We start from the raw sequence: 116,944 nt of genomic DNA, 5'->3' as shown, positions 1-116,944 counted from the left end.
GTGGTGCCCGGGGACAGGACAAGAGGCAATGGGCACAAACTTGAGCATAGGAAGTTCCACCTAAACATGAGGAGGAACTTCTTTACCCTGAGGGTGGCAGAGCACTGGAACAGGCTGCCCAGAGAGGTGGTGGAGTCTCCGTCTCTGGAGACATTCAAAACCCACCTGGACGTGTTCCTGTGTAACCTGCTCTAGGTGACCCTGCTCTGGCAGGGGGTTGGACTAGATGATCTCCAGAGGTCCCTTCCAACCCTATGATTCTATGATTCTATGATTCTATGACAATGGTCTATATTGGCAAGCAGTGATGGGGCTCGTAGCTCAGCTGTCCCCCCCTCACCTTGGGCCCACCCGCCGTTACCTGCCCCAGCGCACCGTCGCGGGGCAGATGTGCAGATTTGAGGGGTGTTTGCACAGGGATGGGTTCGGGGACTCCAGCCGGGGGCCGCTCCCCACCCCAACACCCCCACAGGCTCCAGGCAGGAATTGTGAAAGCCTCTGCCCCCCCCTGCTGCCGCTCCTGGGCTCCAAGCGGCGCTGGAAGGGGGGTGGTGTTCATGGAGCCTCTCCACCACGCGTGCGCTGCAGCACAGGGGCCTGCAGTGCCTCCGACAGGGATGTTCCCGGGGAAAAAAACATCCTGGAGAGCAGCAACCAGCTGCGTTGGACGGGACCAAGTGACGCTGGAGGCGTTTGAGAGGCGGCGCTGCAAAGAGCAGAAGCCTGGGGGGTGCGGTGGGGGGGGGGCCCACTGCTCCTCGCTGTCCCCGCCAGTGAGCCCCCATCCATCGCGTCACCACATTGCTGTCTTGGTTTGTTTCCTCAGCCCCGCTCTGCCCCAGCTCTCCCACAGGAGCCGAGCAGGGCTTTGCCGTCCTGAGGCGACGCTCCACGGCCTGTCCCTGCGCCCCCCAGCACCCCCTGGGGCCAGGGTGACGCTGCCGGTGCCCAGCCCAGCGCTCCCATCAGTGCACACACAACCAGCGGGGAGGAACTTAGTTATCCTTTTATTTATAAACAAATCAACGTAAAATAAGTGCAGAGGAAAGCACTGGCTGACCCCGCACGGGGACCTGTCTGCAGCGGGATCAGCGTCGGGTGGAAACGAGGGGCGTCCCCGGGGCCGATGCTGCGGGCAACGGGGCCGGAGCCCCACCTCCCCCCGAGCACACGCCGCAGCAGGGGCTGCAGCACAGACAAAAAGCCTTTTTATTACTTTGGGGCTTGGGGTATTTTTTTTTTCTTTTTTTTTGCAATTATTCCCCTTAGGGGTAAACCTGACCCAGTGCAAGAGACCGGAGGGTCCTTCCCCACAGGCCCCTTCTGCTGCTGGCCGGGGCCCAGGCGGAGGCGGGGACGGGGTGCGGGACGCTGCTCTGGGTGCGCAGAGGGTGAGCTGACGACAGGAGGGGGAAGTGCTTGCAGTGGGGGATCCCCGTCCCAGCCCTTTGGTCATCGCAGAAAGGGAGCGGGAGCTGTGGGTGCGTGTGTGGGGCAGCCCTCGCCTCCGCCGCTCCCGTCCCCCCATCCCCGGCTCATCCCAGGCTGGGGCAGGCAACGCTCGAGGGGACGGGCGGCCCCTGTCCCCACAGCCGCTGCCCAGGGGCCGCAGCAGCGTGGCTGGGTGGCCTCCGCTCCGATGCTCCTCTTGCAGCTGCAGTAACGTGTCTAGGAAGCGGGTTACCGCTCAAGTGCCATCAAAAATAAATACATTAGACTGTCTGAAACAAACAGGTGCCCCCGGGCAGGGGAAAGCCCTCGCAGGAAGAGCAGCGCAGGGACAGGTCACCACACCGGGATCCTCTGACTCGCCAGACCCAACACCCTCTCGCACACGCTGAGCTGGGACGGACCGAAACACCAGAGGACCGGGAGGGCCCCTGGGAAGACGAACCTTTGCATCTCTGTCTAAAAATCTCCAAGAGCTGTGAGTCCAACAACAGGTAGAAAAATCATTTCATCATTTTAAACAGACAACTCCTTATAAAAAAAACCCAAAACCTCAAAAAAAAAAACCTCAAAAAAAAACAAAAAAGAGAAGGATCAGTCGAGTCCTGCAGCATCCAGCCAGCCTCTGACGCCGACCCAGGCCCGTCCTTGCCCCGGGCACGCCAGGCCCAGCCACGCTCCTCGCCTCTCCAGCAGCTCGCTCCATGCTCCCGGGCAGCGCCACGTGCCGCCGCGCGGCCTCCCGGGTCAGAAATAAATAGGAAGGTCTCCATCCCCGACCGGTGTCCCCAGCCGGAGGAAGGCCAGGAGCGGAGGGGCAGGCAGAGCTCGGGAGGTGAGTGGCCCCGGGCCGGGCAGCCGGGCTCCCCCGGTGTGGAAGACAGGGACGGGGCAGGCGTTGCTCTGAGCTCGGTGCGGTGCTACGGGGGCCGAGTGCGGGTCGGGGGCACCGTCCCCCTCCCAGACAGGTACTGGTGAAGCGCAAAGCATCCAGCCCCCCCGGCCCACCGTCCCTCCGAGGGGACGGGAGCCAAGGGCTGCCCCGAGCAGGCGAGGCCGGGAGCGCTGAGCCAAGGGAAAGGAGCTGTCGGGAGCGTCCGGTCCCCGTGGGCTCTGCCCAGAGCCGCTGCGCCATCCCAGGGAAGCAGGACCGGGAGTGCGTGGAGGAGCGCTGGCGACTCGAGTCTGGTGCGAAGCCCCGGGGCCAACCGTGCGCAGCCTCCTCCCGAGCGCCCGCCGGGGCCTGGCTGCTGGCGCAGGGGCGGGCGGGCGGCCGGACCCCTGCAGCGGGGCCGGGATGTCGGCGAGGTGTCCGTCTGCGGCGTAAAATGGGTGTGTGTGCATGCGTACCTGTCGTCAGGCGAGCGCGGGTATGGATGGCCAGGAGCGGAGCTTCCAGGATCCGTCCTGCCAAGCGTCCTCTCAGAACTTGCCTTGCTTTAGCTTGTCGATGTGGTAAGTGAGCTTCAGGGCTGGGCCCAGCTTCAGCCCCATGTACTTCATCATCATGTCACTCCGCAGCAAGAGCAGCGCTTTCCCGTCAATCTCCTGCAAGGAGGGGAAACAACAACCCTCGTGACTACCCTTGTAAGCCCCAACCCTGCCCGCGGAGCCAGGCCGTGCCCAAAGCGACGACGGCTGAAGCAGCACACGCGGGTGTGAGAGCAGCGGAGGCGGGTTTCACATAAAGTCCTTATGTGCAAGGTCCCGCAGGTGGGTCGGGGAAATCCCAAGCCCAAATCCAGGCTGGGTGGAGAATGGATTGAGAGCAGCCATGAGGAGATGGACTCAGGGTGTTGGTGGATGAGAAGCTCAACATGAGCACCTCCAGCCCAGAAACCCCCTCGCAGCCTGGGCTCATCCCCAGCAGCGTGGGCAGCAGGGCCAGGGGGGGGATTCTGCCCCTCTGCTCCGCTCGGGGAGACCCCCCTGCAGTGCTGCCTCCAGCGCTGGGGCACCGACAGCAGAAGGACACGGAGCTGTTGGAGCGGGGCCAGAGGAGGCCCCGGAGATGCTGGGAGGGCTGGAGCCCCTCTGCTGTGGGGACAGGCTGAGAGAGCTGGGGGGGGTTCAGCCTGGAGAAGAGAAGGCTCCGGGGAGACCTTCCAGCCCCTTCCAGTCCCTAAAGGGGCTCCGGGAAAGCTGGGGAGGGGCTGTTTGCCAGGGCATGTAGTGATAGGACAAGGGGTGATGGCTTCAAACTGGAAGAGGGGAGATTGAGATTAGATAACAGGCAGAAATTCTTGGCTGTGAGGGCGGTGAGCCCCTGGCCCAGGTTGCCCAGAGAAGCTGTGGCTGCCCCATCCCTGGAGGGGTTCAAGGCCGGGTTGGACGGGGCTTGGAGCAACCTGGGCTGGTGGGAGGTGTCCCTGCCTGTGCCATGGAACTTGATGACCTTTAAGGTCCCTTCCAACCCGAACCGTTCTGTGATTCTATGATAACTGCAGTGTCCCAGCGCGGGCATCCCTGCATCCCGCCCTGCCTGCAGCACGGGGGTTCAGCCCCAGACCCCCGAGTCAGCGGTGGGAAATCTGCTGGGCGATAAAGAGCCAGCAGCCATGTCCAGCCGGTCAGCAAATCCCGAAGGGAGGCAGGGAGGAAACAGCCGGGTCAGTGGAAGGACTGAGGCAGCGGCGGTGCAGGGGATGTGGCGGTGTGCTCTCCCCTTTTCCCCTTTTTCCCCCCCAGCTCCTGCTCAAGCCATGGCCATCAGCGGGAGTTGTGATGAGTTGCACTTGGGCTGTGGGGGATGGCTGGCAACATAACCAAAACCCTGTCTGGAGTGGGAACCTCGGTATCTTGTTCCCATGCGAATGTGGCTACAGGTCAACGCTCTTACTCCATAAATAGCGGACAGCCCAAGAGCCCTTTGAGCTCTCCTGCACAGCAGCAGGCTGCGCGACGGGATCTCCCCTTGAGTGGGGACGCTCGCTTAAGGTTCTGCTCCTCCAGGTCAAGAGATTCCTTGCCGCAACAGACTCTCGGTCAGCGACTAACAGCATGCTAAACTTTGAAATCTTCGCTAAGTGATACAAGGATTGATTGCACATATCTAATCCTTTAGACATAAACCGTCGACCAAGTCTGGGACTAGGACTGGATCCAGCCGCACCCAGACTCCTCTCTGAGAAGGAGTTTAGGAAGCCGGGGCGTCCTTTCCAAACCTCGGGACTCAACGGGAGGGTCTCCCTGACGGCTTGTCTGACCCTGGCCTCTATGCAGTAAATAACCAAGCGTACCCTGGCATCGAATCTCGTAAAACACTGTCGCATTCACTGCTAACTTTGTTAAATCACTGCTTTATGTTAATAAACATTTCACTACTCTCTTACAAGTGAAGTTAATCACTCCGCCCGCGACAGGGGGGACTCTCTCTCTCTCTCTCACAGGCATCGTCACTCCGCCGCAGGGGCAGTGTCCTGGGAGCGGCCGCGCTGACGCTGAGAGCAGCCCTGCCACAGCGCACACAGCCCTCAGGCCAAGGTTTGAAGAAAGAGGGAAGGGACCAAACCCTGCAAGCCCAGGGAGACCCCCACTGCAGCAAAGCAAATTTCTGGAGTTTCTAAGCAAAGTTCCAGCAGCTGCAGAGCAGCAGTGGAGCATCTCGTCTCCAGCACAGCCGATTTCCACGTCACAGCTTTCAAAAGTATCTGATGCCTTACAGCTGAGCCAGACGTGCCCTCCCTGAGGCTCAGGAGGGGAGGGATCACGGAGCTTGAAACATCCAGAGAACAGCTTTGCAGTTGGCATCTGCGAGTTTTCCGCTCCTTCCCTTGACCTGGTCCTGGCTTGGTCCAGAGCTTCCCAGAGGATGGGTTTCCATGAAGAAAATGTTAATGGACTTATAAATGCAAAATTAAAATCACAGCCTCCAACAACAGAAAATCCCGTGCTGCGTTGATGCCCAGTTAGGTCTCACTTGGTGAGATCTCCCCTGCTTTCCCAGGATTGCCAATGCAAGGGGCTTTCATCCCGTGGAGGAGCTGAGCACGCTCTGGCATAATTAAAACAAAACACTTTTCATTTACGAGCGATTCTAAAATAGAACCAATTTAAAAAAAAAAAAACGAAAAAACAAAAAAAACCAAAAAAACGGACTCAGTCAGAAAGCAGAGGGAAGACAAAGTCCGGCAGGAACTGGGACGTGGAGCTGCCAAAATTTGCGTAGCTTTAACTGTACAAACCCCACGCGGTACGTCTGCGGCTATTTTACACTTAAAGACAAGCACAAGGACCAGAGCCTTCAGAAACCCCTTTTTATAGGAAACAGAGGAGTTTCGCAGCATCGCACTCAATGAATTCCACTTGGAACATGTTTCTTCCCAGGAGAAATTTGCTACGGGGTGAATATTAAGACTCCAGGATGAACATGGTTTTGTGTTTTCGGCGCTAGGGTTCAAATCCAGCTGAGCTGAGCTCCCCGTGCGCACAAAGGCAGCGCTGCCTGGAGCTTTCACGGGGCCGCCACGTCTTCCCCTTGGTTTCTTTCTGAGTAGCAGGATCCCCAGCCTGAACACGGTACAGGCAGGATTTACGGGGATGTTTTTCTTAGCACAAAAGTCCAGCTGGTACAAAGCGCTGCCGTACTTCTGACTCTCCCAGATTTCCCTTGTGTGATGATCTGCCCCCTCCCATACACTATATGTATGTGTTCAGCCACACACACACACGTATATAGATACACATCCACCAGCCAGCAATGTGCCCCTGTGGCCAAGACGGCCAATGGTCTCCTGGGGGGCATTAAGAGCGTGGCCAGCAGGTGGAGGGAGGTCATCCTCCCCCTCTGCTCTGCCCTGGGGAGGCCACATCTGGAGCGCTGGGTCCAGTTCTGGGCTCCCCGGGTCAAGAAGGACAGGGAACTGCTGGAGAGGGGACAGCAAAGGGCTGTGGAGATGCTGAGGGGCCTGGAGCATCTCTGTGCTGAGGAAAGGCCAAGAGCCCTGGGGCTGTTCAGCTGGAGAAGAGCAGGCTGAGAGGGGATCTCATCAATGCTCAGCAAGAGCTAAAGGGTGGGTGTCAGGAGGATGGGGCCAGGCTCTTCTCAGTGGTGCCCGGGGACAGGACGAGGGGCAACGGGCACAAAATTGACCATAGGCTGTTCCACCTAAACATGAGGAGGAACTTCTTTGCTGTGAGGGTGTCAGAGCCCTGGCACAGGCTGCCCAGAGAGGTGGGGGAGTCTCCGTCTCTGGAGACATCCCAAACCCGCCTGGAGACGTTCCTGTGCCACCTGCTGTGGGTGACCCTGCTCTGGCAGGGGGTTGGACTGGGTGATCTCCAGAGGTCCCTTCCCACCCCTGCCCGTCTGGGATTTTATGAAGAGGTAGGAATGTGCTGGTCCTCCAAGCTCCAGCCATATAATTGGCAGCACGCGATGTTTATGGCTGCTTGTGCAGATGTTCCACAGCAAACACACAACTGAGAGATGAGGAGCTTATGAGCTGCTGTTCGGGGAGAAGTTTGCTTGGCTGCTGCGGTGGTGGCAGGCGTGACATCATTTTCCCTTATCCAAATGCTAGCCTTTGCAAGGACCCTGCTCTGGCAGGGGGTTGGACTGGGTGACCTCCAGAGGTCCCCTCCCACCCCTGCCAGTCTGGGATTGTGTGATATACAGACATACTTACATGTTTTCGAAAGAGGTCAGCGTGGGGGCCCAGCTGTGGGTCCGCTTCTCGTATGAACTGCATCACCTCCTCCACCGTCCAGGACGAGGGGTCGCGGCTGGTGAGCCGAGAGACGTCTCGAGATCCAAGGTATCTGTCTGAGCCTGGGGGGCATTGCAAGACAGCAGCCGTTACCCGGGGTGTCCCCGCAGCATCGCCCCAGCACTCGCTCCCCCTTGGGCCACCACTCGGTGTCCTCTCTCCCAGCAACGGCAGAGACAAGCTGAAGGGCACGTCCCGGCCGTGCCCGAGAGATTCCTGCGGTACAGGTCTGGCACCAAAGCATCCTTAGGCCTGACTTGTTGGGGCAGCCTTCTATACTGAGCCCTTTTCCTCACACTAAGCTCCCATTTCCCCGTGCCCCCCTTCAGTTGAGTTTGCTCCCCCCGCTCTGTGATGGTTCCCACCTTTGCAGAAAACAATCCTCCATCCCCACTTCTCTCCCCACGCACCGTTTCTCCCCTCGCTCCCCCCGGCTCCGAACGCCACCTTTAGCCATTTTAACACAGCAAAGCTGTTCTATGTTTTCATCGGCTGCGTTTTCTGATGGACTGAGCCCATACGCAACATTCTGTTGTCTTGAAGCACCGCCCGAGCTAACAGAAGTCCTGCTCCCAGTGTGCCGGTGTCGGCACGGCCCGTTGTTCCAGCTCTCTGCCCGCACACACGGATGCGGCGTGAGGCAGACGCATCAAGGCATCAGCAGCCTGAGCATTTTTAGAGGCTTTTACTGATGCCGTGCACCTAAAATTACACCTTGTTTTGCAAGCACCTGGGTTTGACACGTGCTGATTTACTGCGATGACCAGCTCTCCTGCCCCTGTTCCTCCACACAGACCGGAGCCACTCGCCCGTCCCCCCGTCCCCCCCGCCCAGCCCCCAGCCCCATCGGCCAGCTCTTGGCTCCCCGGCCATTCCCGAGCCATCCTCGCGGACTCAGACACCTGTTTATTGCTTTGACAGCCCCCCCGCTCATGCTCGCAAATCCAGCTCCTGCCTAATCCTTCCTACCCACTGGCCTCCGGGTCCCACTTCATCACCACGCCGCACAAGTGACCCCGCAAGCGTCACCTTTCCGTATTTCCACCCGCCCATCTGCCACGTTCTCTAGAGCTACCGTTACACCTAACCGACTACCTGTTTAACAGTGTAGAAGCCAGTCTCTGGTACTTGCTGAAGTTAGAAAGGTGTAACTGGAGTTAGAAAAGCCCGTTATTGCCCAGTTTACAATCGGAGGGCTGGCTTCGTAACTCTCTTACCCCCAGAGCTAAGCCTACGCAAGGCAGAGGTGCTGCCCTGGCTGAGGCTAGAGGGTTGGTGCAGGTGCCTGTATCCTTGCAGGCGATAGTCTCTGGAGCTCCTGCTGTGGCTGGATGAATTGACAGAGTTCAAGGCAGAGTCCATGGGGTCCAGGCGAGGCTCCAAGGGCCCTGGGAGCCCGTCTCCCAGAACAAAGGTTTCACCTGGAACGCACCAAGCTGCAGTCAGTGCACCCGAACGCCACGCAGCCCGAAGTCACCGCTCGGCGGCAGAAAGCAGAACGGCAGCACGGGCAGCGCTCGCGCGTGGCTACGGGCGCAGGCTGGGACCACCGCGTCGGTGGCCTCCTGGGAAGCACAGAAATGACACCGGGCACTGCTGAAGTGCTGCAGCCTCGTGTTTGCCTGGCCAGTCCAACCAGCCAGCAGTGGCAATGGTTGGTACCCGCACTGGAGCAACAGCTACCCTGTTAATGTCACCACCAGCTCTGGCTTGCGGTCCCGTGTCCTTACCACTTCCAGAGGCCCTTTGGTGGCAGCGGGGCACCGCGGGGGCAGGCGCTGGAGGGCCACCCGTCCTGGATGCCAACAGACACAGGACTCACACAACAGCCCTGAGCGGGGAGAGGAGGCTCCCCGAGATTCGGGGGACTGGCCGCACACGATCGGCATTAGCCAGGTAAGGGACCAGGCGGTTGGGACCAGGGGGAAGTTCAGTGAGGCTCCTGCTGCAACCCGGGCAGTGGCACACACGCAGAGCAGGAGGAGCAGGAGGCTCCTCGGAGCGGCTCAGCTGCACGGTCATGGCCCGGCAACGCTCTCAGGCCATGCTGACCCTCTGGCCCCAAAGCAAGGTGCTGAGGACGGGCTGCTCACTCCTCCTGACCTCCTGCGGGGCCCCTCGTCGCTGCCTAACCCAGTCGGTGACCAACAAACACCCTTTGCTGGGACGCGCGCAGGAGGGACAGGGCAGAGGCCTCTCCCAGTGCGTGACTGGCTTCCTCACCTTCTCTTCCAGAAACACATTTAATTTTCAGCTGCCAATGGCAGTATTAGGATGGAGGGGCTGAGGAAACTATCCGGGGTGATATATTGTGTTGGCTGAGCCAGCGAGATCTCTCTTCGCCGTTATACTGTGACAGCTTCACCCTAGGGCCACGCGTTTGTAGATTTGACTACGGCACACGCAACCTAGTCTCGCTCCAGGTGGACCTGATGCCTCATGAGTCATCCCCAAATACCTGCGTTCTTTGTTATGAAATACCTGGCAGGTTCATACAGCCCCAGAAGAAAGCAGCTCCAAGGAGGGGTATTGCCAGCGCACTCTAGGCTGGGAGCTGGAGCTCCTCTACCAGCATCCAGAGAGACCCTGGATCAGCTCACAGTCCTGAGCTACTGCCACTCAAACACCATGGTAGGTGACAAGGATGAAGAAAATGGAGGGAATGCCCCAGCCAGGCCCTGGGCTTCTTCCCTGGGCCTTCCCAGACCGCGGGAGCAGCAGGTGAGAAGCCAGGACAGCGAGGCTGTGCTGAAGCCGGATGGCGGTGAGGGCACAGAGTCGATACTGCAGCCCATGAGACCCAAAATCTGGTGAGATCTTCCCAAACTTTCCTGGGAAGCTGCTGCTGCCATGCTCCACTGCAGGGAGATGCAGGATGCCAGAGCCTGAAGTACCTGAGTGTTGCAGAGGTTGGGCCTCACCAAACAGGGCAACCTCTCTTGGAGGCACATTGTTTTATCTGGTTTCTATGAACTACGGGACCATTCTGTGAACTGGGATCCTCTGGTTTCAGTGCTTCCGCTGTCTGTGTTTGAGCAGAGATCTCAGAGGCGAGTTCAGCTGGAGGCAGCCAGCTCGTACCTTCCCTGGCTTCACCTCCCAAGTCTACAAAACGGTCCCCCTTGGCTAGATGTTTGGCAATCCAGTGAAGCAGCTGTGAGGTTATCACCTGCATCTCATGGGCTTTGTTACGCTGCATCTGAGGCATTTCTGCCTTTTTTTTTTTTTGCTTTTAGGGTCTCTGGGACACCCTCAGAAACCAGCAGCACATCCTGAAAACCTCCTGTAGAAACGGTGCTGCTGTGAAGACGGTTACTCCGCCGGTGCCCTGTGCTGTGTGCTGGCCCGCGTGTCCCTAGCTCCCACGCGAGTGGTTGTGTTTTCACCTGCTCTCTCTGCCTAAAAGGAGGCTTTCTGACTCGCGACTATTCCTGAGGAACTTTGTACTCCTCCTTCGCTCCCGCACCGCTTTCCCACCATCCCGTTTCAGCACGAGACTGGATGCCGACCCAGCACCGAGCTGGCCGCTCTGGCCCAGGGGTGGACAGAGTTTCCTTGGCTAGGCCCACAGTGGATGTGACTTACACCAGTGGCACTTTATAGGAGTGTGATGGTTTGGGCCGGGCTGGCCGCTGGGATGAACGACAGATGCTCTCCCCCACCTGTCTCTCCAAGGTGCTTCTTCATAGTAACTACATTTGGTTTGCTCTCCAACAGGACAGTTCTGCTGAAGCCCCAAACCTCTTCCCATTAAACATCTCTGCAAAAGGGTGAGCTCTGACTCCTGGGGAAGTGCAGAGGCACGAGAGGGGTCGGGGGGCACAGCCCTCTTCACTGGTCTGGGTGCTCTGCGACAGGAGAGCGGCTGTGGGAACGGCAACAGGTCTGTGCTGCACATCCCCATCCTCCAGGAAACGCCAGTACCCTCTGCGAGGTGATGCGCAGCCTCGACGTGCCAGGAAGCCCCGGGACACTCGCCTCAGATGTGCTGGGTCAGGCAAACGCCTGTGTCCAACTGCTTGTGAAGAGCCCAAAGCTCACACAGAGCGGATTTGTGTCAGCAGAAGGAATTTCGGGGCTCAGCTAGCAAAGACCACAGCTCGGGAGGCCCCGTGCACACGTTCACATCGGTGCAACGCTAAGGATCCAAAACTCACCCTCGGAAAATATTTAACCTAACAATAACTGTCGTTCTTCTGATGTGAACGCACTGTGATGCATTCTTCAGATATGCGATCATGTTCTCACACGTGCTTAGGATCATACATCCGAAGAGGAGGATGAGGCCAGACAACTGGGGAGCACGGCTTGGGTTTGCTCAAAAGGTAGAACTGAAGCCGTGTGTTCACCCTCAGGTGTCGTTCTCCAGACTGGTGAGCGCCTGGTTGTGCTGCAAGTGTTGCAGCAGAGCTGGAGGCTTCTTGGTAGGGTCAACGCAAGAGAGATTTAGGATTTTCTTAAAAATACAAACACAAAGAGAAGCGCTCAAGTGAACGACACCTCCAGAAACAGGAGAGGGAAACAAGGCAAGAAGGGAATGATTCCCAGCCCTGTGAATCGTCTGGAGCAGAAGACACCGTGCTTCTACAAGTGGCAGGGCACCAGCTGCCTGCAGGCACAGACACTGTCCAGAATCCTCTCGCCCTTGATAATCAGCTTTGGAGTGAGGAGGAGGTGGTTAATTCTTAGGTAGATTTTCTTATAAAACCTGCTAGTTTTAAATAAGACTTGCGTTTGGAGCATCGTAGGAAAACAAGCCACGATTAGTGGTGGAGAGGCAGGGAGCAGATAATCAAAGTTTAATTAAACAAATAGTGCTATAGATTCAAGAGGGTCGTTTTACTGCTAAAACACGGAGTTTGGCCACAAGCATAAATCTGATTTGCACAACTACCAAACACCCACTGTTTCCAACAAATGATAGCCTTTGAAAAGCAGGTCCCCACTGTGCTGGAACTGCAGCTTTTTAGCAAAAAGCTACAAAAATGCCACTGGATGCGAGAGGAAAAACAACGTCAGACGCGAGATCCACTCCTCAATCTCTCTGACTTCTTGCCAAAGGCACGATGCATAAAGACTTCCCACTGCTACTCACTGCCTTCAATTTGGCAAACAGGAAACTGCTCAGGTACTGGTGTCTGCCACACTGCTGAAATCAGAGCACGCTCTGCTGGGGGAGTTATCTCCATGAGAAGATGCACCTCCTTGCTCGAGAAATACTCAATATCGGAGTATTTCGGGCTCAGATTCTTAAAATATACGCTGTGAAATGCAAACATTCCTGCTTTTACTTACATTTCAAGGTAGAGGGGGATGAACAAGCTTTAGCTGAGGGCCATGCAGATGATCCGAGGGCTGGAGCCCCTCTGCTGTGAGGACAGGCTGAGAGGGTTGGGGGGGTTCAGCCTGGAGAAGGCTCCGGGGAGACCTTCCAGCCCCTTCCAGTACCTGAAGGGCCTACAGGAAAGCTGGGGAGAGACTCTGGAGCAGGGAGTGTAATGATAGGACGCGGGGTAACGGCCTCAAACTGAAAGAGGGGAGATTTAGGTTGGATCTCAGGAAGAAATTCTTGGCTGTGAGGGCGGTGAGCCCCTGGCCCAGGTTGCCCAGAGAAGCTGTGGCTGCCCCATCCCTGGAGGGGTTCAAGCCCAGGTTGGACGGGGCTTGGAGCAACCTGGGCTGGTGGGAGGTGTCCCTGCCCAGGGCAGGGGGGTGGAACTAGGTGATCTTTAAGGTCCCTTCCCACCTGAACCATTCTGTGATTCTGTGTGATTCTGTGATAAAAATTAGTTTCTAGATGGAATTTGGAACTTCACTTCATTTCTTCCTGCCCTGTACAGCCCTCTGCTTGGATCAAGAACAGGAACAAGACCAAGTTGCTGTCGCAAGTCGACACACCAACTGGAGCACTGCTGTCCCATGAAGGCACACTTTCTGCCCACTTGTCTTTACTTCTACTGAAGATGCTGGAGTACTCTGGGCATCCAGATGTCACGTCCCATTCAAAAGCCAAGAGATAACTGAGTAGACTTTGAAGTAGCCTAAGAACCAGTCTTGTAGACAACCTGACGTAGGTTCCTCTGTGGAATTACCCATCACGCAAGCCTTCTCTCTTCACTGACATCATAAAGAGCGTACAATACTCACCACCTAACCAAGGCACCTTAATCTTTAAAGCACACCACCGCACTTCAAGAACAGGCCGAACACTGCATGTTCCTGCTGGTAGAGGAGGAGCTGACAGGCTTCGCTAAAGGTTCCCTAAGTGCAGTGGTTGATGTATTAGAGAGTAATGCCAAGGCAAGGACGTGTACCTAGAGGTGAGAAACAAAGTGGGCCTCAAGCAACAATTTTTGACTTGTCAATATGCAGGGACAGACCTTGTCACCTTGTTCTTCACTTCAGCTATGTGACAAACCTACAATTTTAATCAATGTAGATACTAAGGCCACTAGAAACTGTCCATCATAGGCTGCAAGTTCAGATCAGCTGTGCTTAGATACGGGGTCAGTCATCCTGAAGAGCACAGGGCACAGCGATGGACCGAGACTGAAACTACACCCCAGCGCAGGGGAGGCTGTGCACTCTCGGATCTGGGGTTGACAACCCAAGTCCAGCAAACTCCGCAAGAGCCAGGGAAATGGTGATTCTAAAGGGACAGCAACAGAGCACAAAGCCACTGAACTGTGAGCCCAGCCAAGAGTCTCCAGCAATTTTTCAGGGACGTACTACACAGAATTGAGACTAACACCTTGGCAGATTTCACCATCAATTAATTAAAAGGCTTCAGTAAGGTTGAATCTCCAATCTGCATCATGGAGTGTTTGCAGTTGAAAACAAAGGGGAAGGTGGAAGTGTATTTATTGAAGACTCCTGCTCAGGCTCGGGTAGTCCTCCAGCTACCTGGACCTCTGGAAATCTCCCACCCGCACATGGAAGGGACGCCTATGGCCGACATACCAAAAGGACATTTCTGCAGTTGCTCTTGAGACCGTGGCACAGCACATCTGCACCAGCGTTACCCGATGGACACTGCAGGAAGCAGCAGCGCTGCAGGATCTGATTTGATCTGGTTTAGCTGGTGGAGCACATGCTGGGGAGACCCTCTCCGCTATTTAGGGGGGGATTGTGAGGAACAAGATGGGATCCTGGGAAAGGGCAGCAGGTTCCTGGCCGTACAGCTGCACATCAGCATCTGTACAATACACTGCAGCAAACCAGCACGGAAAAATTCAGGGGAAGATTGACTGAAGCAACTGGACAGTTTTATGACCATTAATACCACGCATAGCAATGGAAGCTAAAATACGGGTAATGAAATCCCAGATTATACGGTATTAGATGATGACTATCAGGGTTAGAAGGAATTCTCCCTGCGTTCCACATGCCTTACACAACTGCTTGGGGAACCTGCCTTGGCACAGAGTGGTTTCTTCACTTCTCTCTGAAACACCAAGCACCGACCCATGCCAGAGACAAAGCAAAGCAGACTTCCTAAACCCACGGCTTGATTCAGCACGGCAAATCTAATCCTGCTGTATCCATTACAAGTTGCTATAAACAGCCAGCTTTGGGAAGAGACGCTGTGCTCACCTTCCAAAGGGTGACGGTCATTCTTTGGTAACTTGGGGGAGAGAGGAGCACTGTATGGAGGGGAATCTTGGGAATATCGCTTTGTACCCCGGCCTGGTCCCTGCAGAGTGCCGTCTAACGAACTGCTTCTGTCTAGGAAAAGAGAACAAGCCCTATTTAGGAGTGGAGACTTTCTGGCAAATTCAGTCTTGCCAGAGTCACTTGGGACTCGCGTGCATCGCCAGCCTGGTAACAGCCTGTTAAAACTGCAATCCAGCACATCCGTCACTGCTTAACATTTTATATTTTGCTTTGCAAATTTTATCAGAGAAAAAAGGGTGGCGAGAAACCTAGCAAAGAATCTTAGCCATGTTTTGCCGTATTTCACCCCAAATATTGCCTTTGATTGACTTAATTCCTTTTCTCCTCATTCTACCCCTTGGCTCATCCCGCACGAATCCTGCTCCTCCCCACTCTTCCCCTTTCAGACGCACGTAACCCTGGGACGATTTGCAAACAACCCTTGGATGATTAGCAAACACTCTGTGCCATACACAGTGCTTGATTAAACCGTACTCAAATTTTCAATCTTTCCCCAAATGGATCCCACGAGCGCCCCAGCTGTTGCGGCTGCTCTTCTCCAAATGCTTTCCCCAGGCTGGGGATCTCCGTGTTGTACCGCAGCAGAGGAGACGTTGGGCTGGGCTGCGGGACATCTCCTCTCAGACGGCTGAAGGCTGCACACAAAGTGTCAGTGGGTGGATGAACACAGGGAATGGAAGTGCTAACAGGGATGGGGGCAGCAGCCAGGCAAGCGACACGGTGGGTGGCAGACCATGGCTCGTCTGGACAAGGCATGGTCACCTGGGAAGCAATGAGGAGGTGGCCCACCAGCCGCCGCCTGCCCACGCGGGCCACCAGTGCTCCTGGGTGGCTCCTTCCAGCTGCCCCGAGCGTGGGTGACACGTGTGAGCCTGCAGCGTTCCAGGCGTGTGGGGAGAGGGGTGAAATGCTCGTAGACAGATGCCGGGAGCTGGGCAACAGCAGGGAGCAGCCCCAGCTGCCGGTGCAGGGCAGGGACGGGAGCTGGAGGGGTGACGGAAATACGGCGGGGAGCGACTGGGACCGGACACCAGGGGAGATGCATCACGCCAAACAAAGAAACAAAGGTACGGATGGGTGGGAAGCATCAGACGGTCACAATTTAGCTGACTAAAGAGAAATATAAAGGTAGAGAAAAATATCTGTTTTACCAAAATTCTTTGGGGAAACGATCAGCTGCTCATACTGAGGCCCTGGGACTCCATACGGGTTTGATCAAAAATCACTGTAACATCATTAGAAATCTGTAAAAATACCGTCCTCGGGACGAGTCCCTGTAAGAAACATTCATTGCCCAGACAAAGGCGGGAAAGAAATGTTCTTAGCAATGTCTCTGGATATCTCTACATGTAACACTGCATGACCTTCTTCACCAAACAGTCACAGAACCACACCAAAAGATGATGCTTTTTAAAGGTTTCATTAGGTTTTGTTTTGGGTTGGTTTTCAAAGTAATGCAAACACAGAAGGTCAGGCTGTAGAAGGTAACCCAGGGCATCAGAAGTTACGTCAGTGTATATCAATGGAAGGATAACCCAAAAGTAGGTCTGTAGTTAGGGTCTCTGATTTTAAAGGACAAATTTTAAGAAACTAAAGAAATGGAGTAATGCATAGAGCTGCACTCAGCAGTCGTGACGTGGATCATCAGGAAAAAAAAGAAAATACCTTCAGTTCCAAAGATGCCATAAACCTCATGAATGCATATGATCAGGGAGGAAATAATCTGTGAGGAAAAGCCCTCGAATCTAAATAAATGGATAAATGTTGACTTGGAGAAGGGTGCTGAGAACAAGCAGATCGTTTACTGGAGATGAGAAGGACCTGCTCAGCATGGAGCCGTACACCTCAGAGGGCGGCGAGTACAGGGACAAAGTGAACTTTATAAACTCATTCTGTCTTTTGACACAGTGCAAAGGAAAAGGCGGGACCACGTGTTCAGCTACAGAAGTAACAAGTGCATGGAAATGAAGCGAGAGGATGCTGTGCAGAAAGGTAAAGACTGAGAAAAAAGAAAAAAAGGTTGTCCTTGCCTGCAAACGCAAAAGAAGAGGAGCACATCTGCCCATGCCCAGGCTTGTGCTGTTGGCCATCCCACGGCAGGATGGATGCCTCTACAGTCAGGGAGAGACTGGTCACCTCATCTCATCAACTCAAAGTCAAGGCCAAAGCTCCTACTTTAGGGTGCTGTAACTTGCAGTGACCGCACCGGTGCCTCCTCCCACGCAGAGCGTGCCTACTCACCTAGCTCGGGTGTCCATGCCTCTGGGACACCCACCTGGCCTTCAGTCAAACAAATGCCACCCTTCGCTTCCAGTCGCAGCCACGCTGAACACCGGGGCAAAGCTCGAAGGATGGAAGAAAGGGGACAGGAATGAAAATACGCACCATTGACTAAGGAGTGGAAGTCAAATGACTGAACATACTCCAACTGGGGACGTGAGGGTGCAGTGGAAGCCAAAACGTAACTTAGGAAAGAAGGCGCACGTGAAACCCTGGGTCTGCTGCAGCAAATTCTAACAAAACTCAATGACGCACTGCTCAGAGTGACTGGAAAGACAGTGCTAACATTTAAATAAGAAGGGCAAAATATTATTTTGGCAATGAAATGCTCATGTCTGACCTCAGCAGTACCACAAGGCTTGTAGGAGGTTCTGAAGGAATGGGTAAGTAAAATCCTGCAGTTACACAGGGCACATACCACGGCAGGCATTCATCAGAGGAGACTAACCCAATAGTGTCCTCATCCTGGGAAAACAACTGATCTGCCAGAGCGGTCAATCTCATTTACCCGGAATTCAGCAAGGCATTTGATACGGAGAACATGAGGATACCAGAAGCTTTGTTCCACGCACAAACATCTGATTTGAGGGGAAAAGCATTCGGCAGAGCACTGAGCAAGACCATGAGGCTGGAGAGCAATGGCTAACCAATTTTCTCAAGGATCATTCTTGAGTCCAGTGTAATTTAATATTTTTGGTATTAACTTTGCACAAATTTTAGAGATTCACTAATGAAATCTGTCGAAGTCTTCCCACGTGAGGCCAGATAAAGCCGAAAAAATACATGTAGAACAGAGTACCAGAAAGGAGGTAAATCCAGCAGTAAAACGCAGATGTGCACTTGAAGCATTGTCCCATGAGCTGGGAACCTGCAGTTGACAATAATGGATGAGAAGAACAGGGTATGCGACCAGGACGGGTTGATCATCACCTGCTACAAGGATACAGTGACGAAAAGCGGCTTCCACAGACATTTCTTGTGTGCGCGGTGGTGCCAGTGCTGTGGCACCAGGTTCTCATGAGCTCTTCCCCAGAGTGCTGGGTGGCACTCTGGTCGCCTCATGAAGTTTAATTCAAATCAACCCTAGATGAGGAGAGCAGAGACCTTTCTCACCAGGGCAGCCGAAAGGCGAGCTCCCCTGAAGGATACGACTGCTCTCTTAACTGCTCCCAGAAGAAGGTGAACTAAACTAAGCTAAACGACAACGTAAAGACAAGGACAGACGGACACCATGTTGCCCAAGAATAAATCTGGGCTAGAAACTACAACATAGTTTCTAAAAACTCATCAAAGAACCTTGGAGCAGCCTCCAGTGGAAAAGCAAAATCTCCAATTCCAGAGTTAATGAAAGCAACGGCGTGTGCTGTCGTGCCTGTAATAACAGGACCCAACGCTCAGTGGTCCAGAACGTGCCTCCAGTCCGGTGCTTTCAGATGGCTCCATGTCGTATCTACCTGTTCACAACATTTCACAGCCCATCCCTGTTCTTATTAACTGCAATCAACTTCCCATTTTTTTGCAAATCCACTGTTTCCTGATGTATAACTTAATCCGTTTCCCCTTATTTCCATGATTATGCCTTACTTAGGAAAACAGAATGCCAGGACGCAGCCAACCCAAGGGCTGCTGCAGACCTTCCTTCTTCTGCCCCAAGCACACGCACGAATGCTCCATGGCATCCGCAGTGATGCTCCTGTAAAGCGAGTTTGTTCTGGGAATTGAGAGCAGCTCCCAGTGCTAACCAGGGATCGTTTTCTGGAAGAACCAGGCCCATTCGGGCACATGAGCACCTGCATCCATGAGGAAACAAGACAGGACACACAGAGCTGAAGGTGAGACCACGCAGCCTCGACACTTTGTGTGATTTAAGCTGCTGTACAACTGCATCCTCATTCTTCCATGACCAGCCCTAACCTCTCAAAATCGCCGGTACTGTTTCTTCGCCCTCACCAGAAGCCACGTAACGTGTAGATAACAATGTTTATCATCTTCTTTCAGGTGCTTGAGAAAAATGTTAGATGCCCAGATGCCCAACAATCGCTGAGACATCAGTACGAACTACAGGACTAGGAGTCAGCACTTCTCTGGACTGCGGTGGATCTTTCTTTAATCCCTGCAAACACTGCAGAGTTCAGGATGAGCAGGTCTCAGCAACGTGTCATATCTGGTGCTCTGCCTTTATACTCTTCCATGCTGCCAGGCAGCCCAGCTCTTAGCACAGACACCACTGACATCTCATGGTGGCTAGAAACCACGCGTGCGAGCTACAAGACCCTCTCCATCCAAGCCTGCTACCATGCCCAGACCCTCTTCCTCTTCCTCCCATTCTGGTTTTGCTCTATCTCATGACGACAGGGTACTTCCACATTGAAACATGGGGATTTCTTCTAACTGGGGGGGGGTCCCTAGACGGGTAACCAGTAACTAGACATGCTGTTCCTGAACAGGCCACAGCAGCCAACCCACTCCCTACAGCTCCTCTTCCTGCAGCACAGCCCAGATCCCTGCTCCTGGTGCTGCTGGCTCCAGCATGGCTCCGCACAGCCCCAGCCTGCAGGCAGCAGATCAGCCATGGAGGAAGCAGAGGACAGTCACTCCAAGATCCTCAGGCTCTTTACACTGTCACTAATCCCTTCTCCTGAGCCCGGGGGCTTTGCGGGATGCAATGGAGCACTGTGGCATTAGGCCGTTGCCTCTAAGCTTCACGCTTAGCAACTTTTCCTTACAGACTTCTTCCTAAGTGCTTATCCTTTTATATTAGAAATTCTTCCTTTTCTCATCAGACCCATAATTATCCAAAGGATTAACTCTGGAAAGACCTCAAACAGCTATTTGCTGACTCAAGGGGCAGAAAGGTAGTGGAGGAAGCAAGACAGGAGAGCAGATCAGCACAAGACACTTGTCAACAACCTGAAGAGGGTGCAGATGGCTTTTGTCCTCTCCACGACTGGCGTTCCTACAGCAGCAGCTCCCCCAGAGCCCCACAGCCAGGCAGGGAGGCAGCTTCCACCCCAGGAGCTGTTGCCACTACCCAGCACTGCGGGGAAAACTATTGGTCGTCTTGTTTTCTGCCGCTTTCACTTAAGAGCAATTTTGCAGCCTGACGATTTGCATCATGGCATGAACTATCTTGCCGGGGGTGTTGCTTCAACGCAGCGGAGCGTTAGCCATGCCAAGAAAAACAGAGCCACCTCTGCCTCAGATGCATCATCCCCGAAGGGGCTAAGCTTTCACCCAGGGCTGGATGTGCCGCCTGCTGGCAGCACACCCACAGCCGCTGTGGAAAATGCTCTGCTAGGTTTTAATTCCATTTCTAATTACAGTTTACCTGCTACACGTTATCACTCTTCTATTTCTCACGCAGAGTCTTTCACCTCAATTCCTAACTGGATGAAGTCACTATAACCAGATTACAGGAAGCGGGAAGGACTGGGGGACAAGGAGAGGAGGGACGACAAGGAGACAGCACGGATGAGCGGAAACCTACAGGCAGAGATGGAAATCAGACCGACAGGCAGAAAATACAGCAACTTGAATCCTGTGCAAAAAGAGCCCTTGCGGGCACGTGCATGACACTCGGTGTGATGCAACGGACCCTGCAGAGAGGGCTCTGAAACACAACCTGCCTCCTGAGACAAAGATAAAATCTGGGTTAAGGCATGGAGCACCTGGGGTCCCTACAACGCCGCCCCCGCCCCAGCTCCTACCTGGTAGATACCTGTCGTGGTCGTACTCGTGTGAGCGCTGCATGTGGCTGTTCTGAGTGAAAGGCTGGTTCCCAAAGAGGTTGTCACTGCGAAGATTGTGGCAGAGCTTCTCCAGGAAGCGGAGGACGTAGGTGATACTGTTTACTGCTGGCAGGTTCAGAGTGTGCTGTTCCCGATCAAACACAGCTGGAGACAGAAACAAACAGAGCCCAACACGTAAACCCCCAGCAAAGGCAGGAGGCTACGCCCAGGGCTGCACAGCCAGCTTCTGTATCTCAGCATCGCTGGTCTAGACTAGAGCAAACAAAAGCCACTGCCTTCCGCTGGCTGAGCGCTGGCGAGCTCGCTTCCCCGGGACAGGCTAAAACCAGTCTACTTGCGCCCAGCGCCAGGTACGGGGCTGCGGCGCCCGAGAAGCTGCGTTCGAGGGAATGGGAAGGCATTCAAGGAGGGCCCTGCGCTCCCAGCATCCGGGTAAACACGGGCTTAAAGGCAAAATTAAACCCCGGGGTATTTCACGTCTTTCCGTCAGGAGTTTTGAAAATCCCACCCGTTTCGCCTCCTCCCGGGGGCTCGGGCAGTGCTGGGGGACGATAACGCTGCCCAGGCTGACACCAGGGCTGCTCGCTGCCTTCTCCACAGCTCTGCCTGGAGGCCACGCCAACTGCTCTGCTCTGAGTCAGCCGCGAGCTGTTGCTTCACCGACACAGATGTTTGGCAAGAAAGAGAAGACAGAAATCCTCTGTCTGCCCCTGGCCCATGACTGCACCAAGCTTCAGGAGAGACATCTTCCACGGAGTGAATTCTTGCAATGACATCTCTGAAGGCAAACTGCTGCAGGCCAGTTCTCACCTGAGATGACCTCTCCCCCGTGGCCTTGTTTTAAGAAGGAGAAGACTGTTTTCTGATGATAAGCGCAATCAATGCAGGCCTGTACTGCTTGCTGCAGGACAACAGAAGCTCGAGCTGGTCCAAAATGGTCCGGCAGCTGCTGAACTTTCTTCTTGTCTAGGTGGGGCCCAGTGCTGCCGTTCTTGTTCAAGTAAATGCAAACTGCCAGGATGAGAAATGTGTTTGCCATTAACCCACTCAAGAAAGCAAGAAACAGATGCCTAAAATCCAAGCTGAGAGGTGCTGAGATTTTAAGACTCTCAAACCGCTCACAAAGGGCAATCCACCACGACTGCCTGTCTGCATCCTAACAGCAGAGCCGCTTACAGAGGGGAATCGCCACCAAAATCTTCCTGCCTCACACTCGCTTTCCAAGCTCCTGCTGTTTCTCCTACGCTTTCCCCAGCACTCAGGCTCCCAAAGGCAGGCTGCAAACTGGTTCCCATGCCAGCCAGGTAAGGTGCCTGCGATGTTCAAAGGAGAGGAAGGAACGCAGCCCCCACTTTTTAGGGAAACTGGGTTCTTTAGGTTCCTCTGAAGATTGGCCAATTATGTTCTGGGGAAACAGAGGGCTCAGCCCATATCCAGCGCTTGACCGAACATATAAAAAGCAGCTTTGCATTGGACTTTCCTGCCCAGACTCATCTTCAGCTACACCTCACAGCTGTCGCAGAGCGTATACCCTGCACTGCCGCTCCTCCTCCTCCCCTGCTCCCTCTTGTCCCTCTTTGCCTCAATATCCTGGCTGAAGCTGAACAGATCATTGCCGCTGTCGTTCAGCAGTTGTTCTGCATCTTGCTGTAGCTTCAGCAGCGGTGCCCGGCACGGTTTGGGAGTCACGAGAGGTGCTGCCCACCGTACTGCCGCTGGGCACGACGGGCCACGAGAAGTGGAGTCACTAGCATGCATGTGGTAACTGAGGGAAAGGGGTCTCTGCACTGACCAGATGGACTTGCAGTCTTCCTACGACTTCATTATTTCCAAAACGGACAGAGAGATAAACGAACGGCTGATCTGAACTCCTTTGCCTCTCTTTTTCTCCCGACACACTCTCTATTAGGCCAGCCTCTCTGGAATTGTAAGGTTTGCTGGTGTACGGGTTTAGGAAGAAATGGGAGCATCTCAGCGTGTCGCTGTCTGAGTGGCGCTGCTCCTAACTCTGCGACCTTGGCAAGAACGTGGTTCGAGACCCTTACCTGTGGGAGCCTGCATGGCAGAGCTGGGGATTGTAGCAGCGTCCTGAGGCACAGTGCTTGTGTCTGGTTCTGGGGTACTGGTTGTTGGAGAGGTGGGTGCTGGGTTCAGCAATGTCCTAGGTTTCCTCTGCAGAAAAAGAGGAGATATTTCTCCCTTTATCCCTGCTCTCCTTCACCACCCATGATCACTACACTCTCTCCTTTGCATCCAACAGACAAGGCACTGTGGAACATGACACACTTCTGATGGTGATGACGGGGAGTCTCAAAGAACCTAGTAATCAATACGTGTGTGTTTTATAAACCACAATCCTGAAAAAATGACAAGCCTGGGATCTGCCACCTCTGCTTGACTTAGACTAGCTACACACGATGGATGGAAGAGCTTATTCCACCGTTTGGCCGTCCTGTCATGATCACAGCATCTGCCATGCTACTTCACAGCTAATGCAGCTCCAAAGACACAGTTTCTTGATGGAAATGATCTTTAGGATACAGACATTCTCTAGAGCTCTGGGGCTGGACTCTGAGGGATATTCCCAGCCCACACACCCCTTCGGTCTCCTACTTGCTGCAGTCACACAGCCAGAGGCTGAGACAAACGTGCACAAACACACGCATGCACCATCCCATGGCAGAACTTGCAGCACCTACGTTTCACCCGCCTGCATCAGCATCAGCTTTTACCTTACTGCCAGGCTTGGGGCCTCTCTTTCTGGGGAATTTCAAAGGCTCCACTGACTTGGAGGGTGTAGGCATGGGGTGATGGATTAGCGCTTTGGTCGTTCGACCACGCTTCTTCCCTGTTTTGCGACGCCTTTGCCCTTGTTGATGCCCCAAAACAGTCTTTGTGCTACTGTGCATGCTAGGTTTCTCCGAGTTTACTTCGGAGGCAGGTAAAGGGCTCTTTGGAATCACAACTGAAATAAAAAGAGAAAAAGCAAATATAATTAAATCAGGCGAGAATCAAAACAAGAGCAGCCTCCATCTTTAAACAGTGTCACATGGAAAAACCTGGAGTATTCACGGCCCCCTGAACGGAGGCTCCTGCTCTCCACGGCAGAATAAAAACCAAACGCACTGATCCTCGGTTCAGCACTCGAGCTGTGGGACACTGTGGCTTAGCCTGGATGGGCTGAACTCCAGAAGGATCACGCTTTCAACCGTACCTTCCTTCCTGAAAATAACTGGCACCTACAGCTCTTCCTTCTGCGAGTGGTGACCTGCCAGCGATTGCGTAAAATGCACTGAAAGCGTTCCTGGGGGAAGGATCAGTCAAGACCTGCCTGACAGTCACAGAGCCAGCGCTGTGCTGGAAATCCCCTCTCTCAAGGCAGAAGTCAAATTTGCTCTGTCCCTAAATTACCAGTGAACTGCAGTGGAAGGTACCGGCTCCATCCTCTGTGCCTGCAAGGACTATTGCTCCCGGCCCTGAGAAACAGCTCATCTCAGTGGATCAGCTGCCCTGCTCCTCTCGTGTACTGCCAGAGGTAAGGGAAGTGCCAGCACACGGCCTGTTCCTTCTTATCTTCTCACGCTTTCCATGACAAAACCAGGTTTATGGCATATTTGCCCATAAGTCCCCCGTATTTGGTCATTCATCTTTCCCAAGTCCTGCAAAAGGCCAGAGATGGGCTGGCCCAGCTTGGCAGACCAGTACTTCCTTTAGATTTAAACTTCTGCTCTAAAGCAACAAAACGAAACCCTCTGAGATTTTGAAAAATGCACAGTGACCTTTAGGATGTCTTGTTTCTCCGGTCTGGAAACCTCTCTGGGTATTCAACATGGGGGCTCGGAATTCTCACAAAAACCCTTCTGAAGGGAGGGGCTTTATAGTTAAGGAGAAAATCTTGGCTAAGGAAACAGTGTAGATACAAGAAGACTGATAGCAGGATGGCACGCAGCCCTAGCAGTGGCACAACTGTGGGTACAGAAAGTGATTTTTAAGGTTTTTCTCGCAAGGGTTTCATGAGCAGTTACTGTGAGCAAGGACTCATTCTCTTGGCACAAAGACACTGTTTCCCGCTGACAGCTCCGAAGCAGCAAACTGAGCCCAGTCCAGCTTTCTAAGGGTCTGGAGAAGGTGAGTGGGCTGTGAGGTGACAGCAGCGAGCCCCGAGTCAGGAGATGCTGCCGGCGTGGGGCTGTGGGCTCTGTTAACCGTGTCACTGCTAACCGAAGCGCAGACCGAGCGAACGGCATGGCTGGTGTGGGGACATCTGGGTAAGGTCCCATCAGTGGCAGCTTATCATGGCCTTACGTGAACGAGCCACTGGAAGTGGAGGATCCTGCTTTGCTCTCCTGGTCTGGCTCCATTCACCAGCCTCGACTCTGGGGCACCCCGTGCTCTCCCCAGGGAGCCTGGGCATGAGCCTGGCTGCCGGGCCTGAGGAAACCCGAGTTCACTCAGGCAGCTCGAAACCAGGGCTGGTGTTACCTCATGGCAGGACTCGATGACTTCACGGGGGCGGGTGACTTTCACACGCCTCCAGGTCCCAGCTGCCCTCGGGACTCCCAGCCTGCACCCACGCGGGCATTTCGGACTCGTTGGCAGCATCAAAGACGGCCCTGCAGGGGCAGGAGGGCAGATGGAGCCGACCCCCAGCTGCCAGCTCAGTGTCACAGCAAGGCCACCTGTCCAGGGCATGTTTAGGATGCAGAGGTCAGCAGCTACCGCAGAGAAGGGCCAGGAACACCGGGCAGCGCTCCACCTGCTCCGACAACCACCGCGGCCACTGCCAAATCCTGCGTTCGCTTCCACTCGCTGCTGTGAGATGATGAGCTCTGCTGTCCCTGCCCTACCACACTGAGCTCCTGCATCTTTCCTACAAGTGACCTGCACAAGAAGTGAAGTGCGGAATGTCCTGCGGCTGTCTTTGGCTGGTTTACACCCGCTCTGCACCGGAGCAGATGACACAGTGCACGGTGCATCCAGGAACCGGCCCCGTTCTGCTTGTCACGTGGGCAGGGCAAGATTTCTGGTGCCCTCAATTTTGTGTTCTAGTTTTATTTCCTCGCTTTTGTGCATCAGGGTTCTGTATCAGATGCTGCGGAGAAGTACACAGTCATTCAGGGATCCATCTACTTCCCAGGTCACGTCTTTTTTTGTGTCGGGCAGATATAAAGAATCATGGTAGAAATAGGGTTTTACTACTCCTTTTTTGAGATGTTAATATTAACAGCAAGACTACTTTGCTGGCCAGAAAAGGAGTATGAGAGCACAAGTGCTTCTTACAGTTGATGGTTTTCCAGGACAGTGTCACCTGCTCGAGGGGACGCGTGGCACCGAGCTGCGCCAGCGGAGGGGAATGGCACAGAGAGGGCAGGCACCCATCGCTGAATCGCTGCGCCTCCAGCCTTCCGTGTGCACGGCTGATCTCAGCAGAGAAATATTTGTATTCAAGGATTTACTGGAATCCCACGAGTTGATAGAATAAGGGTAAACACAGGTAAAACGCTCTGTACTTCAAAGAAACTCTTAAAGATCAAAGGGACATGTAAAACAATGCGGGGGGCATTTCGTTTGCAATCTGCACCAACGCTAAGTGTCTAAACCAAGCCGTGCTGCAGCGGGGTGTCTCTAACCTGGAAGAGAAATTGCAGATTCTACAGAGAAGCTGTGAAGCAAACACTGACCTCAGTTGTACTAGTGAAAAGCCCAGGGAAACGGTGCCTTTGGGAAGTTGGGACGCAGTGGGCAGAGCTGCTGAGCTGCACCCTCGGCTCCTGGGCTGGAACCACATGGCAGAGAAATCCCGGGGACAGGGAAAAGGAGACCGATGTCAGGGGAACTCTTGGTGTGCAAGCTTTTGCTGTGTAGTTTTAGAATAAAACATTATTTCATTTTGTGCTACAGCACATGCTAGAAAGATCTATTGTCCACTTCAGCCATAAAGATATTACAGGTAACGTGAATATGCCAGACTTAAAGAATCAGTTTTGGTTTTAGGGCAATCAAAGCCTGTAACTCGGTGGGGGCAGACCCCGCGGTAGGAGACCTCCCTTCGTTCCATCATGGCAGAGGAGTTTCCCCAGGACCCGCCACCCCGGGCAGCATGTCCCTGCCACAGCCCCGGCTCCCGCGGGGACAGATGATACAGCCCAGAACGCTGTTCAACGAGACAGGCCGAGTTCCATCTGAACATGCAGCCAGCTCAGGGCGTAAATAGACAGAAAATGACCTAGATTGTTGCTTAGTGCCCATCAGCGTCGCTGAATACGACGGTGAATACATTGCTGAATGCGCACTGATGTTTTTTTCCTGTGGCTGCTTCAATAAGTCTGATTTAATGCACGTTTTTCTGACCTGGAGTGATTTAATGAAACAAAGTCTTATCATCCCACAATCCAGCGCCATCCAGCAGACTTGCCTGGCTTTTTGTTTGATTTTAACCAGAACCTAAGAAAACACCGGCGCACACTAATTCACTTCCCTTGCCCCTCCCAGACGCGCCGAGCTGCATGCAGTCGGCGTGACGAGGAGACACCGACCACTTCAGAGCAGAGTCGTCCCGCCAGCTGCACCCGCACAGCAACGGCGCAGCCCCAAAACCCCAGAGTTACGGCTGGCCATGCTGCTGGCTCGTCACCGAGGCATTTATAACCACTTCCAGGTGACTGGATACTTACTAAAGGAGCCTAAAGATTTTGCCAGGTGCCTGTTACTTTCCTTCAGGATTTCAGCCCCTGATGTTCCAAGGACACGGCCAAGGAGCAGTGGCCTAGTGGGTCTAGAATCTGGTCTAGTGGGAGGTGTCCCTGCCCGCGGCAGGGGGGTGGAACTAGATGATCTTTGAGGTCCCTTCAACCTGAACCACTCTGCGACTCAGCCCCGCTTGCACCCACCCCGCCGCCTGCCGAGCCCCAGCGGTGGGAACGGCTGTGCATCAGGCTCGTCTCGCAGCTGCAAACCATTGCCCACGTATCCTTTAACCGCCCAAATCTTCGATTTATGGCACCTTATTCAGCTGGTGACGGTGCCAGCCCAACAGTGAGCATCTACCAGGGATGTCCCCACCTTCTGCCTTGTACCACTGCCCTCACCCCACGGTGAGCCACTGAGAGGAGCCAAATTTTCAGAAAATCAAGTGGGACCCTCTTACTTAAAAAATTAAGAGTTTGCTGTCACTGAGGAAAGCAGCGTGTCCCTGCCCCACCGCTCTGGTGCTCACAGCTCTGAGCAATCCAACGCCACTCCAAAGCTGGCCTTGCTTCAGGCAAGGAGTTGGGTCATGCAACCCCCAGAGATCCCTTCCGACCTGAACTATTCTGTGATCTGAACTCGTGGTTAATCATTTCAGCTCATTAACGGAACAGAAAACTGATCAACAGAAGTCTTCCGCTGGCTGAACTGTCTTGTTTTGGGTCATACGGGCATCCAGCACAAGGCAGACACAGAGGAATGGGCTGGCTGGCATCGGAGCAGTTTGGCTGCAGCGAGAAACACCACCCTGAAGATGCAGGATCAAACGCTGCTGAACTCAGAGCCAAAGACAGGACGGACACCACTGATGGGGCTATTAATCACTGAAGGATTAGTTTAAACAAGAGTTCTGAGCTTCCTGCAGAAACAAAGGGGCTTGACAGAGAATTCGAGACTTTTGGCTCTATTTCCTGATGACAAAACCTCCCTTGCCAGTTGACGCACGGCACCGGCAGCACCTGCGCCTGCCCACCGCTCTGTGACTCAACTCTTATTTACAGAAGGCTCCGTAAAGTTGCCGTCCCCACTTTGAGGGTTAGCCAATATTAGAAAGCAGCATTTGTCACTCATCAGCTTATCTCAGGCTTGTCACAGCTTGAAGAAGACAAAATTATGTTCTTGGGATAAGAATAACAAAGCCAAGACACGTAGGAAAATATGGAACGGAAGAGCTGGAGAACGGTTTCCTGCCTTTCTCTCGGATGCACCAGCTATTTAACAGTCTGCATTTACTAACAGTTGCTGGACCACAAAACCTGAAATCTCCATTTTATGTGCTAAGGGCTACTGGACTCCCAGATGCAACTGTCGCTCGCACCCCTTCACTCTAGAGATACCACTAATGGGGTATCTGAGAAGACCGAAAATGCCACTCATACCCATTTGAAGGCACTATGAAGAATGCCCTGAAGGCCACTCGTCCAGTGGCTTTTTGGTGCTCCAGCTGCCCCTTGCCCCTTCTTCAGCACTGCACGGTCAGAAGCATGACCCACAGAGGTGGGTTAGAGAGACACATTTAAGGCAGCAAATTTGCCAGAGAACAGAAATTTTACTGAGATCTGGCAGAATCCTTCCCTGGATGCAGCAGTTCAAACCTAGACATCCTGAAGGCTGGAGCTGGGCGGGAACCAGAGCTCGGTGCCTGTCCAAGAGTCAGATGTAAAAGCTTCAGACCTCTGCAATTCTTCCCAAAGCAGAGACCGTCATCACTGGCCACCACCAGCATGACTGGGACCCGAATATGGGCTCTGGGAAGGCTGAATATTTGGTACCTCTGAGCTCTTGGCCGGCTAGGCAGATGTAACATGGGAGGGAAGGTCAGAGCACGGGTGGGAGACCCAGGCTCCTTGCAAGGACGGGGATTAAGAACAATCCTCCAAATCCTGGAATTTAAAAGTCAGAATGCAGTTATTCTGACAATTCGTTATCTCCTGCAGGGATTCCGGCTCTCCAGCCTAAAATGTCTGCTTGAGCTAAGGCTGAGAGACTGGAGGATGTATCTAACACAATAATACAGCATGAGGACCCAAGCGCTGCATGATTCGGCATGTTCGAGATGTTCTCATGATCAGTGATCTTAACTCCCAAAGATGCATGTTCTTTTTACACAAGATTTGCCTAGTTTCAGCTTTTGACTACTAAAACTTGCTGTTGCCTTCGCTGGAAGCCATGAGGTGCTTTATTCGCTGACCCCCTCCCAGACCTCACTGGCCAGTGAGCGGTTAGATAGACAAAAACGCAAAACCATGGTCCCTAAAACTGCTCTCTCCTGCTCGTCCTGATGATCAGGCTGCATTTCAATGTCTGGTTTTGCGCGGGACATCCATAGGCACATGAAGAAGAGCTTCAAACTAAAGCAATGCCTTATGCATCTGTTGAACCTGAGCAAGGCTCTGAACATTCGTAATTGAGTGTCCCATTTCCTAAAGGCTTAGAAATCTGCACGGTTTGGAGCAGCAATTTTCTTATTTTCATTGTTTGCATGTGCACTTGGATGAGCTCTGCGCACTGCAGATGCCACCGTACATCCATAGGCACAAGCTGTGGCATTTTTATGGTTGTTTTATTTACAAAAATAAGCCAACTAAAAAGAAAAGTCTCAGGAGTCACAGCAATACCAGCAACTGCTATTTGCTTTTAGCGCAAGTCTTACATTTACAGTTCTCAAGACACCATTCCTCTGTGCCCTAAACCATACTGGAAATTACACTCGGCACTTTCTGAAGGCAGCGCAGCCCGGGACCTTAGAAACCTTCCCCGGCGCTCACTACACCTTGCGACACACCTCAGAGACGCCAGGCAACACACCGCCAGCCTGAGGTTTCGTGACGTGCCTGGAGTGCCAGACCAATAACAGTACTGCAAAACGTCCCAAACGTCCTGCCTCTAGCCATAACCCCACACGGGACCGCGAAGAGGAGCAGCTGCAGATTGCAGTCAGCACTGCTGGAGCTGAAGACCAGAAAAACCCCTGTTCCGGACCTGCAGGATCTGCTTATATGAATCAAACCCCAGAACTCACAGCCCAGAAACCTCGGCATCACCAAGGCTTCCCTTCTGCGCCTCCCCGTCCGCCCCATTCACCCTGGCATTTGCCAAACCCAAGTGGCTCATTTTACCCAACCACAAAGTGCATCTGGCTAAAACATTTTCCAAAACAAAATTGAGGCTTTATCCAATGACACATCCAATATCCAATTCCTCCTCCCAGGAGGAATTTGAGCTACCCGGTCAGTGTCAGTACAGCTCCTATAACAGAAACCCGGCCTTGCAAACCTGGAGGAGTCCGGACTGGTCAGCGGCCACGTGGAGGAATGTGACACAGCCTGCCTGCCTTTCCACGAAGCCTCTGAGATCCTCCCCAAAGGCTTTTATAAAAACCAAAGAGCCATGGGGTAAGAAGGAAGGTTTCTATAGGATGAATCAAGGGTTAGAAGAGGTAGGGACAAACAGCCGTTCCTGCAGAGGAAAGAGGTCTCCATGGATGGTGCACAGGGATCCGCAGCGGAATCTGCACTGCTCGATGTATTCATGAGCAACCTGCTGAGGGGATAAGCGAGGTGAGAAAGTTGTCTAATGATCCACACTTCCCAGGGCAGACAGGATGGTGGCAGCCCATGAGCAGCTCCAGAGAGAAGCTAGGAGACCGAGTTTCAGGGCAAGAAAACAGCAGGTGACCGTCGCACTGATAAATATAAAGCAATCAGAGAGGAGAAAACCATTCCTACCTTCAGATGCAAAATGACGGGCTCTGAGCTGCCTGGTGCTCCTTCAAGATGGAGAAGTTGATCTGTAACGTTCACTGCACAAGACCATGAGCTCAAAGCACAGCAGTGGCCAGAAAAAGTCAGGGAAAAAGATTCCACTTTGGAAAAATGAGAGTTCAGGACGTTGGACGTCACGGTAGAAACCAAGTGAACACTGGTTAAAATCAAGCAAAAAGCTCTCAAACCTGGAGCTGTGCCCTGGATTCTCGTTTCCACAGAGTTCCAGCCTTTCTGGGTAGATCTTCAGGCAGGGCTAAGCTCTGCCTTGCCCCGCTGCATGCCACGAGCCGCCCTCCAACGATCCGATTAAGAAAATTATTTGATCAGATTGAGCATTTTTAAGAGTTCCTTCACACTGCTTTGGCTCTTCTGCTAAGCATACAATATAAAATATCTTTTAATGTTTTTAAGCAGCTGCCAGCATCATTTCAGAGACATTAACTCCTATTATTACTTAGCAGTTATTGACGCTTTTTAGAGTATAAACGTATGTGTGCAGATATTCCTCAGTGCAGGGGGAAAGTGCTTTGAGACCCGGCACAACCAGTGTTAGGGACGTGCAACACAACGGACTTATTCACCGGAACGCCCCGGGGGCAGCACGGTCCCCGTTCTACTGATGGCAAAACAAACAGAGATAAGTGACCGGCACAGGATTAGAGACAAAGACAGTGACAGCGCTGTGAAGAGCAAGGATGCCCGAATCGTTGTCCTCAGCAAAAGTCATTCTCAGTTTAGTGCTGAGCACACAGATATACTTAGTCCCAAACCCCAGGTCTAAATTTCTCCCCCATACAGCAAAGAAATTAACTGCTTTGTATCCACTGGGTAGCATTATAAAGCAAATGGGTAAACTGAGTAACGCATCTTTTTTTATAAAATACTGCAAAGGCTAGCATTTGGATAAGGGAAAATGATATCACGCCTGCCACCACTGCAGCAGCCAAGCAAACTTCTCCCCGAACAGCAGCTCATAAGCTCCTCATCTCTCAGTTGTGTGTTTGCTGTGGAACATCTGCACAAGCAGCCATAAACATCGCGTGCTGCCAATTATATGGCTGGAGCTTGGAGGACCAGCACATTCCTACCTCTTCATAAAATCCCAGACTGGCAGGGGTGGGAAGGGACCTCCGGAGATCATCCCGTCCAACCCCCTGCCAGAGCAGGGTCACCCACAGCAGGTGGCACAGGAACGCCTCCAGGCGGGTTTGGGATGTCTCCGGAGACGGAGACTCCACCACCTCTCTGGGCAGCCTGTGCCAGGGCTCTGCCACCCTCACAGCAAAGAATTTCCTCCTCACGTCTAGGTGGAACTTCCCATGGTCAATTTTGTGCCTGTTGCCCCTCGTCCTGTCGCCGGGCACCACTGAGAAGAGCCTGGCCCCATCCTCCTGACACCCACCCTTTAGCTCTTGCTGAGCATTGATGAGATCCCCTCTCAGCCTGCTCTTCTCCAGCTGAACAGCCCCAGGGCTCTCGGCCTTTCCTCAGCACAGAGATGCTCCAGGCCCCTCAGCATCTCCGTAGCCTCTGCTGGACTCTCCCCAGTAATTCCTTCAACCCCTCTTTTCCCTGCCATCCCCTCTTCCAGAGGACAAACAAATGCCAAATTAGTCTATAATCACCCTCTGCACCTCCCAAATCAGCAGTTTTCCTCCTGTCCCCATCCCACTACCTCCTATTCCAAATAAACTGGCTGCAGCACAGCCTGGGTTCTTGTTTACTGTGCTCCCCCTATTAGTCTCATCTTCTCCAGCCCACTGCAAAAATAAAGCTGTTGTAACTGTGTGTTGTTTTAATCAGCTGTGAAGCAGCTATGGAATTAAAACAGAGAAATTCTGAACTACAAAAGGGAGATGAGAACTGAGCTGGGCAGCTCCGGCGCGAGAAACGCATCAGCAGAGCTGAAACTCAAGCTCCTGGCTGAGGGGAGGCACCAGCGGGTGAAAGACGACATACAGGGGCGATCAGGGAGCTCCAAGAGAAACGGCAATGCCAATATTTGTTGGCAAAGTCAGAACAAAATCAAGTAAAAACCTGAACTTCAATACTCAAGCTTAATTCGATTACCCCAAAGCCAGGCTGAGGTCGTCTCCTGCATGACAGTGCCCATGGACGCATGGTGAGTTCTCCAGCACCAACTGCAAGAGCCCAGCTGTTCAGTCCATGAGCAGAGCTGGCACCTTTGGTCCTGACATAGACACTGACAATGAACTCATACAGTAAACTCGACAATAAACTCAACAATAGACACAATAAACTCATTTCCACACCTCAGGAAAACCATCGTACTGCAGCTCTTCCGGGCTTGGTGCTTCAGGAGAGGCCATCAGCAGAACATGTACCCGTGGAGGGCTGCCAAAAGCGCCAGGGATGACTGACGCGTGTCTGATCCACACAGCAGTCCTTCAGAAAATCCCAGAGCCATGCTCTTAGGAAGAAACCAACCTGCAGGCTGGGTATGAGTGCGGCTCCTGCAAGCACGCCCACGCCAACCTGAACGACACCTGGAGCAGGACAGAGGTCAGTAGTTTCTTCATGGATTTACAGCCCCCGGGAGGTTTGCAACGGCACAGCTATACTGTTATTTATATCGGCCAGCTCAAGGACATACATTCCCTTAAAATATGTGGCATGAGAGGCCACCACAGTCAATCTACTGACCAATCCTGTCTTCTGCCCCTGGAAGTTAATTACCAATGGGTTTCCGAAACCCCACATTGAGAATCAAAATGTTTCTGTACTCTTGCTGTATTCTGGCTATTCAGGACTGTTCCTGGGGCTTCTGCTTGTTCTGATCTTCTCTGAAGCTCTTTCTTTAGCTTTGGCTTCCTGGTTAAACATTAGCAGAACACCTTCAACAAATCAGTGCACAAAGAACAAGGAGACTGCTAGGTGGGTGCGGTTTATTCCACCTTTTGTTCTTTTTTAAGGCTGTTCAGAAGTTATAAAAATACTGAAGATCAAGAGGAGAACTGTGACAAGCCACAAAAGGTCCGATCTTTTTAACAAGTGGGGCTGTATGTTCAGTGTGAAGTTCCTAGATTCAATGAAACATACGCTGTGCCACATATACCTGTTCGCCAAAGCCAAGGTGAGAGCTGGGCTCAACAGCATTTACTTCCCCTCTCCAAAAAAAGAGAGGAGAAGAAACAAAAAAATGAAGAAGCTACCCAGCAGGTCCGAGAGGGTGATGTAATGTTCTTGCTCCCATAGAGACACTGGGAAGAAGCCCTCCAAAATAGGCCAGTTTCTCCCATATGTGCATACGCTGCTCCAATCACAACCACCCCATTAGCCGTGCGCAGCCTTTACAGGCCTTTGTGAGAAGAGCCTGGTCAACGACTCTGGTTCCTCCGGCACTTGCCCACATCAGGAGCAGCATCCCTACAAGGGACCAAGCTCCTGCCACCAACGGCTGGCCTGTGTGTGCTGGGGCCAGGCAGAAACTAGGTGTGGGGTCCTAAATCCTCGATGCGAAGCTTCTTAATACTAAGTGTTTAAAACATTTCACCTAGGCGGGAAACGGTGCTCTCCCTGTGGCCCTCCTAAAGATACACAAACTGTTACACTGGGCATACTTTTAGCTTTTTTAACCCTGCTTCCAAGCCTGGCAGCAGAGGATGGTTAGGTAGAGACACCAGCCGTGCCTGTGACCAGCAGGACACCCAGAGTCAGACACTTTTAGACCCTCAGAAATGAAAGCCCTGGACCGCTGCACTTCCTTGAGTTTGTCCAATTCCGTCCTGAAAGCACTTGGACCTACACGAGCACAGCCCTGCCCCACATCCCCTCAGCGGAAGCTTTGTTACTGGTCAGAGATCGGGCAGAAATGGAGCAGCAACCCCAGCGCTATTCACCCCATGAGAGGAAGGTTTCAACAGCAACGGTCCTGCAGAAACGTCCCACCAAGGCTCAGGAATGTCCTGAGAATTTGAAACCCTGTTTTGGGCTGGGAAGCAGGATGGAAAAGGGAAGGAAACATCCTGAATACAACCCAGCCTCTCTGGATTATGAAATATTTTAGAATAAAACAGAGGAGGAAAAGTCAAGTCGGGAGGAAGGCCCAGACACTGATATTAAGGACAGGCTGGGGGATGGTGGAAACTCTGCCTTTCCCAGGTCAGCTCCTCTTCTCAGAGGCTCTCGCCAGCCCCAAGACACCACACAGTAACATCAGGGCTCTGACACGCCGGATGCACCATTCCTGCCGAGCCACAGATTTGCTGTTTGCTCAGCCATGGTCACCGTCACATCCAAAGAAGGCCGGGAGAAGAGCACCCTCCTGCAGTGCTGGGCTGCTCCTGTCCAAGCCCCAGACCTTCAAAGCCAATGCGTGTTCCAGGACGCACATCCAAACCGAGCCAGGATTACGGCGAAGCGCCTTGTCTCTGTGCCCCAAACAGCTCAAGAGTTTTTTCTTGGGATCTTCTGATAGAGGTCTCAAAAGCAGCAACACCGAGGCACCATGGCTGCGAGTGCATTAGACTCACAGATAAAAGAGAAAATGCTGAGCTTCTTTGTGTAACCTCCTGCCGTTGGTAACAAGCTCTACCTGTGCGGTCCGAAATCCAGCCACCCCGACACAAATAAACGCCGCCCAGCTTGATGTATGAGCTCCAAACGCCAGCTCAGTCCTAAAGTGACAGTAATTAATATCCTTCCATCTCCTTCGCTCAGTAAAGCCCAGGAGCTCACCTGAGTGTTCCCCTGCCAGCTACTCCTGGTGAGGCTCCTCCGCTCACCGCTCTATTCTCGCTCCGAAGGAGGAAGAGAAGCCAAGGCACATCAAAAACAGTCATAAAACACACATTACCTTCACCCATGGGCAGAACATCTAGCACCTGATCATCATCTTCATTTGAAGACACCAAGCTGTTGACCAATAAATCACACGGCAGCGGCGGCGGTGAGAGATGAAGAACTTCCTGAGCTTTCACTCCAGGGTCAGCATTTCGTGCCTTTCTGGAGTTCTGGCTCCCGGCGCAGCACCCACGCAAGGGCCGGCCAGGCGCTGCCGGCGCGCTCTGCTCTCGGTGCCAGTACGGGCTGCGTAACGCATGCAACAGACGGCGAGTCCAGGAGTGGACGGGAGCTCCACTTCAGCATATCCCCATGGTAACTATCTAGAACTATTAACTTTTGCTTGCTTTGCAAGCAGAGGGAAACGCTCTCAAAGCAGCCAAGCCCCGGGAGAGGGAGCAGTGGGCTGACAGCTTGCGGCAGACCCGGGTGAAGGCAGTCAGGGCTTAACCGCACCGAGCACCGGGGTCTGCTGTGCCCTCGCTGCAGCTCCCCATCAGCCTTGGCACAGGAGGACGTGCTCTGCATTAGCTCTCCCTGACCCGGCTGGGCGCTGGGCCTCTCCGCCAGCTGGGCTGGTGCCAAGGCTGCAATTCCACTCCTCCAAATTCCAGCGCCCAAGCGTCTGCGTCCAGCTCTGCCCGCCCAGCCTTAACGCTTTCACTGCTGCCCCTCTCCCACAGCCAGCACCCTTCTCTCTCTGGTACGGAGCATCCAGAAAAGGGTGTAATGAACCCACCGGAGAACTCCAGAGGAACCCAGCGTCAGCGGGAGGCATAGCCCAACCCGTAGTCCGCGTTACAGCCTTCGACGGCTGTACTTGTGACTGTGGGCAGGTTGCTGCGGGCTGTGCGTGTCCCTGCATCCTCATTTTAAGGTTACAGGATTTCCCTGCCCTCCAGCAATGATGTGCTAAACACGGTCGCGCAGCCTTCAGGGAGGCTACTGCAGGGGAAGAGGTGTGCGTACGCATGTGTGCATGTGGAAGGTCCTCGTGCAGGTCTGGACTAAAGCTGGATTTCTCAGGACCTGGAAAATGAGCTGGTTTTCAGGAGGCTGGGGAGGACCATCCCTGCCCCAGCATCTTCCAGCAGCAGCACGGTTGGGATCACGCACACGCCAGCAGCGTTCAGCTGTAAGCAGGGCTCCTGAGGGGGCCTGTAAACATCTCACACTTTCTGAGGCAAATCACAGCTAAAGTTCCTGATACTGTAGCGTAAACCCCAGAAAAATGCAGGCATTCCTTTGAAATTTAAAGCTAATATTTAAATAAAAGAGTCCTGCGTGGTTTGTTGTGTAAACACCCAGATCTTGCATAAAATCTTAGATCCCTGTGCCCACAGTCAGCACGCGTAGGCAGAAATCCCTGGTCCTGTCTGCTCGGTCCCTTTTCCCCAGCCTGTGTCCCTTCACGTGGCGGGGACAGACTCTTCGGTGCATCCCCTCCGCAGGGGAAGAACTCGGAGCTGGAAGGCGCCTCGCAGAGGTACCTGAAAAGAACCTGGTTTGGTTTCGCTTCCCCCAGGGGCTCACAGTTCTCCATTCCACAAACCACTTCAGAAAAGAAAATAACTTCTCACGGATTCTCTTCCAACGTGTGTTTCCCTGACTACAAAGAAGTGAACTTTCCTCTAGTCTGGGATCGGTTATGAAAACCTAAATTTCCCATGGAAGCAGACTCATCTCCTCCCTGCAAGACCATGCCTTGGCTGATGGGGGATTTCCCTCATCCCACCTCCCTGCTGAGGGCAGGTGGCCCCGGAAACGACAGTCATTTACCAGCTTCTTATCTCTTTTTTCTTTCTTCACAGTGTTTTTTATCACAGTCTTGTATTTCCCTCTTCAATCTGTCTTGCCCTGAACCTTAGCAGCAGCACCTCCCGTTGTGTGTGCATCTCTCACTCTCTTTCTCCCCAGACAGGATTTAAAGTAACTAAGCAACAATTCTCATTCTTTAGGTCGATCCTAAATATTGATTTTCTGTACTGCTTATAATGGAGAGGGACTCTCCACAGCAGCTTTCCAAATCCGCGCTTCACTTATGTCAGTGACCTGAGACCGGGATTGTTTCTGTCCTGTTTAAGAGCCATGAAAGCTTGAGTTGCTCGCAGGCTCCCCACCGAGCAGGAACTTTAGAAAAAGTAAAACGCATCCAAAAAGTTTTTCAAAAGTACTGTACTGGTTTTTGCTGGGCCAGAGTTAATTTTCTTTAATAATAGCTCATATAGTGCTGTGTTTTGGATTTGTGACCAAACCAGTGTTGGTAACACACCCAATGTTTCAGCTATGGCTGAGCCGGGCTTGCACAGCGCCAAGGTTGTCTCTGCTCCTCACGCCCTGCCAGCGATGGCTGGGGGGGCACAGGGCGCTGGGAGGGGGCACAGTCGGGACAGCTGACCCCAACTGCCCAAAGGGACATTCCAGACCGTCTGACTCCGCGCTCAGCAAGAGAAGCTGGGGGAAGAAGGAGGAAGGGGGAACGATCGGGGTGATGGCATTTGTCTTCCCCAGTCACCATTAGGTGGGACGGAGCCTGGCTTTCCTGGGCTCCATCCAGGATGGTCGAACACCTGCCTGGGGGAAGGAGGGAATAAATGCCTGGCTTTGCCTTGTGCCTGCACCTTTTGCTTTACCATTAAACTGTCTGGATCTCAACCCACCAGTTTTCACACTTTTACCCTTCCAATTCTCTCCCTCATTCTGCTGGGGGGGGCGAGCGAGCGGCTGGTGGGGGCTCAGCTGCCCAGCGGGACAACCCACGACAGCTGACCTACATATTTTACTCCTTCAGTCTCTGCTTTCCTCCCAAATTACATCTCTACCTAACACCGCTGCAGTGCACAGACTTGTACACTGCTTATAAATGTCACAACTTAATGTAAACCTTGAAGCTCACCTTGACCAGTACCAGCTACCTCCTGCCCCGTATCTACTACAGCGTCAGTTGAGTCCCTGCCTGACTCAAAGGGAAGGCATGCAGGCCTGGCAGGTGGGAATACTTCCTTCCCTACCAACACACCTTCAGGGTCTTCTGTTGAAAAAGTCCATGTTGTTAGTAATGGGCTCGCAGTGTCTCTCAGCCTTGCTTTCGTGTGCTGCAGTACATAAAGATGGGGAAACACCGTTGTCCTCAGCTGGGCTTGATGCCCTGTGCAACCTTAGTTCAGCTCTTTTATGTATCTCTGCTGTGATAGGTTAATATTTCTCAATCAGTATTTCTCTAGGATGACTGCTTGACTCAGTAAGAATGGATGTGCAAACAGCTCTTCTGGAAACAGCAAAAAAAAGCTGGTTTCTAAAACTCTGAAGTAACCCCACAAGTCACAAGCCCCTTCTGTGCAAGAAAACTGCAAACCCCACCATTAACCCAGCCTGCCCTCGGAGCAGAGCTCAGCGCGGCCACCCAGCACTTTGTTTCACAGACACTCCATCTCACCTCAGACTCCTGAAAGCCCAGGATATGCGTTTAAGGGTAAAAGAGCTTGTGAACGGATATATGAATCGTAGAATCATAGAATCATAGAATCTTTATGGTTGGAAAAGACCTTTGAGATCATCAAGTCCAACCATACACACACAAAAACCCCCAAACCCCTACAGTCTCTGCCACTAGAGCATGCCCTGAAGTGCCAAATCTAGACGTTTCTTAAATCCCTCTAGGGATGGTGACTCAACCCCCTCCCTGGGCAGGCTGTCCCAGTGCCTGACCACTCTTGCAGTAAAGTCATTCTTCCTCATATCTAATCTAAACCTCCCCTGCCGCAGCTTCAGACCATTTCCTCTGGTCCTGTCATTATTCCCCTGGGAGAAGAGGCCAACACCCACCTCTCTCCACCCTCCTTTCAGATAGTTGTAGAGGGCAATGAGGTCTCCCCTCAGCCTCCTCTTCTCCAAGCTAAACATGCCCAGCTCCCTCAGCCTCTCCTCACATGCCCTGGTCTCCAGACCCCTCACCAGCCTGGTAGCTCTCCTCTGGACACGCTCCAGCACCTCAATGTCCCTCTTGTACAGAGGGGCCCAGAACTGAACACAGCACTCGAGGTGAGGCCTCACCAGTGCCGAGTACAGAGGCACCATCACTTCCCTGCTCCTGCTGGCCACGCTATTCCGGATACAAGCCAGAATGCTGTTGGCCTTCTTGGCCACCTGGGCACACTGCTGGCTCATGCTAAGCTGGCCGTCCACCAGCCCCCCCAGGTCCTTTTCTGCTGGGCAGCTTTCCAGCCACTCTTCCCCAAGCCTGTGGCGTTGCTTGGGGTTGTTGTGACCGAAATGCAGGACCCGGCACTTGGCCTTATTAAACCTCATACAGTTGGCCTTGGCCCATCGATCCAGCCTGTGCAGGTCCCTCTGGAGAGCCTTCCTACCATCAAGCAGATCAACGCTCCCACCTAGTTTGGTGTCATCTGCAAATTTACTGAGGGTGCACTCAATCCCCTCATCCAGATCATTGATAAAGATATTAAACAAAAAGCCATATAGGATGCTGTACACTATGTGTGAGGAGTGGAGCAGGCATTCCTGCCCAAGAGACAACCCCGGCAGTGCCCCGCTGGCACGGGTGGGAAGCTGGAGGAAGCTTGCTGTACCCCCCTCCGTTTGGGACAGTCACGGGGACCTGCCTCCCCCGGCTGCAACCCAGCTGGTGTGGAGAAACTGCAGATGCACAGGATGAGCTCTGCCACATTCCACCTTGCTCTTGTGAGCCCAGCAGAGCCGACCTCCAACCCCAGCCCGCAGGCTGCGGCGGAGCTGAGAGGATCAGCAGCCCCCTGGGGCTACGTCTCCCCTGCAGCGTGTGTTGATTTGAACCCCCCAGCTCCAAGCTGTGCTACATCGAGAGAGGAGCTCCAGGAGACACCCGGGAGCCCGCAGCCATCTGGCCGGCGGCCGTGGCGGAGCTCTCCCAGCAGGCCACCACAGAGACAGCACATCCTGACAGCGATGCAATTACCAACCTGGCGCGCAGAGAGCCGTTCCTCCTCACCGCTTGACCTCCCTTTCCTCCCTTCACACACATGCCCCCTTGAAAGCTCCCCTCAGCATGGCTGGCCGGGCCCCAGCTCCACCAGCACCCTGCCTGGCCGCCCCAGCTAAGCAAACACTGGTGGGAGTGGGAGGCCCCAGAGCAGGAGAGGGAATATGCCTGGGAGAAGACCCGCACTCCTCCACCTCTGCTGGCAGCCAGCAGAAGGGACAGATTAGAGCTGAATTAAGTTACCAGCATTAAATAAACATGCCTGGCCTCTTTGAAGTTCTGCTCCCCTTGAACATGAGCTCATTTCACGAGGCCTCTTTTCGCTCAGCCCCAGGAAGCCATCAGTCTCGATGGAGTTAACTCTTTGCAGGACTTCTCAGCTCCCCCAGGCATCTCTCCCCGCTGGCACCCATGGGCTCAGGGTAAGACGGTCAGTCTGGTGTGTGAGCAGAGCCCGGTATAACCATGGTTAACACTGACCTCCTGCACATCTCCCTGGGTCTCCCTGATTTAAGGGGAATTCCCACTAGGAAAGGGCAGCTCCCTGACTGCACCGCATGGTCCTGCAGGCTCCAAGCTGGCACACCAGGAAGCTTTTTTGCAGCTGAAGGAAAGGGGGATCCCTCTGTGGTGAAGCATCCTCCAGCCCTGCCAAGAGCAGCACTCTCAGGTCCTGGGAGGACCGCGCTCAACCGTCCTCCAAAGCAAGACTGAGGAGTAAAGGAACAAGGGAGGAATTTAATTACAGAGGAGGAAAGTTCCCAGCACTCCCTTATTTTAGTTTAATCCCAGAAAGTGGAAATTGGAAAGTCTGGGGCAGGAAAGGGAGGGGGTAGCCACAGAGAGGAAAGTAAAACACCACAGAGACAAGGCTGATCCTGACTCCGTGGTGTTTCTGCATGGCTCATGCAACCTCTGCCAACCCCGCTCTTGCTCCAGTACTTGAAAAACACCGCAAAGAGAGCAGAAATCTGTCTGAGAGCAAGGGCTACCTCGGCCTGGGAGCGGGGAGACATGACTTTTGAGGTTCACTACTTCTGTACCTGAGCGGGAAGTGCAGAATCATTGCCAATGGAGCCAATGTGAGAGGGAGAGCCTGTCACTGCTGCCTGCCAAGGGGGGAAGCAAATGCTTCTCAAGATGTCTCCAAATTACCACCGTGTCCCCCACATGACGGGGCATTATTTCTGGATGCTCTGCTTGCTCACAGCTTCCCCCCTGGCACAGGGAGGCTGGAGCAGAACAGGGCTGCCAGCACCGGGTGCCAGGGTCAGACGGAGGTTCCCACTTCTCCAGGGAAGGTGGCTTCCACCTTGCTCCTGGAAGCTCCCACCCCCAGTTTACTGCCAGGAAAGCTCCCACCCAACACAAACATGCCTTTAGCCACTCATGCAGTACCTGAGAAGGACCTTGGAGATGCTGGGCAAGAGCCTCTGACTCCAGGGCAATGCTGGAGAGATCAGCCACCAGCCGGCAGGTCCCCAGCAGCTCCGCGAAGCCTGCAAGGCGGCAGTGGGCAGGACGCAAACAAACAGCAGGAAGCAAGGGAGAGGCTGAGAACATCAAGGCCGAATGCAGAAATCCAAGATAAACAGTGAGAGTGCCTTTCAGTTCCCAACCATAACAGAAATCATCTCCAGCCGAGGGGAGCCCACAGCTTGGCTCGCAGACAGGCCATGAGAGGCGACCTTGGGCAATCCACCCCGACACCAACCGAGCAGCACGGGGGACAGAAATGGTTCACATCAAGGGATGGCGGGAAAGCGCCAGCCTGATGGGTTAGCACAGACAGACCCAGGATTTTCGAGAAGAACAGTCTCATCAGAGAAATGCTCCAGTAGAAATGCTTCAGCTCCAGTAGAGAGGTTGCTCTCCTACTTCTCATGTCACCTACAGGTGCGTACTGGACTTGCCAGCCAGCAAATGCCAGAGGGACTTGCATGAGGACAATGACAGCTCCCCTGGTCCTAAATACAACTGCAATACCAGCAAGCTAGAGACACATCTGAAAATCTCCACAGCCAATGCTCGGACCTTTGCAAGGCAGCAAGTTTCCCGATACCATTCCTACCCAACCATCACGGCTCAAGGAACAAGGCAGGTACGACCTGATTCAGACCTGCTTTTTCCATGTTCAGAGCAGAGATCGCAGCATAAGGCAGCGCAAGGTAACTGTCAGGAGTACAAACAGGCGCAGTCCTGCAACTTAATAATTCTCGTTATTCCCTTATTACATTCACAAATAGCCCAGTCCCCCCTGTGAAAAAGTCCCTAGGAATGTGTCTTCCAGAGACACAGGAAAGACTCCAAGGAAATTCCTGAAGAGGAGCAGACCTCAGCAATGTCGTACAGCACCACCGTCCTTCCAGAGAGCCATCATCCTGCCCATATTTACGGGTGGCTGTTTCTTAGCGCCTTGACGCCAGGCTGTTACGCCGCTAATAGGTACGATCATCTGCACCTTTACTACACGTGAAGCACAGTAAGAACGCCAGACAGGGCGCCCAGGTGTCCTTGCTGCTAGCCTCTGACTGTTTTGCTGCTCTTTGAGAGCTGAGTGGAGGAGGAAGACAACTAAGCAACAACGTGGGCCTTACCTTTTGTTCCAGGAGGCTGCAGATTATCTCCAGTCAGCGAGCACCAGCCTACGGGAAAGATGTCCCGGGAATCATATCGGCACCAGTAATCGAAGGCACCTCTCCAGCCATCAAATGTTATGAGGACCTCAGAACCTCTCACCTCCCCAATGGTGGCCGGGCAGATGAAGTGAGGGTTCTTCCTGTCCACTGCCTCCAGCTTCATACCTGTCTTGAAGAAGTTTTGGGATGGAGATGGTGGTTCCTACAAGGAGAAGTTGAAAATGTGCTCAAAGAGGGTATGTCAGTGGCTCCCCAGACTAGGGCTGTCCCCTCCACCAGCAAACTCACCTCCACAAGCAGATGAAGGGAGCTAGTGGGCTGGATTTGAACCCCAATTAGGCGTGCCCATGCTGGCCTGGCTACGCAGCCATGTGCCCTTTAAGTCAAGAGGCAACAAAGTCCATTACTGACTGCTCTGCCATCACCCAGTTGCTGGATCCAATCCAGACAGCGCTACGTTAACACTGCGCCCTGTGACAAGTCTGTCATGCACCACAGGCATAAAATAAAGCTCCAAAGAAAAGAGCCTCCGAAGGATGCTCTCACCTTGTTATTTCAGAGCAGGAAAACCTGACATATGAGTCTCTCTCCATCATTCTTCCCCCACCTTCATCTTTGCTAGACATGTGAGAGATCTGCCATCCATCCTTATCTGGGGCTTGCTCTTCCTAGTCGTTCATATGTGAGATACGCTACAGCCACACCAGCCATCCCATACCACAGCACACGCCTCTTGACTGGCTCCTGGCTCTCTCTGACTTCCCAAAGGCTGTGAGAATACAAACTATGAAATCTTACTTGCAGTGTTGCCTCACAGCGACATTTGCACTCCTTGCAAGCTCTGGTACATTGAAAGGCTTCAGAGAGGTGCTGACTTTCATATATTGCATTCCTGACTTTGAGTAGCACCTGCAGCCCAAGTGAAAGCCAAGCACATCTCTCACGCTCAAGCACTGAAGGCCAAGCAACTTTCTTAGTAGACCTCTGTCTGCATCTCAGCACTGCTACGACACAGCAGCAGAGGATCACAGAATCCCAGACTGGCAGGGGTGGGAAGGGACCTCTGGAGATCATCCCGTCCAACCCCCTGCCAGAGCAGGGTCACCCACAGCAGGTGGCACAGGAACGCCTCCAGGCGGGTTTGGGATGTCTCCAGAGATGGAGACTCCCCCACCTCTCTGGGCAGCCTGTGCCAGGGCTCTGCCACCCTCACAGCAAAGAAGTTCCTCCTCACATTTAGATGGAACTTCCTATGTTCCTGTGTTTGTGCCCGTTACCCCTTGTCTTGTCGCTGGGCACCACTGAGAAGAGCCTGGCCCCATCCTCCTGATGCCCACCCTTTCAGTATTTATAAGCATTGATAAGATCCACCCTCAGCCTTCTCTTTTCCAGACTAAAAAGACCCAAATCCCTCAGCCTTTCTTCTGAGAGATGTTCCAGTCCCCTCATCATCTCCGTAGCCCTTTGCTGTCCCCTCTCCAGCAGTTCCCTGTCCTTCTTGACCCGGGAAGCCCAGAACTGGACCCAGCACTCCAGTTGTGGCCTCCCCAGGGCAGAGCAGAGGGGGAGGATGACCTCCCTCAGCCTTCTGACCATGCTCTTCTTGATGGACCCCAGGGTGCCACTGGCCTTCTTGGCCGTGAGGGCCCATCACTGGCTCATGGTCATCCTGTTGTCCACCAGGACTCCCAGGTCTCTTTCCACAGCGCTGCTCTCCAGCAGGTCACCCCCAACCTGTGCTGGTGCAGGGGGTTATTCCTCCCCAGGTGCAGCACCCTACACTTGCCCTTATTGAATTTCATTAGATTCCTCTCCGCCCAACTCTCCAGCCTGTCCAGGTCTCGCTGAATGGCGGCACGGCCTTCTGGTGTGTCAGCCACCCCTCCCAGCCTTGTGTCATCACGAAACTTGCTGAGGGTGCACTCAATCTGTCCTAGAGAAACAGCACCATGGCAAAGCTGGGCAATGATCATCTCCTCTGGGCTCAGCAGATCTCACAGGACACACCAGCTGTGATTTTGGTGCTCTGCAGTAAAGGGGACACGCCAGAAGGATGTCTACACAAACAGTACAATAAAATACCTTGTGAAAAATCCGGACAGGAGCCATCTCTGCTCCATTCAGAGTCTTCAGAAGGAACATGGGCCAAGAGGAGGCATTCAGCCGAAAGCCTGCAGAGAAGGAAGCAGAGATGGAGACTTAAAGGCTGTGGGTGCCACTGGATTCGGCAGCACGTGCCTGCTCTGATGGGAACTTTGCAGTGGGCACACACTGACCCACACCACCCTCCTCGTCATGCTGGCGTCAGGTTTGACATTTTCCAGATACTCTGAACGCAAAACATTATGTTGTTGAAAACAAACATCTGGAAATGGAAGTCTGACTGCAATATTCACTTATCATAACGAAAGTCTGTACATTGACCGTCCAGACAGAGTGCTTTGCGCAGCGCTAGTGCTGGCAGCTGCAGTGATCCCACTACAGGGGAGACACGAATCAGCAAGTGCACATCCAGACTATGAAATTTCTTCCTCAAGAGAGAATCTCGGCTTCTGGGTGGCCTCCTCCACCTTTTAGAGTGAGCTGCAGGCAAGCAAACCTGGAGAAATAAAGAGGCTGCAACTTGGCTGGGAAACAGATTTAACCATTACAGGAAAGGATGGCAGCTTTTGGGTCAACATCATCTGTGAAAAAAGTAGAGCAATAACAGGAAGGGGCTTATGGGAAGAAAAAGCAAATTCACCCACTCTGAGTCTACGGCCCTGAGTACGACTGCGCAACCGACACAAGTCTCCAGATATCACAAAACACCACCTTTCCTAAACGTGCATCTTCCTGTACAGGCAATTCCTGCTGCTCAGCTGAACACAGCATCGTGCTTTCTGTATTTGCGGTGTTTTGAAGGTAACCCTGGGACAGGACCTAGGCGGAGAGCATCCCATGATGAGTAACATGGCAAAGTTCTGCCAGAGCTGAAATGCCAGAACTCACCCTGCTCAGGACAGGCCACCCTGCCAGCCCTGCCGCTTCATCAAAGCAGCCTGGAAACCGAACAAGCTGGCCACACATCTCAGGGGACGGGAGAGCCGAGCTCCAGAGCGGCAAAGGTAACCTTTGACATGAATTAGCAATGGAAAGAAGGGGAGCAGCAGCAGGGGTGTACAAATGGAAAATGGTACAAGGAGCACAGAAAATCCTGTCTTCTGGGCCCTTTCACTCTGCAGGCAGAAAGGACAACTGCAGAACTAGCTTTTTGTTACCAGTCTTTATACTGGGTGCAAGAATCCCAGACTGGCAGGGGCTGGAAGGGCCCTCTGGAGATCACCCAGTCCAACCCCCTGCCAGAGCAGGGTCACCCACAGCAGGTGGCACAGGAACGCCTCCAGGCGGGTTTGGGATGTCTCCAGAGACGGAGACTCCCCCACCTCTCTGGGCAGCCTGTGCCAGGGCTCTGCCACCCTCACAGCAAAGAAGTTCCTCCTCATGTTTAGGTGGAACTTCCCATGGTCAAGTTTGTGCCTGTTATCCCTTGTCCTGTCGCTGGGTGCCACTGAGAATAGTCTGGCCCCATCCTCCTGACACCCACCCTTTAGCTCTTGCTGAGCATTGATGAGATCCCCTCTCAGTCCTTTGAGGAGATGTGAGAGGAGCAGAGGGAAGGGAAGGGGAAGGGGAAGGGGAAGGGGAAGGGGAAGGGGAAGGGGAAGGGGAAGGGGAAGGGGAAGGGGAAGGGACCACTCTTGTCTGGCCCAAGGTTAAGCGGGCGATACAGATCAGAGCTGGGCACACAGACTTCTTCCAGACTACAAACCCACTCCTCTGGCACTGTCAGAAATGAGTTTTGCCCTGCAACTCGATCACACTTATTGCCATCTGCTGGCAAAATCCAGACAAGGCACAGGAGGAACCATCTCTGCCAGCACTGACAGCCCGGGCAGGCTGCGCCGGAGCTGTGAGCTGCACCCTGGGACAGGGCTTCAAAGAGATGTCTGCAAATGGACTGCAGCATGCAGGAAAGTAACATTAAAAATGGTAGCTTTAATGTTAATAGCTGCAGCAGGTTTTGTCTGTAGCAATTATGAAGGGAAAGGGTATAATGAGACTTGCACACACACAGCTTCGTGCACCTGCTGGCGTTTCTTCCTTCTTCAGAAGGGTCAGTCCCAAAAGTGTCACCCTTGCAACTGAGACTGTACTCCCACCAAAGCTCACAAACAGCGCTCCAAGAAAACAGATGAGTAAAAATATTCCTAACTCGAGGTATCCTATTGAAGGTTTCTCGCCTCACTATAGATCTGCTTGATATTATTTGGGGATGTGCTAATTGTGAGAGAGGCTTATGAAAACACTTCAAAAATAATGGGCAGCAGAATGCAAAAGCAGGTTAATCTTGTTGCTTAACCAGGAAAGAAGCAGCCAATCAGCTCATCATTTGGCCAGTTTCGAAACGAAAAAAAACATGTGTGTTTAACTTCCAGACAAGCCCGGAAGAAGTGTTCTACTGCCCGGGTTATTTATAAAGCTGTAGCCAGGCAAAATTAAATAAATAAACAGATGAAATATTGCGAGCGTCCCTTCACGTGAGACAGGACTTAAATCACTGGAAACCTTTTCAGACATTATGTTTCCCCATCAGATGGTCTCCAGCTAACCTGCTATTGCCCCAAAGACACCTGGGCACAAATACACTTAGACAGCATGAATGAAAATTTAAAGGCTTTTGGAATCACAGTGTCAGGATTAGCAGCGATACAGCAGATGCCTCGGCCCTAATTGCTCTCTTGGTTATTCTCTGCATCAAGATTTACAGATCCCCAGCAAAGCACCTCCACCCAGACACCAGCACTGTGCTCAGCTCGGAGGAGCAGCGCAGGGGAAAGCGCTGATGGATGGCAGCCGTTTCATGTCAAGCACGCCTTTGAGACGACAGCGCATGCAAGCCGGATCAGAAACCTAAAGCAAAGGGCAACGGCCAGAAATGAAGCCATTGCTAGAGCTACGGGCCAGCACTGCCTGTGTGACTCTGTGTTGTCTCCCAGAAAAAAAGAACATGAATTCATTCTGTCCTTCTACAGGCAGTCACCCAGGAGAGACCATCGCAGTCGCTCCGCCTTGAACGCTGCCGCCCATACCCGTGGATCACCAGGACTTCAGGGTGCCCCTTGATTGCTTTTGTATCCTCTGGGAAACGGAGTGACTCTGGTATTCTTTCACACGAACGGGTAGAAAATGTTTTTTTCCTTTGAGGTACACAGGGAGAATTTTGGAAGGCGTAGGAGCATGGTTAGCACGTGCTGATCCTGAGCTTGAGCTGCAAAGAGCGCAAGCAGCTCCCCTAGGTGCAAAGAGCTCTTTTATCTACACTCTTAAGGAGCTCCCTATCCATGCCACGATGTCCATGTAGAAATACTGACCTGAGCTGGGATACATCTATTTAACAGCCCAAGCTAACAGGGCTGGTCTACACCACAGTGGCAGGCAGGGGCAGTCCATGGGTCTCTGTCCCAGGCACAGAAATATAAAAAACCCTAGGGTTTTCCCCACTGATAATGTAGGCGCTTGCTGGACAGTTGAACTTCAGCTCACCCAGTGGAGGCTGCAGCATCCCTCCATTCTTCTCACAGTTTCCTATGGGCTGGATTTCAGCAGAGTCCACCAGCCGCCAGAAATCATTCTTGTTATCGCTGCCATCGAGGCGCAGGCGGAGGCGGGCGCCTGTCAGACCCACCACCGTGGCAATGCAAGTGGAGGTGGTGTTCCTGGGGTCCTGGGCTTCTAGTTTCATACTGATCTTGAATTCGTTTGCGGGTGGAGTGTATGACTGCAAAGAACAGAACAGGGACTCAGTTGGAGACAGGATTTCCAATACATGCACCACCTCAGTCACGAAGCTTTAGCCCCAACGGCATCAAAACTGATTCTACGGAAGACTGACAGCATTCTCCAAGCACAGCATGGGAGCAGACACCACAGAGCAGCAAAGAAAGCTCAGCGAGCCCTGGCAGATCTGTGACCCAGACCACTGCCTATCGGTACTACATCATCTAGGCAACTAGACCTACCCATTTCCCTTAGCCCTCTTCTCAGAAGAATCACCCACCTGACCCAAGACCCAAACAGAAACTCTTCTGTGCTGCTGCCCCCCGTGTCAGGACCCCGGGGTGCCGTGCCAGCCCACTCTGTGTCCCCTCTACTCAACGCTATCACCTCTATGCTCCAGTACCCAGTGCCTGGGGCCTGCTATTCAAGTCACAAAAATTCAAATGAAAATCTCCTTGCTGGGCAGGATCCACAAAAACCTGGATCACCGCCTACTCAGAACATTTGCTCCAAGACGCTGCGCTCAGCAGAGAGGAAAAGCATTCTCGTGTTCCCATCCAGGGAACTCTGAGAGTTAAGTCTTCTGCACCACTCTAACAACTTGCAGCACCTGAATGTATCTTTTTTATCTTTGCTTCAGCAAACTTTGATTTCTATTACGTCTCCAAAATCCTTAAGCATCTTCCTTGCCAAAAAAGGGGCCTATTCCAGGCACAGAATTCCTGGGTCACCAATGGACCATTGCCCTTGGCCTTTCTCGTTTTCATTCACCCTCTCACCTGCTTGAAGCAATGGGCAGGAGCTGGGATGGCACATGTCTCTTTCAGGTATTTCTCCCAGGTGAAGTGACCTGAAAAGAGAAAAGAAAAGGATTTAAATAGGAACTGACGAGCAAAAAACTCTGAAAAAGAGACGTCTGGACTCCTAACGCTGGCAGTTCTCCACTTCTCACAGAGGAGGTGCTCACAGGCAACACGTTTTCATCAACCACAGAAGATTTACAACTGCAGCTGACAGGCAGAACAAAGCACGGGGCTGCCTACGGCATCTCACTGCCCCTGCACTGCCGAGGAGGCTCTGCAAAAAATGAGGATAACAACCTACAACTTAATATAAAATACCCAGCACAGATGGGAATCCGTGGAGACCTCCAGACAACTGCCCCTTAAACACCATTCGTTAAACACTTCGCTCAGCCTGGGGATTAAGAACTAGTCACTGCGGGCTAAAAGCAGCCCAAGTCAACAGGAAACTTTGCACTGGGCTGACTTTACGGTTCCCCCGTCCAGCACACACGCATCCTGCCCCACGAGCCAGCAGCTCCGAGCAGGGCCACAGCAACTGGTGGACGGGCCAGCAGTTAATTTCCTGAAGCGGACACGGAGTCCACAGCTTGGGCAGGGTGGGAGCAGGGATCCTCCAAACGAGGATTCAGCGAGCAGAGAGACTCACATCCAACACCAAGGCCCTTCGGCTGAGTGGGGAAGCGCGTTTTATCCTTGCCTGCACCTTTCCCATGTACAGCAGGGAGGGTAGAAGCAATATGCCATCCAGGGAAACCTGTTATTAAATGAGGAATTAAAAGCTCTTGTGATCTGAGCAAATCATGACTTCTGCCATTTAAACCGAGCAGCTGGGAAAGGATCCTTCCAGCATGACATTAGCTTGTATTCATCTGAATGGCTCCCGGGAGACCGCTGTTTTCAAGTCATTTCAAGAGCATTGGTGGCAGCACAATTAAAGAGTCAGCTACCGCTTCCCCTATTCACGTCAAGTTTTTAATCAGTCTATTTTCAAAACAAAAGCTACATTAACAGCCATTTTAGCTACTGCAGCGTACACCACACCTCTCAAAATTCAGGCGTTAAGGTCAGCACACACTACTTTAGCTCTGCCTCACGTGCACAGAGAAGGCTTGAGGGCTCGATATTCCACTAGCTTCGCATAAATAAAAGAAACGCTGCTTTCTTCCCGCCTCCCATGCAGGTGACTAGCACACTGTTAATTATAGTGGAAATGAACAGAAAAAAATAGAGTTCTGCTGCCACACTGGCTGAATATATTTCTGTTTACAGACTCTGATAGCAGCTTTTCACTCCTCCGCGTACGCGTTTCCATCCCTTGGCACGCGTTTTCTTTTCAGCCAACACTATCTCACCGGGGTGAATGAAGAAATTCAGTAACTGACTGCAATGATGCTCTCACAAAACCAAAATTCTTTTGCTTTAATTGAAGATGTAATTTTACACTTGGTTACGTCAACGAAACTCTTCGTATGAATAATGTGTAATAAATACCCAGCCAAAGCAAACCCAGGCACTCCTGGCATGGAGATGCCTTGCTGCACCCACCCCTTTGCTCCGGTTGCTTCTCTGAGCTCATCTCAGGCCGGGGTGGCCCTTGGCCATGGAGCACGGTCCATGGATGCCCACGGTGACAGCGCCGGGGCGAGGAGTGCAAGCCTCAGCCCCGGGGCCTGAGCAAGCATCCTGAAAAGGATCAGCTGCGCTTGACAGTTTTATTTTAAAATAGAAACCTACCCTCTCCTCAGCTGGTTTCAATCCCTCGCTATTAAAAGTAGTCATGGTTTTAATCCTTCCACTTTTCACTCGCTCCGAACCAAGCGAGGCCGTTCTGCTCCCTGCAGCAGCTCACGCCGCAGTCAAGATCGACGCTGCACAATCCCAGCAGGAGCAGTAAATTTCTGAGACAGCTGCGTGCCTCTAAAAATAGTGTTTGGACATGGAACTTATTTGAGATTAATTCTAGAGCCTGTTGGGACCCGACGACCATATGAAGACACACTCACAACGCTACAACTGCAGCTACTTACGACTCACGGTTCTGGTGACTTATTTTGCAAAGAGAAGCGGCAGCAGCAGAAAGACTTCTCTAAACTCTAAGAAAAGACAGAATTAAGCCTTCTTCCTTCTCTGTTCACTGTCAGCCATTTCTTTACATAAAGATGGCATGACAAGGACAATTAAAGACTGCACTGCTCTTTCAGGATTACCCTCAAACCAGGACAAAAACTGCATACTGAAATTGGGGGCTGCCACCGTTGCCTTAGCGCGAAAGGAAGCCCTGCACAGAACCTAGGGAAGTGTTTTCAGGGAATTCAGTAATCGTATTTAGCTCACGATACAATGCTTTTCAAGCAGGAATTTCAAAGTACACTTAACCTTAACCAAATATGATCAGCTTCCACATAAAAACTGCAGGAAGAATCAGAAGAAAATGGTGTAACACAAAAGTTGGTGGGTTTTTTTTTTACTCTAAAGGGAGAACTGCCAATAAAATAGAAAAAAGCAGGAGGCACTTAAGGTTTATTTGAATCGGGGAGCAGAGAACACGCCCCCAGCTCTGTACTTGAGGAAGAGCACATATGGTTGAAGATGGATACATCACACTTGGCCCTCTCAACCTTAGCTCCTCCGGACCGTACCCAAATCCTCCTCGCCACACGGATCCCTGCTACCTTCCAACGCTCAGCTTCAACCAGCTCCGCTCCGGAGCCCGCACGCCAGGCGTGCTCTACCAGGGTGCCGAAGCTGCCGGGTGCTGGCCACTTTACAGGCTCCCTGTGTACCGAGGTTATACAGACAGAGGGAAACATTGAGAATACCTTGCTTTGTTTTCTCGTTAGCACAGACCAACTATCCTGTATTTTATATTCTCTCCATATTCTTATTCATATGAATAAATCGGATGCCTTACTGTAGAGGGACAGGACGTTTTAGTCTGCAAGATGCTCATTTCTTATCTGGCCTGGGCAGGTGACACTGGAGAATGTTTTCTGAGTGTTGGTGAAAAACCTCTGGTGGCTTTACTCCAATTCCCAGTGAACCACTTTTTGCTTCATGAAAAACCAGCACTTCAGCTGGTCCTGAAGTGTCCTTTTTACCTGTGACAGAGCAGAAGTGTCCAAGGACAGGGCTGACTGCAGGGACTGAATCCTCTCTCATCCCGAAAAGCAAAGGGGAACATTCGCTCTCCGCTGCCCCAGCTTCCAGTACAATATGCAAAATGTCCCACCAGCCCCAAAATCACCCTCTGTTTTGCCTGGCCTCTGCCTTCTCTTCCATTCCCCCCTCCATACTCCCACAGACTGGCAGGACCATCATTTGAACGGACCGTGTTCCTCCGTATAACATACATCAGATCTTTACAGGAAGGAACGAGAGAAGGACACTTAACGAGAAACGCCACGTTTTTGTAATTACATCTGTGAGCTCAACAAAAGCCAAGGACTGTAAACCTATACGACTCCCTGTAACTTGGCTGTGAAAACACCTACTAAGGGCGACTGTCTATCACTTCTGCTTGCCTCTGGGAAGCTCCTCACTGCGCGCCTGAGCCAAAGGGAGATATTACTTGCAGGCAGAGTGTCAGATTTGGGCTCTGATGTCTTAACCTTCAAAAATATTTACTACAAACAAAACACTCCACACACCCAAGGGGTCAAACTACAGTAGTTGTGAACAATGCAGCTCTGCACCCTTGTGTTTGGATTCTCATCATGTTGCATTTAATGTTGATCTTTTGCCCAGAATTTAAATGAAGACGGAGTTTCTGTTTATATCTTTAACCAAAGTCTGGTTTGGGCTCCATTAGCATTTCAGCTCCCAAGGGGTCATCAATCCAACTGAAACGATACATGTGCATTTCAGGTCACATCTGTGAAGGAGAACGTGCCCTACCCAGATCAAGGCATCCCATTAAAGTCTGCAGCCCATATGTGTGTCTGCTAACGAGCATCAAGGCAGCACATGAAAGCAGCACCGTCTGAGCCAACTCGGTATGAAAATTAGCAGAGTATCGTCTCTGCTTGCAGATCCAAAGGCGACGGTGGCCTTCCCCGACGTCTGGGCGCAGTCTCCCAAGGGGTCAGCTCTCCCACCACGACGGCAGAGCTCCTGCATGTCCTACCCACTGTAATTTCCAGGCACTTTCTCAGCCATCGATCTGACTGCACCTTCTCCGTTGGAAATGGCTACAACTGATAACATCATCCCGCTTACTTACGATCTTGCTCCGAAGAAACGCAAGAACATGCAAGCCAAAACTAAAAGATTTCAAACACCACGCCGCTGTCTGCTTTGCTTCTTCTCAGAGGTGTCCCAATTCGGTATCAGCTTTGAGCAGAAATCCTTTCAGCCCGGACTACGGGGTGCTCTGTGCCAGAAAGCTGCCGCAGTTTCACGCCTCCCGCTGCATACCTGAGCTTCGGGCAGTGGTGAGCTGCTCCGAGTTTTTTGCAGGGAGTCAATTCCCGATCCCCCGCTGCCCCCCCATGCGCTTGCTGAGCAGACACATGCACATCAACATATCCAGCGTTCCCTCCTTAGGCCAGCCAGCCCTGGGACGCGGTGAGGCGCGGAGGCTGGGGTGCTGGGTTACCATGAGCACCAATGGGAAAGCTCACCTCTGAACTTCACAGAAAGCTTCATTTCAGGTCGGCGTTGCCACTGAACAACAGTCAGCCCTCTGACATCTGCAAATGGTGCAGAGCGTGGAGCAGTGGGGAACCTGCAATGGAGCCGCCAACACCCCGAAGGCAGACTATACACAGGCCATGTGAGCTGTGACGATGCCCCATAATGTCGTGTGGAGCTCAGCATGGGGTGACAGAGGACCCAGGACTTTCTTGGAGGTGCTAATAAACTTCCTTCTCTTGGAGAAGGTCCTTCCCAATCTGTGATCCACGGTACTTAGTGTAAGGGTAGACAAGGACAGACGAGATGCCCCAAGAGAGAATGGCAAGGGCTGATGGAGGCCCACAGTCTAATGTGCCTGAGAACCACCACCCTGAGTCTCGCCTCGGGGCCCAGGATAACCAAGACCCTGCAGCACAGCAGCCACTTCAGCTCTCCCAGGGGCCCTAAGAAACACAGGTGAGCCTTTCATGAAGGCAAACAAGTGTTTCCTTTTCAAAATGGCTTAACTCAGGCAATTGTTTAGCTTCCTGTCACTCTGTACTTGGTGGGAAGCGTGGACATCATCATAGTATAGGGACATGGGGAATAGAAGGGCATAAGGACATCATTATAAGTACAATATGGGCCCTAAAATCTTTTACTAAATTCTACGAGCCTTACATAAACTTCCTAAAGCTGGAAGTCGCCTGCACATCCCCTCTGAGAGACAGCGGGAGCTGCCAGTTTTATGAAGTCAGCCTGCAGGCGCTGTGCACCGCGCAGCACACCCCATCTCCAAAGGGAGCGAGGAGCGACCCACTCCTGTGCTGCTGCTGCCAGCCCTCGCCCTGCGCTCCGCCGAGCCGGCCGGCATTGCTGCCTCTGGGGTAAGGGCCAAATTCCTGCCACTGGGGAAGAGGGAGTGGGGGTCCCACCGTGGCTCTCCTACAGCAATGAGGACTGGACTAGCCACTGCTGCGAACGTGGAAGAGGAGCTCGTGGAGGAGTAAGAGGCTCCTTATGCCCAGGACACATGTGAAAACACAGGCAGAGTCACCCCTCGGCACTCAGGGATGGGCAGTAAGAAACAGATCTGCTCAATCCTGCCTGATTCAAAAACAAGCCAGCTCAGCTGTGTGCTTACCCTGGTGTCTTCTCAGCCATTTTTGACTGTGGTCAGAATTAAACACACGAGGAACATCCAAAAGCAGTTTTTATCTGTAAACTAATTTGGCATGCTGCAGCATCCCACGCCCAAGCAACTCAAAAAACTTTCAAGGAAAAAAAAAAATGGGAAGGGAGAGGGGAGCTCTCTTACCTTGGTACTGGGAGGGAGACTCTGACGGGCGGCCGTACTTGTGCTTTTTACCATCTTTCCAGTCTATGGCTGAGACAAGAAATAAAGCATTTGTGTCAGTGAAAGAAGCCAGCTTATCTGCTCATGTCACCTGCTTTACAGGCACCTCAGAGGAGAGGAGTGACCTCCCTGTCCTCCCTGTCACGAGCCCAGGTAACATGGGTGATTTGTCTATGGGGCATGCTGCCTTCCTCCACAGGGCTCCAGCGAAGACCTGACACGGTGTATCTGTGTTTGCGTCTCAGTCTCTGCCCAGCCCTTACCAACTCATGTTCTCCCACAATGGCAAGCAATAACACAAAAAGCAGCACACTGCTAGAGCTTCGTCATTTTAACTATGGCAGGAGAAGGCAAGGCTTGAGAGGAACAAATGCGAAAGCCACTAAAAACGGCACATGTGGATCTTGTATGCCGAGAAGCAGACCCTGCATCGCTCCTTATTTTATCAACTCCGGGTTATTGCAGCCAGGCTTACTCACACAAACAGCTTTGAACCTCTGCGGTGATGGAGAGGGCTTCTCCCAAAGCCTGCACAACTGCCCTTTCCACGCACAGCACCGGGTTACCACCGCGTGTCCTGCGCAGCTTGTAGGAGAGCACTGCAAGGTAGCACCAGTGCTGAAGAACATCTCATCCGAGTTGTCTTTGCTCGTGACAGCTTTGGGCCTCGGAATTGCAGAGAAATAAAGTTCCCAAGACAGCTCTGGAAAGTGATAGAGCAAGAAGCAGGGGATGCCAACGACACCAAGCTGTGTGATGTGGTTGACACACTGGAGGGAAGGGATGCCATCCAGAAGGACCTGGAAGGTCCTTAGGAAGAAGTTCCGTTAGGAAGAAGTTCTTTACAATGAGGGTGGTGAGACACTGGCCCAGGTTGCCCAGAGAGGTGGTGGAGGCCACGTCCCTGAAGACATTCAAGGCCGGGCTGGATGAGGCTCTGAGCAACCTGATCTAGTTAAAGATGTCCCTGCTGACTGCAGGGGGTTGGACTAGATGGCCTTTAAAAGTTCCTTCCAACCCAACACATTCTATGATTCTATGATTGTATGACCAGGACAGGATTGAGAGGAAGGCCCATGCAAACCTCATAAAGTTCAGCCAGGCCAAGTGTAAGGTCCTGCACCTGGGTCATGGCAATCCCAAGCACAAATCCAGGCTAAGCAGAGAATGGACTGAGAGCAGCCCTGAGGAGAAGGACTTGGGGGTGCTGGAGGACAAGAAGCTCAACATGAGCCGGCAATGTGTGCTGGCAGTGGAGAAAGCCCCTGCAGCCTGGGCTGCATCCCCAGCAGCATGGCCAGCAGGGCAAAGGAGGTGATTCTGCCCCTCTGCTCCGCTCTGGGGAGACCCCACCTGGAGTACTGTGTCCAGCTTTTGGAGTCCTCAGCACAAGAAAGACATGGACCAGAGGAGGCCATGAGGATGATACGAGGGCTGGAGCCCCTCTGCTGTGAGGACAGGCTGAGGGAGTTGGGGGGGTTCAGCCTGGAGAAGAGAAGGCTTCGGGCAGACCTTCGAGCCCCTTCCAGTACCTGAAGGTACCTGAGAGACTGGGAAGGACTCTTTATCAGGGAGGGGAGCCATAGGATGAGGGGGAATGGTTTTAAACTGAAAGAGGGGAGGTTTAAATGGGATATGGGGAAGAAATTCTTTGCTGTGAGGGTGGTGAGCCCCTGGCCCAGGTTGCCCAGAGAAGCTGTGGCTGCCCCATCCCTGGAGGGGTTCAAGGCCAGGCTGGACGGGGCTTGGAGCAACCTGAGCTGGTGGGAGGTGTCCCTGCCCAGCGCAAGGGAGTGGAACTAGGTGATCTTCCAATGCAGACCATTCTATAATTCTATGATTCTATGTCCATCCCTGCCTCCAGCCGCCTCCAGCCCCAGGGAGGGATGCCAGAGCGGGGTGCCACAGCGGAGCCTGTCCTGAGCGAGCTCCTCCAGCTGCTGCTGCCTGACCCATGCACTCCTGGGACCGCTGCTGTGGTCCAGATCATTTGTTTTACAAAGCATTTTTAGGGCTAGTACAAACAATGAGGTAGTGCTCTATAAAATGCACCTTGCCCCCATGAAAAGCAGTTCCTTGTGAAAGGAACAAAAAAGAAAACGGGGAAAGTTTTGAAATCTCCTGACAAGCAGCTGAAAGAAGCAGGCCATGGGCTGCTGCTAGAGTGGCCTGGTGGGTCCTAAGATATCTGAAATTGCTTTTGGAGCATTATTTTTGCAATCTTCTCTCCCTGACATGTTCTCTTCAATCCAATGGACAGGAGGACTGCGTGTAGGTTCTCTCCTTTAAATGGACACGAGAGACATATGGAGCATGGCCACAGCACCACTAGACATGGGCCAGGCAAAGAGTCTCCTTGGAGGGATACAAACAAATGAAAAAGCTGGAAGGGCACCCTTCCTATAAATGCATTCCCATGAAGGACAGTATTCTGCACCTCCTTAAGAAAGCAAGAATAAAGGACACAAAGTATTTAAGTCAGAAGCAAAAAAGCCCCCCAGGATGGGTAACGCTCCTCAGTGTCGCAGGATAGCTCTCTGATCGCATCCGCACGCGCAAAGCAGCATCTCGCCACACTCTGCAGGTGAAGTTCCATTTTATAGTTAACCTTTAACATGCAAAAATCCTCATTAAGCAGGCTGCAAAAGCAGCAGAGAGGGAAAGAAACACAAGAATTTCTGCAGGCAAAGAAAGAAAAAGGAAAAGTTCAATGCATTATTAAAAAAGCAGGTAAGTAGGACAGAAACCCACGTGCGCACAATGCAGGTGTTGCTTCTGCGACCCATGGCATGGCATTCGCAGCAGAGGTCATGCAGCCACGCTGGCTGGAGATGCCCCGCTCCACGAGGCGGGAGGACAAGCTGTGTAGAGGCTAAATTCAGCCAGCCCGGTCTGTGGCCACACTGCTGACTAATCAACCTGCCTCTTTTATTACCAAGCCCTCCAGCTGCCTCGCAGCAGGCTCTCCCCATTCCCTGCTTTCCTTCATTTATTTTCACTTCATTAAAGGACAAGCAGTGTTAGGAAGAGGATAATGTTTCTGTAAGATGAACCACCAGAGAAGCAAAGGAGACGTTTAAAAAAAATAAAGGGAGGAGAGAAATTGAGCATAGAAATCTCCTGCAATAAACCTTGTGAGCTCATAGCAGATGTGAACAAAGAACTGCGGAGGATGCTCTATCCTCTACGCTTCTCCCTTCCCCCATCCTCCGAAGCGCATGGGATGAGATCACTCCAGTCGAACGCACATGCATGGCACAACACTAAAGGAAATCAATATTTTTGTTAAGCACAAGAAGTCCGAGCAGTTCAGCTGCAGGCAGCCTGCTTGACTTCCCCCTTTTTGTTGGGGCAAGCAGGACACGGGTAGCACGCGTGCGGTCGCCCCGAGCACCGCGGCTGCTGCCTGTAACGGGACGAGAGACTCAGGCAGCGAGAGGTAAGCGTCCGTAACAGATTTCGTCTCCACAAGGTAGGCTGGTCTTTGGTTTCACGCCTCATTAGAAGGGGGAGGCTTGTGCCAGCAGAGAAGCAGTTTGCCTCACGCTGGGAGCACTAGCAGATGGTGCGTGCCGCGGGCTCCGCAGAGCACCCTCGCCGCCTGACACCGTGCCCCGCAAACTGTGGGGGTGCAGCCGGCCAGGGACTCTTCCTCTGCCCGTCTTGGGGGTGGACTGACGAAGCCTTCTCTGCATGCTGCCGGAGAAACGAACGGCTCCGTTTTGAGCATGCAATCAGTGTGTCCCCCACACTCCTGCCCCATCGCCAGCCTCCCGATGTGCTGCGCTTGGCCCTTCTGTCCGCAGCAGCTCCCTACCGGGCCTTTGGCTGTGCCAAGCATCACTGCTCACCTTTTTGAGGGCCTGGTTTCCGCATTATATCACCCGCTGCTGTCCTTATCCTGGGACTGGCTTGCTTTTAGATAACTGAAGATGTCTAGGACAAAAGAAATAAACATGAGAAAATTCCCCCATTCTGGAGCACACAGTCATCTGCAACATTAACTAATCACACAGCGGGGAGAAAAGTGATGCTCCTTCACCCTGGGTTGCACAAGAACATCTCCTACTGCACACAGACAATTCATTTCAGCCCCTCTGCAACTACAAGTCTTTCTCCAATACGTGGACAACTTCAAATTTACAGCAGTGGAAGCGGCATAAATAAGCGAGAGGAGCATATGCCAGTCTCCGTGCTAACTACAGCGGGTCCTGAGTGTGTGCACGGAACAGGGGGCTGCTCTTCCTCACTAACAAAGGGAGGCAGAGCTGAAATTTATGAAAGAAAACACATGGAAACATAACATTAACTCTGGCAAAGCAGCACCACAATCCCCAGCTCGCCACTTGCAATTCAAATTACTCGCAGCAGTTCTGGGTAATAAGGATGAGAAATTGGACAATGACCCAGGAAATATTTTCGCCGTTAGTACTGCAACAAATGTCCAAGTTGCACTGCATTATTTCTTTATTTTTTTTCCTGGTTGGAGGAAAACTGGCTGGACTGGCCCCAAAACGAAAAAGCATTTGCATTCTTGTTATAAGCAAACGTTACTGAAAATCAGAGCTCTTGGGAGATGCGTGCCGGACACGGACACGGAGCCCAGCGCTCCTGCACAGCCGGTCTCGCGGGGCAGTGCCTCCTGTACGCACCCAGCCTGGCCAAGGCCTGACAGAAGATATCAAAATGAACGGCTGAGCTGCAAACAAACCCTTAGGAGAGCTAGTAAAAGCATGTTTTGACACTACACTAACTAATGAAAGATTAATTGTGTCAATATAACTCCATTTTGTTCACAGTGGGGCAGTCAGGCTGGAGGACGTAAGAGGAAGCTGTCCCAGGACGCAACGCTGAATTTCTGCTAAAAGGGGTATTTACAGATCCAACTTGGCGAGAAGTTCTGATTTTGAAAACCAGGCTTTTTCCAAACCTAAGAGAAACGAAGGGATTAATTTTCTATAAAAGCTCTACAAACTACAGCCTTTATGTGCAGTTCTTGCAACATTGCGCAATGCTCTGAGAAGGAAAATACGAAAGGAATATTAAATACTAAAGGGAAAAAAAACCCTAGTTGTTTTTTAATCCAAATCAAAAGGTACACAGTAGTCTCTTACTGCCTCTTGCATAAATAGCGTGTGTGTTTGTGCATGCTTGTGAAAGGAGTAAAGTTTCTTTTCCTTTCAATAGTGGAAAGTAATCTACATGCAAAAGCTTATTTACAACTTTTAATGCTTCTTTTCATAATTTTCTTCAGTCGTTTTTATTAAAAGCTAGCAGTCATGGTAGGAAAAGTCCCCCAGCCATAAAACCCAGGGTGAAAGGTGTTATAGAAAGGCAGCAGACAAGCATTCCCCATCCCCAGCTCTGCACCTCTGCTGTCTGCTCGGCTCCCCCGCGCACGGGGCTTTCTGAAGTACCCGAACGCTAATCATAAATCTCAGGCGTTTGGCAGGGGACGGTGCTCCTGCGCCACTCAGGCGGCTTTGGAAAAGCTGCTGCAGCCTGAGCACTTCAGAGCCCAGCCCGGCAGGGATGGGTAACCCTTCCCTACAGAAGTATTTGGAGGAAAAATTCGTGACTGTGTAGGAGATGCTCAGGTTCCATTTGTGGAAGGCTGCGGCTCGGGAGGAGAGGTGAAACTTCCGCACCCTCCGTCCTCGCACAGACGGCAACGGCAGTAACCCCAACTACTTGTAAAGCCCACAGATGACTGCTGGTGTCCCCCAGCCAACGGTGTGGTGGGCTCCCAGCAAGATCTCATGTGTGGAAGAGAATGAGACATTGTAAATGTTGCTCCTATTTAAAAAAAAAAAAAAAGAAAAAAAAAGAAAGGTGACTCTTCCCCACAGGAGAAGATTTAGGCTGCACGGGGACTCCCGCTCTGCTGAGAACCACGTGGGTGCCAGCCTGGGGACAGCACGCTCCAAAACACGCTTCCAAGAAACTGCCCAAATGAGATGGCCCCCCCCTGATTCCTGCCACCCTTCACAGTCCTCCACCGTGGCTTTGCACCATCCAGCTCCCCAGTACGTTCTCACACCGCAGTACAGCAACACGCGGCTTCATCCTGCAAGATCGTAACTCAAAAATGAAATAAAATATGCAAAATAATTAGTGTGCTTCAGGGCCACGTAGCACCCAGAAAAGAGACAGAGCCAAACTCCACGACATGTGGCTTCAGCCCGCCTGCCCTGGTGGCAGCTAGCCCTGCACAGTGCAGATGCGAGCCACCAGAGCCACCAGCCTCACTGCATCCCAGTCCCTGTCCTCACCAGTCCCTGTCCTCTCTTCTTTTGCCACGGAGACATAGCCCGTGTGCCCCAGCCCTCCTGAAACTGGTGTAAGGCAGGCTTTACTAACGCAGGGCGTGGGAATTGGGAATTCCCACTGGCTGTAATTTCATTCTGTAGTTGCCCAGAGAAGCTGTAAAATCTCCAACCTTGGAGATACCCCAAGTGCCACCAGCTGCCACCCTGAGAGCCTGATCTAACCTTGAAGCTGAGTCTGAGTTCAAAGCCAGCCCCCGTCTGCGTGCAGGGCTGGGCCAGACAACCTCCAAAAGCTCCTTCCGACCTGAAACACCCTACCATTTTATTTCACTGACAACTGATTGGAAGGCACGCGGAATCGCCCTATAGGCGTCAGCAAGCCTGAAACACCCCAGTGAAGAAGACAGACTTCGGTCTAGAGACAAGAAAGTGAACTGCAGAACAGACAAGCTAACAGGCACTGCGGGACGGGGAGAAACACAGTGCGGAGGTATGTGGTCTTTACACTGTTCAGGGACTGAAGACTAAAAAAAAATCTTAAAGTAATAAATACCAGAAGCTACAGTTTGTTACCCAAGAGGGAAAAATGGGGTATCCACACACACAGATCTTCCTGAATTGGTGCTGGTGGACGAGAGGCTCAACGTGAGCCGTCAGCGCGCACTAGCAGCCCAGAAAGCCAGTCGTATCCTGGGCTGCATAGGGAGAAGCGTGGCCAGCAGGACGAGGGAGGTGATTCTCCCCCTCTACTCCACTCTCGTGAGACCCCACCTGGAGCACTGCATCCAGTTCTGGAGCCCCTGCTACAAGAGAGATATGGACGTGCTGGAATGTGGCCAGAGAAGGGCCACGAGGATGATCCGAGGGTTGGAGCACCTCTCCTATGAGGACAGACTGAGAGAGTTGGGGTTGTTCTGTCTGGAGAAAAGAAGGCTCCGAGGAGACCTCATAGTGGCCTACCAGGATCTTAAGGGGGGCTACAGGAAAGCTGGGGAGGGACTTTTTAGGATGTTGGGTAATGGCAGGACTAGAGGGAATGGATCAAAACTAGAGATGGGTCGATTCAGACGGGACGTTAGGAAGAAGTTCTTCACCGTGAGGGTGGTGAGACACTGGCACAGGTTGCCCAGAGAGGTGGTGGAAGCCCCATCCCTGGAAGTTTTTAAGGCCAGGTTGGACGGGGCTCTGAGCAACCTGATCTAGTGGGAGGTGTCCCTGCCCATGGCAGGGGGCTTGGAACTAGATGATCTTTAAGGTCCCTTCCAACCCTGGCAATTCTATGATTCCATGATTCCGTGAATGACATTAGGCACAAACAGGTCCCTGTTGAGAACTTGTTGGCTGGGTCAATGACATGAAGGAGACAATGTTACTTTTGCATCAAACGAAGCATTTACATGGCCCAGCCCACGCTGCGGCACTCCATCTCCAGAACCCAACACTTGTACAAACCTGCGTACCAGAGTTAAGACTCTCCTCTTTTTCAAAACCTGTATTTCTCATGCTTGTGGATAGCAAGATAACCCTGCGAGCACGGGCCACAGTTTTACGTGGTGCTGGTTTCCAGAATTTATGCCCTGAAAGGACGGATCAATGTGCAAATTCACTTCAGCAGAATCTACCTTGAAATCTAAAAAGGCCAACTGATTTGCTGCCTTTTGTAGCAGATAAAGTGCCTTTCCCAGAGTTTCAAACAACTTCCACTCACCGAGATATCAAAAGTGCCAGCAGCTCCACTGAACTGTCATGGGCTCTAGTTCCCCATCATTCCTACAAGACAGCAAAGTCAGTACAAATACTGCGGCATATCAAAACCTGAAAGCATAGAGACAAAATGAAAAAGTTTGCATTTAATTGCAGAAAGGCTAGGTTACCAGCTGCATTATTCATGTTCATATTTAATTCATTTAAAACATCCACATTTAAATTTAGAGACAGCTGCAACAAACATTCCCACTTGCCGTAGCAAAGCAGCGCAGAACTTGACACAATTTAAGTTCAGCTTGCAAGGAGTACACGGGACCGCAGCTGCTAAACACCTTTGATAGGAGGGAGATCACATCAACTGAGTTGATATAAACTAGTTCAGCTTTTGTAAAATGAAACTATCATACAAAGAAGGATTTAAAAGACTAGACCTGATTAGTAATAAAAAGGAGAGAGACCACAGGAGAGGCATATAAAATAATGAATAGCACCAAGGGAGTGAACAGGAGACTCCAAATTATCCCTTCCACAGTGCAGTAGGGCAAATCTATAATGCTAAAAAAAAAAAAAAAGTATATACCAGGGAGAAGGAAATTTTTTTTATTGGAAACTAACAGACATGCAGCTTCCCCAGGAAGGATGCTATCAAGCAAACAAGTAACACTAAAAAAGGACAAAGACATTCAAAAGCAAAGCAGCGTTTATAACGGGATCAAAGTATGAAACACACAGCCCTCGGCGCTCACACCTCGAGCAAAAGCTGACCGACGGGCCGGGTGACCAGCCCAATCCTGCCCACCACACTGCGGCATTAGCCGCTGCACGTTGGCAAGGAAAAGCCGAGCACTTGCTTTCCTGCCAGGCCGCCGGCAGCGGGTCACGGCCCAAGGCAGGACACCAGCTTGAGACGTGGGTTTGTCAGCAGCTCAGTGACCCCCTGCACTGGTTTACACTGAGATTTACACCTCGGATGTATTTTCCTTTCTCTAGTTTAAAACTAAAGGCAGCACGGAGGCAGCCAGGGCTGGGAAGAGCAGCCCAGGGCACCCCCAGCTCCGACTGCTGCTCTCTCTGGCAGCCAGACCGTGCAACCCTCGGCACAGACATCCCCGGACTGTGTCTTAATCTAATTAAGTTCTCCCCCTCGCTGCTCTTACAAACAGGCTCTTCCAAAAACTTATCCTTATCATCCCTAAGAGGGAAATGATTCAATTTACCTGTGCCAGATTGGAAGGGACCTTCAGGGTTATAGGGTACCCCGCTCCGCAATATTCTTCCACTAAATGTTGCAACTACAACGTCAGTAAAACAAAAAAGTGAGAAAATGTGGGTGGAAGATACTGTGACAGCTATACAGACCTCATAAGATGCATGTAATCTCTTTATCTACAAAGCCTCCACTCCTTTGGAGTGCATAATTATGAAAAGAGTTAAAGCTGAGGCTCTTAATGTCTCTTCTAGGCACTTCTTTATGCCACTAAAGGCACCACTCGCATCTGAATTATTTCCTGGGGTTGTTTGGACTTCCTATTATCTGAGGACGATTATGGTGAACCTTGGGATGGAGGCCAAGGCAGTTCACAGCGCTACCATGTTTGATTGAAAGGGTAACTGAAGTTTTGTTGACAGCGTGCCAAGCTTCAAACCTCTTTGGACAATGCAGTTGCCAGCAGGCAAGATGTTTTCAGAAAGAGGAGGAAGAAAACTACCAACAGCGAAGCTGAAAAATGGTTTTATTAGGTCAGATACATACCCCACAGATTAGGATCAAGGGGAAAAAAAAAGAAAACTGCATATTGCCAGAGGACTGTGAGAATGACGCTTCTTGGAAATCCCATGGGACAGCGACAAGAGAATCCCGATGGTTTCTCATAATGCAAAATGCCTGCAGTCATTGATTTTTTCCCCCACAAAAGCATGGGTCTGGAGCACCACGAGCAGTCCAGCTAGTAAAACTCCCTTCAATGTAACCTCTGCTTCAACCGAGATTTTATTCATGGGTATCTTTCCATCAAACACTAGCAATGTTTCCAGTAATAAAGGCCTATCCCTTACAAATTCCCTTGGGAAATGTGAGGGCAGCTTTGCAAGTTCCTGCCCACCACGGATGATGGCGGTGCTGCCATCCCAGTTTCCCAGCAGGAGGCTCAGGCGGTGCCGGGTCCTGTTCCAGCACCGTTCTGGAAGCCCAGATGTGCACCGCGGGTTACACGGGGGTGTCCGCTTGCATCCCGCCCTGCTCAGAAAACCAGGCACAGAGACCTGATGAGCAGACGCATAAAACCACCTCGGTCTGCTCCTTTCATATCTTTTTTAGCCATTTTTAATTTCTAGGGTGGAGAGGCACTTTCAGCCTACTTGAGAAATTCGAGGACTGCCAGCATGTCATTTGAAACACTTCTTGCCTCTTCTGGTTTTCACACCGGCCTCAGCTCCGCAGATTTCTGCCTGCAGACCCCATCACTTTTGCTGGTCTAAAATGACGGTTTCTCTCCCCTCTGGCTGGTGAGCCAGGCTGGCCCCTCTTCTGGGTGGAAGCCCCTGACCAGCAGAAGAGCTCTCAGCAGCCCCTGAACACCAACCTCCTCAGAGCCAGCCCCAGCTGACAAGGAGCACTAAAACACAGTGACAAACAAATGCTTACATGGACCTGAAGAAAACTCCCAAAAGCGAGTAGCTGGAAATTTTGAAGAGGCCATCAGAATTTGTCTTGACCTATGGGTTTATTTCCTTGCACCTCCCTGTAATCGTCCTCCTGGACAAGACTGGAGTTTTATTTCTCCTTGTCTGTGCAAAGCCATGTTTTGGCAGCTCTGAACAAAGGCCGCTGAAGCTACAGCACCTCTGAAACCATCTCTCCTCGTTAGGTCTCGAGGGTCCTTACGTTCATACTAGGGAATTTTTCAAAGAAACACTGTAACAATGAATGTTGGTATTTCCATCTGGAGTACTGATCCCCTTGTGTGATCTGAAATATCTGATGGCTGCAAACCATTAGTCCTCTTTCGAGCAGAAGGATTTTGTGTCATTTCCAACATCTCTCTCTCTCTGGAATTAATTTTATCTTCCTACCATGTAAGAAGTGGACTGATAAACTCCAGACTTCATGACTGGCTCTTCAGAAACACATTCTTGTGAAAGATGTTAAGACACGGAGGTGTCTCGGAGATGTGATCATGAGCAACACACTTCCTGAGCCCCGAGCCAAATCTCATGGGGAAACATATTTTAAGAGAGATGAAAACATGCAAAAAACTTGGAGAGACCATGTCTCTACAATGAAAATATCAACTTTATGACTTCCTTTTGAACACCTTCAGGTTGGAGGGGAGAGGAGACGGGACAGCCTCCTCGCGAATGACAGCTGGATCATCTGACGCTGCTGAGTCGCGCTCAAGGGAAAGCCAATGGCTCAGGGTGAGGATGAAAACCAGGGACCACTGGAAAGAATCGCTCACCACCGTGAGGAAGGCTGCAGGAGTTACCACCTCTCACCACTGCGCAGGAAATGAAATAAAACCTTGCAGGATTCCAATAAAGGTTTCCTTCTGTCTCAAAAAAAAAATCTCAGCATGGGCTTTGTCTCAAAATAGAAACGTGGTGGTGTGTATCACTACAAGCAGACCTTGCTCTCCACGAAGATTCAAGAGGTTGCAATAAAAACTACATGTTTGGCACACTCCAGGAACAGGATACCCAGGCTGAGAGAAGCGGAGAAAGGAAAAGGAATAAAAAAAAAGCCAGGTGAGAGAGTCTGGCTTGAGTCTGCTAAGAGGAAGGCCCTTAATATGTTCAGTCTTAGTACAGGCTTTTCTACTGATGAGCTGGGAGTTAAAGCCAGCCTGCTCCACGTCTGCCATTTCTGCAGAATGGGAGTGAGCACTCTGGCCCTTCAAATCCTCTTTAGAAAGATGGGGCATGACTGCTGTAAGAAATTCACACGTTGTTCAAAAATCAGAACCGCTTTTGTTTTAAGACCGGTGTTGCTTTGCTTCTAAAAAAAAATACAACCCACAAATAGAAAGAAAACAGTGCAAAATCAAAAGCCTCCCCGCGCAGGGCAGCACAGAATCACAGAATGGTTTGGGTTGGAAGGGACCGTAAAGATCATCTGCTCCAATCCCCCTGCCATGGGTAGGGATAAACATCAAGTGGAGGACCCTGTGTTGCTCCTCCCCGAGGCAGTGCTGCCTTCAAGGCTTTGAGTGAAGTCCTGGGCTGCCTTCCATTGCCAGGGAGACAGGGAATGGCCCACCAGGCTGATGTGGCATAGACTTAAGCTAACCATACAAAACCAAACCCCTGTCATTACAGCTGGAGTTATGGAAGCTTCATTATGCTCCAGAATCATTTCAGCCGATCCCTTCATCGCTGGTTCTGCTGCTGAACTGACTTTCAGACTTTGGGTCACCATCATTTCCCCTTGGGTGAGCAATGCCCATGTACCACATCCCAGCACGAAGGAGGCCACCAAGACCATGGCTCACTGTAAATGTTCCGAAGAAGCTTTGGGAAAAGCAGCAGGTCTCTATTTCTGGGTGTTAAGCGGAGGCATTCCTGACCCGTACCACCACTGTACCTCCAGTGGAGCTCTCCCAGATGTGCTGTAACAGAAACCAACATGGACAACTGACTTTTTGAACAAGTGAGACACCTTCTACACGCAGAAAACCAAGGGACTCGTGGACTTACCAAGTGCTGTATAGGAAGAACATGCAAAAAAATTCCTTGCCAAAGCATGGAATTGAATGTGTGTGCTCTAGGCTGATGTTTCTGCCACTGAACCTTTTCGGTGTCAGTAGGACTCCCACAGTCAAAAGTTAAAGTTTCCTGCCTTTAGAAGAGGAATGGCTTGGGTTACAGCAGTGGAGGCTATCTAGAGTGGCATGCCAGGGTACTCAACACCCGACCCACAGAGGTCACCTCAAAGTAGAGGAGAAAATTTAATCACACATGTGGCACTCCGTAGTCCTGACCCCGGATTACCGACGGCCAGGAGCCAGGCCACATGCCAATTTTGCACATACCTGGGTTTCCTTTCAAAGCAATCCCAGGAGCACAGAGAGGTGCAAAGAAATGGTGCACCCCAACACGCCTCCGCGCTGGGTCAGGCACCCCCCATCACCCGGGGACAAGCAGGAGGGCAGATACTGAGAGCAGGGTGCAAGGCTGAGCACCCTCTCCTGTGAGGTTGCACCCAGCCCGCGGAGGCGCAGCGGGAAGGCCAAACTGATGCAGGCGGCAAAGAAAGGTTTGCAGCAATGTGGCTATTTTAATCCGCACTGAACCACATGCCAAATCCAAAAGCTATTAATGAAAGCAGATGGCTTACAGAAGACCTTGAAATGGGATTCTGCCCATGACGGTTACAAAGTCACCCCCTACAAAAGCACACAATAGGATGCTTCAAAGTCTTTAAATAAGAATTTAAACAGGAATACATAAAAAAAGGGCACATGGTTTCCATATCATCACCAGGCTGTAACAGAGGCACAACCTTCTCTCCCAGCTACGTGACAGGCTAGCGCAGCAGCCCTTCCACAGTAAATCACAACTGCTTTTCCAGACAGCAATTGCACACATGATGTATGTGGCCCCAGAAATGTGCCCCAACGTGTAAACTCTTCATAGGTCCCTGTTCAACACACAGTATATGTATTCTACAAGAACTGTTTAACCAACCTTATTCTCTGCTGGACTGTATCTTATCAAAAACTAAGCTCTTTATGGGATGGGAGATGTGGGAAGAAAGTATCAGGTGGATAAATATATACATGATTTGTAACACTAATTAATGAAATGAATGTATCTCAACTCCAGGAAGACAATGTATACCCATGTCCCTAGCAAAGGGACAAGTAAGGAGGTAATCCAGGGAGAAAGGTCTAACTTCCAGTTGTGTCTCTATTGGAAATGTCATGACAGACTGTGTAATGATGCTGCAAGCTGGATGTGAGAACTCCTGAAAGAAGATTTTGCATTAACTATTTCCAGTAATGTAAGTTTGATAAAAGTTTCAGCATAACATCCTCAGGAGACCACAAGCAGGAAAAGGCAGTTTGAGGGGGAATAAGAAAACCAAAGGGATGGTAATTAGGGGACACAACAGAAATGTAAATGAGGGAAGTCTTGGAAAGAGAGGGGAAGGAGATGACCCGATCCCTTGCATTACCCTGTGTCTTGCCAGCATTCCAGCGCAAGGGAGGAGGACGCTCTCCAGGGACGGGCACGTGGGGCAAGGTGTTTCCACTGAAGCGGCAGAAAGGGAGATGAGAGCTGAGGGAGCAGACAAGAGCAAACCAGCCCTGAAGGAAAGGGAAGGGACAAAATCACCACTCTCTAATAAGCTAAAATACTAGAGATATGGGGGACAATGATCGTTACGTACACCTAGAACTGTATTTTCCTGTCTTCTGCTTTCCTTCTATAATGGATCCTAACAATTAAATTGAATGCCTAGCAATAAGCCTTGGGAAAACGCACTGGAGGAAAACTTCCATCCTTAAGCCTGACGTGGCACCACAGCAATTGCTAAGCATGTTACTTAGAGTGCGTAAGGTGCTCTCTTCCCTCATCCAGCACAAAGTAACGGCCTTCTCTGGAAGGTCACTTTAATTTCCTGGCGTCCAGCACTAACACAGTCACGTCCTTACTGGCAAGCAGCACGGGGGGGCTGTGACTCAAGTCAGACTCGGGGTGAATTCTTCACAGATCCGTATACGAAACCGTGTCCCTGACTCAACATCCAGAGAGCCAAACTTCCCAGACCTGCCAAATACAACTCCCTCTGCCCTCCTGAACCTGGTTCCTCAGAGAAGACCAGGTAAGATGATCCTGTTGGTATATATATCCTTAGAGTGACAAAACTCAGGGTCTCCCCTGCCAAGCGGCACAGCCAGATTCAGAGTCAAGCTCTTCCCTCCAACACTCCCAGAAGCTGATTCGTCTTGTGCAAATGGAGGACAGACGAGAAAAAGTTCCTACTGATCTGCCCCACCTGCAAAAGAAATGACAAAAAATATCTGAACCCTCCCAGTATGGAGCAGAGCCACACAAACCTGGATTTACCCCTGCTAGAGCTGACGAGGAGTCAGTCTTTGCTCCTTGAAGGACGGAGACAGAGACAAATCAGTCCCTGGTAGAGGGAAAGAGCGATGTCTGGGAAGGCGAAGGAAGAGGCTGTGCCATTCCTTCTGCTGCCTGGCCTCCTCCAGCCCAGCAGCAGCCTGCCAAGGAACAGCGCTGCAAGGGAGAGGACAGGTCACAGAAACTCGCTGTGCCCCAAGGGGAACGGCATGCCAGGGCAGGATGCAAGCATCTTTGTTTTATTATCTCACTCCTGTAGAGAGATATTAATTCATCTATTTCTTAGGAAAAGGAAAGGAAATTGCAGCAGTGCAACATGTCGAGAGACGAGAAGAGCCAGGCTCACCGAGGATGGGTATTAATTACTGCTTTCTATTTTTATCCTGTGTATAACTCTGGTCTCGTCTGTGACTTAAGGAGCTAAAATCCCAGGAGTCAGAACTGTAAATCTACTGAAATAGGTGAAATATCCTCTACAGGCTTCAAAGTCTGGATACAAAGAAATTCTAACAAGTGCCCATCAAAACTTCTGTAAATTTTAATAACAAAAGAAAGAGCAATCTAGCAGTACATAGAAATATTATCTCAAGAGAATTACTCCCCAAGAGGAAAAATCACCAGCCAGTTCCTGCAAGAAACCCTGAACAGATTGCTTTTAATTACGCAAAGAAAAAGTTGCTAGGCTGCTTTACATTCCTGAAGGGCCAAGAGTTTGGAAAACTAAAAAATATATTGTGAGGCCCTCCACTGCTGTCTGTACAAGACGCTATGAAATCTCTTATTTTGGCAACAACATGTGCATACGGTAGACGCCAATATAAAAAAAAAAAAACAAACCATGACCACAAGCAACTAAAAGTCCATCCTGCAGCTCTGAAAGTATGTTCAGTGTCTGCCAAAGAGCTAATGAAAAAAACGCACTCTTACAGATTGTATCTGCTAGACATTAAACTACCTGCTGGACATTTTGTACAGCTTATAAAGCCATAAAATATCACAGGGCATTTACAGATTTTCCAGCTGACATCAATATGAAATAACTGAACAGACTCGGTGCAGACTGAGTCCTCTGGTCGGACACAGCGGATAATGCTGAATACATACTGCCACATACACAACTAGAAGTTGTGCCAGCAATGCACAAGATGAGACCAAAGCTCGTAGTGATGGAAAATGAGCCAAGATAACAAAGCCATCCCTCAGCTGCCCTGTAATGCTGGAACAACAGTGGGACTGCCCAGATTTACAGGGGCTTGGAGAATGCCCAAGTGGAATCGGTTCCTCCCGCCCTGTCTGGGGTATGAGCGATTCACCGTTAAGCGAGCCGCTACCTCCTGCCATGCTGGGGGACATGTGGCATTGCACAGCCACCCAACCCCCTCCATTTTGGGACTGGGGAAGTGAAAGCATGGACTTCATCTCTGGAGACACGTGACAAGCCAGGAGGATCGGCTGTCTGCCACGGTTTATTTCCCTTGTGGTAAGAATAAAGGGCTCCAGGCAAGCAGTGAGGTGGTGGCCTCGCCGCTTAGATCTGATACCTGTTGCCAGTCAATCACCAACATCTTCTGGATGATGTCATGTCAACTCAACATAACATGAGGGACAGCAGATATTCTGCTACAGAAAAAAAAGCATTTTACTCAGTAATCTGCACAAAAGGACAGAAATACCAATAGCACTAAAACCTGAAAGATGTAAACTTCCACCACATAGGGAACAATGTGGGAACCATGCATTACAGTGTTACTGAACCAGTAAGAACTCCTAATACAAATGTAAATTAACCAAAATCCTTACATTTAGGGACTGATAGCACATCACTACATCAGCAGAGTTTTCAATCTTCCATCCGCAGCTGATACTCAACAGAGACCCCAACCTGAAAATATTTCTTAATGATGCTGCACTACCTCAGGGCTGTTCAGCCTGGAGAGAAAGCTCCAGAGAGACCTTACAGTCCCTCCCAGCCCTTAAAGGGGCTCCAGGAAGGCTGGGGAGGGACTCTGGAACAGGGAGGGGAGCCATAGGATGAGGGAGAATGGTTTCAAACTGAAAGAGGGGAGAATTAGATTAGATATGAGGAAGAAATTTTTCACTCTGAGGATGGTGAGCCCCTGGCCCAGGTTGCCCAGAGAAGCTGTGGCTGCCCCATCCCTGGAAGGGTTCAAGGCCAGGTTGGACGGGGCTTGGAGCAACCTGGGCTGGTGGGAGGTGTCCCTGCCCAGGGCAGGGGGTGGCACTGGGTGGGCTTTAAGGTCCCTTCCAACCCAAACCATTCTGTGATTCTACCTCAAGAGTTACTTCTTCAAGAGTCTGACTAACAACTCAGGATGTGAGCCAATGACAAGGATGTCTCCACAGCCTTTTTGCAGGCAGGCGCAAGCTCGCCAAGACACCAGAACCTCTCAGCTGGAACTGTGCAATTGCACCCAGTACACCGCTGCCCAGCCCAAAGGCAGCATCATGCAGCTACAAAGCTCACCGTTCAGGGCTGCCTCGCACCAGGCTTCTTACCAGCAAAAAGCAGGGAATATCGTTTCCACATGCCAGGTACCTTTCCCCAGTCCTGCAGGTCTGGAGAGCTCATGTATGCACACACTGAATGGCATTTCTCATCAGGCTGTGGAGACATCCAGCCACCAGCAGCGGTCAAACAACTGCCTGCCAACACAAATGCGCTCTAGGTATACGTGATAGCGAAAACTTTCACCAAGGACTCTACAGAAGCAAAATGGAAATAAAATTATGAGGTTTAACACACAACGAGACAAAAAAACTACAGTGGAAACGATTTCCAGGAGCTGGGCAGACAGGAGGGCAGGGCCACCGTAAAGGCATCCTGCACTTTTGTTGCTGCAGTCTCTCCTTGTGGGGCTGCAGGCACAGTCACATGCTGCCAGCACAAAACCACAAGCCAGGTACACACACGAGCCCCAGAGATAACAACGAGCAGACACTAGGGGCTAGAAGTACAATGAGGAAGGAGGGTAACCGTGTTACAGAAATCTTCGTGCAATGCGGACAGCTTCAATATCGTTACTGCTTTATGGCCAGGAGTTCACCCCAGCCCGTCCGGGCTTTGCGAGGCAGTAACTCTCACCCCAGGAAAGAATTTAAAAGTACCTCATCCCCTTTTTTCCCCTTTCTGAAAAAAAACCCCACAGCCTATTTCAACTGTAGATCTCTCCCTGAAATGCATAGAAACAATTTTCTCAATGATGGAAATGAAAAAATGTTATGATAACGCCTTGGAGTTATTAGGGAGACCCATCATAGCATGGAAAGGGACGGGAAATGAGCCGCAGATCGTGAAGTTCCACAGCAAATGCACATTTCATAAAACGTTCAACCACAGGCAAAGAGGGCAAAACCCCACCCCGTGACAGAGAACAGCATTCTGCTCCTTCCTAATCAGCAACAGTTTTATCAGCAGCGTCTCTATATCACATTTGGAAGTAACGTAACTTTTAATGTCATCTTGTTGGTCTTTATAAAACGTATTACTAACCAAAAACTCTGTCAGGTGTCAGAGTCATGCATTTTGCTATAGAAGTATGAGGCAACTGGGGAACTGGTGATGTACAATTTTAATAAAACACATGTCGCCTCAAGCACCCCGTTTTCACTGGCATCAGCACAGATCAAGGACTGTTAGTTATGGCCAATACAACACGAGGAGTCGGGCCGAGGGCTTCCTGGTTGCCACACACATGTGATTAAATACCCAGCAGTGCATGAGGGCCAGCAGACACACAGAAGAGAAAGGCAGAAAGGGAGATCAAACTCTACACAACTGATTGCTTTTACATTTATAGGATTTTTCTTCTCTTTGGTAGCCTGCCAAAGAGAAGGGTGAAATGTCAAAATGACGGTGTTAAAGTACAGCAATACTGGCCTGAAATCAAGCAAAGCTCCTTATTCATCCGAATAGTCAGGCACTGGAGTAGATTGTCCAGGAAAGCCTGAATCACCATCATTGGAAATCTTTAAGAACAGCTTAGACAAACCTCTAGGAAACACTACATGTAGGTAATCCTTCAAGGTCACTTATAGAAACACTGAGACAGCCAAGACTTTCTTCATAAGTATATATCTGATCACACAACTGCAGTATTTTGACAGACTGTAGCATCTTTTTTTTTTTAAAAACTTGCTGGAACAAGACAAAAAAAAAAAAAAGCAAACAAACTCAGTGTATAAAGAGCAGCAGCCTCTGGGCTGCAGGAACATTTGCTCGACTTATTTTTAGAAAGTGGAATTGGTGCAACTTCCTCCTTGGTCCACATCAGACTTCATCAGCTCTTCTGCCTGCTCACTGCGCCTCTACTTAAATAATGCTCCGTGTGCACAGAGCAGAAATTTCTCCTACCTTACACACGCTGCTCGGGCAGGAAAAGCCACGCTCCGGCGAAAGAGGGGAGCGGGGAGGAGAGGGCCTCTCTGCGGCAGCGACAGCAGGGAGATGAGCGCCTGCTCGGAGATGCCGGAACACGCTGCAGAGCCCACCCGACGCATTCGACCCGAGCTCAGGCAGCCAACCTCACCCTAACGCCGTCACCTCTGCAGACCGGCCGCTTTCAGGGATGGTGTTTCGTGCTGCCGGGAGCCAGAGCCAGGCCCGGGTTCTTGCCTCAGAGAAGCACTGCTCGTCCCTGTCCTCGCACGACGTGTGTGCAGCCCGACTTGCTAAGGGCTCTGCTCGCTGGCTGCCGGCCTCCCCCAGGCAGCAGGGACACGGGGAGGGCAGGCAGGCTCTGGCAGGCGGCCCAGGGAGCCTCTCTGACTGCCGGCGGCCAGGAGGTAGCGGGGAGAGAACAGAAGCCCCCCTCCGTTTGCTGGAGACGCAGCTGGACGCGCGTCCCACCGCTCCCAATGCAGGCGGAGAGGGTTCGGCGTGGTGGGAGGAGGCAGGGGCTTCCTCCAAGGAGGGAAGGGGAAGAGAGGCCCCGGAGCAGGGGATAAGGTGCGGCTGTGGCACAAGGGGAGGTCAGGGCGGACAAAAGCCGGCGCTGGCGTTGCAGCACTGCCTCTTCCAGGCGGGTGGCGGGGAAGGCGATTACAGACAGCATCCAGAGAGAGCTTGGATGGCTCACTCGGCGCAAACCAGCTGCGGGCCGAAGCAACGCTGGGCTTTTCCCTCTGCACAGCGCTCTTCCTACATTAAAATGAAAGGAACAGCACAAGCGTCCTCCAGCTCCCCCCCTAGACGCAAATTCCTTGCTGGAAAGCAACCGCTTTTCCCAGCAGGGCCTTTCCCTGGAGCCAAACATCAGCAGTACCCTGGGGGAGCTCAGAAGGGTACGCCTACCCCCCACATGCCCAAGCAAACCGCAGCAGATGTAGCTACAGCAATGTGTGAACCAAACTTGTTACCTCACCACAATATCCAGGAGAAGGGACCTGACACAGCCTCCAGTGTGACACTGGAAGGGCCAGGAAAGGGGAGGAATCGCATATTTCTCAATGGGCAAAGGTGAAGCTTCACAAATTTCCACCGGCATTTACTCCTACGGTTTCCATTGTTAAAAAGAAAACCGAGCCACAGGGAGGTTTCTGGACTGTTCACACTGTGTCAGTCTGGAAAACATAGGAGCTAACTGAAGTTGGGTAACTCGGAGCACATCGGCTGCGACAAGGCACCTCCTAAAGGAGGTAGGCTTCTGACTGGTGCTAATACCACAAGATTTACACCACATACAACAAAACTTCTGAGCAAGAAATGGCGAGGTATTTCAGAAGCACAGGCTTGTCCCAGGGAAATAAACAGTCCTGTGTTGAACTCTGCCATCAGCTCCCTCGCGTTCGTAATGCCGTATCGACTCCTCTCTGCTCTCATTTCACGGAATCACAGAATCATGGAATCTTCAGAGTTGGAAGGGACCTCTAGAGATCATCTAGTCCAACTCCCCTGCTAGAGCAGGATTACCTAAAGCACATCCCTCAGGGCTGCATCCAGGCGGGTCTTGAAAATCTCCAGAGTAGGGGACTCCACAACCTCCCTGGGCAGCCTGTTCCAGTGCTCTGTCACCCTCACTGTAAAGAAGTTTTTCTGTGTATTTGAACGGAACTTCCTATGTTCCAGCTTGTGCCCATTGCCCCTTGTCCTGTCACTGGGAACCATTGAAAAGAGCCTGGCTCTGTCCTCCTTAAACCCACCCTTTAGATACTTGTAAACATTAATCAGGTCCCCCCTCAATCTTCTCTTCTCCAGGCTAAAGAGTCCCAGCTCTTTCAGCCTTTCCTCATAAGGGAGATGCTCCAGTCCCATAATCATCTTGGTTGCCCTTCACTGGACTCGCTCCAGTAGTTCCCTGTCCCTCTTGAACTGGGGAGCCCAAAACTGGATGCAGTACTCCAGTTGTGGCCTCACCAGTGCAGAGTAGAGGGGGAGAATGACCTCCCTCGACCTACTGGCCACAGTCTTTCCTATGCAGCCCAGGATGCCATTGGCCTTCTTGGTGACAAGGGCACATTGCTGGCTCATGGATAATTTGCTGTCTACCAGGACTCCCAGGTCCTTCTCCTCAGAGCTGCTTCCCAGCATGTCTGCCCCTAACCTATACTGGTGTTTGGCATTCTTCCTTCCCAGGTGCAGGACCCTACACTTGCATTTCCTTATCTCCAATGACCAACCAGACAGTGGAGCTGCAAGGGTGACTTCTCGCTGCTGATAAAGTCCAATCTCAGGAAGACAAGTGCTGGTAGGCTCCTCTACGGCACCTTAAGAGATCATCTCGTCCACTTGGCCTGCTGGACCAGGCTGCCATGCAAACAGCGGAGGCAGCAGAACAGACGTTCATCTTTTCCTTCAGTTCACAGCCGAATTCTTGAACTTTTGCTCAGGATGAGTCCGCATAAAACTGCGAGACTATGTGCAGCAAGAGTGGAGGCACAGACACGAACTCTCCTTAAATCCCTGTGACAGTGGCAGAAACATTTGGCAGCTGTCTAGCGAACCCTGCAGACTGCAATACCATATACCACAGCGCCTAAACCCACTAGAGGTTGTCTGTCAGAAACCTTTGCAAAAGAGCTAAGTATTATTCTGGGTTTTTTTTTTAAGGAAATTTAATGCAGATGGAGATTGCTGGGAATAAAGTTCTCAGCACCAGCCAGGCTGCAGCGATGTCCATGTACTGAACTCTCCTTCTGCTTGGTGAGAGCTCACAATTGAAGCTACCTCTGAAATTTCCTATTACTAGAGACTGCTATGCAGGACAATCAGCAAAGAGCACAGCTTCGCAAACCAGAGGTGGTGGTGATCTCCAGGGCTCAGATGCCCCCACCAGATCCTGGTTCGACACCACCAGCTCAGGCCACTGGACCTGGACAAGTCTTGTTTGCTCCGAGTCCAGTGAGACCTGGTGATGGAAGATTTTATGTGCTTCCTGCTACAGTCAGACTTGCATTATCACTTTAAATGTTGAGCAAGCATTTTATAAAAGTCTCCACGGTTAGATATTTAAGCTTGGTAAGAAAGGAATTCTTTACAAATGAATTAAAAAAAAAAAAAAAAGAAAGTATTTTCCTTTAGGACTAGACCCTGTCATCCTGCAAATAAAGTGGGATAAAGCGTAGTTCATGTCACAGGGCTTGGAGTGCTACACCAGGGCGTACTGCTGGGCTGAAGGAGGGAGGCGGTTATAGTTCTGTTACACTGAGGGTTTAATTGTGAGGATGATTTTTACCTTGGCATGCCTCTGAATTATATAAAATATACATATATGCAGGAGATTAAGCACCTTGCAGAAGAATCTGGCAGCTGGAGCTGCCGCTCTCTCCTCAATGTATCTGTATCTTGCTTCATTTCTCATGGACCCCTCCCGGCCATCTTGTTAGGAAACTTTTCAAACATAAATGGACAAGCAAACGACTCAAAATATGCTTGTCTCACCACAAACTGAACTTCAGTTGCAGCCAAGAAAAAGAAAAGGAAAAAAGACAGGGGGCTAGAGGCAAACATTACGGCTTTAAGAGACCCAAACACGCCAAGCTTTAACTTAGGCCAGCTCGGAGCCCACAACGCTAGCACGCTGCTCCAGGTTTTGCAAATAGGAGTTCACTGAGCAGGCCAAGTCCTTTGCCACAAACACACAGTTCAACATGCAAATATGCAAACGTCTGATCTGCATTCTTTTTCACATAACAGTACTTAGACATACCCAAAATGGGGTCATTTGGGCCCCACTTACTACCACCACTCCACAGAAGCTCAGCTAACACAGTCCTGCCCAGCCCAGCCTGGCCACAGTGCTTTAAGGAAAGCGCTTTAAGTAACTTTAGCTGCAGAGCTGTAGGGAGTAGTGCTCTCCACGTGCCCTAAAGATCAGAAAAGAAGAAAAATGCTTAAAGTGCCAGACCAAGATTTAGATAAAGCACCACGAAAATCTAATGGTGAGGAAGCCCGAGTGTCGGCGTACGTCATCTGCACAGGATGTGAAATTGCCAGCAGGAAGAGCTTCAAAAGAAGAAACATCACCCGGGAAGGGTTTAGCTGTGTACCTGACCTTACCCCGGGGTTAGGAAACAAGGAGGACACCTCTGGAGTCCTTTCTAGATACACCACGTCTGAGGCTACGAAACAAAGTTTCAGAGATTCCTTTAAATTAGATACAGAGCAAGGACACAGCCCCCAGACCACACACGTCCTAGTCTGAAACACAGCTACTTGATGGGTAACACCATCAGTTTACACCCTGAACAGCATCTTTCATTTACAGACACGGAACTGTGCTGCAAAAATCATCAAGTCTCCAGAGAAGTGACTCAAGGGTTAAACATTATTCAAATTTTAGACACAGGAAAACCAGGGGGCTCAAGTCACAACTCGCAGGGGATGCCACTCGCGCTCCTGTTGTAAACTCTGCCTTTGCTTTCCTTTAATCAGCTAATCACCTGACTTATTTAATACCAAATATTTGACTAACAAGCAGATTACCAAGATGTAGATTTATCATTTCCTAAGATGTAAATACCGAAACAAGAGGACCGCGGGTCAGTATATCTCCCTCAAATAAAACACACTTTAACCTTTAATAAAATAAAATACTTTAAATAGCACAGAAACACCCACATTTCCCTCTTGCCGGTTGTGAATGCCTGTTTCTGTCTGCATTTTCATACCATCTACTGGGCAGATCCTGAACTACCCAACGTCAGAGCACAGGCCTTGCAAGGCTGCAGCCCCGGGCAGCCTGTCTGTGCTGAGACCCCCACCACCCGAGTTTTATTCCCCATATTAGTGACAAGCCACGAGCCGGCGCTTGCTACGAAGCACAAGGGAGGTATGAGACCACCATCCCATTTGCCAGATATTTCCAGCAAGAGCATGGGGACCCCCAGGCAGCAGAAGAGTGAGGGTAAGAGCAGAGGAGGAGGAGGAGGGACGGCCGTCCCTCTGCCAGCACCCTCAGTACAACCCGCCGCATGCCGTCACTCAGGCAATTGAACCGAGGGGGGAGAATATTTTTCCCCAATATTACTGGCTGCTGAAGAGGAGCCACCACATGGCTGTTCTCAGCCACTCAGTGCACGGTGTTTACTATAAACAACAACAGTAAACAGAAAGAGAGCCAAAAATCAAAGCTGGGTACCCCGGAGCTGGTTCTCCACGTCCTGACTTCACCCGTGGAAATGATTAGTTTAATATTCAGCTGCTGAACCTAAAACATCCGAGGCCAAAGGGAGACAAGTTGCTCAATGCATCCCAAACTTAGGCCGCCTGTTTACATTCTCCATCTCTACCTTTAGTCGTCAAGACTCCAAACTGCTGCCACGGTTTTACATGGGAGCTTCAAAGAGCCTGCAGATTAAACCTGAACGACGTGCAGCAGGAGCCAGCCTGACACTGTATTTATTTTTAAACATCTTACTGTGCATGAAAAGCTCAAATCTTGCCTCACTCCCAGGTCTATTCAAGTGCTCGACTCGGGGGGGCTGCAAAGGAGGTGCAGCCGTTTCCCCAGGGACTGTGGTGATGGGACTTCTCTGTCCGGTCCCTGGGATCACCCTTGACACCTCCAGTGTCAGGGACCTGGTGGCAGGTCCTGCTCAGAGCACCACTGTCCATCTCCCCAGCACACCGAGGTTCCAGGAGGGTTTCACTGACGTCCTAAAGGGCTCCTGGGGAGGGAAGGGCACAAACCTTCCCCAGCCACAACCCGCAGGCAGGGGCCACCTCCTGCACATCCTCCAGCAGCTCAGTCTTGCTTCCCTTTCCATGCAAGGAGCGTCCAGCAGGTAACAAGCAGCACCGGGGCAGAGGGCAGGCTTGGGCACTCCACTAACACCCTGTTGAGGCCTTTGCTGGGCATGACAATCCTGGCCCGGTGCTGCCGGACCCGTGCCCCCACGATGGCAGGACTGTCCCGGCTGAGCCCTGCCCGGGGACACCTGGAATCATAGAACGGTTTGGGTTGAAGGGACCTTAAAGATTCCACCCCCCTGCCCTGGGCAGGGACACCTCCCACCAGCCCAGGTTGCTCCAAGCCCCGTCCAACCTGGCCTTGAACCCCTCCAGGGATGGGGCAGCCACAGCTTCTCTGGGCAACCTGGGCCAGGGGCTCACCCCCCTCACAGCCAAGAATTTCTGCCTCAGATCTCACCTAAATCTCCCCTCTTTCAGTTTAAAAGCGTCCTATCGCTCCACTCCCTGATAAACAGTCCCTCCCCAGCTTTCCTGTAGGTAAAGATGTTCTTTTCCTGCAGGAAGAACAACAAAGCCCCTGGAAGGTGCTTTACCGGCAGCTACAGCCCGGCCGGGGATGAGGCCCGGGGCCGGTGTGGGGAGGCCGGCGCAGCGCCCCCGGGCCCCGGCCGCGCTGCCGGCGGGAGTCGCGGCGGGGCCGGGGCAGCCCCGAGGGGGTGGCCGGGCCCTGACGGCCACCAACAGGTGACAGGAGCCACTGCGGCCCGGCCCCGCGGCTGAGGCGGCGGCGGCATCGGCCGGGCCGCGCTGACAGGCGGGATCCGCGCCGGGGCCGGGCCCACCGCGGGGCCTACCGCGACCGATCCCCCCCTCACCCAAGGCCGGCCTCCCGTAGCGCCTCGCCGGGCCGGGCCAGGCCAGGCCGTGCCGCGCCACCCCCGCGCCTCACCTTTGCGGCCGCCGAGCGCTGGGGCTGCTCAGTCCCTCGCCGCCGCCATGTTTCCGATGCGCAGGGAAGGCGGGGAGCGGGGGAGGGAGCGCGGACAGACCCGGCCCGGCCCGGCCCGGCCCCGCGCCGCCCCCTGCCGCCACCCCACCACCGGGAGCCGGGCCGGGCCGAGCCGAGCCGAGCCGGCCAAGCTCGGCTTGGCTCGACTCGGCCCTCCCGAACTGCCCCCCCGCCAGGCCGTGTCCACTCGGGACCGGTCCTCCCGCAGGGACAGACACCCCCGGTCCTCACCCCACGCTCTGGGCATGGGGCTGACCCGCTCCGTGAGCCCCAGCCTGGGGAGGAACCCCCCTGTGGCCTCTCGGGACACTCTGGGCAGAGGACAGACCCCCTCCGTGCACCCCAGCCTGGGGATGGACCCCCCCTGCTCAGCCGGGACCCTCTGGATGTGGGAAAGATCCCCACCATGATATACAGCCTGGGAATGCACCCCCCCATGCCCACCCAGAACCCTCTGGGCACAGGGCAGTCTCCCACCATGATGTCCTCCCTGGGAATGGACCCCCCCATGCCCACCTGGGACCCTCTGGGCATGGGGTAGACCTCCATCGTGAGCCCCAGCCTGGGGACAGGTTCCCCCATACCATCCCAGAACCCTCTGTGGACAGGGCAGCCCCCCACCATGATCTCCATCCTGGGATCGGACACCCCTCCTCCCCCCCCCCCATTCCCACCCAGGACCCTCTGGGCATGGGGCAGACCCTCACCACGATTCGCGGTGTGAGGATGGACTCCCCGTGGCCACCAGAACACACTAGATATGGGCAGACCCACACCGTGACCCACAGCCTGGGGACAGACTGTGGCCCCTCAGGACACGCTGGGTACAAGGCAGACCCCCACTATGATCCCCAGCCTGAGGATGGACTCCCCGTGCCCACCTGGGACACACCATGGGGAAGACCGCCACCATGATCCTCACTCCTGGGCATGGGTCCCTCAGTGCCCACCTGGGACCTCTGGGCACAGGGCAATTCCCTACTGTGATCCCCAGCCTGGAGATGGACAACCAGTACCCACCAGGGACCTTCTGTGTACTGGAGAGTGATGTCCGTCTATGTCTGGGTCACCACTGGGGACAGCCCCATGCCTGTCCCAGCCCCACTGGACATGCCCAGGGCCGGGATGCACCCCATGAAGCACAGCCAGATCCTGGGGACAGACAGCCCCAAGGTATTCCCTTTCCTCCGTCACCCTGCATACAGCCCTGCAGCGCCCTTCCAGCTAGAGATACCACAGATGTACCCTAGTGCCCCCAAATTCCCCCCAGACAGAGAAAGATCCCTTCGACTCCCAGCTAAAAGGATGCCAATTCGTATTTCATTACCTGCACAGCACCATCCCCAGCCTGCACCCAGAGAGAGCCCTGTGCAAGCCAAGCCCACAGAGCACCCATGAACCTTGGTGACGTCTTCTGACCAGAGGTGGAGCTGCCTGTGCACCTCCTCTATCCTGCAGAGCCACCAGAGCCCACACACAGTACCCTAAAAACATCCCCTAGTGTCCCTTAGCTCGGGAACTCCCCATGTGACACATGGCTACTGCAAGGGTCACCTTTGTCCCCATGACCCCCATCAGTGTTGCCCTCTGCCACATCCCTTTGAGCCCCTTGCACCAACACACCCACAGCCACCTCCACCAACACACTGAACCGTAGCAGAGCCCACCATCTGTTCATGCCCACCGTCTGCTCACCCCAAGCCTTCCACCCTCTGTCCAGGGTAGCCACGTCCCGTCCTTGCCAGGGTTCCCAAAGCTGGGTTCCCGGCTGAGGATGCCATTTCCCATTTGCTCTACTCAAATATTCCATCTGCTGTGTTTGCTGTGCTGAAGACCCTACTTCTATTGCAAGGCATCACAACTACAGAAGAAAGCCGTTTATCTTAAATAGCAACCAGGTCATGCTGCAGCTGGATACAGAGCATGAGATCGTGTCCTCTCTCTGCTTGCTGGATTGCCTGTAAAAAAAATAAAGAAAGGTAATGTATTGGGTTCTGGAGATCCAGTTGCCACCTTCAAAGCTGCTCATGTGAATAGTCAGTGGATCTAAAGGACCCCTGCTGGGTAACAGTGATGTCTCATGACCCAGATATTTCACGGAGACAATGGAGACATCACTTTGGAGTGACTCACAGACAGATGTGACAAGCCTTCTCGAGGACAAAGCACCTGAACGCTCTCCAACGTGCATGTAGTGACATGGGCAACATCTGAGTCTTTCCCTGAATGATTTCTTGTTCTGGGGGATTACAGGGAAACTTGTGCATTTTAGGTCAAAACTGAAGCAAAACATGAGAATGAAGCATCCCTGGTGTGCACAGGGCGTGGCTGAGTTTGGAAAGGTTGTGCCTGAGACAGCTCTGCCAAATGCAGGGCTTCCTACTCGTACTTTGTTATATGCAATGGAAGGAAGATAAAGCCATGATTTACTGCCGGCTGCCAAATCTGAGGTACCTCCCAAACCTGGCCAGGAACCCACACTGGTGCTGAGCAGAGAGGCATGGGATGAGCAAAGGCTCTGGTGGTGCAGCGATGGGGGGGACCTTCTCACCAGTGCCCACCACTGGAGCAAGGTCTGTAACCACCTCAGCCCATTCCTGCACTCTTCCCTTTTCCTTTGGAGAAGTTTAATGCCACCTCCTGTGTTGGGCTGGAGGCTTTGGGAGGACTCCCAAGGAACAGAAATGGATGGCTGGCCTCCGTCTACTGCAGGCAAGAGACAACACAATGTAGGTGCTCACACTGTCCTGGTTCAGATGCTGACTTGGTCCAGCCTATGCAAGGTTTAAGATTTTGCCCAAGGCCAAATGAGCTTCTGCCCATCCAGTAGCTAACTTCTGGAGTCCAGCAACTAGTCCACAGCTCTTCGACCTACTTCTCAGGAAACAAAAGGTATGGGTACGCTCAGAGCAAAATACAACCTCTACGCGCTTGTTTCTCCCCACAAAAAATTATAAATAAATAAAGCCATATACTTCTTCAAACAGGGTGAGATTTTTAGGGTCTGGGGAGAAAACTCTTTGAGAGGGAGCTGTTCCGGAACTGCTGTTTGGAGGTTTCTCATGTCTTTTTCTGAGCAGTTGTACTGACCACTGCTGGAGATGAACACTGGCCAGGAAAACCTCGTGTTCCTAAAATATTTGCATTGAGGGAATGGAGAGTTGGAAATGCTGGTGAGGGCTTTTGTTTTAATATGCAGAGTACTCAGTTATGCTAGGACACAGAGGTCTGTGCACTTCCACATCAGGTCTTCATGGTTCTGCCTATCAACATGGCATCTGAGCACCTTCCTGACTAATTCAGAAGTATTACCAATGCTCCTCATGGTTTCATCAACTCTGGTATTTCCTTATTTCCACAATAGTCAGGATTTCATGAATGGAATAAACACACAAGAGCTAAGAGCTGCAAGATGGAGACGAGAGAGAAATTTCTCCATTGACTTCAATTTGGAGTTAGCAGCAGCCGAGCTCAGAAGGATTTGCATATGACATCCATACGAGCACCACAGGAATTCAGTTTGATTAATATTACAATGGAAACGAGCCGCAGAAATGGTTTGCCATTTATTATGAAGTGTTGCCAAAAAAGCTCAAGCACATTTGCAGCCTGGTTCGGGCCAGTTCTTGGAGAGTGCCAGCGCGATCCACGACGGGGAGCTAACGACGGCAAAAGGGCACCGATACCCTGATGCGTGTGGTGTCAGGCACACCAGAGCAGGACCTTTGGAAGGAGAAGATGGAGGTGAATATATGGCAACGTGATGGGAAGAAGTCCTCCTGCTGCCTGTACTTCTCCCCTCCCTCTTCCTCCTTGGTTAGTGCCTTTTAGCCATCCAGGACCAAACTTCCTCCTCGGCTGGTTCCCACTATTTGCAATGTTCCCATTATATCATCGACTTTGTTTTCTGCCAGAAATTGATCCCGAATCTGGCATGGATGATATAAATAAGGGCCATATTCTGCTAGAAGAAAAGCCTAAAGTCCCATGGTTCGTGACTTTCTTACCCTGAATCTGATTTTTAATGAAAAGGTGAATAATAGGGCGCAAGGCTGGATGTGGAGGAGGATGATCTAAAGGAACATGCGCACACAGTAACCCTGCCTCGCTTGTCAATACGCTGCTTGACCTGACGTCTCCCTTGGAGAGCGGAGGTGGGACTCTCCTCCCCATGCCTTGCAAAGGCAGGAGGAAAGGTTATTTACAGAGTTTAAAGCCCTGACGAGCAGCAGATCACCTTGCAGGACCTCTTGTATGTTCCCTTTCCCAGAGCATATTGAGACCAGCTGTTGAATTTACCCAGAGCACGTCTTCCCTAAAGGGTCTGTTTTGGCTCTTAAGACTTCAGGGGCTGGAAAATCACCTTTGTGAATACAAGTAAGCTCTTTTGGTAGCGTGAAATTGTCTGGCTTCATGTCCCAGACGTCTGCAGGCAGCTCTGCCTTTCCCTGAGCGATCCAGTATGAGAAGGCTGCACGCTGCAGACACGCACAAACCCCCTCCCCTTTCACTCTCCTTGTGAGGCAAAAAACCAAATTTTCTCATTGTAACACACTTCTCTTTCTCCTGTTCCTGATGTCTCTTTTCAACTATTTCTATCTTTTCCACACCCACCGTGGACACCAAGCCCGGGTGCAAAGTGCCAAGGTGTCACCGTGCCACGTTCACGGCCCACACTACCTGTCCATACTCACTCCTCTCCAGCATGTGAACCCAAATTTAAGCAAAAAACCCCCTCTGTTGAAGAGCCAGTCCTGCAGTTCAGGTCTCCTTAGCTCACCCCTAACTTCTTCCCAGACTTGCCGCTTTCCTGAGCACAGTGGCCCACCTCATCCACCCCATCTTTGCCGCTTAGCACCCCACCAAGCCTGGCTACATATTCATCATCCTCCCGTTATTCTGATAGCAGCGTAGATAGCCCATAATTATCTGATTTCATGTTTTCACAACAGCTCAATACCAGCACCCTTCCCATCTCAGCAGCGGGCTGGTATGTAGCAGGCTTTTGAAATATCTCCATCAACTCTGTCCGGATGCTTCTGTCTGGGTTATCCACACCTAGGTGTAAAAAATGAGTTGTTTAAATTTCTTAGTTTATAACAATCTTGCAAGTGCCTTATCAGCCTTACATATTACAAGAAAAATCATAGAATGGTTTGGGTTGGAAGGGACCTTAATGACCATCCAGTTCCAACCCCCTGACACGAGCAGGGATGTCTTCAACCAGATCAGGTTGCTCAGAGTCCCGTCCAACCTGACCTGGAATGTTTCCAGGGATGGGGCATCTCCCACCTCTCCGGGCAACCTGGGCCAGTGTCTCACCACTCTCATCATAAAAAATGTCCCCCATATCTAGTCTAAATCTACCCTCTTTTAGTCTGAAACCATCCAGTTTCTCTGCAAAAGCAGACTTTAGAAAGTTATCAAACACCTGAATTGTTACTGCCGTTAATAAATTCCCTAAGTCTATTAACAGACTCCTATAGGCTTGAATCTCCTTTGTTCCTAGTTTATTCTAAACATTTCCTACTCTTGCTCTTTAATCCCACCAGCCACAAACCCTTCCCCTAATAGCTTGTTCCTTCTACTCGTACCCTTCTCAAATTACTGCTCATCTTAATCCGAGCCGACTTCTCATCCTCCCATAGGGATTCACGACTCAAGAGTCCTCTTTGATCCACCTCTCGCAAAGAAGTGCCGTTCCCCAGGACAGAACCAGCTGCTGCGGGGGACATTACTGTCTCACTGTGGGGTGAGTCAATGGCTCCGTCTGCAGGGAACGCGTGGGAGTCAGCAGCAGGGACAGAAAAGAGTGAGGGCATGGTGGTCTGCTGCTTGGTGGGCTGTGTCCGTGCCTTCCCTCCTGCCAAGAGAGCGGAGGGATCCTTCCCCTTCAATTCTTGGCTGTGAGGGTGGTGGGCCCCTGGCCCAGGTTGCCCAGAGAAGCTGTGGCTGCCCCATCCCTGGAGGGGTTCAAGGCCAGGTTGGACGGGGCTTGGAGCAACCTGGGCTGGTGGGAGGTGTCCCTGCCCAGGGCAGGGGGTGGCACTGGGTGGGCATTAAGGTCCCCTCCAACCCAAACCATTCCATGATTCTATGATTACCCATGTGGCTGGATGTAGGAGAATATAAATCACGTCTTTAAGTCCTGTCTTCCGGCGCCTGGCACACAGGGGTAACACCAAGCAGGTCAGAGCTGGCTGAAAATTGCCAACAGTTTCCTCTTGCATAAAAAAAAAAAGAAAAAAAAAAAAAGAAGACCTTTCCACCTCCCATCTGAACTTTGAAACCGATTGTTTGAGGTTTTTAACTTAGTAGGGAAAGTTCTCATGTTCAACCCTCCTGTTGCACTTTCTGCCTTCTTTCCTTTTTGCCATTTCCCCCAACACAACGCTTGCTTTGCTTTTCAAATGATTGTAGAAAATTACAAGCGAAAGATTTTTCTTTTTGGAATCATAATAAACTACTGGAGTGAGGAAACGGCTCAGGACACTGATTGAATTTAGTTCATCTTTCCTTAAACCACCCTTTGCATTTCTGGGATGGCTTAGACTCAGGGTCATCTTGGTCTCATTGAACTTGGATCGATAGAAAATGTTATCATTTATACATCTTGCTGTTTGTTTGCTGCTCTTCGACACATACATATGAATTTAAGATCATCAGTTTACTATTTATCCCACTGCTTTTCCAGTGCAACAGGAGGGGATTCCAGCTGTTGCTCTCCTCCCAGTGTCGTGGCCGTTCTGAGTATCTGAAAGAAGTATCTCCAGAAAGTCCCTTCTCTCTTCCGTTTTTCTGACCAAACTTCTCCTCCCCAAAAATCTGGCCAATCGCTTGCAGCTCCTTCACAGCAACAGACACACTGACTGCTGGCTGGGACCATCCTCCCAGTGAGCCCAGCACCCTTCTAGTCCCTTCAGAACAGAATATCCCTTTAGAATACAAAAAAATATTGATTATTTTATGCTAATTTAAAGAATACACAATCAACAAACCAGAAGGTAGAGTCCACAAGTGACTGAAGGTTGTACGCACCTTTTTGGGAAGCTTTTCTTTGGGAATCTGGTATGGCTTCGTCCAAATACTGCTCCGGATTGGCTGGTTGTCCTTGGAAAATCTGTCATTTTGCACGGAGGCAGGCGCTAGCTCAATGTCATTGCATATTTTCAAGTTGACACTCTGGAAAACCTAAACCCACGGGCGATTTAGCTGGGAAGCTGTCGGAGTTGTGAATGGTGAGATTTAGCAAGTCTTGAAAACTTGGAAAATCCCAAGGGACTGGGGGATTACAAAATTGTCATGATGGTTTGAGAAAGGAAACCACGAACCCAGATCAAATGGTAGGAAGGATAATTGCGTTGCTGCAGCTAAGTGTTGGCTAAACAACGTAATTAATGGCTTTTGGCACAGCAAGGAGGTCTTGCCGGACAAACTCATGGTCTTTGCTGTGAGAGATTGGGGCTGGTGAAAACATCCACGCTGGACCAGGAAGTTTTAAGCAGACACCTCGGCAGCACTGTGTGGATGGGCAGGCTGAATACAAGCCAGTGTGGAAATGGCACCACCAAGGAAATCATTAAATCACAGAATCACAGAATCCCGGACTGGCATGGGTGGGAAGGGACCTCTGGAGATCACCCAGTCCAACCCCCTGCCAGAGCAGGGTCACCCACAGCAGGTGGCACAGGAACGCCTCCAGGCGGGTTTGGAATGTCTCCAGAGACGGAGACTCCCCCACCTCTCTGGGCAGCCTGTGCCAGGGCTCTGCCACCCTCTCAGGAGGGAATTTTTCCCTCAGGTTGAGACAGAATGTCCCATGTTGAAGTTTGTGCCCATTACCTCTTGTCCTGTCGCTGGGCACCACTGAGAAGAGCCTGGCGCCATCCTCCTGACACCCACCCTTTCAGTACTTTTAAGCATTGATAAGATCTCCCCTCAGTCGTCTTTTTTCCAGACTGAAGAGACCCAAATCCCTCAGCCTTTCCTCATCAGAGAGGTGTTCCAGTCCCCTCATCATCTTGGTAGCCCTTTGCTGTCCTCTCTCCAGCAGTTCCCTGTCCTTCTTGACCCGGAGAGCCCAGAACTAAGTGCTCTAATCTAGCAATGTAAATGAGGGTTAGCAGGCCTCAGCAGCTGGCTCTGGCTTCACGACAGATCTCCCTACCAACACCAGCGCCTTGAGATGAAGGGGAGATGCTGTTCCTACTGGGACTGGAAATTCGAAAGACAGAGATATGGAGCCATTTTATTAAAGATGTAGGTGACAACCATAAAATCTACAGTAACGTTGGCAGGTGACTGGACAGGACAGGTTACTGCTGCAAACCCATCAGGACTGTTAAATAGCCCCAGTCCGGCCACTGTGTTTGAAGAGCCATCCACAGAACCCCACCAAAGAGACTCCGTCTCACAAAGAGTTATTCAGGGCGGCTTCAGAGTCATTCCGTGCATCCGCCTGACATTGGGCGCATGAAAGGGGAATACCAAGAAGTCAGGAGTGACCTAGATCCTTCACACGGCATTGGAAAATCTATTAGAGGCACACGGTGGCAGCTCTGCTGTCAGCCTCCAATGAAGCCTGCAGGAGCACAAAAGAGGGTTGGAAGAAAAATTGCAAAAGTCTTCTGAAGGCTGGAAAACATCCTTCTGACTTGAGGTCAAGGAGCTCTTCACGCGCGGCACAGAAAGATGAAAGATCTTCGCCGTGGTGTGCCCCTCCGGCAGGGCAGCAGCTGGAGGGTGTAGTGAGATGGAGGGGCTGGAGATGGAAGCGGGGGTGAAGCAGGGTGGGAAGAGTGGCCAGTGCCTGGGGTAGCCTCAGCAGGGCCAGGCAAACCAGGTGGCTCCCTGTGGGCAGTGCTCTGAGTCACATTTTTTATTATATTTAAATATCAGGCTCTGTGCTTCTCTTTTTAGCTGCAGAAGGAGTTGTCATGCCTTTCTGGGCTTTCCTTTCTCCAAATTTCTGCAGGCCAGTACCACCTGGAGGTGGACCATGGTGGACCCTGCTTTCACCTACAATGGAGAATCTCTGCTGGCCCTGACTTAATCTTTTAGTTTTTTAATCAAGCACAAACCCTGGGAAGAGTGTGCTCCTCAGGCTAGCAGAGACCTGGGGATTTCCATTTCACTCGGAGCATGTGGTTTGTCACGTTCACCTGGGGGGCATCATGGTAGATCCCACCCGATCCAGTGGCCCTGGTGGTCCCTTTCTGCTGGCTGCTGGGTCTTACAGGATTGAAATACTTAGCCTCACTACAGTCTTTGGGCTCAATAGAGAGTGTTCGTGTGAGACTATGATCTATGAAAGATAAAAGTTGCAGTAAGTAGAGGGCCGGAGCCCCGCTGCTGTGGGACAGGCTGAGAGAGCTGGGGGGGTTCAGCCTGGAGAAGAGAAGGCTCCGGGGAGACCTTGGAGCCCCTTCCAGTCCCTAAAGGGGCTCCAGGAAAGCTGGGGAGGGACTCTGGAGCAGGGAGTGTAATGATAGGACAAGGGGTAACATTTTTAAACTGGAAGAGGGGAAATTTAGATGAGATCTCAGGAAGAAATTCTTTGCTGTGAGGGCAGTGAGCCCCTGGCCCGCGTTGCCCAGAGAAGCTGTGGCTGCCCCATCCGTGGAGGGGTTCAAGGCCAGGTTGGACGGGGCTTGGAGCAACCTGGCCTGGTGGGAGGTGTCCCTGCCCAGGGCAGGGGGTGGCACTGGGTCTGCTTTAAGGTCCCTTCCAACCCAAACCATTCTGTGATTCACCGATTCTAAGTGGTCTCTAATGGCTACTTTTGCTTTTAATTTTTGCAGTCTCTCCGTGGACAGAAATAGCTGCTCAGCCGATTCATCTCTTCTTCCCCCGAATTAAATAAAGCAATTTACTGTTTGCATGAGAAGAGCCTCTCCCAGGTCGGCAGATCTCAGCCGTTTTCGCTCGCCCCATGTGCTGCTGCCGCAGTGCCATGGCCCAGTGGGCGTAAATCCTGTAAGTGGGGATGGTGGGAAGGCATCCTCAGTCCTTCCCACGGGGCTGGCAGCAGCTGAGTCCCCCTGCTTTGGGGAAGCCCTCCCTGCAAGCTCCTTGCTCCTGCAGCATCAACCGCGGTGCTGCACAGCCTCTCACCGTGCTGCCGCAGGCGATGCTCCCCCCCGAGCTCGCCCGCTCGCTGGATCGATAGTTGGCAACCATTTCTAACCCGCATTTGCCTTTTTCTCATCACCACTTGCAGCAGATCCTTGAACGCGTGCTCGGCTCAAAGCCGTTGGAAAAATCATTTTGGCGAATTAATTTGTGCAAGTTGTTCACTCTGATTATCGATGGGCGGCTGGGCTCTGCGGGGACGCAGCTCTCAGCGCAGGCGGGCGCTGGGGGTGCGGGGAGCCCCCGGGGTTGGGCTGGGAAGAGCATTTTCCAGGGCATCACTTTGGTTTCCTGCAGATATGTCCCTTGCTTATTTATTGCCCATCGATACATACAAGAATACAGAGATTGCGTTAAAGAAAGGGGGAGCAGTTCCTGTGCAATCCTGCTGGTGAAGGCCTGACAGGGATATTTTAGGACATGAACTTGGAAATCAGGCTGTTCAATATGGAAATGGAGCTGTCTGCTTTCAAAAGTACTTTTCCTACATAATGTCTCAGCTCTCCTCAGGACGTTGCTTCCAACCCCTGCCAGCATGCTTAGGAGATGCACATGAGGGTTTCTTTTTTATTTTCCAGGGTTTCTGCAGGATTTGCATCTGCACAAACTACGCACCGGATGATCGCAACCTGCCCGTGAAGGCGGTTGTTTCCTATCACCTACACCCCGGCGTCAGGGTTTTAGTCCCCTGTGCTCATCCTGAGCTCGAGGATCGCCAGGGTCTGCGCCGGGGTCTTGGGGCACAGTGCTGCCAGTGCAACAGCTCGGAATATCCTTGGCTCCGCACTCCGGGCTGCATCCCCAGCAGCGTGGGCAGCAGGGCGAGGGGGGGATTCTGCCCCTCTGCTCCGCTCGGGGAGACCCCCCTGCAGTGCTGCCTCCAGCGCTGGGGCACCAACAGCAGAAGGACACGGAGCTGTTGGAGCAGGGCTGGAGGAGGCCCCGGAGATGCTGGGAGGGCTGGAGCCCCTCTGCTGTGAGGACAGGCTGAGAGAGCTGGGGGGGTTCAGCCTGGAGAAGAGAAGTCTCTGGGGAGACCTTCCAGCCCCTTCCAGTACCCAAAGTGGGGTTATAAGAGAGACGGGGACAAAATTTTAGCAGTGCCTGTTGAGACAGGACGAGGGGTAATGGCTTTAAACTGAAAGAGGGGAGATTTAGACTTGATAACAAAGAAATTTTTTATGCTGAGGGGGTGAGCCGCCGGCCCAGGTTGCCCGGAGAGGTGGAAGATGCCCCATCCCTGGAAACATTCCAGGGCAGGTTGGACAAGGCTCTGAACAACCTGATTTGGTTGAAGATGTCCCTGCTCATGGCAGGGGGTGGGACTGGGTGGCCTTTAAAGGTCCCTTCCCACCCAAACCATCCTGTGATTGTATGAAACGGGGCGAAACCCCGCGGCTCAGGGGGCCGAGGGCAGCAGGGGGGCAGGAGCGAGCCCGGGGGGGGCCGGCGAGGCGCAGGAGGGGCGAGACGAGACCTCCCGCTGCCCCGCCGGGCTCACGCCGCCGGGAGGAACCCTGCCCGCACCCCCCGCACCCCCCGCTGCAGCGCCCCGCGGCGCCAGGCACGGACGGCAGGGGGCGCCCTGCACCGGGAGCTGCCTGCACCTCCCTGCCTGCACCTCCCTGCCTGCAGCACCGAGTGCTGCCTGTACCTGCCCTGCCCGCACCTCTCTGGCTGCAGCACTGACTGCTGCCTGCACCTCCCTGCCTGCTCCTCCCTGCCTGCAGCACTGACTGCTGCCTGCACCTCCCTGCCTGCTCCTCCCTGCCTGCAGCACCGAGTGCTGCCTGTACCTGCCCTGCCTGCACCTCCCTGCCTGCACCTCCCTGCCTGCAGCACTGACTGCTGCCTGCACCTCCCTGCCTGCTCCTCCCTGCCTGCAGCACCGAGTGCTGCCTGTACCTGCCTTGCCTGCACCTCCCTGCCTGCGCCTCCCTGCCTGCAGCACCGAGTGCTGCCTGCACCTCCCTGCCTGCACCTCCCTGCCTGCAGCACCGAGTGCTGCCTGTACCTCCCTGCCTGCACCTCCCTGCCTGCAGCACTGGGCACTGGCTGCAGTGCCAGGGCTGCCTGTGCCCTGCACTGCCTGCGCTGTGTTCTACCCGCGGCCCTGCGCCCCACTTGTGCTGTGCAGCACCTGCTTCACCAGGCACCCCGCTGCTGTGCTGTGCTGCACCGTATGCCATCCTCATCACGCACCACCCTGCAGCGCCACACGCTGCTCCCGCTATGCACTGGCCTGCAGCACTGTGCACTGCCTTGCACTCTTAGCTTGGAGCCATCGCGGTAATTAAACAGCTGGTTTTAAAATCGGTGCCTAAACCAATCTGTGGAGTTCCTGGGAGAGGCCTCAAGGTGGGTTTTGGGGAGCCAACCTAGTGCTGACGGAGGAGTGGAGAAGGATGTCCCAGATGTCTCCAGGCCTGACTTCATGGAGCACTTAATCAGGATCGTTTGGGGCACTTCTGGGGATTTGTGGACAGATTTGGAGGTTTGTTCCCTCGTCCAGGCTTGCAGTGGGATGCTCCAGCACCGTGTGCGTGAATGATGGCTCCAGCCAGCCCGTCTCACTCGGGGCTCACAGGCAGTGTCGGATGCGGCGTTGGATGTGGCCATACCTGGGAATCCCACCAGCATCTGGGAAATGTGAAGCGGGGATGAGCTGCTTTGCCCTCGCCAGCCAGTGTCACGCAGGAGTGGGGACGCTTCTCCAGCAGGTGTGTTGCTTGCTCTGCCCGGGAGATGTAACGCTGCAGGCCACAGGTCTCGCGTGGGCTGTTCCCAGCACCTCCTGGGCCGTGGAGGAGCTGGGTCTTGCTCTCATGAAGCTCTGCAGGGTCCCGGAGTGGACGTGTCCCCCCTCCAAGGCAACGCAGCATCCTGCTGTGGTGGCTTTCATTTGTTCTCCCAGCTCCAGCTGTGTTGCTTTGCCTGCAGACTGGGGAGAATGGGGACACCAGTGGGGGAAATGGTCCATAAGACTGGTATTAGGCTCCTTCCTTTCTCCGGGCACTCCTTACTAGGCTGGTTGTTTCCGAAATGCTGAGAGACAGGAGTCCCCTGGTGCTGACAAGTGTCGGCCAACCAAAACGGGAGAAGGCGGCTTTTAAGACCAGCTCCCTTGTTACACTCTTTAACTGCAGCATCCTGCTGCTTCTGCGAGCGCAAAATCCAATGGCCACCTGCACAACTGAGTGACGTCTGATTTGATTCATATTTTAAAATCTATTGAGCCCATACACGATGCACCTAACAGCAGGCAGATTTACGGGTGAAGTGTCACGCTGCACCCTGCTACCAGTTCCAGGAGGAGTTAACGATTTGTTCTATGATACAAAGAGTGTTGCAAGGCATATCCAAACTCTCCCCCCGGTTATTTAGGGGAACTCCGTGTGTTTGGGGTCCTGCCTTGATCCACTCTGTGCCATTGAGAAAGGCAGCGCGAGACTTTCCCCGTTCACGGGAACTTGCTTTGCTGGGAACGGGGGGACCTGGGGATGCTCGTTTGCCTCTCCCAGAACATTAATTGGATTGCAGATATAAACCGATATTAGACTATTCTGGAAATAAGATATGAAAAGATTTCCTGGCATGGCGCTGCAGAGTTTTCTTTATTACCATTTTGCAGAGAACAAAATACGGCTCAAAAATACCTCCTACTAGTTTCACTGCTTGTTACCAGTGTCACCAACCGTGCAAGAGGCAGGAGATCCACAGGACGCTGAACGTGGACCCTCAGAGCCTCCGGTGGCCTCTGGGAGACAAGAGGATGGGCATCGCCAGCGCCTTGAGCTCCTGGTCCTGTTTTCCAATAATTAAGTAAAATAAGGCAGATGAGGAGGAGGTGAGGAGGGCTCCTGATGTGGAGGAAGCAAAAGCCCCAGCTGGCCCTTGGCAGCTCAGGGAAGGGTTGGTCCCTTCTTGACCCAAATCGTGTGATGGAGACGACGCTGTAGTAGTGCTCGTGCAATGGTCAACAATGACAAAATCACTCTTTTTTTAAGAGCTCTCAGCCCCCTTAGGGGCAAAATAGTGCTGAGCTCAGCTCGTGGCTGCTCATGGCACCGTCGAGCGCAGCCGGTGGTGATTTCCCACCGGTGATCCTGAAAAGCGTGACGTGTCCGCTTGGCAAAGGCAGTGCGAGACGGGCTCCGGGGGGGGCGCAGAGATCAAACAGTTTCCGAAAGACTGTGTCTGTAAGCGGCTGCGGCAATTTAAGCATGGGAAGAGATACAAGAGTGTGCCTGAGCACTGAGGAGGAAAAAACCTGGGGGAATTTTATCAAGTGAGAAGCATCAAGCCCATAAAAATAATAGCAGCAAAAGTGATCTGCAGATGTGTAAGTTCATACCGGGATACTGATGGCATACGGGAAAAATGGCTAAAGAGGAAGAGCCAAAATACAGCAATGCATGGGACAACTCCAATGGGACTTATCAGTCTGAAAGATGAAAGAAACACATGATGCTCATGAGAAAGAGAGGGAAAAACAGATAGGAGATGAAAGCCTCACAGGTACCATGGTTCTCCATCTGCTTTTGTAGGTAGGAGATATGCCGGTGGTGCGGAGCAGCCTGGAAGCACAGCTGCTCAGAGTTATGTTTCCCTTGCAACACTGCCTTTTGTTAAATGAGAAAAAAAAGCTTGGAGAAGCTTATTTTTTACATTTCCATTTCGATTGGAAATGAAGGAAAGACAGTTTTGGGGTCTTGCTTTCGTCCTTTCCAGTGTAGAGTGTTGGAGGAGGCTGGAGAAAAGCAGGAAGAAAGTGCTTAGTAAAGAAAAACCCCGTATGAAACGTAGGGTAGGACATTCTTATTTTTTGAAACTGATGGAATTAACGATGTCAAAGTTTTAAAAAAAATTGCTATTTTCCCCTTCCAGCTAAAGCAATCTTCAAAGGCCTGGACTTGACGTTCCTCTTGGTCCCGGAGAAGGAAATGAGTCGGTGAAGCTGTGAAAAACAGACTGTGAGGACTGAGGGGATGTGAGACAGATGTTCAGTTGGGAAGCGAACGCTGCTCCTGCATGCCCACGTGGTTGGCCGGGACCCAGCTTGTGCCCAGCTCTCCGGGGTCTTACGAGATGGTCCAAGGCTTGATGCTCAAAGGCGTTGCACCCCCACCCAGAGGCGATGCAGCGGAGTTGTGCAGCGCTGCCGTCGGAGCCATGTTGCCCCTGTGACACGGAACAAGGCAGGTCGGGAAAGGCGGGGATGCTGCAGGGCACTGGCTTTGATCTGAGGATGGTAAAATCTTGGCAAACCTGCCCCAAAGCCTGGCAGCTTGAGGAGCTTTTAGCAAGTCCAGGTCTCGCAAGTGTGGAGTGGAAGCTGCCGCGGGAGGAGGGGGGGTCGTTTTGCTTTCTGCCATCGTCCCTTTGCCCGTCAGCATGGGCTGTGGCTGCCCAGCTGCGTCCCTGGGGGGAAGCCATCCTCGGAGGAAAAGGAGTTTAACCAAATCCACTTCCAGCATTAATTCATCCCCATCCCCAGCCTCCCCCGTGTTTGGGACAGCAGAGCTCATGCACACAGACCTCTCCACGTGCCCTCTACCAGCATGTGGGTGACCCGTGTTGGGCTGCACGGTTGGGACAGCATCCCTTTGGGGTCTCCCGGTGGGTCTCCTCATGGTGGCACCCAGGGATGTGGCCCTGTGATGGGTGACACTGCCCGGCCAAGCCCTTGCAGACAGGCTCCTGTGGTGCCTGGGCAGTGGTGGGAGCAGCTGGGGCTATGTGTAGACACCCAGAAGCCAGGAGAGGCTTTAGGGTGCTGTGGTCGTCCACGAGCCTCCCTTGGGAAACCAGATAACTCTGCTCGTGCTGCTGCGTTGGGGTGGGGGGAGGTTTATCAACCTCTGCTCGTCTGTGCCACGTTATAAGGTAGGGGCCGAGGCAGCTCCTTCTCGGGCTCACCTGGTGCCCAGGGCCGTGGGAAACCAGAGAGGTCTTTGCTTCTTGGAGCAGGACTGAGATGAAGCACTGTTGGAGTTGGGGGCATTTTTTCAGCCCAAGCAGAGAGAGTGACAATTTTGAAGCTCCGGTAAAAGCAGCAAAGCTCTTGTGACCATCGCTGCCATCCCCACCTCCAGCTCCTCCATCCCAGAGGATGCTTTAAGACGCCCAGCTGGGACCAACCCCAGCCAGTGTGCTAAAACCTGGTCCAACACTGACTCTGCAGGGCCAGGAGCTTTAAAACTTAACCACCTCAGATTAATTTCTTCCCTGCCTTTAAAAGTTTCAGTGCCCAGTTCCCGCTGTGCCGCAGAGCCAGTGGCGCGGGTGCCTGGCCAGGAGGGAGCAGGACGGAGGTGCGGGCCGTGCTGCCGTGGGGGGACGCCAGTCCCTCTGTTTCTTGGTGCTTTGCCTGGGCTCAGGCTGTTCCTTTGCTTTCGGGCCCGGCTCCGTTCGTTAGGTAATGGAAAGGCTCCCTCGCCGCTCTGAATCACTGCTGGAGCACGTTAGCGTGAGGCTCCAGCTCCCCGGCGTTAGGGAGAGCCAGCGGGCGTTGCAGCGAGCTCATGACAGCGGTGATGTCAGCGGCGATGTCAGCGGCGATGTCAGCGGCAGATTTCTCCCGTCCCCCTGAGACCCGGGGCTGCTCTGGGGCGGCGTGTGCCGGGGCAGAGCCCCGCGCCGTGTCACCTGCCCTTCCAGGGCCCTTCACCTGAAGGGGAGGCTGGCGCTTACAGCGGCACTTCAGAAGACAGTTTCTCTCAGTCTTGGTGGGGGAAAAAAAAAAGAAAACTGCTCTTTTCCTGTGTTTTTCAAGCTGCACTCCAGCCTTTTCACGTGCTTGTTGACTTTCCTGAAAGATGCGTTTTCCTTTAACTTCATTTTAGCCACTTCAGCTCCTTGTTGCCTGCACTCCTTCCATGCTGGACGTACCGACCCGTGCAGCGGTAACCCCTCGTGCTGTCGCTGCTGCCAGCAAGGAAAGGGCTCTCCGTGGGTTGGGGACCGCGATGCTCCGGAGGTGGGAAGGTGTGGTGCTGCCTTCAGCAGATTTCCTGTCCCAAGGACCCGGTTCCTGACCGTTCGGCTCCCAGCTACCTCCTGTCTTTTCTTACAAAGACCCTGGAGTGCACCCGTCATCAGGTGCAACAGCCTGGAAAAAGGTCCGGGCTGGCCACGAGAGGTGGGTTAAGCTGAGGCTGATTTTTGAAGGGCCTGGGACCTGGCCTTATTAAAGGCCTACCGAGGGAAAAAGGAAAGGAGATGGTTTGGAAATGTTCAGAGATGGGGATGCTTTTTCGGAAATAAAGTAGTTTGTTTGAGTCTTTGGTGCTGGACAATTTTCAACGCCCAAGAGGGGGAAACTGAGGCAGCACAAGGATTTGGGGAGCTGCGTGCTGCGCTTCTCATCAGTCACACCAAGTGACCAGACTCTCTCTATCCAGTCCAGGCTCTACTCAGTCCTGTAATTTTCTTCTTGATTTGCACATTCTGTTGCACAAAGGCCAGTTGGGAACATCCAGAATGGACACCCCCGATGCTCCTGAGTGTAAAATCCAATTGCAAAGCCTTCAATTCAAGGCCCCCCTGCAGGGGTGGCTGACACTCCAGAGGGCCGTGCTGCCATCCAGCGTGACCTGGACAGGCTGGAGAGCTGGGCAGAGAAGAACCTAATGAGGTTCAACAAAAGCAAGTGTAGGGTCCTGCACCTGGGAAGGAAGAATGCCAAACACCAGTATATGTTAGGGGCAGACATGCTGGGAAGCAGCTCTGAGGAGAAGGACCTGGGGTCCTGGTAGACAGCAAATTATCCATGAGCCAGCAGTGTGCCCTTGTCGCCAAGAAGGCCAATGGCATCCTGGGCTGCATAGGAAAGACTGTGGCCAGTAGGTCGAGGGAGGTCATTCTCCCCCTCTACTCTGCACTGGTGAGGCCACAACTGGAGTACTGTGTCCAGTTTTGGGCTCCCCAGTTCAAGAGGGACAGGGAACTACTGGAGCGAGTCCAGTGAAGGGCAACCAAGATGATTATGGGACTGGAGCATCTCCCTTATGAGGAAAGGCTGAAAGAGCTGGGACTCTTTAGCCTGGAGAAGAGAAGATTGAGGGGGGACCTGATTAATGTTTACAAGTATCTAAAGGGTGGGTTTAAGGAGGACGGAGCCAGGTTCTTTTCAATGGTTCCCAGTGACAGGACAAGGGGCAATGGGCACAAGCTGGAACATAGGAAGTTCCGTTCAAATACACAGAAAAACTTCTTTACAGTGAGGGTGACAGAGCACTGGAACAGGCTGCCCAGGGAGGGTGTGGAGTCCCCTTCTCTGGAGATTTTCAAGACCCGCCTGGATGCAGCCCTGAGGGATGTGCTTTAGGCAATCCTGCTCTAGCAGGGGAGTTGGACTAGATGATCTCTAGAGGTCCCTTCCAACTTTGAAGATTCCGTGATTCCCTGATTCACTTGCTACTTTTTGACTCAAGAAAGGCTGAATATCAACTGTTTTAGCCCTCTAATAGCAAAAGATGTGACATGGACAGTGTCATTTCTAATACGGATGATTCGTTTAGTGGAATCCCCACCGGCAAGTCAGAGAAGGGGTCCAGGGCTGGGCTGTGCTGCTGCAGCTCGCCCCGACGCCTGCGCCTGGACTGCAGCCCCGTCCCGTTTGCTGGGCTTCTGCCCTCCAAGGGGCAGGAGGAGGAGGACACTGACGCCCCAGGGAGGGTTTGGTCCTGTGGCCACCAGGTGTCCTGGCACACACCGGGCTGCAGGGGCTGCGGCCGGAGCTCCCCCAGCCCGAGCCGAGCTCCTGCTGCCCCGTGAGGCTCCAGCAAGGGATGGCAGCAGCAACCTGCTGGAGGGGGTGAAAGCTGCAGGTCGCTGCAGAAGAGAAATACAGCCCCCAATAATAGAGAGCATCCACCTACTGCCCCTTTCTAGAAGGCAATAAATCCTGCCAGAGCCTTTCCAAGGGGAGCGCTGAGCTCCTGCTGCCCCGGCTGGCTGTGGGAGACCCCACAAAGTGAAACACCTCCAAATTACACACGGTTGATGGTGGCATGAATTATTAGCAACTGTTGTTGGAAAATGTGGTTCATGTGAGAGGAGCAAACCGTCTTTCTTCTCCCCAGTACGGGCATTTTTACAGCCAGCTGAAACCACAAGAAACGCGGGCAGGAATTCAGGCTGTTGGAGGTAGAACGAGACACAGTTTCCAAGAGCTGATTAAAAAAAAAAAAAAAAAAGCTTGCAATGTGTGTTCTTTTGAAACCAAGCAGAAGAAGGACTAACCGTCATGCCAGCTTTGTCCTTTCTTGTGTGCCGCAATTTGCCCTTTATTGCGCCTGGCCCCAAGGTCTGAGGAGGCTTCACCTCCCGGTCCCGCTGCAGTGCCCGGGCTGAGCGTCGTCGTCTCTGGGGCAGAGGGACAGGGAGCGGGCTGATGTCCCCGGCAGATGCTCGAGGGGAATTCAGACGAGTGGACCCCAGTTCTCCCCAGGGTGCACAGGTCTCCTGTCCGGTGCCCTGGGATGCTCTGCCCCATGGATGGAGGTTTTGTGCCGAGGCTGGGGATGCAAACTGTCCAGGGCAGCTGGGTCTCATGGTGATGGGGAGGGCTCAAGCCAGAAGTTAGCAGCTCCGGTTCTGCAAACCTCCTCTGAAGTCACTGAAATCCTCCTCTGAACAAGAGCAGCAGAACCCAGGTTAGGAACGACCTGCCGGGCAGGGGGCTGTCTGCGAGTGCCTCGTGCTGGGAGGAGGTTTCAGAGGTCAGTGATGGCAGCAGCAGTGTCCGACCTGCCGGCGCAGGGCTGCGTCCTTGTGTCTGCAGGGATTGCTCAGGGGTAACGCCGCACCTTGCCAGCCCCGAGCCGGCTCCTGTGCTCCTGAGGAGCACACTCCGGCTCCACTTCATTGTGTGCGGGAAGCCTGCAGGATCTGCGCTGAGCTCTTACCTTCCTCATGCTTATTAGTAAACCATCAGTAGTTTAAGAAACTGCTGCAGTTAATGCCAGAGACCACTTACATCCATTTTTTTCAGATGTTCATAATTGTCTGAAACATCCAGCTGAGATTCCCACATGGTGCCTGTGCCAGAGGATGAGCTGTTTTGGAAAAACCAAAGGAAAATTACCACGATACTTCTGAAGCTATGAGGAGGCAGATATCATTTCTCCATTGTTTATAAACAACTTCTTGTGCCTTCAAAAAATTCATCTCTACAGCTGGAAGAGCCCACGGGGAGATGCTGGAGTTCAGCAGTGACGCGGTCCTCACCGAGACTGTGCTGATGAGGAGCTCGCTGTGCCCGGCGGCTCCAGCACCCAGCCCTGACGCTTATCTCACAGTTTGGATGGGGCACCGAGCTCTGAAATGGGAAATCGTGGGGAGCGGTGGTCTTGAGCACCAGGGCCAGGCAGGCAGCAAGGGCGACCGGTGGCTGGGGAGGGAGTGGGAAGGCGCGGGCAGAGCCGCCGGTGCAGCCGTCTCCTCCAGAGATGCTGCTGGAAGGCTGGGCGCCTGGGATACAACCCTCAGGAGACGGTGTACGGCCATGAGCCCACAAGATGCCCCGGCTGGTACGGAGCAGAGCTGCAGAGGCCTTGCTGAGGTGTGGTTCGAGGATAACTTTGCAATTGCAGGCTGGAGCGTTGTGATTTCCTGATGGGCAAGGGAACTTCTTCACAGGGTTGATTTCCTGAAATAGGAGAGTGGCTCAGACAGAGTTTTGGGCTCCCCAGCCCCTGCCAAGCATGTTGGAACTCCTGGCAGCGACCTGGGAGATGCTCTGCCTGTCTCCCAGCTCCACCCCGATGGCGCTGGGAGCCAGGGCTCCTCCATGCCCAGAGCTGCCAGGCCGGCAGATGGGCATCCATGGCTTCCAGGCTTGCTGAGTCCTCAGCAGCTTGCCACACGGGTTGCTGCAGAGTGGGGACTGCCAAATTGCTCCGCAGCTCTCCAGATGGACCACCAGGCTGGCAGGAATCATCTGCTCCTCACTGCCCGCTTGGCAGGCTGTCGGCATCCCTGGGCTGGCCCGCTCCCCTGGGCTCCTCGGTCCAACGCTGCGGCAACCTGGAAGGATGCTCAGCAGCTGGGACCATCAGGACTTCCCGGTGCCTGCCTGGCCAGCCGCTGGGGAGCAGGAAAGCTGTGAGTCTGGGGAGCCCCAGAAATTAAATCCCATCCCTGGCACGGCAGCACCTCGGGGGTCCTCCTCTGCTGCTGCATCTAGCAGGATGTCACCGAGGCAGGGGTGCTGTTGTCCCCACTCGCTGGCACCCCTCGTCCGCTGCCAGAGCCCTCCAGGTTGGGAGGCAGCTCAGATCCCCCACGTGCTGCTGGGGAGGGGTCTGGGCTCTGCACCAACCTGCTGATGTGCATTAGGGAGCCGCACGCGAGGGTCCTGCCTCCTCCAGAGCTCACCCATCCTCATGGTGCCAGACGGGGTCACATCCCGTCTCCGTGCTCGCCCACTGATCTTCTCTGCCCTTCACTCGCCTGGGCTCTGGCAACACGGCCAAAATGGGCTCAGGTCTGCTGCAGGAGATTAATGGGTCTCCTTTCACGCACCCTCTCACCCCCGAATGCACAGGGGCCGGGAGTCTGCCAGGCAATTACATCCAGGAACATAAGCAAGTTATTGAAAAGCCTTGCTGGCAGAAACATCAGGATCTAATTTCAGCATGTGAGTGAAAATATTATTCTCCTGTGTGAAGGGAGAAGTGATGAAAGAACAAGAGGCTTTTTGAGACGAGTCGGGACCACCAAGTTACACCAGGACAAAAGTTGAGCAGCAATTTCCCAAACCCCAAACATCCTGCAGAACGGTTTTGGTTGTGGTTAAAACACTGTCAGGAGCTTCCCTCTGGTCCAGGATGTGATTCCTGGTGCTGGGAGGCTGCAGAGGAGGTTAGCCAAGGTCGGAGCAGGAGCGGGTGGATGGCTGGGAGTTTGCAGGGGCGGGGGGATGCTGTGGGCGGGGAGAGGCCTGTGCAGTCTCTGTGAGCATGGCCTCATAGAATCATAGAGTGTGTTGGGTCGGAAGGGACCTCTAAAGGCCATCTCGTCCAACCCCCTGCAGTCAGCAGGGACACCTTCAACTAGATCAGGTTGCTCAGAGCCTCATCCAGCCTGGCCTTGAATGTCTCCAGGGATGGGGCCTCCACCCCCTCTCTGGGCAACCTGGGCCAGTGTCTCACCACCCTCAGTGGAAAGAACTTCTTCCCAATGGCTGATCTAACCCTGCCCTGCTCTAGTTTAAACCATTGCCCCTCGTCCTGTCGCTCCATGCCCTTGCAAACAGCCCCTCCCCAGCTTTCTTGTAGGCCCCCTTCAGGTACTGGAAGGGGCTCTAAGGTCTCCCCAGAGCCTTCTCTTCTCCAGGCTGAACCCCCCCAACAAGCCTCATCTGCTGGAGGTTTGGGAAGGAGAACTGTGCTCAGGCGCTGTGCTGGGGAGCAGAAGAAGGTTGCACTGTGGCACAGTTCTGGTGTGGGCTCAGTGCAGCCGAAGCAGGTTGCCAAAGCAGAGAGGTAGGGTCCAGCGGGTGCGTCAGACCCTCAGGGAGGAGACTTGGCACAGCCCCCCATAAGTCTCAGGGCTCGATTGGCCTGCCAGGGGGTGGCCCAGGTCTGCCTCAGTGCCAGCCTGGCACGGCGGAGAGACAGGGCACAGCCCTGCCCTCACCCACCGCAGCGGGAACCAGGGCTGCAAAGGGCCAGGACACGGGCAGGAGGTGTGGGGCAGTGCCGGGGGGACGAGACTCTGCTGCTTCTCCTCCCCGTGTCCCTGCAGACGAGGCCCTCGGGGCTGGTGTGGGGCACGGCTGCTGTCCCCGCGGCGCAGGGTGTGCGGCACGTGTCCCCAGCAGCTCCCTGACACAAGGCAGGCCCCTTCCCGGGCGTGCTAATCCTCTCAAATGCTCGCAGCCCCCGGTACAATGGCAGCCTTTCAAACCCCGGCGCCCAGGAGAGCGGGGAAGATCACACGCGTCGCAGGAAGAGGCTGGGGGTGTGTAGAAGGACGTTTGTCTCCCTGAGCTAGGCTTTGGTTGCTCACGAGCTGCCTGCCTTTCATGTGCTTTCAAAGGCAGCACTGATGTCTGGAGAAGCAGCTCTTTGAAATTACAGAGCTCCTCTGCCTGCGTTGAGCAGAGAGCTGTAATCCCAGGCAGGGCTGCAGGGGGAGAGACGCTCGCAGGGACACACACGCACGCACCGTGGGTAGACACGCGTGCACAGGCGTGCTCTTGGTGACACACACACGTACAGATGCTCTGAGCAGGGCTTGGAGCAGACCATCTCCAAAGGTTCCTTCCAGCCTCAGCTACTCTGTCACTCTGTGAATGGTTTTGTCCTTTGCAGGAATCACATGGAGATACGGAGGGCTGCGGAGATGCTGAGGGGCCTGGAGCATCTCTGTGCTGAGGAAAGGCCGAGAGCCCTGGGGCTGTTCAGCTGGAGAAGAGCAGGCTGAGAGGGGATCTCATCAATGCTCAGCAAGAGCTAAAGGGTGGGTGTCAGGAGGATGGGGCCAGACTCTTCTCAGTGGTGCCCAGCGACAGGACAAGGGGCAACGGGCACAAACTGGAACACGGGAAATTCCATCGCAACCTGACGGAAAACTTCTTTGCTGTGAGGGTGGCAGAGCCCTGGCACAGGCTGCCCAGAGAGGTGGTGGAGTCTCCGTCTCTGGAGACATCCCAAACCCGCCTGGAGGCGTTCCTGTGCCACCTGCTGTGGGTGACCCTGCTCTGGCAGGGGGTTGGACTGGGTGATTTCCAGAGGTCTCTTCCCACCCCTGCCTGTCTGTGATTCTGTGATTCTGTCATACAGCAAAACTGGCAACTGCACACACAGCCCGGCTTGGGCTCTGGTTCCAGTCTGGGGCTGCAGGGAGATGTGGTGGGATGAGCTGAGCCTCTGAACAGGTTGTATCTCCATGGCTGCCCTGGGCTGGACCCCTGGTCTTGGTGTGGAGCTGCACAGCAGGACCCCTCCAGATGTCTCGGCTGTGTGGAGTGGGGCTATGGGTCCGGTGCGAGATGGGAGAGAGGGTGGCTGGTGGACTGCAATGCTTCGCCTTCCTGCCCAGCATGTGGGACATCCACGCCGACACCTCCCCAGCACCATTTCCAAGGTGTGCTCGGTGCTGCTGGTGTGCGGGGCCGGGGGTGATGGGTTGTCCTGGCCTGGCTGCTGTGGTGGAGCTGGGGGTCCATGCTCCCACGTAAGGTGTGGAGGAGGAAAATACCCTGGGGATGCTCTGGGGCAGCTCCAAGCACTGGCTGGTGTCCCCATCTCCAGCCCACAGGCAGCTCCCCACCAGTGGCCCCGGGCCAGCAGTGAGAGCCGGAGGGATCCCGGGGACTGTGCTTGGCTCTCGCGTGGCATCGCCTGCCCTGTCCCGGTGCCTGTGCCAATGGAGCTGCAGTGCTGGCAGGACACAGCTGCTCCTTACCAAGGGGCTGACCTGCCTCTGCCCCACACCCCACGTGTCCCAGAAGGGTAGATGCTGGGAGGGCTGGATTCTCCATCCCATTGCTCTGAGTCCATTTTTGGCCCACAGGGGCCCACATTTTTGGCCCACAGCTGAGGGCTGCCAGGTCTGGGTGCAGGATGTACCTGACTGCAGACAGTGTGGGATGAAAGAGATACAGGTGGGACAAACATCCTTGGGCTGGAGCGGAGTCAAAGGCGAATGGATCCCAGGGATCCTGCATCCCAGGGGCCAGGCCGGGTCTGGGAGATGTGTAATGTGCCAGTCTCTGCCCGAGCACCAGGTAGGGGCAGTGAGCAGCTTCCTGGGATGACGTGGAGGCCGGGACCTGCCTGCTGTCGGTGCTGGGCAGAGGAGGGTCCCTGCGCAGAGCCCTGCTGCGGGTCTGCAAAAAAACAGCTATGGAAATCAGGGAGGAGACACGCAAGCGCCTGAGCGCGTGTGCGCCAGGGAACGTGTAGCCCTTTCCCTGGGCTGTCAAGTGGCAAAACTTTTGGGCCCCAGTTCCTCCACTTTGGGTGCACTTCACACGGTATCTTATTTGGATGAAGGCAAGAGTGTTATCCCTGCTGCCAGCGGGAAGTGGGGCTGTCCCAGGGAGCAGGGCGCTGGGACGTCCCCCAGGCTTGTGGCTGTCGGCGCCCGTGGGAGGTTTGGGGATGGGAGGTGACAATGATGCACATCAGCCTCCAGCATGCCTGGCCCCTGCTGGGCGGCTCTTGGCTGCAGATGGCTGTGCTCCCCGCTCCTGCCGGTCCAGCCCAGGCACAGGGACTGGTGGGCACTGGGAGGGGCAGGTGGAGGCGAAAGGCTCTGCAGGGTCAATAAATCATCCCTTCCCCCTTCTGTGCCTGTTCTCCCTGCCTCCTGCACCCCTCCGCGTGGGGCTGTGCACATCCACTCTGTGTTTACCTCTGATGAGGGGTGCTGCGGCTGTGCAGGGCTGTCTCGCCTGGCCGCCGCAGCCGTCACTGCTGCGGAGGTGACATGGGATCGTTTCCTCCTGTACCTGCTGTGGGCTGGCACTGCCCCAGTGCTGCCTCACCCTCCAGCTGAGTGCTCGGCTGAGTCCGCCCAGCGTGAATGAAAGATGAGGCCAAGTGAACCCCCAAACCATGGAAGCCACTCCCTTGGATGAGCAGATCTTCACAAGATGTGGAGAAGGTCATGAAAACAGGATCCCTTCTTCTCCAGGGGCCCAGCATGACTCCAGCGCCTTCCCAGGAATGTGCCCAAGAATCAGGAGAGCAGCCCAGGGCTTCTTCAGCCTCCACTGACCCCTAAGCCCCTGGCTGCTCCCCAGGACGGAGAGGAGGCCTGGTCAGGCTGTCCTGCAGGGCTGGGGGAAGCTGCTCCGCAGCCACGGGAGATCTGCAAATGGGCACAGGGTCCTCGCTGGCTTGCACCTTGGTGCACGGAGCCACCAGCCCAGCCTGGGAGTGTGACATGGGGATATCCTGGGGATGTGTTAGGGGGGAACAAAGCTTTCCTTGGTGCCCTTTTTTGCTGGAAGGTGGTGATTTTTTGACGGCAGGAGGGCCACAGCGCTGCCTGGGCATTGCAATGCAGGGCAGGCAGAGACTGGAGAAACGCCAGGGGCTGGTCCCTGGCTGCCACCAGGCCACTGTGGACCCATCCAAAGGCCGTGTGTGCATGGGTGTTCCCGAAATGAGCAGGAACGGCGTAGAAAGGCTGAAGTTCTGAAGATCGGGGCTTTTCGCCCAAACTGGAGAGGCAAGTGTTTGAGTATTGTGTCCAGTTCTGGGCACCTCAATAGGAGAGAGATATCGAGGTGCTGGAGCGAGCGCAGAGGAGGGCAACGAAGCTGGTGAAGGGCCTGGAGAATAAATCTGATGAGGAGCGATGGAAGGAGCTGGGACTGTTCAGTTTGAGGAAGAGGAGGCTGAGGGGAGACCTCATCACTCTCTACAACTACTTGAAAGGACACTGTAGAGAGGTTGGTGCTGGTCTCTTCTCACAGGTCATTAGCGATAGAACAAGAGGGAATGGGTTCAAGCTGCAGCAGGGGAGGTTTAGGCTGGACATTAGGAAAAAATTCTTCCCAGAAAGAGTGGTCAGACACTGGAATAGGCTGCCCGGGGAGGTGGTGGAGTCACCATCCCCGAATGTGTTTAAGAGTCATTTGGATGTGGTGTTGGGGGATATGGTGTAGGGGAGAACTCTGTAGAGTGGGGTTGATGGTTGGACTCGACGATCCCAAGGGTTTTTTCCAACCTGAATGATTCTGTGATTCTATGACCTCCCACTGCGCAGTGCCAGGGGATCGCTGGAGAGGAACTGGGACGCCAGGGCCAGGGTTTGGTGTGGGGAAAGGCCCACGCCGCGCTGTCGGAGGGGTTAAGATGGGGGCGGGGGGGTGGTTCTCGGTGGGACAGGTGACGGCAGCCATGCCCTCGCCCAGCCGGGTGCCCTCCTGCCCGCTTGCCCGTGCCGTGAGAGCCCTGCCCGGGGCCGGGGGAGCCGGAGGCGCCGCCGGGACCGCGCCGCCGAGCGGAACATCCCGTTTCCGTGGCAACCGCGTGTCTCCCGGCGGCGGAGCGTCCCCGGCAGAGGGCAGTGGGCGCTCGTGGATGCGCCGCTGCCCCGGGGAGGGGCCGGGATGCGGGGGGCCGGGGGGGGTGGTGGGGGGCAGGCGGGGGTACTGCCGGTGCGGGGTGCCAGGAGGGGGTCCCAGCCCTCACCCCTCCGTCCCGGGGGGCCTTTGGAGCCCGCGGTGGGGAAGGAACTCCAGGGATGGGGTGCCAGCAGCCGGCGGGTGACGGGGTGCACACCCTGCTTGGCCTCGGGGCACCCAGTGCTGTCCTCTGCTGTCACCTCGGGGAGCCCTGGGCTCAGCCGTGGGGACACGCACCTGCTGGGGTGGCGACCGCCCTCTCCTCCTTGCGGGTCCTCTGGTTCAGCCGATGGCAGGCGCTGCTGTCGGCACCTCCAGGGCTGAGACATCGACTTCTCCCAGTCCACTGCACTGTTTGCTCTTTCGATCTCCCTTTTATTCCGTCTCAAGTAAGCCCCAGACCAGTCTGAGCCCCGCTGCCTCCCACAGACCTCCCTTAAAGTCTCCCTTTAATGTGCTTAAACAGTTATTTCAAGTGAAACCGATGCAGATCTGAGCCTGGGTGGTCCCTGCAATGGCTCCCAAGGGAGGAGCCCAGGTCATCCCAAGGGAGCCACACCACCCTGGAGGGGGCTGATTCCTCTCCTGGTGGGGCAAGACCCGTTCTCAGCTCCCTTAACGCATCGCCAGCTCCGTCCTGCCTTGGCACCGAAGCCATGTGAACTGGTGCCAAAAGCACATCACCACCATTGTAACATTGCTAAGACAGGCCCCCTATTTACATATTTTATAGCATTAAACATGCACTGCAGCCCACACAACACACCACAGGGGCTTTTTGTCCCCTTGACAGCAACTCCTCCGCTTGGTGGGGACACCAGCTCTCCCCTGGGTGACCCATCCTTTCTGAAGGAAAGCACCAGCGGGATCCCGTGCCTGGGTGCTGCAAGGGAGGACGATGACTGGTAAATCCTCCTGCTCTCACAGAAAGGCCTGTTTTGCTGTAGCAGCAGGATGGCCAGGAGCTTTCCCTGCCTTCAGTCCTGTGCCTTTATACGATGCTGTGCTCAACATTTCTACCCCCTGCCTGCTTTGCCAGGCCTGGCTGCGCTGTCTGCAGCCCCATCACCTCCCAGTGCCTTGGCCCTGCTGGGATGGCTGCGTGTCCAGGGTGTGGAGGGCAGCTGGGGCATCTCTGCAGCACCTTGTGGCCCGTGGCCAGAGGGCGCCTGTATGGACATCACCTACCTGCATGGGGGAAATAAGGAGACTGGCATTTTAGCCAGATCCTGTGTGAATTTGCAAGAGTCAGAGGGAAAGTGTGTGCGGATTTCAATCCTCGTTTGAATGCAGCTCAGTGCCACAGCGTTCCCAGGCTGAGAAGGAGTTTTCCCCGGTCCCTTGCATGGCTCTGTAGCCTCAGGCGCACAAGCACAACAAGAAACATCTGTCCTTCTTTCATGCAATCAGTTTCAATCACTAATAATTATCTGTCCTCTTCCTTTTCCCTCCTCTGCTGGCTGCTGTCCTAGTGCAGCGTGGCACTACTGGAGACCAGGTACCCCCCTGCTTGGTGCCAGGGCTCGCCCAGCACGGGGACACCGAGCTCTGCTTCTTTTTTCTGGCCAGGTGTGGCCAGGGCTCAGCTTTGCTTGCCAGACCCTGCAGCCCTGGGAATTCTGTTGAAAACCCCAGTTCTTGGAAGCAGGTGATGGGAGGATCCCAGCTCTCCTTGCTGGATAAAGGCAGTTTTCCTCTTTGACGGGGAAGAAAGCCATGAATACAGGCTGACAAAGCAAAGGCACCAAGGTTTCTTACCTTTTTATAAAGATGTTTCCAGGCAGTCGCCTGGTTTTTGGGGGCCTCATGATGGCAATAACACCCCTTGGAGCCAGCATTCATCCCTTGGAGCCAGCATTCATCTCCCTCTGGAGCAGGCAGGAAAGTGAGGATGGTTTCTTAGTGCAAGAAATCACAACCCCCAAAACACATCATTCCTGTGGCAGGAGGGTTAGAGGTGAGCGCTCAGCTGGAGGGATCACCCTCCTGCTTGTGGGCAGGTTTGGGAAGCTGGGAAGCTCTGCACCCTCAGCCCAGGCGGCAGAGCGGGAGCGGGCTGTGGGGAGCCAGCAGGGCTGGGGCTGGCTCCCGAGGAGCCGCGGGCTCCAAAGTCTCGCTGCTGGGCTCCAGCCATGCGGGGCTGCGACCTGCAAATGGCAGAGCAGCCGGGGGATGTTTGTGTGGCTGGCAAGGCAAGGTGTCAGGTTAGAGCTGGGTTTACACTCAGCTTATCGGGTTAGATCTGGAGTTGTTTTAAACACTGGCAAGTGGTGAGCTCCTGGCTCTGAATACCTGTGAAGATGACACATATATATATTTACACATCTGTTATTAACCTAAAAATATAACAAAGTGGCAGATTACCTGTCTTGGTTTTTCACGGAAATTCAGGTCTCTGAGTCCTTGCAGAGAATAGAAAAGGACCGATCTGCCCTGCAGGTCTCCAGAGGTGGTCCATGCCCAGCTTCTCCGTGCCAATGCACCAGGGGATGACCCTGCGGAACGGGCATGGTGGAAAGAAACCCTGAGCATGCCCAGCCTGGGTTTGGACACACCGTGTTTATCACAGCTCAGCTCTTCCCCCAGAGCAGGATGGTGGGTATCATATGGGTCTCCCACATCAGCTGCTAGAGCAGGTTCCCCTGCTGAGGACAGAAGGAGTCCTGGGGAGACCTCAGCACCCCCTTTTCTGCAAATGATCTGAGTTTCTGGCTTCCCACAAAAAAGGGGAGAGTCACCGATTTCCAGAGCTGCTGGACCATGTAGTTTGACCTCCCAACACCTGGGTGACCCCAAGATGTCCTGACAGCACAGCTCCCCAAGAGCTTCTCGTGGTTGCAGGTGGTGAGTATTCGCGTCTTCAGTCTGATGGGAGACGGGAATGGGTTCATCCCTCCCTTCCAGAGCTGGTCTCTGCTGGAACACTCAACAGTGTGGGGTATTCCCTGAGCAGGTGAATCAGTGACCACATCTGAAGTCATTGCCCTTGGTCATCAAACCAGCACATCTTGTCCCTGACAGCCTTGGCCTGGTGGGGAGATGCTCCCTACGTGCTGTGAGCTCCCTGAGGGCAATGGTTGCCCGAGCACCAAGCTCTGGGACCACTGGTCTTCCAGCGCCGTGGCTGCCTGTGTGGTGTCCAGCCATCTCTGCATTTCCATCAGCTCAAGCAGAGCACCAGAACTGCCGCAGTTATGGCACCTACTAACTGGGGAGCTTCCTCTGTCAGCTGGAAATTGTAAGCAGATCATGAACTGCAGTGGTTGCTGAAGGTGAAAGCTGTGCAAAGACATGGGGACCTCTGGGTTGCTCCTTTACTCTAGGCTTTTATATTTGGGATTTTGCCCTCACATCCTGAGGGAAGGCCCCTGACTTACACGGCATCCCTGCCCACCCCACCAGGGTGACTTTCTGGCCCTGCTGCTGCCACGGTGGCCAGTGAGTCCTGCTGCAGTGGCTCAGGGTATGTTCCTCACCCAGGGACACTGTGATAATCTTCAGAAGTAATCCTCAGGGCACAGTAGTCTTCAGGAAAAGAATAGACAGGAACTATTTAACCCACCAGAGCAAGACCTCCTCCCAAGCCTACCCACCCATGCCCCCATTGAGCTCTCATGCGATGCAGCCTCACCCACTTGGGGCCGAGGCGTGCAGAGCTGGGACCCCTTCCCACCAGCAGCAACCCAAAGTGGTGCATGCAGTCGAAGCCGGCCACGCAGGCTGTCTCGCATGCGGGCAGCGAAGGACCATCCCTGAAGGTGGTGGCTTGTTTTACCTTAGACACTGTTCTGACCTTCTCAGAGGGCCTGCCTTGCCCTGGAGATGATGGTGTCCCTTCGCTGGGCTGAAATACCTCTGGCTTTAGGGGACCATGATGAGATGAATCCCATCGCAACGTACATGCCGAGAGCGTCCAGATGGAGAATTAGCGTAGAATATCAGATGCTCCTCACGTCTTTCCAGAGAAACCTTTGAGTCATTTGCTCCGAGGCTGTGTGGGTGTGCGGGTATTCGTGCTCATGCACGTGGGCTTGCACCTGGCTACTTGTGCAGACAAACTCATCCTGTGCCCATGCGTGCGCCCCGTGGGCACACTCATGCCCTGTGTTGTGCCTGTGCACGCTCAGGGCGGGAAGGGGGTTGCTGAAGAACACGGGCAGACCCCTGCGCCCATGGAAATCACCGGATTTCCTCGCAGGCAGCAAGAGAGGAGGTGAGGCTCCCAGCGTGGCCACCACGGCTCTGCGCACGGATGCTCTCAGAGCAGCACGCTGCCTGAGCAGAGCAAGCTGGCAGAGACAAGATAACATGCCATGGGGAGCAAAGCCGCTTGGATCACCTCTAAAATGCCTTATGCGATCAGACACTTATCACCTTAAATCCCCAGCTTGTCCTAGGTCACGTACCACAACCGGTCTATTACTAATATCATTAAGATCCCTTTGCTGGCTTCTAAATAATAAGCATAGGCGGGGACGCTGTGATTAATGGAGGGCTGATGGATGAAACCCCCTGTCACCATTTAATACCTGTAACAATAGATTCATTAACTAGGATTAGTTTCAGACATAAGCTTTCTATACCCATGGCTATTACTCACTCAGTTCATTAACAGGACAGCATTAGTTCTGGTACCTTTGAGCCAGAATACATCCTGCATACAAATGATGCCCGGCACTGTAACTTTCAGGAAATCTGAAGACTGTTTATAAAAAGCTGGAATCTCTTAATTCAAACCTGTCAGCGAAGGCATTTCTGCTCTCATTTTCGGCACGCTTCATTTATGAAGGTGAAGGATGGAGGTGATGTGCCAAAATACAGATTCCCGCTGCCCCAGCTCTCGGCCGCGGTAGGGGCCACGGGCTGGGGCGATGCGTGGGGCGAGCTCTCCGGGCTTGCCGGGTGCTCGCCACGGCGTGGCACTCTCGTTTCCCAGGAATTAACTCCAGAGAGTTTGGCACGGTGGTTATTTCCCCACGCCACCAAATGTGCTTACAGGGACTGGCTGTGGGTTCCTGTCTCCTGAGGATTTCTGCCCACACAGCATCGTCCCGGGTTTGGTCAGTCTGTGGGAAGAAGGAAAACACTTTTCTGCTGTATCTGGTGTGTTTTTAAGCATATTTCTGCTTCTGGTCCCTCGATACAGGTGGTTGGACACTGCTTGGTGAGGATGTGGTGGGTGCAGGTGATGGAGGATCTCTGGTGCCTGGAGAAACGTGCAATCAAGAGTCTGCAGAAGGTGCCTGGGGGAGGCGGGGGTGGCATTGGGGGAGTGCAGCCAAGGAGATGCGGAGGCGCTGGGATGTACCTGGCCAGTGGGAGGTACAAGGGGATGCGTTTGCTGTCCTCATCGATTGTCACATGGGGAAATGCTCCAGGTGTAATTGACAGATGTTTACTTAGCTTGGGATTTTGCAGTGGTGGCTTCGCTCTAGTGGGGCATTAGGCAAATGAGACTTTTTGTCTCCTCTTGCCTAGCAAGAGAGCAAAGCTATCTGCCTGGATTAATTTTCCAGAGGCTCTCCCATGCCTCCTCTAAAGGGGAGCTGAGGGACAGTGCTCAAGAGGGAGATGCGTTCTGCAGTGCCGTTCAGCGGGTGGTTGCACAGGCCGGGTGGGATGTCCTCAAAAGGCCCTGTGCCTTGGGTGGTCACAGGGTTGGGACTGGACTTACCCCGGGGTGGCAAAATAAACAGTTTTCCAGTGCGTCTAGATGAGCCCTGTGCGGGGTAACCGGTGCCCTGGCACTGCCCGTGGAGCAGGGACACGGCGCCAGCGGCCATGGAGGAGCGGCGAGAGGTCCCACTGTTTGGGGCTGAGCTGCTGCGCTCACACAAAGAGCGGCTGCAGGCAGGATACTCCCCTGGTCAGAAAAGCCATGGAAAAATGTACGTGTATCCAAAAATATTTGAGAGTTGAAGTCAATCGGCAGGATTTTAGTCTACTGTGGAAAGTGCCTTCTCAGTTTATCATAATAAGTGTGATAAGTTCATTGTTACAGAAAATGCACAATATGTTTGGCCCAAAAAGCAAAATAAGACTTCTGAGGATACAAAAGCAAAGCTGAGTTCTTGCATTTTGATACATTTCAATCTCAGCCTCCTCCCTATTAGTATGCAGTGCTGAGCCAGGGGGGTAGGAGCTGCGATTTTGCACATATGGAAAGATAGGAAAGATAACCCATTTCCTCCAAGAACATTAACATGGGCTGGAAGAAATCACTTTGGGATTGACGGAGAGGAACCGGGGCGGGAGGGGGAAGGAGAAGAGGTAATTACATTTCATAGATAACGATTTAGACGGCACGAACCGAGATCACGAACCCTGGCCCTGTGGCCAGGAGGCAGGCGGGGTGCCCCCCGAGGGCGGCGGGGCTGCAGGACATCCTTCAGAGCATCACGCCGCAGCGCGTGCTCCTGGTCCACCCGTGAACCACGGGCATTACGAAGGTCTTGGAAGGTGCCATGCTTGTTGTGCCGCACTTGCAACACAAGGTTAGAATGGTGCATTAGACTAGAGGTTAATTTGAGGGGCAGCTTCAGGTCAAGTACGGAAGGAAACGAAGGAGCTGTGAGCTCTGGTGCACACCAGCTGGCTGGTCCAGCTGCTGGGGGAGAGCGCTTCAACCAGAGCTGCTTCATTTCTCTCGAGGGCAATGAGGAGCAGCGAGTAGTGCACCTGGGAAAGATTAGCCCCATGCACTGGTCCAGACTGGGACACGACTGGCTGAGCAGAAGGTTATGGAAGACCTGGATGGAGGTTACGGTGGAGTCTGGACTGAGTGCTAGCCAACGGGGCACGCTGCCTGCACGTAAAGCAAATGTACTGGGCTACGCTAGAAGAGCCACAGCTGGCAGATCGGGGGCAGTTATCCCCTCCGTGCAGCACGGGTGAGGCGGCATTTGGAGCAGCGTGTCCAGTGCTGGGCCCCCAGTTCAGAAGTGATGTGGGAAAACTGGAGCAAAGGGGTGGTGAGGGGCCCTGGGGCACACGACCTGCAGGAGAGCTGGGGAAATGTGAGCTGGTAAGAGCCTGCGGCTGCCCGACGGGGAGAAACAAAGATGATGGAGCCAAACTCTTCTTGGCTGTGGCAGGCGCACGGACAAGGGCAG

The 116,944-nt window shown here is 53.0% G+C and overlaps 1 protein-coding gene across 12 annotated transcripts; it reads right to left on the bottom strand.

The window, feature by feature from the left end:
* Positions 1-985: 985 nt before the first annotated feature.
* SCMH1 (Scm polycomb group protein homolog 1) lies at positions 986-82,670 on the bottom strand. Of its 12 annotated transcripts, none has more exons than XM_074562701.1 (16): positions 82,550-82,670; positions 64,366-64,427; positions 60,240-60,324; positions 56,350-56,418; positions 50,394-50,464; positions 49,381-49,615; positions 45,877-45,965; positions 43,753-43,996; positions 23,593-23,825; positions 22,906-23,032; positions 21,671-21,871; positions 20,819-21,004; positions 14,751-14,882; positions 8,375-8,578; positions 7,077-7,219; positions 986-2,997 (listed from the first exon to the last, which is right to left on the bottom strand). In XM_074562701.1, the coding sequence occupies exons 3-16, from the start codon at positions 60,262-60,264 to the stop codon at positions 2,872-2,874; spliced, it is 2,085 nt and encodes a 694-aa protein (XP_074418802.1). In that variant the 5' UTR covers positions 60,265-60,324; positions 64,366-64,427; positions 82,550-82,670; the 3' UTR covers positions 986-2,871. The 12 variants fall into 12 exon arrangements, with proteins under 12 accessions (XP_074418802.1, XP_074418803.1, XP_074418804.1 ...); XM_074562702.1 differs by having other exon boundaries at positions 64,366-64,472; positions 82,550-82,645; XM_074562703.1 differs by lacking the exon at positions 82,550-82,670 and adding an exon at positions 75,823-76,047 and having other exon boundaries at positions 64,366-64,472.
* Between the last annotated feature and the right edge of the window lie 34,274 nt (positions 82,671-116,944).

The sequence above is a fragment of the Larus michahellis genome, chromosome 19 (assembly GCF_964199755.1).
Source record: "Larus michahellis chromosome 19, bLarMic1.1, whole genome shotgun sequence".
Lineage (NCBI taxonomy): Eukaryota > Metazoa > Chordata > Aves > Charadriiformes > Laridae > Larus > Larus michahellis.
This window is presented reverse-complemented; position numbering and strand designations above follow the sequence as displayed.

What these genes read in the sequence shown, in the direction of transcription:
- SCMH1 (XM_074562701.1), bottom strand. Translation starts at nt 60,264, where the DNA reads ATGCGGAAACCAGGCCCTCAAAAAG. An exon ending in CGGGGGAGAGGTCATCTCAG is followed by an intron (nt 21,005 to 21,670) that starts GTGAGAACTGGC and finishes TTCTGTCTCCAG; the next exon opens with CTGTGTTTGATCGGGAACAG. An exon ending in CTGACCTCTTTCGAAAACAT is followed by an intron (nt 2,998 to 7,076) that starts GTAAGTATGTCT and finishes CCCTCCTTGCAG; the next exon opens with GAGATTGACGGGAAAGCGCT.